The sequence below is a fragment of the Vanessa cardui genome, chromosome Z, assembly GCF_905220365.1.
Source record: "Vanessa cardui chromosome Z, ilVanCard2.1, whole genome shotgun sequence".
NCBI classification, from domain to species: domain Eukaryota; kingdom Metazoa; phylum Arthropoda; class Insecta; order Lepidoptera; family Nymphalidae; genus Vanessa; species Vanessa cardui.
In genome coordinates this window covers 8,399,547-8,512,165 of record NC_061154.1, presented here as the reverse complement: position 1 = coordinate 8,512,165, position 112,619 = coordinate 8,399,547, and the positions used below count along the sequence as shown (strand labels likewise).

At 31.7% G+C, this 112,619-nt stretch overlaps 7 protein-coding genes across 16 annotated transcripts; 5 read left to right on the top strand and 2 right to left on the bottom strand.

Annotated features, from left to right (window-relative positions):
• The first annotated feature begins 4,862 nt into the window (after positions 1–4,862).
• On the top strand, positions 4,863–46,410 carry LOC124543221 (glucose transporter type 1). 6 transcript variants are annotated; one of them, XM_047121353.1, is made up of 17 exons: positions 4,863–5,155; positions 24,778–24,838; positions 24,926–25,027; positions 26,399–26,495; positions 35,027–35,192; positions 35,333–35,470; positions 38,537–38,632; positions 39,202–39,362; positions 39,446–39,570; positions 39,791–39,961; positions 40,070–40,206; positions 41,113–41,271; positions 41,694–41,906; positions 43,459–43,662; positions 43,957–44,096; positions 44,765–44,880; positions 45,291–46,410. In XM_047121353.1, the coding sequence occupies exons 3-17, from the start codon at positions 24,940–24,942 to the stop codon at positions 45,377–45,379; spliced, it is 2,100 nt and encodes a 699-aa protein (XP_046977309.1). In that variant the 5' UTR covers positions 4,863–5,155; positions 24,778–24,838; positions 24,926–24,939; the 3' UTR covers positions 45,380–46,410. The 6 variants fall into 6 exon arrangements, with proteins under 6 accessions (XP_046977309.1, XP_046977306.1, XP_046977308.1 ...); XM_047121350.1 differs by having other exon boundaries at positions 43,438–43,662; XM_047121352.1 differs by lacking the exon at positions 44,765–44,880.
• Positions 46,411–48,739: 2,329 nt separating this feature from the next.
• LOC124543039 (biogenesis of lysosome-related organelles complex 1 subunit 2) lies at positions 48,740–50,297 on the bottom strand. Its single transcript, XM_047121051.1, has 4 exons — positions 49,968–50,297; positions 49,726–49,856; positions 49,366–49,477; positions 48,740–49,110 (listed from the first exon to the last, which is right to left on the bottom strand). The coding sequence occupies exons 1-4, from the start codon at positions 50,014–50,016 to the stop codon at positions 48,971–48,973; spliced, it is 432 nt and encodes a 143-aa protein (XP_046977007.1). The 5' UTR covers positions 50,017–50,297; the 3' UTR covers positions 48,740–48,970.
• A 636-nt stretch (positions 50,298–50,933) lies between these two features.
• On the top strand, positions 50,934–52,510 carry LOC124543369 (tubulin alpha-1 chain-like). The gene has a single exon (XM_047121567.1). The coding sequence runs from the start codon at positions 51,039–51,041 to the stop codon at positions 52,389–52,391; it is 1,353 nt and encodes a 450-aa protein (XP_046977523.1). The 5' UTR covers positions 50,934–51,038; the 3' UTR covers positions 52,392–52,510.
• A 2,538-nt stretch (positions 52,511–55,048) lies between these two features.
• LOC124543104 (plexin domain-containing protein 2) lies at positions 55,049–79,423 on the top strand. Its single transcript, XM_047121150.1, has 12 exons — positions 55,049–55,293; positions 57,856–58,089; positions 65,481–65,609; positions 67,103–67,173; positions 67,261–67,389; positions 69,057–69,249; positions 70,992–71,198; positions 73,254–73,405; positions 74,643–74,715; positions 75,232–75,363; positions 77,868–78,064; positions 79,161–79,423. Exons 1-12 carry the CDS (start codon positions 55,209–55,211, stop codon positions 79,227–79,229), a joined length of 1,671 nt encoding a protein of 556 aa, XP_046977106.1. The 5' UTR covers positions 55,049–55,208; the 3' UTR covers positions 79,230–79,423.
• A 3,686-nt stretch (positions 79,424–83,109) lies between these two features.
• Positions 83,110–83,611, top strand: LOC124543432. Its single transcript, XM_047121656.1, has one exon. The coding sequence runs from the start codon at positions 83,147–83,149 to the stop codon at positions 83,609–83,611; it is 465 nt and encodes a 154-aa protein (XP_046977612.1). The 5' UTR covers positions 83,110–83,146.
• A 1,188-nt stretch (positions 83,612–84,799) lies between these two features.
• Positions 84,800–91,249, bottom strand: LOC124543038 (zinc-type alcohol dehydrogenase-like protein C1773.06c). Its single transcript, XM_047121050.1, has 5 exons — positions 91,122–91,249; positions 88,391–89,133; positions 88,152–88,299; positions 87,507–87,659; positions 84,800–86,798 (listed from the first exon to the last, which is right to left on the bottom strand). The coding sequence occupies exons 2-5, from the start codon at positions 89,116–89,118 to the stop codon at positions 86,682–86,684; spliced, it is 1,146 nt and encodes a 381-aa protein (XP_046977006.1). The 5' UTR covers positions 89,119–89,133; positions 91,122–91,249; the 3' UTR covers positions 84,800–86,681.
• Positions 91,250–93,552: 2,303 nt separating this feature from the next.
• LOC124542915 (protein tramtrack, beta isoform-like) lies at positions 93,553–111,867 on the top strand. Of its 5 annotated transcripts, none has more exons than XM_047120845.1 (9): positions 93,582–93,650; positions 95,984–96,022; positions 96,139–96,312; positions 96,480–96,611; positions 96,693–96,862; positions 97,003–97,174; positions 97,509–97,578; positions 107,427–107,602; positions 108,022–111,867. In XM_047120845.1, the coding sequence occupies exons 3-9, from the start codon at positions 96,145–96,147 to the stop codon at positions 108,394–108,396; spliced, it is 1,263 nt and encodes a 420-aa protein (XP_046976801.1). In that variant the 5' UTR covers positions 93,582–93,650; positions 95,984–96,022; positions 96,139–96,144; the 3' UTR covers positions 108,397–111,867. The 5 variants fall into 5 exon arrangements, with proteins under 5 accessions (XP_046976798.1, XP_046976799.1, XP_046976800.1 ...); XM_047120846.1 differs by having other exon boundaries at positions 93,583–93,650; positions 97,003–97,162; XM_047120842.1 differs by lacking the exons at positions 107,427–107,602; positions 108,022–111,867 and adding an exon at positions 100,235–101,588 and having other exon boundaries at positions 93,553–93,639.
• Positions 111,868–112,619: the final 752 nt, after the last annotated feature.

Genomic DNA, 112,619 nt, shown 5'->3' with positions numbered 1-112,619 from the left:
TGACAGTAAACATTACTGTCTACAATATTATGTTAAGGTAAGTATTTTTGTGCAAGCCAGTATCAAGTTTAACGAGTTTTAGTTTCATTTCAAGCAACAGCATCTTCAACTTATTTTTTATTGATGAAACATTATAATTTTGTTTCAATACCGATATTAAGCATTTTTCTTGTTTTCCTATCAATAAGACAAAAAAATTCCAATAATTGTATAATTAATATTTTCCATCAACAATAAGTACAGTATTTTGATGGCCTGGTAGATAACTCAAAATTATAATTTTATTATTTTTTAGAATGAACAACTTTCAAAAGAATTAGCGTAACTCCAAATAGTCTGATGAAAACAAAACAAAGATTCTTTGAAAATATTAGTACAACAAAAAAACCTCTAAGTAATATTTTCTTATATAGGTAGATAATCAAAAACGTTTCAAAGTAAAATAAAATGAATTAATATGGCTTCTACTTAAAAGGATATCGATTCAAGATAGTTGTCATTCCGTGAAACATTATATGTATTAAGACCTGCGTCTTTTTAGTTTAATCAAAATATTCACCGTTTGAAGAAGCTATAAATGTATCGTAAAGATTTTAAGGGTGACGGATTTTGATGATTTTGAATAGTCGATGTTTTTTAAATAACTTTCTTGTCAGAAACTTGTTAAAAATGATCATTACTTGAATTCTAAAGTAGATTTTCTGTTATAAATGGATTAATAATTTGCGAAAACAAATTACTTTAGTAAAGTAGCAGAGAATACATTACTGTCCATGTAAAACATTAACAATTGTCATAATATGCAAGTCTTCTGTTTTGTTGAGAATAGTCATAATTTTTTCGTTATTTTTGTTTTGTTGTGTTTGATTTTAAGATTATTAATCATTTACATTTAATGAAAGTAAAGAGTGACAGCAGTTATTAATTTAGTTAAAAGATTTTATTTGTTGTCAATAATACATGCTACGACTTTTGATATGCCGCCAATTATTTAATTAGGTTTTGTTAGAGACAGCGCATACGTTGTCTTCTATGCTGTCAAGAACACCATACCAGCAAGAATCAGCGTAAAACGGTAGAGGCAAAATTTGTGACACCAAGTTTTCGATGCTGCTAAATCAATGTATCCTTCCTGAAGATATAAACATTTAAATGATATCAAACTACAGATCATACAAGTAAGCATTTACGAGAGTGCATTTACTCTTATACTAATCATACACAATTTATATATGTATACTTACTATATAATTGATATAACTTTCAGTAAATATAAAATGGTCTACGGAATCTTCTCCTTCGTTTGTACTATGTAAGTAAAATTTAATGTTTGTCCTCTATGCGAGACTAAACCGATGGTGATGAAAATTTTGGTTAATTATTTTGTATATGTCAATATATAATGGGATATTGGCCTAAAAATAAAATTCTTTTATTTTTTGTAAATTTGTGCTTCAGCATAAAAGTTTTATCTAGACCTTTATATTACCTAAACGAAGCCGGGGCGGATAGCGAGTTTTATTACAGAATATCTCGTGTTTCTGCAATGTTTGACACTATTTCTGTCACAATGATCCATTTCCAGTACGACACAAATTAGATGTAGTATCGGCCATTTCAATAAAACAGATTATTGCTGATTTATACAACCAATAGAAATAGCTCCCTAACGCGCCATTCGACGCTATTCGTCGCAACCCGAGAAAGCAAGTGCATGTAAATCGACGCGTCAAATTGACGAAAATACCAATTAGATCAGTTGATATTACAAGTTATTATGTTTGTGTAAAGATCATATTCGCATAAAAAATAAATATTGATAATTTGGGATAGCGAACTTAATTCGGTTTTACGAATTTTGCCGATGCTACATCTAAGTTGTGTCATACTATACGTATGTAATATTGTAAAAATGTATGTTTTAGGATTTTTTGAGTAAGTAATAGAAATAATTATTTATATGTTTGTAAAATACAAGTAATTATTGAAAATAAATTGAAATTATTAAACCCTAAAATTATCAATACGGAGCCATCTAAGTTAATAGAAGATTTTAAAAATGTAATGATTTCCAGATTCAAGAGCCGAGATGGCCCAGTGGTTAGAACGCGTGCATCGGCGGTGCAAGAAGATATCGTGAGGAAACCTGCATGTGACAAATTTTATAGAAATTTTGCCACATGTGTATTCCACCAATCCGCATTGGAACAGCATGGTGGAATATGTTCCGAACCTTCTTCTCAAAGGAAGAAGAGGCCTTAGCCCAGCAATGGGAATTTTACAGGCTGTTGTTGTTGTTGTATGGTGACTGTTTTATATCATTTAACTTTATTTAGCAGCAGCAGTATGTTGAGTGTCAGCATTGCAGCCGGGGCGGGTCGCTAGTCCTTTATAAGTGTTTGAGGAAATGCTTTAGAGTGTATTACAGCACGTTGCTCCAATAGGGGTCCGTGGATATCTGAGGCTAAATTTCTGTTGTGTATTCCTACACTTCTACACACGTGTGTCTCCACACTCAAGCCAAATATCATCGTGTTGTTATTTATGTCAGCTCATTATCGATGTGATAGAGTACATTAGATTAATCGGCGTAAAAAAATTATGCGATTTACTTAGAGTTAATTGTTTTCAAATTGTATTGATATGTCGTAAGTTTCCTTAAAATATAGTGCACAATTCTTTGCAATTTAATCTCATGCTACTAATAAACCTGTATATCTACATATATCGATATTTAATTATAATTTATTTACAAATATGACAAAACGTTTTTCACGTTTTTGCCATAACCAACATACCTAAATGAAATGTAGCTTTGTTAGATGTCAGCTGGAGGCTGACTACTATCTACTAACAGGTACTAGGGATATAACATCTCAGTTCCCAAGTTTAACGGAGCATCGGTGATGTAAGGTAATAATCCTTACAGTGTCAATGTATATTAGCGATGATGACTACTTTCATTTGCGGCCTCCCAAATACATTTTTAAAATAAATAAATCAAATCAAAATAAACTTTATTCAAGCAGGCTTTTACAAGCACTTTTGAATCGTCATTTTACAGTTAAGTGAAGCTACTACCGGTTCGGAAAGTAGATTCTACCGAGAAGAACCGGCAAGAAACTCAGTAGTTACTCTTTTTTAACATTTAAAAATACAAAGTCATGTTAGTTAAAAACAATTATTTAAATTAATATATCCTGCGTGGAAGTCAACAGAAATTAGCTATCAGATATAATACTAATGATTACTGATATTGTTTCGAAAAGTAAAGCAAGAGGTCCATAGCGAAAAGCTCTACTTTGACTCAATAGACCTCCTGGGATCTTACAATTATATGACAGCGATTACAATTATACATATACACAGCACGTTATCATTAAAGTAAAGTAACCTGTAAATTTCCCACTGCTGGGCTAAGGCCTCCTATCTCATTAAGGAGAGGATTTTGGAACATATTCCATCACGCTGTACCAATGCGGGTTGGTGGAATGCATATGTGGCAGAATTTCAATGAAATTAGACACATGCAGGTTTAATCACGATGTTTTAAATTTAATCTTTGCGGGGAAACATCTATTAACTTAGTTTAGGATAAGATCGACTCGTATGCCTCTTCGGCAGACGGTATGGCGCTCTATTAAGTCGCCTTGCTCCCTCACTTCTCCTTGGGTTTGCGTTGCTATAATAAAACTATCATTATCACATCGTGGTCATGTATGACTATAATAAAGAGGAAACAAATTTATTTTACCATCAAAATTAATTATTTAATTTGTCTTAAATAGAAAATTCTTTAAATGATTCTAATTTCGATGTTTCACGTGTGTAGGTATGTAATTACAAATATACACTGGAAAAGTACTAAGACTGATAAGTTTTAAACTCCGGGAATATTGAAACAAGGTATAGACTGATTTAGGTAGATATGAATTTAAATGTTTGTAAAATATTGATACCATATCAAAAGTAGCAAATAATATTGAAAATGTAATAAGTTATAGTTTTAAAGATACGTTAATAGAGTCTACATTAGAAAAAATTCGAGTAAGTTGGCGAAAATAAAAATTAGTTGTGGTCTTTTAAAAAGTAAATTATGTACTAATTTTTTTATTTAATTATATGCTGAAAAATAGATTATCTTAATATAGTTTAAGTAAGGGTTATTTAAAATATATTAAAATAATCTACATTTTTATGGCTTATTTCAGCTTATAAAAACAGATGTAGTACCAACTACATAGCCATTTTCCTTTTGATACATACAAACATAAATAAAGAAAAGTAACTAATTGTACTTTGATGATATTTTATCTGTATATCTATGACGTAAGATTGAAAATATTTAAAAAGATGTTTTTTTCAATGGAAAATAAGTTCTATTTTGTCTTTTATTATTTATCTAGTCTTTTTTCATTTGTAAGTGTTGAAAAAAAATATATCTCTACGTAACTTATATTTAAATGTCTAAAATAATTAGTATAGTATTCGTAATTTATAAGTTTCTGCATTTATAGTAATAAAATAACAATTTCGAAATACAAGAATTAACATATTTGTATATTTTATATGTTCTTGTCTTCGCATGCCTCGCATCAGCTTCGGAAGCAGCTTAGTCGTAGATTGCTACGAATTTTATGCGCCCGCTCTGAGTCGCGTGCGCTTTTAAGAGCTTACTCTTTCATTATGACGTCGATTCTCAACGTCATCGTTTGAAAAAGGGTGTTTTCTGAGTGTGTGTGAGTACGCTTTCGGGTGAGCCGCAGCGCACGCCTAGCGGTATCGATCGTGCGCGTCCTGGTGCGCACGACGCTTCGCTCGCACCCTGCCAGGGCGTCCACACTCCTGCTGTAGTCATGCGCGAGTCTCCTCCGCCATCGCATCGACCGAAATTAGACTAGGATTAAACGCGCGAGTGCCGCGGTCGCGCTCGGCGGCCTCGACAGACCTACGTGTACGCCTCCCCGCCGCCGCCGGGTCTAGGTCGTTCCTCCATGTGTGTCCAGATCGCGTTAAAAAAATCAATCGGTGACGGTGGCCCCGGGTCTGCGATGAGCTTCAGCTAATCGTGAAGGTAGATGAGGAGGGGCGACCTTGCGACCTGCTTACACTCGTTCGCTGCTGTACGATCTAACATCATAGACACCACCGCCAGGTACGTACATCGTTAGCATGAAGTTGTTTCAAAAGTTAAAAGTAATCACGTTACTTAATGTTTGGTCATTCATAACTACAGAGGAACCAGTTACAATGGTCAATCGTAGACATGTGTTCGGTATTGCAGTATTCCGCCCGCTTCTGTGACATAGATTCGTTTATGTAAGTGCGGCCGTCGATATCGCAAAAGTCAGTAGAAAGAGAGAAGGAGACCAACAGAAAGAGATGGAAGATGTCCGTCAATATGAAAAACTTGTTAATAAATCGTATCTGCGACGATATACATTTCAAAGATATTATAGTGTATACTAATATATGTTTAAAACAATCAAGGGCAGCTACATCCTGATAGATGTTACATCGACTATTAATGGGATCGAGATTTAGTAAAGTCAAAAATGTTGCAAATACTTCCAATTCTTATTTTTTAAATTATTGTTCAATGTTATTTGCTTTGCGTGTGCTTATGCGTTTTTTTACATTTACTTGCGAATGCCTTAAATTATTAGGCGAATTCACACTTAATTAATGGGAATGTTTACTCTCAGAAAAAAAATATCGTAAAGAAAAATCAATAAAGACGACCTTCACCTATTAGACCAGAAAGAAACCAAAAAAATCAATTTAAAAAAGCTTTGCGAATGTTATATTATATTTTGAAGTTTAACATTTATATTCAGAAGTATAGAATCTTATTAAATATTTAAATAAATCGCGTGTTTTATTTAACCAGTTTTTGTAAATAATTGTAATGATCTGCTTTGGTATAGTGAAGTAACCGCCCATTAGAGTCCCACGACTGGACAAAGGCCTTCACGCAAACAGATATGGACATTATTCAACCTTACCACTTCTCTGGGCTTGGGTGAATACAAATTTTGACTCATGCAGGTTTCCTTACTGATATTTCTCTTTACCGCCGCGCTTGAGATGAATATATACTTATATTCGAGCATCAATGATGTTGGACTTTAGTAAATTCAAATAGCACTGTAAATTTGTTGAATCGTAAATTAGCTCTATTATGAGAATAATGAGGATTCACTCTGCATAGTTAATTATTATGTTCGTTCATGGAAAATTATAATTGTCTTGACATGTAAATGAAAGTAGGTCATTGTTCTCAACAACTTAACAGCTACATTGTAGAAGCTTTTAAAGATATTATAAAGTTTTAATCAATATATTTTTCTCATTCTAAATGAAATGCATTAATATGCAATAATAGATAAATAAATAATAAACTAAATTTACTTGACAAACTCAAAGTTAGTGCGATTTACTATGATACACGATTACTGTGGTCTATAATATATGTATGTATAAATAAAACATCGTATAATATTTAAGGATTCGAACAAGTAAGCTTGTTATGTAGATTTTATCTTTCTGTTAAATTACTTTTAATTATTTGTTTTATTTAGGGTGAATAATAAACAATTGTAACCTATCAACCTCTCATGATTAGGTATTATTTATCACCATATTAATTAAAATGCACACGAAACTATCTGGTTACGTAGATGTGGATGTATTGAAGGCAGCTCACTTTTCGGTTAATACACTGAACACCTCAACTCGGAATTTCTCTTCCGGTTTTCTTATTAAACGCATTTATATTTTAATAATTTAGGTTCTTATCTTACGGCTTATATAGAATTCTTAGAAAGCGCGCAGTAGGCATGCGCACGCAAGGGGGCACCTCGGTAGGCATCAAGGCATGACGAAGTTTTGGTAAATTCCTTACGAATGAATTGTTTCATGGAAATACATTTCTGTCACTATCTAAAATGCTATAAAGATTTATGGTTCTATTTTTTCACTAATTAATAATCTTCGCTATATTACACTATTTACTGTAAACATTGTTTTGATAAAATATATCCGAGGTATATTTATACAGGGCTACCCCTGGTATATAAAATGTATATATTAATATTTTTTTTCCTATTAATAATAGAATACAAGAACATTTCATTAAACAAACTCAAAATCACACGTATAAATAAAAAAGGAAAACTGATGTTCTCCAAAAAAAATCTTCATATAAATACGTTTGTCAATAAGTGTCAAATAAAAAAAAGGTACGCAAAATTAAAAGCCACTAATTGAGTCATATTTATGTACATTGACTTTTAGTTTAAGCTATCTAACTTTAGTAGCAAATTATTAAAATTTTCATCTCAATAGAATGAAAGAGGCTCTATATCAATAAATACAAATAAAAAGCATTACTATATATTATAAGACTATGCTACAAACTACTTAGTCAAGAATATTTATGGACACCGGATTCATGCAATTTGTGTAGAGAGAGGGTGGGGTCGGCCTACTGGCAGTATTCATGAATTTCATCTAATGTAGTAATATCGTAACTATTTAAAAGTTTGAATACATTAAGCAATTATTAAATATTATAATTTACCAAAACTACAAATCAAAATTATTATAACAAATAAGATATTTACTGTGCAAAAATTTAAATAGTTACACTTTCTATTCACAACTATTACAATTTCCTCAGAAAGTAACCAACAATTATACAATAAGTAAATATTTTTTAATATAGTTTAGTTAACACAAAACTTGTCCATTTTCTCACGAGTACATGCACCGCAGCTTAAAAAAATAATGTCGCAAATCGATCCATAAATTTATTAAAAATTACATCTTAACGCCACTTAAGTAGGTGACTTGACTTTAGTAAGTAGGCGCTTGACTCAACCCGCGGGTTAAGTGCTGGTTGTTTAACAGCTACATTGAGACGTTCTTTACATATAAGCATTAAGGTCTGCTGATATTTTCATTATCCTCGTGACCAAGTTTTGAACGAATTTTGTTTTGTTTACTGAAAACATCATAAGGGTTAATAATATTATACAGATCAGAACACGTTTAATATCATGACTCATGGCGGCCCGTCCCAGCTTCGCACGGGTGGACAACTAACTAACTACCTAACTTTTTGGGTTACGTTACTTAAGTTTTAGTAAGGATTCCTTGTCTTTTCTAGCAATAAATATAGCCTTCGTTACTCGTGGATAATATACATAACTTTCGAATGGTGAATTTTTTTTTTTATATCGGTCCAGTAGTTTTTGAGCCTATTTATTACAAACAAACAAAGTTTTTTCTTTATAATATTAGTATAGATAAAAAACTCATGTCTGGAATGTTTTCTTTACATCTCGATATTTAGACTAAACAGCATGTAACGAAGGTATAGGTATAATTGCATTAGTCACCGTTATACATAAGCTGAAAGAACTCATGTAAATGTTTTGTGATTCTAAATCCGGAACGAAAATGAGCTAAAAATAATAAGCCAAAATATCCACCACGGAAAAATTGTAATTAAAAATAGTAGGTAGGTATGTATATAGGTGAAGCAGGTATAGGTTCTTTATTAAAGTTCATAATTTAGTTCATTTCTTCCGCAAAGTTAATGTACATAATAAAAATATATTAAAAAAATAATAGTATCCACAAAGTTCATGTTTTCTAATGAAGTCATAAAATGTGATTTAGTTATTAAAAATGGTAAAGCTGTCTTAATTATGAAAGATAGGTAAGATTAATGTAGCACTCAATCGTAGATTAAGTTATATTTATACTTATCATAACAATAACCTATTGGTAAAAAAATATTAATGATTGTAGAAGTACCTCTATTTGAAATACCTATATTTTACTAATATTACTAGAATACTAATTTGGTAACGATAAATAACGTCAAAATGCATGGTTTGTTTAATTGAAAAAGCTGTGAATTAGTAATGTTTCACATAACACAATAACGTAACAAACGCTTGAGTGATCTCCGGCGAGAGTCTACTCCGCCGCTGAGAGAACAGGACGCGGTACCGCGAACGCTTTGAAAGTGCAGTGCGTGCTTTACAAATACAAACAAACTCACTGTAGTGACTTTTTGATGATATTTTGTCATTTTTAAAGGAATATAATTTTATGACATTCTCTGTAATAATTAAAATCTGCATGGAAAAACGAAACTTCATATTTTTTGTAGTTCTTACTCGATAGAGCTTTGTGCACCTTTGTATCCTCCTCTTATACACACTCATGTAATTGTCATCTGGTTGGTCTTCCGGAGTCAGCAATGGTTGGGTCATTACATGTAATAGCCGGACCATGAAATCTTAGGCTTGATGTCGGTTTGTAGTACGAGGAATGGATTTAATTTTTGATAGAGCCTAAGTCCACAAGAGAAGAATTGGAAAATGGACTGCCTGATAGTAACCTGATTTAACCCTGCCTGTTGCTATCCCTTATAAGCGTATAATGATGAATTCAAATAAAAGGAAAATTATGTTTTCCTATTTTATTTGCAATTCAACTTTGGACAAAATTCGCAGTGTCTTAGAGCAACTTCAATGACCATTTTAATTTTAATCTCCTTCTTTTGAAATATAGGCTTCAAAGTTCGTGGTAATGAGTTCACTTCTTGAAGTTTTTAATCCTATTTTGCATAATGCGAAGTTACTTTAATAACTCTGAATCAAGATGTCGTCGGAGATGAACTTGAAAAGATAATATTATATACAGATTTTATATAAGAATACTATCTTATCAACGCTTTCAGTATTTTTAATTATTGTTGTTACAGAATTCAATATACATATATGATACGATCTTACCAGCTCGAATTATCTTAGTAATACATGGTTGTATCATAAGAACAAGGCCAATGGATACAATTTTGTATGTATTATAAAATGATGAAACAGTTTTAGTGCAGAAGCAAATATAATAATTAAAATTTGCATTGTACAGCTTCTGAGATTTATGTGTTCAATCTTACTAGTCTTCCTACTGCACAGTAAAAAATTTAGATTCTGAGATGAAGTTAAGTAAGTTTGCAAAGCAAAAATATATTTGTTTAATTTTCTAAAACTTTAAATCTGTAAAGTAATTCCTGTGAAATTCAAGTTGTAGTGAAAGTTATCGCACATTGCGTCAGTTATTGAATGTAAGTATATTTTATAAACGTATAATCACTACACTACTAGTGTCGAGACTTAAAGTTGAGTCATGATACCAGCGTTGATAGTCAAAATCTAAATTATTCGGTATAAAAAATATTGATTTTTACTCAACAAAGATAATAACTACGAACGAAAAACAAAAACAATGAATACAAATTTTCTAAATATAAATCAAGTGCTGCAATCCGATTCGTTGAGTTAATATTGGTTTCGCAAACCTATTTTAAAAAATATTTTGTACCGACGTTTTGTATGCCGAACGTAACTTGATTATAGGTAAAAAAATCCGTGTTCAGGGAGAAAAAAAACCGGACCGACGTGGAACCGGCAAACGAAAAACATGAGATTTTTTTAGTAAAACTAACGGTCAACTGATACCATTTAAGTTTCATATTTCAAATATAGTTTTTTAGATACATATCCCATGTATTGAAATAAAAAATACAGCCTACATGTTAGAAGTTCGTTGGTAATAGTGCACGAAACCAGTGCACAGATTATATTGGCGTTTGTTTTACTCATGTCGCTTAAATTGAAAATATAAATAGTTTTATTTTATCTAACCAAACTTAACCCTGATGTTTTGAGAATTAATAACTCGTTACTGTTATTTAATGTATTATGAATATAGGCAATTGTGTATCAAGAGGCAAGACTTTATTTAATATGAAAAATAGCGTACATTGCGTTGATTATTAATTAATGCCACAGGGCAGTGGTCTGGTTTATAACGTCAAAAAATCAAGATCAATATTGAGTCTTGCAAAGTTAGGTACTCTCATTGAATTCGCTTTAACGAAGAAGTGTAAGGAATTACTTTGCATACAAATACAATGCATACAATTAATAAAGTTTTAAGGTATAAATTTCTTTATTGAAAAGTTGGAATTAAAACCGCCATTGTAATTTAAGTAAGCCTGACAGTAACATGACAGTTTAACGGTAACTCAAATACAGACCTGCACGGTAAAATTAATTTTAAGCTGTATTTTTATTAATTATATCTGTAATTAAAACATCTCACATTGCAACACAAAATTAAATCCAAATTGTGAACTTTATTTAATATTTATTAATTGTTATATTGTTTTAGTAAAATGTTTAGCTAAAAGTAATATTATTTCTGTGTTTTCATAAAGATATATCTTTTGAAACCCGAGAAAGAGTCGAGGTAGCCCCGTGGGTATAATGCATTAAGATGCATGTCTTCAACCCACAAAAGATCGATAGTTCAAAAAGCTGACTTTTATGGATTCTGTTTTAACTTACTTCTTGCTTGTAGATATAATACAGCGTCGCGATCAAATAAGCTTCAATCATTGGGATATTTACGGCACAAGATATCTTATAATGAATTTACCTTGGTAACAGGTAATTAATAAAATATACAGAAAAAATCTCTTTAAACATTTTTCTTGCAATAGACAATAGAAAAGCTAGTTTCATTCGATGATTCGTTACTGATAGTTAATAAATATAATTTTTACTTTCTTTCGGTTGATCTTTTGTCATGTAGCTAACAAACTTATTATTAACTTTAGTTTCAATTGCGTCTTGATCAAGTCTTGTAATTGAATAGACCTAAAAGAATTTTTTGACATTGTTCAGTTCTGTTCAGTTGTGACAGTCAATCTATTTTGAAATAACAAATTAAAAATTATTTTTGTATTTTTTTCAATTGAACTGATTATATTAATTTTGATTTTAATAATGAAGTTTTTTATACACACATACATTTTTATATATATTAAAACATTTGAATATGATGGGCCGTGTATTATCCGTATTATATCAATTTTAGCTTCAATAAACAATTGTATAACAATAAAATATTTTTGTAATCTATTTGATTTCAGTTACTATGAAATCATTCATTTGAATTCATTATAAAAATGAAAAAATAGAAACTGAATCTAAATTTACATAAACATTTTACTAGAAACCTGAACGCTTTTAATTAATTACAAAGTGTTTAATCACCGATTCAATGAGTTTGCAATGCAATTTTTCACTCTCTATAAAATCTTAGAGTTGATTTTAAAAAATATTGTGTTATTTATGAAAGTATTTTTATTACTTTTATGTTTCTGACTATAATTATTATAATATACATATTTTCATATAATGTTTTCCAAGCACCTATGTACCTAAATGAATTGTAAGTGTAGCTAAAATTTCCTTTTTAACGAAGTCATAACTTACAAAAAACACCGACTGTCCTAATTTGATTCGACTTTTTTTAATTGAAACCGATATTTAATTTTATGTTTTTAATTGTAGACTATTTAATGCCTCTTTAAATATTTTTGGTACTTACTACCCGCTTTGCTCATTGCTCAAACATTTTAAGTGATACAATGATATTCTAATAAACAGATATGTTATATCCATACTAAACAACAGAAAAAGAGTGTGCCGCGCCGGGGACCGTTTATTTTATTTTATTTTACCTTTCGTTAAAAGTAAAAAGGATAGCTTGATAAAAACAATAGGTAAAAGGGATAACTAGATGTTTTAATTACGCAAAACGTATTACTACGTAATTATGGTATATTGTAACGTATTGCTACGTGAAAACGACTGAAGACAAATCCCAATTAGGACGTTTTCTAGTCTTCACTTTTTGCGCGTTAATAACATAATATCTGTTTACTAAAACATCATTGAAGTGATTTAATTACACTTTTAATGGTATAATTTTATCAATTATCAATTTACGGAATGGTTAAATGACAATATTACAAAAAATAAATAAAAATAAAATAAAATAGTAAAACAAACGGATTGTCTCGTGTTCGCTTCAAAGGTACTTACGTGCTTTGTGATTTGATACAAATCACGGCGAAATATACTTGTTTCAAGAACCGTTATATAAAACCTTGTTATATTTGTTTTAAATTTATCACAACTAAGGGTCTGAAAAAATGGAAATCTTTTGATATAAATAACTTTATCGCATTTTGGAGCTGAAATGTTTTATACATTATACGTTAAAAACACACACACACTTTAATATATTATATAAATAATATAAAACGAAAACATTTATTTAGGAATGTTCACATCTTCAATAGCTATACTCGCTTATAAATATGTATGTGTGCATAAAGACATAGTGGAGATAAGTTGTGTATCTTATTCAAGGTGCTTGACTTTTCGAGTTACAGTGTCCAAAACCGAAGAAGCGCTGATTGTTGTATAAGATACCTCATGCCAAGGAAAACATCGTAAAGAAAACTGCAAAGTGCATGTATTTACGGAAGTAAAACCTTATGAGTGATCGAATCAGTGCGATATTTGTATATATTGAGATAAACCAGCACAAAAACTATTCCTACCTCAATCATACTATTGTCTTTGATGTTTATGACTGTGTTTTTTCAGTGTAACGACCCTTACTTCGTGATTCATGTGATTGATACATTTTTTTTTTAATTATAATTTATTTTACTCTTTTTATATTGGTGCAATTATTTAGGAATAGATTCATGATACATTGTAGGAATAGCGTTCTGGAAAATTAATCTATCACGTAACTATTGTATATTGGCAAATGCTATTTATTGATTATATTTTTCATCCATTCGATCGCAATATCAAAAACCTTTTTTTTTTTAGTAACTATAATAATAGCAAGGAACAGACGTTGATTATTTGTGTACCTAACAACCTTTGCGTAAGATTACTAGCATGTCTAATGTTAAGCTTTAGGACAGAGGACCAGCTAAATTAAGGGTATCTATTGAAAAAACGCCCTATATAATCTTATGAGTAAAGAAATGAAAAATTGATCCCAAAAAAAGGGACTCGCCAAAATCAAACAAATACTCGTAAAGAATCATTTTCTTATATAATCACAGAGAAAACCTTATTTTAAAAAAACCTTAATCTACCAACCCATGGTCGGTACTAAAGCCAAAGTTACACAAGAAGAGTTTTACGCATGCGAGCAGCTGTTGCTATGAAATTATATATTTCCTAGTAAAGCAAAACAGTGCGAATTTGACCTTTCAAGAGGAAACGAATATTCTCCTAGAAAATCGCGTATCTATAATAATCGTATGAATTTTGCCATTCTGTTTGCCTAACGATAATTATCGTATATTATAATATGCGGCGGAGTTCTAAAACTACGGTATTTTTACTTAATTGTTAGAAGGCATTTCTTCTGAGATTTGAGCTTTTAACTATTAAAAAAAGGAATCTTTGTTCAGAAAATTGTTGCAAGGATATACATATATCCTACGTACGGATATACTATACCAATAAACTCGGAGCTTCGAAAATTTTAAAAAAAAGAGGAGATATAATGTTAATGAGTAAGCGACTAGATTTATATTGTAGTTTATTTATATTTACTCGTTTACGTTTGCCTCATCATATAAAATCTATTTACTCTTCAAAGCGCGCCCTCAATTTTTTTTTTAATGAACTATGTCTAAAAAAGTAATATTATTTTTGCTGACTATACTCTTACAATAAATCGTGGGACGCACACTAAGACAGTTTATAGGTACGAGCGTCACTCATTCTAATACACGCCGATAGTATTACCGTAAAAAAAACGATGATATGATATCTTGAACACAGTACGAATATAATTTTTCTATAGCGTTCAATGAATCAATAAAACAAATAGTCTTGAACAAGTGAAAACAGAAACAAATATTTTTGAAATTTTGATAAAATTCAAGTCAATATTATAAACTTGTTTCATTTAATAATCGAAATAAACTAAATTGTGCATTAAGCGCATAGTCGAGCTCAAAGTAATTATCAACTAGTGTGCGTACAGAGTGGAGACGCCTGGATGTATTTTCTAAGCATCCATACTCACAAGATTGTGGTCACATGATCAGATTGTCAGACTGGCAGAGCAGATTATTTGCTAAGCTGACTCTTCAATTCATAAAGAATATAAAACTAGAAGTAGCATTAGATTTACTAATTGTATATAATTAAATTGTCTTATGCCGGTGCACTATAATATTAATTATAAATATTAATTTTTGACAAATATATGTCTGTATAGAAGTTCGTCAAAAATATTGTTGTGCATCGGCTGGAATTCACTCTCGAAAATATAGATCACGATGAAAGGCGAGCCTCGGACAAAATCAGTACAGAGCGATTTATGCTACGCTGGTATCAACATTGGGAATATCGCCTACACAGTGTTTAGACAGGTCGAGACATGTATGCGTCTATAGCCCGAGGAATATATCCAGTAGTCAAAACAATAGTGCTAGTCTCGACTTCAACGCTCGAATTCGAGCATGGCTAAAATGTCTGGTCTATTATTATCACGATGTAAACGGCCACAAGAGAAAAGCGCATGAAGAGTTCTAGCATAGCAAAATCGTGAACGATTTTTCATCGCTCATGTTCAAGAAACATTATTAATCTTATTCGTAAGTGACGCTTCATTCATGTGATTTCACATTGATCACAGGTTGAAACTTCAAACTTATATTTGACTAGTAATCGCCCGTGGCTTCGCTCCGTTTTAGAGTGTTGGTTGTCATGTAAGGCAATATGTTAAGTAAAAAAGTAGTCTTGGAGTACCTTGGGGGATTAAATAAGCGACAAGAGATGCTCAAACTTTCTTATTATTTTCAGTTCAATCAGTCGAAAATCTAAAAAGATTTATACAAAGTTTCATCCCTATTTTATCCCCTTAAGGGTGGAATTTATCAAAATCCTTTCTTAGCGACTACATGCTAAATTTCAGTCCGATCCGTCCATTGATTTGGACTGTGCGTTGATAGATCACTATGTCCATCAGTCAATCACATTTAAATTATATTTATTTAGATAATACATAAAATATATACTTATCATTAATTCTTTTTTTTTATTTTATTATATTTCAAATTTATTCCTTAAAAATACTTTATTGGAAAAGGATTATCGAGTACTATAAACATCTGAAAATGTTCATAAAGTTATATTTTCGTACTTAAAGTCGATTTTTGTAAATAAAATGCATATAATATATACATGTATAATTTATATATCACAGACTGCAGCTAGAAATGTTTTGTATAATTGGATATAGCTGTTGTGATGAATTGGCTTTTAATCAGCCGGCTTAGTTACGCAAATAAGTCAATATACACGAGCAAAATTAGTAAATTCACAACAGAATTCACCGTATAATAATAAATGAGTCTAGGCACGTATTTGCAGAATTATCCTATTTGTGATTTGTATACGAGTATATGACGTGACGTTTTAGTGTATCCCATAGATTTCAGCGAACTGAGCAAAATTTAGGAACATCGTTGAAACTCTATTATTTTATAACCAAAAGGTAATTGTTCTAAATGAGTATCAGATAATTCAAATATAGATATATAGTATGTATTTATATTATTATGAGTTTTCAATTGCAATATGTATTATGCTAAGTGCTATAAAATATATTGATGTATTCTTGAAAGTAAATAAATAATATAGGCTACCCGCTTGCTTTGCTATTTCTCGAGACGTATATAGATACTGAATTTCATTAGAGGCCGTTCATTCCTTGGAGCGTGATTGGGTTACAAGCATTCGACTTTTAAATCTTTAGAGGCGAGATGGCCCAGTGGATAGAACGAGTGCATCTTAACCGATAAATTTGAGTTCGAAGTTTGGAGTTCGAAGGCATGCACTACTGAGTACCTATTCATGTGCTTAATTTGTGTTTATAATTCATCACGTGCTCGGATGTGAAGGAAAACATCGCGAGGAAACCTGCATGTTTTAAAATTTATAGAAATCCTGCCACATGTGTATTCCACCAAACCGCATTGAGAGAGGAGGCTTTTAGGCCAGCAGTGGGGAAATTTACAGGCTGTTGGTGTTATTTATAAGTTTAAAAATGCAACTTTCAACTAAATCAATCAGCCGCAAAATCGACTGTTTATTGACGGAAAGGCGGAGTTAAACCGGAACACTCAAAGCCGTGTAAATCTGACATCTTTGTGGAGGCTGCACAGCTTCATTTCAGCTATACGGATTGAACGCGTTCTTTCTCGGTTAGATCTGAAAAGATAAAACTGGCAATCAGTAACAATAGATGTTCGACTGTGTTTTTCTACTTCTAATATCAAAAACTATTATAAATATCGGTTATATGTTTTATATTTGACAAGTACTACTTACCTATTAAGATAGAGCAACTGCATATGGCTAAATAACATAATTTGGAATAATAAATTAATATTTGGATCGTTTTTTCGCTTTAGCATATCCCGCGACAAATCCAGCTATGAAGATTATTTCCTTCTGATAAGTCCAGCCTATCAACAAAGGCAGTGTTCCAAACTAGAGCCCGTCCTCTTTCCCAAGTAACAACGTCAGTTCATCAGGTGTCTTGCCAACATAACGACTGATTCCTCGGAGCTCAATAAGAACTGGAAAATCGGTAGTGCCAAGAGCCCTTTTTATTGTATCATTAAGATAAATGTATCGGAAAAGCCTACCTGAACTCTGTTGTGACTTTTTTTTCAATGGTATACATTTGATTTAGGTCTACGTGTTTTAGGTTTCTCGTAAGTGCGCTTACCGGTATCAAGATTATTAATATTAAGTATTGAATTTAATATTAAACTAGTTTATTTTTAATTAAAAACTTATTTTAATTGTTGTTGACAGCTCTATTCACTAGAAGAGGAATTGTGGATATTATCTCAATTGAAGTTAAAAATAGTGTTTGTATTTTCCTTCAATCCTACGCACGTAAGATAAATACGAAACAAGCGTCCTGCTTATTAAGTCTTCAAGCTCGTTTTGCATCTTCATTTGTTCAAGTTTAAATAAATACTATTTTAAGGTTAGGATTGAGAGGTTATTATGCTATTGATATTTTCAGGTCACTTTCATAAGAGAATTATGTTGGCGTAAATTTATACTAATAAAATCTTATGTATCTTGTATGCCATTCAGTAAGTTAGTCACTTATTAGAGTACCTTTAGAGTATGCTACCTCACTATAAAAATTAATCTTGGACTATTATTAAAAAATTTGATATCCACTAACGTATATATGACAAAGAACAACTATTAAAAGGATTCGCTATTATATCCCGAGTTATATAATAAACGATAACAATCATATGTTCGTGGCTTTATGGATGAACGGCTTAGCGCGATCTCAAACCCGCAGTCAACCCGATAATCGTCAAAAAATTATTTAAATAATATTCATTTGCATACTTAATTATCTGCTTTTAAGTAAACGTAAACTGAACATATAGTTATGGAATATACGCATATCGAACTAAATCTGAAAACTATATAATAGTGTAATTTTATTAACATGGAACGAATTTGTCCCATATAGTTACACCGAAAGAGCATATCCTATGCAAATTGATGTCAAGTTAAAGTGAATGACGCACGAAAATGAAGGGATAGGGACAGTCAAGCTTTACGAATTGAATTCAAATCAGATTATTCAATTTTCGACAAAGCCTCTCGGACGGATCTATCTAATCTATATACTTAGTTCAACATTTATAAAACATGTTCATTATTACTTGTAGTGTAGTAGTTCCACATTTTCTATAATTTAATGGATTGTATGGATACAGTACGTTTTATCGTATGTTTCGTATCTTTTGATATGAGGTAGGTGTAGCTCATTACTTTGACGTGGTCAATAGAGATTGACCACTTTCCAAACTTTGACAAATAATTTTAGAAACCTACCAGGGCGTACCTCCGCTCCACTATTGTGGAAGTTTTGAGTAGGAATACGTGTCAGGCAGCTTGGGTACGCTGCTTAAGCCCGAGGATCCCATTATTCTCGTGCAATGAAACTGGCCGTTGCCCTTAAGTCGTCATTATATTGTGGTTCTCGTCGAAACTTCGTCGTCCCACTCTACTTCCCCATTCACCTGACCGTGGCAATACTGTACCTAGCTGGCATAGATTTAAGGTTTGGTGACCGCAAAAAATTCACCCCGTGCTTTTTGCATTGAACTCAGCTCTCTCTTAGCGATCTTGCGGAGGTACTTTCTGAAATATTAATGTCTTCAAAAGACATTCAATGAGTGGTCAGTAAATTGCTTAAAATGTGAGGTGACCCGTTGAAGAAAAAGCTTTCTGTTTGGTTTCCAAAATAGCCAAAAAGCTCCAGATGCTGGTCTGTCTAACAGGCACTGAGGCACTTGACCTCAAGTGCTTAGGGTATTGAGAACCTCAACTCTGGTGAAATCTTTTATAATGAGGCAATCAATATCTTCTCCCCGAACTTTTTCAGTTGAAAAGTACATTTTTCCAATATCACAGTATCTGACATGTGACCATATCTGTGCAGCGTTATTGCTAATCACGATTAGAGGTATCCGCTAATATTTAGTAGCCAGGACGTATCTTTGAGACCTCCACATTCCACCATGAGTTGTTGTGTTCCTATGTAAAAAATTCCAACTCCCAATAACATACCTAGTACTTGCTGTGTACTATAGCTGTGGATTTGCCTGTAGATTGGGTTTCCGACAAATATCCTTACTGTCCAATAGTATTTTTGTGTATTTGTCGTATATAAAGTATTTAAATTATTAAGAAGTATCAACCACTCGTATGCACGCATCTGTGATTTTTCGAGTCAAATTGAAAATAAAGTTTCTTGTGTTCTTTTTTCTTTCTTTTTTTCTTCTGGGATTCATCATTCATAGACAAACAGACTATCATCAATTTTCCGTAAAATAAAAGTATTTATATATTTTTAGTACATCCACATTCATTATTAAATCCGGATTATGTTTCTCCTTTGTGGGCGGTATTAAACTTTTTGTTTCAAGAGATCTATTTACCATTTCTGCAGAACTTAAAATAAAATTCTACTAGAAAGCAAAAACAAGAAGCTTACTGAATGAAGAGAAATAATATCGTCATCGTTGGGCATACATAATATATTGTCTATTATTATATTACTAACCTATTTTATATTTCAAAATATTTTATTTAAATAAAATAATCGGGTATATCTAAGTGGCATAACTAAATCTTACCTATCCACTAAAAAAACAGCAGACGACTGAAAAAACTGCACTTTTTATCGAATAGTTCTATTCCATTTGTCGATTGGTATGACCGAGCGTGTTCAAACAACAATTAAATTCGGTCATAAAATAGAGCACTTCGCACGGAGGACGAGCTTTCAGAAAACGAAAACATCACACGAGCTAAGCGGATGATCTCCATAGTACCTAGTTGTTGTTCCTACTCTAAATCTGGTTAATTTACGTTAACGTATTCATAGAAATAATTATTGAAGCAAAATATTTAATTTTTAATGACGTTGAAATACATAAATTACAATAATTTAATATGGATGTAAATACGGACGTTTGAATTTACGTGTGAATTATTTAACAAAATCATAAATTAAAAATGTAATGCTCTCCTGAAAATTAAACTATCATCTAAACATTTACATTAATTTTATGTAATAGTCATAAATATTCAAATCTTTACTATTTATTTATTTAGTCTGTATTACGGCTCTAAATGAAAAAAATAAGCGACGATGCAGCTCAGAGGGTTCTTAAAGCTTTTAGAGTAGATAAATGTACACAACGTTTTTGAATTCCTCTTTATACGCTCAACTTTGAAATTGCACGAATGTAAAATATTTATCAAATATATTAAGAAAATTCTGTTTTCAACATGGAAGACACGTAATAAAATAGCTTAGTTGTTGGATAACACGTCATCGAGTTACCAGCTTCCAGTGCTACAATTAAGAGGCTATTTACTAATTTGATGTCATAATATCATAATTACCTACCTATTAGAAGGCTACTAGGAGTAAAGTTAATATGTTAGATAAATTAATTAATAGTTCATGAGGTATCCTCGGGATAAAGATATTTTAGAAAATATATAAATTAAGTTCTTGCTTCATATATTTTAGTCGTGAATTAATTTAAATTATTTTTAATATATAGTGTGTGTAAAACTAGATAATATTTGGGTCCAGCGATCTTGTGAATTTTAGTTCACATTTTAATCGCGCCCTGGTCAATTGCTTTCGATTGTCTCTAAAGTATGAGACAATTTGTTACGCTTAAACACTTTCGAATATAAAGTTTTAGCGCCTAATATTTACTCTATCAGTTAATTATCGAAAGTATGCTTCGACACTAAATAGTCGTTAATTAAATTAAACATTCTCTTTGATGCTTTGTAGTCTCGGCACTAGCCGCGGACGGCCTTCGGACAAACCGAGCGCCCGCTTGCACTGCTCACAATGTAGATTAAAAAAGTTTTGTTCATTTTGCTTGCACCTTTGATATTAGCTACTATGTAATTTGTTTACAGATTTTTATTACTTCATATTTATATAAAGTCAATGTTAGTATAACATGAGCGTACGCTAAGCAACGGACGAGAACGAAATTTCAATCCGACATAAATGTAGTCTGATATTTTTATAACATGATATTGATATTCGCATTTCTATAACATATTGCTTTGATCACGAAATTAAATCTGTTTGGAGACAAATTCAGAGTGAATTCAAGCTTATTTAATATATTAGTCAAAGGAAGTGAAAGTATACCCGCTCTAAGTGATCGAGTTAAAAAGCAAAGTGGTGCTCTTTAAAAACTTCGTATGAAATAGTCGCAAAGGTTTCGCTGAGAGGAAATGAATTATAAAAATAAGTAACAAACTCTATGACGCAAGTGCGCTCCATCTGGACCAATGATAGGTATCGATTTCTCAAAGGCAATCATTTCTAGTTACGTATCGAACACTAGGCTATTCTTGGATACAAAATATCTACATTGACTCTTAACCTCTGCTAAATTACCTTTTCTAGAAGTTTTTTATAAAAGTATTTTAGGGTATTCTGCTCTCCATACTTTGAAACTGTTAAAGTGCTTATGAAAGAATAAACGTTACCTCTTTCACAAACTCCCTTGACCTATATGTGTTCTTTTTAAGTAAACAAGTGTTGATTTCTCTATAAGGTCATAGACAATTTACTTTCGTACTAATCTTAGATCTATTTAACTGATAATTGCCACAATGAAAAAACCAAAATGCGATTACATTTTGTTTTACAGGTACATTTTTTATAAAACAAAATCGTTTAACGTTGTTAGCTAATGAATATTTTAGTGACAAAAATGCATTGAACAGCATTCGCTCCTAATACAAGATTATTCAAATGAGCAATTAACTACTTAGTAATTGTTTGTAATGCTGAATTTCTTTTAAACGTAAAGCGCTCAGAAGTCACTTAGTCATGTGGCAACATTTTTAACATACTTAATATGTTAAAACTGTTTTATTATTATAGGAAGCGTCAGTTGCACAATGGTTTTTGGGCCGCCAAGCTATGTAAAAGTCGTAGGTCTGATCCTTACGCCTTGGGCAATTGTCCCCAATTCTGGTTAAAGCTTAAAGTTTAAATGGAGGGTTAAAATAGGATTATGAGTAATTGAAATGCATTGAATCAATAAAGTATAATCTATGTTAGCATTTAAATGATAGCTTTAAATTATCGAATTAAATTTTGCATTGTATAATCTGTTGCCAGTGGTTGGAAAACACGTATCATGCTGTGTTTGCTACGTAGCGGCCTCGTCCGTAGCACGATCGTACCGACCTCGGCAAACATGTAAAAAATGCATGTCCACAGTTGTTACATAAAGGTATTGTCACATAAAGAGCGCAATATAATAAAACATGTATAAGTCACTGATGAGATTTCCTCCTACGGCAGCTTCTATAATATAATAAGATAATTCCGAATATATATATAAAAAATATCAAAATTATAACGATACTTAAATATTCATATTTGATTTAGAAAAAAGCTAAGCTTACTAAATGTTCTAACACAAAAGTCGATTCAGTGGCACGATTGGCACATATTGGCAAAATAATTTTGCTACGTTATTAACAAAATAAATAACTTTATGAGCAAGTAAAACATATTGACCTTTTCTAAAATTCCATACCGATTTTCAAAGACTTCAACGCTCTTAACTTAAAATAGAATTTACATTGAATTTTACGATTCTAGTTACCAACAAAAAGGTTAGCTAATATTCTTAAATGTCAGTTTATTTAATCGCAATCAGTTTTGTAAAATTTAATTTATTATACCTAAGTATTTTAACTGTCTAACATGAACCTAGCTCATTAAATATTATAACAGTATGAGACCGTCACTAATAATTATCGTACAACAAGTACTGAAGGTTATTTTTGTATGCCTCGATGAGACAAAGACATTACTTTGAATATTTATCATTTGAAGGTTTGAATAAAGTTTCATATTTTCCTAGATTTTTTTTTCATTATTCATTTGAAATTAAGGTAATTTTATAAAAATCTGTTCCGTATTGACTGGGATATAGCAAATATGCATAAACTAAGATTGTTTTAAGCTGGCCTGGGGTAGTAGCTCGCATGCGCGGTTCCGTTTGGGGCTTGAGGCTCCCGTCACTATCCTTCTGTGGCTCCGGTAAAACAGACGCATCGTTTAGTCACTGGAGCAAGCTTATATTCCACGAAGAGCTGACAAGCTATTCATAGTTAAAATAAAGCGGCTGTATACATACTCACAGATTTAGCTTAAGAAGATGATCCTTTCTGTCAAGTAAGTATTTATTTTAGAAATAGAAATTTGCATAGAATTATCTTACAATAAAATTGTATGAATATCGATTTGTTTATAGTTGTTTATTTATCTTATTTTAAATTTCTACAGTTACGTATACTCGATGTTATATATAATGATGTCTTCTTTTTGTGTCTTTTGTTAATTTTGCTCCGTGATAACTTATTGTTTATTTTTCTTATTGTGATTATTTCTAACGTGAAACGATAAATAAAATAGGAAATGACAAATTCAATAGTCGGACTGCGTAACAAGTGAACTTAAGAGTTGGAAACAAGCCAGGTTCCCTTCAACTAACGGTGATTATTTGAAGCCGAGGGCCCTCAGAGTCGGCCAAAAAAGTTCGAATGTAAAAGGCAAATTTCTTTAAAATTGATTATTCGATCCTCATTCGCTTTCATTTCCATTCAAACTATAATTGCGATTCTTACTTAGCAGGAATCAATTAATACAAATTTAAACTTCGTTGAATCCCTTATCAGAATTGCATTCATTAGGCTGCACTAAATAAACAAATAATTTAAAACATATTCGTATATCATACACGTTCCGATTACGGACGTAGGGAACATTCCACGTAATAAAACTCCACGGAATATGAAGCGCTATTATAAATCCGCTTTTATATAGAATAACCAAAACGTGTAATACAATAAATGCAGTGGGTAGCGCAGATAAGGTATACCATTAAAAATGATAAAAACAATTTATATTTATATTAGTTCTCATTCTCATGCGAGCTAATGTAGGTTTACTCGTACTAACGCTACTATTTATGAGAAAAGTTATAATAAAAAGAAATATAGTCAGCGTCGGAAATAATATTTCCGTCCTACATTTCTCTCTGCTCTATTAATGATATCAGTGTACTGGTAGCGGTAATTAAGGCGATGCAATGAAGTACATTTATTATTTATCGTTAAAGGCAACATTGAAAGTTTTACAATGAATATATGTTTAACGAATAAACGATTTCGATTGTTACAGGCACAATGTCGTCGATTAGACTGCCCTCGGTCGTAGTCAAATGACAATAACTAGATTAAAGGTAATGTTTGTTTCCTTAAACGCATAAAAAGGTTACCTGTGTAGCGTTTAAGGTTTGTATTATTAATGGTTATTTTTTATCGAATAGTGTCGGGAGCGCTCATGAGACAGTCGTGCCACCGTCTGCTCGAGCATCAGCACGCCGGCGGGGAAGAGCCCCCGCTTTACTCACCCATAGATCAAATTTCAGGTAAGCTTCATTCAATTTATCGAAACATGTCATTGACAATATTTATGTAGCGTTGTACGCTGTTATGTAGAATCAAAAAACTGTTTTCAATTCGCTTACAAACAGCCCATCCGTTTCTCTTCCTATATATATTAGTATATATACATATAGATAATTATGTATCGTTTGTTTTTTATTTCGAATGTCATGTTTATTTGTTTATATTAATAGAACTTCGATAATATCCATAAACGGATATCAAACAGTACAACCACTACAAATACAACATTTAAGATGACGTTAAAAAAATAAATAAGGGAAGTGAGTTGAACTCCAATACTCACACATATACAAACGACGTCTTTTGTTAAAAGATGTGTAAATGATGAGGTATTTGATTAGACAACCGGACCTTTTTTATTAAAACATCATAATATTCTCCGATCCATGGACTATTTTGCATACATTGATAAAACAAGCCACTAACTATCTTAACCTTACCAAAATCATATGTCTACAGTTCTTATCAAGCTTGAACTTCACCCATTACACGAGATTATTATTGGATACGTTATATTCTCTATTACAAAAGTGTAATTAATAAGCTAAAAATTTTCTGGTCTGCATTAAATGTACATATGGTGTTTTATGATCGTGCTACGTCGATGCTAAATAATACATAAATTTGAACTTTCACATTAAGCTTCACACGTTAAGTAACACAATAAATAATATGGAATTATATAGTACATTAGTGAAATGGACATAAGTAATACCTATAATTAATTTATTTCAGTAAACAACGGCAATCGTGTTATTTATGTTTTACAGGATTATGTTAAAAACTCTTTGTTTTACTCATAGTTATTATATTAAAACTTCAATCACATTTTCTGTTGAAAATTTTAATCTTGTTTTCATAAATATCAATGTTTATTTGGGATTCGCTTCTATTGGCCATTGTTACTAATTGGCAGTACGGTGACGGCATTTATTGGTTCGATTTTATGCTGTACAAGGGTAAAAAACACAAAATCCAATTGTATTCTAACAATACTTGCCTTTAACGAGCAGAAAATCAATGAAGAATTGTATGTACCAAGAGCGAATGAGTACTCCAGTGATGGACTGCAATGTTCCAACATCAGCTGTCTTGCATAAAAACTGGAAAATATGCTGAATATAAATAAATTTATAAAACTCTAATGATATAGAAAAGGCACGAGGCAAAAGGGTTGTTTTAATTTGGGTAATGTAAACACGCAACAAATAAAACATATCTATAGGTCATAAAATTAGTTTTTTGAGTGAGCTAAGAACGATAAATCAAAAGAGATAAAAGAGTTTAGTGGGGACTGCAGATAGGAGAATAAACGAGGAGTTTTGATACAGCGCTACCTGATCATGTGGGCCGGGAGGCCGGCGCCAAGCTGACACGATATGCGCCGGCGGAGGAGGACGAGGCGACTCTCAGGGAACTTCTACTTAGGTACGTGTGACCCTAGAGACATGTGAAAGAAATTAGCTTTCCGCCTTTACTACTGGCTTTATTGCATAGTCGATTCACAATTATCTAAGTGTCGATTTGTCTGTACATTTTCACCTTGGCTTGGCATCCCAAATATCTTGTATTGCAGATATTATTAAGATGCAAATCGCGGTACCGTAATCATTATCTAGTCTCCCTTACTTCATGACATCGGACCATAACTCACCGTACTGTTACAAACATTAGATTCAATGGCCATAGAGTTATTACCTATTGCTGTTACAAAGTCAGTCGAGCACCAAGTTCCACCTTGAAGTTTCAATTTCATTTTCAAACCGACACTAATTTGTAAAAAAATCAAATAGACCACTGCGTAAGAACAACTGCTTGCATGTGTGTTGACGTCATGTGTTTTTAAATATTTCATAGCACTTATTAAAAATGAATTTCATTTCTGTTATTTAAAACATTTTGTATGACATTTTAATAACAAAAGTGCATTTTAATACCACGTAAGCCGTCAGATTAATGAATGCATTTCAAACAAATATTGTATCCGGATATTCGAGAAATCTCTTCAATCATGTAATGTTTCCCAAAATTGATCGAAGTATTAATTCACACATCAATTTACTATACATTCCGTTAATGTTAACTGTTTACTTTTTTGTAGTCTTTGTTTAATGTACACTCAGTGTTTTTAATTACGATATTGCGGTTTTATCTTTATGAAATAAATGAAAACCGTTGCATCGATCATGTACATTTTTAAAAACTTATTATCAATATTTATTTGAATATAAAATAGTGTATATTATATTATAAATATGTCAATATTACTTAGATATTTACTTTTTTACTTATGTGCACCTACTAGCCTATTCATGTACATACTTATCTATTTCTGTCTACGGATTCGCCCGCTCGTGAGGGTAGAGGCTGGTTGCTGTTAGGGATAAAATTATGTGTCCTATGTATAATTATTCCAGACTATTATCTATCTCTATAGCAAATTTCAATCAGTTCTTTTTAGCTGCCCGCGAAGGCCTTAGTTTGTCGATATAGCGATTATTCTAACAAATAGAATTAAACATTTCAACAAAATGAGTAATAAGTTGCTTTTGCACCTAAATAATGTTTAAAATTTTACAGTTTTTTCGGTCTTACAATTTCCCATCGGGTACACGAATAGTTTTATTACATGAATGCGCTTTTTGTTTTTATTAATATAAGTATATACTCATTTTATTTTAAACAAACCATCCCCACGGGGACCAATCGATTCCTTTGTATGAAAATGCTATAGTGACTATTTTGTGAACAATTGTATATGTTTTACAACATTTTAAAATGCAACAAAGACATTCGACGATCGAAATTATACAAACTGATAACTGTACTTTGAGGTATTTTTTAAATGAAAAATTAAAAATGTATAGGCTTTTCTATAGGAATTTTAATATCTCACTTGGAACCGTATGGTCCAATACTTGAAAGCTCAATATTGGCTTGTAAAAAAAATTAAAATTACATTCATAATTGAATACGTTATAAGGCGCCAGATTTCAATTTGACAATGTTATTTTCAGATTTTTTGACCTGGTACGTACATATGTATTAATACATCTATGTACATATACGATTTATGGTATGTATTTATTGAAATGACTTTATTGCTGAATCAATAATGATACCTTAAACAAATCTAATTCATTTGTCGTAAATTATCATATTGCATATTTATATGTTTAAGTTTCGGACTGGTGCAATGATGATACTGAATATACTACAGAATGTCTTACAACATTCACAGTTTTTCAGTCGCTAAACAATATAAACCGCTATGTCCCTGCCCTTTCAATCCGTAATAGCTCTGAAAATATTCATTCAAACAATGTGTTGTTAAAATTGGTCTATGTTAAATGCATAATGCATTTAAGGTACTTCATTGGATAAGGATTAATGTTGTGTTGCTTAAAATCGCTTCGAAAATAAGTAAATAAGCCATTATTCTCGTAACAAGTAAAGGGTAAAAAATGCTTATTGTGGATTATCCCTAAGAGATAGATGTGTTACTGTTTCGGACTGTTTTGAAGACCAGTTCAAGGTGTACAATGTAGAATATTATTTTGATCTTAGTTAAGATTCAGCCAGCATTTGCAATGTAAGCACAAAAATGTGTTTATTTACGTTCATTGTATTAGAAACTTCTAAAATTATCAGTGTTTATTTACTTTATTGTCCATATATTATGTATATACAAAAACCTTCTTTCCTGTCTATTATGAAAAAACCTCACCAAAATCCGTTTCGTAATTTTAAAGATCTAAGCATACATAGGGGCAAACAGCGGTAAGCGACTTTGTTTTATACTATGGAATGATGATAGTAATTTTAATAATGAAATAAAAATATTTTTGAGTATACAAATCCGTGTTGTCAAGTTTGTACATTATAAACCGTGTTATATAGGTAATGTAACACCCGTCTTATTGCCTCCGATGGTGACAGGAGGTCTGGTTTATTTTTCGCTCAGAGAATCGGAATTGCGGTTCAACGGGGAAATGCTGATAGCATTCTTGCCACCATACCACGCGGTCATGATTTGTACAGTAGCTATTTTAATTTTGATTTGTACATATTTATTTATGTCCTCAATGTATGAAGTATATGTGTTAATTGTTGGTAGTTAGGTTTAAATAGTAATACTGTTATTTTTGAATTTGTGTGCGTGTTACTGCGTATGTGTGTGCACAACTACTACAGTCAAGCTAATCGATATAAAACATCGTATAAATTTAGATCATCGAATTAAATAATTTTATTCGTTTACTATTTCTATGGGTTTAAATTATAATAGAGAAAATAAAAGAACATACGGATCATAATAAATTACTGTAACGACTGTTATATATTGCGTTTAAATACAACTCATATCAAAAATATATATTATTATGTATCTAACCTGGTAGTCATTTTTTTTTAAAAATGCATTTTTAACAAACATATTTGTTAAATATCAGCAATGTTTATTTATAATTCTTTTTGCAGATTCTGTTAAAAATATAACTTTTGCTTAGTACTTTTGTTTACAACAACAACAACAACAACAACATTTCTTTTATAAGTATCGTTAATCTGAACAGTTTACTGTTTATAAAATAATTTATTTGTATTGTACCTATCGAGTGAATATCCACATCGATATCTATAAATTATAGAATTTCTTACAAATATATAATTTTGAGTAGCTTGTACAGTTTTCTATGTGCGTCCTAAATGTCGCGCACATATTTGTATTATAATACTTTGAAAATAATAGCCAAATTGCTTTGCTTGATTTAAAATTTATCGATAAATTTCGCTCGCTTACTAGTAGTAAGCCTTCATATTTTAAACAGTTTCAAATTTATTGAACCCAGTAAAGTAAAGAGTTAGCTACGTATAACAGGAGATTAGACTTCTTAAAACTTATTCAATACATTAAGTGTTTAAATAGTTTACACTGCAGCTAGGCGGATTTACTGTGGTTTCATTATTCATGTCGAAAAATGCTGGTATATAAAACATGACACACGTACTTCAATTGAAACAGCCAATTACGAGTACAACGGTGTAGGGGTTCTAGTCGAACAAAAAGGGGTTGGTCCAGACGCTTTTCTAGCAAAACATGGTACTAAAAACAATGTCGATTTTAGAACTTCAGAAATATTAAACTACAAACATTATCAATATAATTCATACTCATTTTGAGTGTCTTTTTTTATTTAAACAAAAAACGCTATTTTATCTTTGATACCATTAATTCCTACGGCTTGCATAGATCTTACCACCACAATCACCGTAAAGCTATATCTTTAACTGAATATATTTATATGACGTTCAAAGTATTTGCTTAATATATTCCCATTATTCGGTCATAATTACATGGATTTTTGCTTACATTTTAATCAGTACATACATTTAATTAAGTATTTTGTCATCTGCAAATAGAATGATATTACACGAATATTATATTCTACTGAATCAAGTATTCGGAGCGGATATACTGGCTAAAAGATTAATTACTTGCAAAAGTCTTTTGTGCTCAACTTTCTACTCCGGGCGACGGATATCACGAAACGTCGAAAATTAAAATTTAACTCCTCTGACTTACTGACAGCTTTATAATATGCAAAAGAATGACTTTTGATTATATTCACTTTTTAATTATACAGACTTATTAATACACAGACTCATAAGGCTTGTAACTATGAAATATTTTTAACTTTAAGTAATAAAATGATCGAGAATAACGTCGCTTAAACATTTTCCATTTGACAGCATAAGTGTGAACAAGTCTTATTCGAGAAGAAATTGTCGAGGAAGAATATTACATCTCTTTATAAACTACGAGATCTATTTTAAGTGCTATTGTACTGCTAGATTGTTCACGACATACACAAGTGACCGCCATTAGCTAATGTATTACTTTTCACCGTAAAGCTATTTCCAAGTTGCAAGTCTTTGTTGTTAAATTGTAAAAAAAATAGTACGGATATTTCTTCATATTGTTGAGATGGCCCAGTGGTTAGAACGCGTGCATCTTAACCAATGATTGCGGGTTCACATCCAAACAAGCACCACTATATATATGTGCTTAATTTGTATTTATAATTCATCTCGTGCTCGGTTGTGAAGGAAAACATCGTGAGGAAACTTGCATATGTCTAATTTCATCTAAATTTTGCCACATGTGCATTCCACCAACCCGAATTGGAACAGCGTGTTGGAATATGTTCCAAACCCTCTCCTTAATGGAAGAGGAGGCCTTATCCCAGCAGTGGGAAATTTACAGGCTGTTACTTTACTTTAAACCATTTATATATAGATAAGAGGTTTCAGTTCCTTGAGCTGGAAGTACTTTTTTATATTTTATTCAAAATAGTACATCTTATTATTTTATAAGAATATAAAACACACTAAGCCTTTGGTCCTGAGCGGGAGCTCTCCGGACGTGTCGGATTAGAGTCTCATCGGATTATAAGAGGAGTAACAGAGAGTGCATCTATTTTAAGCCATACAGTAGTAGCACTTTCCCTTATTCGCATAAAGCTATTCTCTTGATAATTTCCACCACAACCGAAATCGAATAAACAAATATATCATAAATATATATATATTCTATATACATACATAGGATTTGTAACAAAATTAATATTTTAGTTGTATGTTGAATAGTAATTTTATCGTTTAATCGAAGCTTATTTTGTTTACGAGTCAAATTAAATAAAAACCACCATTAAACTTTAGATTCAACAAACATTCCGCCTTTCTGTAGGCGTAGAGCTCATGTAGCGCGGGGCTACGCTACGCTACGCCTAGCTGACAATACATCGAAAATATTTTTCATTTCCTTGTTTGATTCCTGTACGTTTTTTTTAAAGAACTGATATACCTCGTCAGTTTACAAATAAATCTGTAGTATGATAATCCTGAATGTAGTTTGTACTTCTTTTTTAAGCTTATTGTATAGGTTAAGCTTTTTTGCACTTTAATGTTTTTGGCACGTTATTCCATACTTTGTATATTCAATATTTTTCCGAATTTTATATCAGCATTTTATTTAAAATTTTGAATCTGCGGTATAGGTTTAAATCCTATTTGTCATACCGTGAAAACTATGTAAAATGTTTACACATATCCCTCTCAAAACGGATTTCATATAGTCCTAAATTGCTTTTAAACGGGTGAATTAGTTTATACTAAAAACTATTTATTTATCAAACGTATTTTTAAGAACTTCAACAGTATAATTTCATTCATGAATTTAATAGTACTTTCAACGACATTAAAGAATGTCATTAAAGCAGATGGATTATGTAACCAAAGTCTTAACACAAAGGACATATATAAAAAGGTAAACTGAAAATAAATACAAAAGCTATGTGATTAGTTGGACTGTATTTTTATCGAACAGATTAAATAAAATCATTATTATCATTATATTTATTATGTAAATTATTATTATGATCATCAACTATTGATCAGGAGAATTATTTGGAATTAGATTTTCATTGATCGACTGTCTTCCTTTCAAGGAAGGCTTTGATTATTTCATATGATTATTTGGAATTTAATATACATGTCTTTCACAGAACATTCCGATTTGTAAGCGTGTATTAATATACGTTTGCTTTTGAAACATTTCAAAGGCATTTGAAGCAATTCGAGACTGCAAATGCAATCTGATTGGTTTAATATGAACTAGGAACTGAAGTGAAACCACACGTACGCGTAGGTACCAGTCGATATTTCAATAGCAAGCCCGAAAATTAATACTGTCTGCGCTTGCTCTGTTATTAGAATCAATGACCATTGAAATCTATTTTTTACAAAGTAAAACATAAAAAAATAACATGTTTTGACGTTATCTTATAATTATTTTACTCTTGGATGGGGTTTAAGAGGCCCGGTTTTTAAAACCCTCTAATCAGAATATTATTTTGTATCGTATAAGCATTGCACTTATTTCTAAGCAATGCTCAGGGCTTTGTTATCTTTAAATAAAATATCAGTATAATATAATAAATTGAAAAAGAACAAGATCCCTGCAAAATACAAGTCTCAGTATCGACGCAAACGGAATATAAGCGTTCTTAAATATTTGATTGATGCAAGACTTATGGTCAAACAAGTGGATATCATAACGCGTGTCAAACTTTTAATGGTCACAAATTGGACCTTGTCAACCTAAGCGATCTTGTTTCCATTGTCACCAAGCTAGTACAGGACACATTTCTCATGTCAGGTATAGTCATTATAGTCAATTACCGGATAGTTCGAATCAAGCCCAATAGACGATCTAAAACGGGTACCGTCAATTAATTCAAAAAGTTACTGTACTGCATGCAGCTCGCTAATCCGCCGCTCATCGACATCGGAGCTTCGATCTGTCAATTAAGTATGACAGGCCATCAGCCTGTTATTCCAGTCTCAGTTTATCTTTGACCGTCTAAAACGCTGATACAAAGTGGTATAAAACGGTCCTACGTTCTATCACTCAATATCAATCATGCAATGATTTGGTCGAAACTAAAATCTCACAAATTTGAATCGGTTGCTACAATGCTTCCCTTGATACGGTTGAATCTGACAGTTGCTATCACATAATCTTCACTGGGCTTATTGCTTAGCCGTCAGTTTAATACCTCAATGCTCGTCCAGTAATGGCAATTGCAACCATTAGAGCCGAATATGTCTTACTATTTGATTTTGTTGTCGATATCTATAGTTCTATACTAACAAAGAATCATCAATTCCTTTTAAGATATTGAATCAAATTTTAAGGTCACATAAGCTATAAAGTTTCCTTGTGCGGAACGTATTTCTAACAAGGCCACTGAGCATTTTTTCAGCAACTTATTGTCCTCTATTTTAATGATCGTCTAAAAAATTAAAAATCCAAAGCTAAGAAAATATTAAAAAAAGAAAAACAATAATAGAATAAACATTCCAAAGCCAAGACAAACCTTCAATTTCGGGCTAGAGGCTTTGTTAAGGTCTACGAGAGAGTCGTGTCAAAATTACTATTTTAATCATTACGGAATTTTTAAAAATAATTATATTTCTTCTTATTAAATTTCTTTTTTTTAATTATTAGTTTTATTTGAAATTCAAAACAAAAGATGTAGCGAAAGTAACTTCGTTTAAAAACTTACTCGCATTACAAATCGCCGGTACAAAAAAAAACATGGTTATCCATATATATATATAGCGTATATATATATATATATATATATATATATATATATATATATATATATATACGCTTTCAAAATTAGTCAAACGTATGTCGTAGATCATAAATAATTTGTTATAATTATCGTCTTAACCATCTGATCTGACCGCATAATTATGTTCCGATTGGATTGTCGCCGAATGCTAAAATTTAAAATTTACGTTATTAAATATGAGTAATGTGTATTTATTTTTCTTCTTCCCTTATGTTTACCTAAAACAGCGCTCTAGCCGGTACGAGGCTAAATCTTAATGCGTATACTTTATTTATTATGTACATAAACTACAAAATTAGGTGCAGATTTCTGTCTGAATGTAACGTCTGAAATGAATGTTCTATTCTAATTCAGATGCATCTCTAGCAACAACCAAATCCTTCTAATACAAGAGCCTTGAAATAGAATACTCAAATAGTCAGACAGTCAACTTTGACGATAACAATACGAGCTAGTTTAAGCCTTCTCGGGCCGTGTATAGGCCTATGTTTAGCATTTGTTATCTTCGCTATTCTGGAACTCGATATATATGAAGGAATTCAAATTTAGGATTCACATATCGACGTCATCGCGCTCTTACCTAACGTTAAAATGAAATTTCATACCTACGTATAGAACAGAGAAGAGATGAAGAGTATATTTGCGAATGAGTTAAAATAATAATCTTCAAAAACTTTAAATCCGTTTGAGAAAACAAAACCTCACATAGTTTTTAAATGCGGATATGGATTTTAATGTAAGATTGTTTGTTACCAGCCTTCAGAGACAGGTGAGCGTGATGAGCATGAATCTGTCCGCCAAGCTCGACGAGTTGCAGCGGGGCGACCGACAACTGGAGACCACGGTCGCGCTCTGCGAAATACGTACGCAACTTCAGGAACTTACCAAGAGCGTCGAATCATGCCAAAGTGAAGTCTCCGAGGTTAGTTTTACCTTCATTACTTTAATTCAAGTCCTTACGCCATTTATGCCATCATCTTTGACATAAATGGCTGAATAAATTACCTTGGGGAAATATTTTTCCGAAAATTTTGGTGAATTACATATCAAAAATGTCCTTAGGTGAAACGCGACATGGTTGCCATCAAACAAGAGTTGGACACCGTGCAGCAAGTCAAAGAGGAGATCGAAGAACTGCGCGAATATGTCGATCGACTCGAAGAGCACTCTCAAAGACGTAAGCTAAGATTGCTCGAGCAGGTAAGGAATACACACATACTATTACTGGTATATTCACATAATTTTCTTAAATTTACATTAATTGCGTATGATATGCTTTAAAGTTTGTGGCTCATAATGCCATCACATTTAAACTATTTTCACATTCAACTAAAAAGACTCGTAAATTCAACATATTATATATTATATGAATATTAATATAGATAACGTATCTATACATACAAAATACTTTTATAACTATACATATTTTCGTATATTTAAAAAACATGCTATGTAATAAAATTTAAATATTAAACACAACACTGGGATGAGACATACAGAAATTTTGTATACCTAATCCATGAGTAAGATTTGGGTATTCAAAAAATATATCATGGTTTTCAAAACAACTTACTCTCATTAATATAACAACAGACTTATCCTACATGTGAATTTCTTAGTTTCGATTTGAAATGAAGTGTGTGAAGTGAAAACAGTGGAATCTCAGACATACAGAATGTAACATTTTAGAACCAATGCTAGCGCATTCATGATGCAAAGAACAATTAATATTTTTAACACAAACCATTTCTATGGGTAACGCCACACGACCATCATGTGACCTATTTTCGAGCTTATCTGGCTAACGGTAAATGCATAAAATTTCAATTTTAATCTTTAACATATTTTGTGTCCATTTTCAATACATTTCTAGGATACTTGGAACGGGGTTGGTGGGTGGTTTGTAGATGCTTCCCTCCGGCTAATACTTTTTAAATTCGTTTTACAAAACACTTTACGCTAGAAAAGTCAAAACCAGAGATCTTTTATTTTCTGTTTATGCGCAAAGCGGAACAAATTGTCATAAAGGAATGCATATTTATAAAAGGAAATAAAAATCGACCAAGACTATATGTGAAAGTTAATTTATTTGTGTTTTATGTCGGTCCCGTTACCTCTGTCGTAAGCACATTATTATATGATTTCACACATTTACAGATGCAACACACATACAAAGCCTTCACAAATAAAGTTTTACTTAATTTTTATACAATAGCTTTAAACGTTAGACGACGGAGAATAGTTAAAAAGTAATTATGAAGCTTCTTTTTAAAACTAAAATTATTATTGTAATATTGTTATCTCTTGTATTCATTAGAAAATTAACAAACTTAACTTCAACTTATAGTTGGAGTATAATCAATCAAAATGCCCGAAACACAACTTTTTTTGGGCGAATTTAATTTTTTTAAATATTTTTTCGTTCTTAATTTCTTATAAGTGACTTATGCGCGTCCTATGATGATTGTACGTTGAGTGAAACGCAAGGGCCAGCAACTACTGCATAAAGTTTTAACTCAATTGAATAAACATCCTAGAAAACGGGACAAGTTAATAAATTTTATATTTGTTAGATAGAAAATAGAAAAATTTTATGGAAAAATATTTTTATTTCCACTAACCTTATCAGGTCTAAAGATAGTTTTTAATATTGAATTAGTTTACGTACTCCGGTTACGGAAAATATATGTTCATTCAAGAATATTAGAAAATGCAGCGGGGTTGCTAGGAAATATATTCATAGACTTGCTTTATTACGGAAAAAGGAATACGCAGAAATCTAGAACACTGTTTTTTTACAATTATAATTAGCGATATGTATTTATCACGAGTAACAATATTTTCTTTAAAAAGTTTTAATAATGGTAATTCTGACTATTATGTCTCTAAAAAAACTGTTCATTTTAATTAAAAAATAAAAATGTATATAAAATATAAATTATATAATGTTATTTAATACTTATTAAATTTTAATTATGGAATGGAGTCCATTCGTAATCCATAAAGGCAACGTAACATATATTATACATACGTTACTTACTAATGAAATCCCTGTTAAAATGGTTTATATTCACTGCAGATAATTAAGTCCTGGGCTTATATCTCGTGTGTGATAACTAAGCCATTGATGTACTCTGTCAATATATTCTCGGTAGCAATTCGGAGCTAGGAAGTTGTCAGTGGGATATTACCTAGCCTCGGAAAGCACGTAAAGCCAGCCGTTTCTATTTATTGTTTCATCGAACTGAGGGACGTGCACCAACGTGTTTACAGAGCCTCCGGCACTGTTAACTGCCCTTTGAGTTCCCCATTGTCTGGTATTCGGTCGAAAAGATTTCAATTTACAGCTGTACACAACACTCTATATGCTTTACATGTATTTTATTTATTTTGTATTCACCCACAATGATATGCATATGTAGGTATAATTCAAATTTAAAAATAATTTTGTACACACTAACAAATGTTGCGCAGTTTATAATTAAAGTTTTGATTCCAATATTTGCCACCAGTTAGCAGATAACTAAAAACTACACAGATTTTAAGCCAGTTCCATTGAACCGATTAAGCTGAAAATTTCACCCGCTTCATATCACTCGAAATAAAGCGATTTAGTACAAACAAAACGCTATATTAAAAAACAGTTTTTTTTTTTTTGAACAATTATGTTTTATTTATTCTATAGTCTAGTTTCGTTTAGTTCAGAGAAACTAGTTTTATTGAATATGAATAATCGCAAAATGTTTTTATGGACCATTAACTTGAAATGTATTTAAGGAAAAACATCGCTTAAAACATTAATTATCTTGAATTAAATACTAGTCACTTGTTCGAACGAGCTTTAAGCGACCTTCTAAAGATAGAAATGTCGCTTAAACTAAATGTATTATAAATGATTTACTTAAATACGATTGATCGATATTTCTTAAAAAATACAATTTGTTTATTGTAACACGAAACAATCGGTAGTAATTACTTCAATTTAGGTATTCTATCGTTTTTTTCGCTTTCAACCCAATATTTATTTACTATTTGTAATTCAAAGTATTTAACTAAATTGAAAGAAAACTTCTACAAATACATGAACGTCGAAAATATCTATTATATCTACTACAAATAAATAAACTCATAGCATGCAAATTATACTTTTCATACATCCTTGCTGTGGTTGAACGAAAAGTAACGAAATATGTTCTTTAATAATCTAAACAGCATATAACATAGTGTGTACTTTACTTGCCGTAGAGCAGTGTATTTTAATTTCAGGGACTTACTTTCTTCTTGTCGTACGCCATCTTGGCCGCGGTGCTCGGGATGCTGCAGTTTGGTTACAACACTGGTGTCATCAACGCTCCTGGCAGAGTGAGATGTTTATATATCCTTGATAAAGCAGCAGCAATTAATACACTTAGTTACCTAAGCCTAAGTGTCAACAATAAACTTTTCATATAGTTAACAATTATCAAAACAATAATTGCTTTTTTAAATATTTGTTTTTATTTACTAACTCATTTATTTGTCACACATCATGTATATGTAGCCTCGTTTTATTTATATCTTTACCTTGAAAAACACGGCAAAGCGACATAAACAAGATATTTAACTTATTTTCAAACGTCATTATAGTTACTATATGAAAAGCTTAGTTGATTCGAACGTTCCTATACGGATTATGGCATTCACCGAAAGCGTGTCTTACTAGTTTAATACATAGCCATTAAGTATATTATCTATAAGTATCATAAACTATTTATATCAAACACGTCTTAATATAAAGGTAATATCTGTGTCGTTCGAACGATTTGATTTTGTTCGTAAGAAATGTGCAAATATAAATAAGCACTTATACGTTTTTGTAGTAATGATGTAGAAGAAAAAGTAAAATACGTTTGGTTTGAATTAATTTACCTAATTAAGTAATATTTGTGCAGAATATCGAAAACTTCATGAAGGATGTTTACAAAGATCGCTACGGTAAAGATATCCACGAGGACACCGTGAACAGATTATACTCGATAGCGGTCAGCATCTTCGCTATCGGTGGCATGTTGGGTGGGTTCTCAGGGGGGATGATTGCAAACCGATTCGGCAGGTACAAATATTATGACATCAAATGCAATATAAATTCATAGATCACGTTTAGTTTAGTTTATAGCTGGCCATTTATTACAACAGAAAAGGAGGTCTCTTGCTCAACAATATACTCGGCATCGGGGGCGCTAGTCTTATGGGATTTACCAAGATATCACATTGTTACGAAATGCTCTTCTTCGGTAGATTCATCATAGGTGTCAATTGTGGTAAGGCCTTTGAATCACATGTAAAAAAATTTAACATTGAAATGATATTACTACAAAATAAAATCGAATGACAAATTTAGAAACGTTCGTATATTTTTTAACATTAAAACTGGCATCAAATCTTATCCTTCGACTGTTCTATCTATTGTATTCGATATATTTTGTAACATAATCAAAGTAATCGAGTCGACTCAGAATCGAATTAACCAAAAACTCGTAGGTCTAAATACATCGCTTGTGCCAATGTACATATCGGAGATTGCGCCCCTGAATTTGCGCGGTGGCCTGGGAACAGTCAACCAACTCGCCGTTACCGTTGGACTGCTACTCTCGCAAGTACTCGGCATCGAACAGATTCTCGGCACAGACGACGGGTGGCCCATTTTGCTTGGTAATTGACAATACATACGTTTAATAATTACTTTGAATTGATAAACTCCAAGTACATATTTTATACGTTTATTAAGAGCGAAATCTTAATATTGTACTGTGTTCGTAGGCTTAGCTGTATGCCCTGCTATTCTACAGCTGCTATTATTGCCAGCTTGTCCCGAATCGCCACGCTATTTGCTAATTACTCGGCAGTGGGAGGAGGAAGCACGACGGGCACTCAGGAGGTTACGCGCGAGCAATCAAGTATGGATAAAAATCTCTATTTGACAAGTATCTTGGGAGTACTCGTTACGCTTAGTCTGATCTTAATTCGTTTGATTGTTTCTTATTGGGTTACAGTTTAATATAATTATACAAAGAAACAAAACAAAGTCATTGGTATATGAAAATAACACAAAAGCTTATGATTAAAAACTACTACTTAACAATATGTACTAACATACTATTTATTTTTAAAGATTTTTAATAATAAAAGAAAATAAAAGACAATTTTTTTTTTTCTAAATTATAGAAGTGGATTAAAAGTTATTACACGTTCAATATTCTCAAACAATCTGAAATAACTTTTAAAATAGTTTTGCATTGTATTGTATTGTATTGATGTCAGGTTTTCTAAAGACTGATTAAATGTAACTTTTTCCCGATTGTTCAATTGTGCATAAATCTCTTACAGTGCGTTCCACTCAATTTGTTTGAAATTACCCTGTTTTCAACTCTTAACAATTTTTCAGAAAGTCACAAATAGTTCTAAAACATGGTCACATTGTTGCAGTCAAATACATAAAACTTTTCTTTAGAAAACGAATTTAAAAAACTGTGCATGTTTGTTTTTTGTTTTGCGAGAATTATTGTTTTGACATTATTGTACACGTTTGGGTTATTTAACAATTAACGCAACTGCTACAGAGAGTGAAATTATAAAATTTAAATGTCATGAAAACTTTAAGGATAAAACACAAATGTTATCAGATCAACATGTTTTAATCAATGCTTATAAATTTATGTCGCAAATCGAAAGAAAAATCAAACTTTCGATATCGATAATAATCAGCGGTCAGTTTCTTCAATTTCGTTATATTTTACATTAGCGTTAAAACGGCGTTTTAGTCGCTCTATTATAGCTAGGTACTAATTTATAATAATAAAAAGGTGGAAGAAGATATAGAAGAGATGCGGGCCGAAGAGAGAGCGCAACAAGCAGAAGCTTCCATATCTATGCGGGAACTCCTTTGCTCACCGACACTGCGTGCACCCTTACTCATCGGCGTTGTCATGCAGCTGTCCCAACAGCTAAGCGGGATTAATGCGGTACAACTATGTTTGATTGACTGTAAAAATATCGTCAGTAAAACAAATCTTTAACGGATTTGTTCAGTACTTGCAGTTTTCATTCGTAAAAGTAATTCTGTTTGAAATCGTTCCGTGGTAAACGTAAATATCCTTTACCACTGTCCGTGGATTAAAGTAGCTGCACTAAGTTTTACTTATAAATAATTCACCACGTGCTCAGCGGTGAAGGAAAACATCGTAAGAAACTGGACCTGAAATGTGTAACTGGCATGTTAAGACGAAATTAGACATAGGAGAAAATGTTCCGAGCCTTCTCTCAAATGTAAAGTCATAAACCTACAACGGTTTTATATCAGATTATTTGTTAATTCATTTAAATGTATTGTTTTTTTTATTTTTTATTGCGAATTTAAAATTTTACAAGCTGATGGTGTTTTTAGGTATTCTACTATTCAACATCGCTTTTCACATCATCTGGTCTAACTGAGGAGTCAGCTAAGTTTGCAACCATGGGAATCGGTGCAATCATGGTGGGCATGACCCTAGTCTCCTTGCCGCTCATGGACCGCACTGGACGACGGACTCTTCATCTTTACGGCCTCGGTGGAATGTTCATTTTCTCCATTTTCATCACGATCTCTTTCCTAATAAAGGTGTGTCTTATACAACATTGTAAGTAATAAACCGGTTTATAGGCTCAGAAATAATGGAAATCAAACCAGTTGGCCTATAATCCGCAAAAGTTGGAACTATACAATCTATTTTTCGTATACTATATACCAAGCTCGAAAATGATAAATGATTTAAACCAAAATATAATTTATTATTGTAATATTGGATTATGACTACTTTAGCTTTTTAATGTATGTGTAGTTAAAAGATAAAAATATGGTGCTCAATAAAACATGCAACCAAGTTTATAATACTATTAATATTACGAATATCTTGATCTAACTAACGTTTGAATTCGTAATAATTATCTTAAAGCCTCATTTTGTAATAATTAGCGTTTAAGGTTTATTTAGATATTGTGAGATGAGACAAAAAATCCTCACAATATTTAACAATTAAGTTTAAGTGTTTATTGTATCATAAATGGTTGGTATTATCTTCCTTATTACGATTAAAGCCTTACGTTTCCTTAGAATACAAATTCAAGAATTTAACTGTAAAAAAACCTAATTTATTTTTATTAAACGCACCACAAAGAAAGAAAGAAAATAATATTAACCATAGCAAGTTGTCCTCATGAGTAGTCAAATAAAATCTAATCTTAACTTATTCCACAAAAGTATAAATATAATAATTTTCAAATTCAGAACTATAAATACTAAAAGAAACTTATGAGGTCAAAATCTGCACTGTTTTAGCTTAGGCACGCTTTATCATCGCTTGAATTTTTAAACTGACAACATTTTTTTTTATTTACCGACATTTTTTATTGATCTCAGCTACGTTTATAATTATTTAATTTCATTCAAACTCATCAACAATATAAGAACTTGAACGTTCTTATTCTGTTTCACTATGATCATTAAAAAATCACAACATTATTTTGATTATGTCCCAACGTACACACAATACCCTACATCGGTATTTTGTTTTCATACATCCAAACTTTCACTACCCAGTTTTTTTTGCTTTCGCTTAGAGCTAGCTGTCCCCCCCAAAATTCGACTTTCCTGTCTCCGTACCCGGACTCTCGGTAGGAAAGAAAATTAAATAAAGTGAAATAAATTTTCAAATATAAATGTTAGGAACATCACTCACGAAGCACCCTACACGATTTTTTATTCACTACACGAGACAAGCCATTATTTTGAAAGAATCACGAAGAGCTCTGGCGCACGCGTTAATTGAAGCGAGATTTTCCACACAACACTGCTCAAAAGCAGAAGGCACATCACTTAAGCATACGCAATACAGCCGATGAAATGAAAATAATAAATCGATTCACCTCGCTATAACAGCACTATGTAGATGACAGTTAAGAGAACATCTAAAAAGAACTTATTACTCTTTTAGCATTATACTCTTTTATATTATAGACGCCGCCTAACCTTAAACTGTAAAGACTTACGACAGACATACACCGAACGAAAAGTGTGTGATGGCATTTATGTTTGTGATTTATTTCTAATCCGGTCGGTCACGGGAAAGAGCATCATTGCTATCCCCTGATAGGAGTTTTTTGGCTATGTACAGGAAATGATTGACTGGATGAGTTACTTGTCGGTGGTGTCTACGCTGAGCTTCGTGGTATTCTTTGCTGTCGGACCTGGCTCTATTCCTTGGCTGATAACTGCAGAGCTCTTCTCTCAAGGCCCGCGACCAAGTGCAATGGCGATCGCTGTCTTAGTTAATTGGCTCGCGAATTTCGTTGTCGGAATTGGCTTTCCTAGTATGAAGGTAGATATTTAATTATTATGAATCGTTTAAATAAAATTAAACAACATCTAAATTCTAATCAAGGAATCCCTGTTCAAATACCATTCACGTGTTAAATGTGTGCAGCGGTAAAGGTAAATTTTGTGAGAAAATCTAAATTTGGGTAAATTATAAAAGTATTTTATATTAAAAAACTAACATTGGAGGACATTGGTGAGATAAGCTCCACGGTCTCTTATTTCCGAAAATTGAGGCCTTTGACCAGCTTTGGGGCAATTGCAATCCCTTAATTAATTAATTTTTAATACTTTTCAGGCTCTATTGGAAAACTATACATTCCTGCCTTTTAGCGTATTCCTTGCAATTTTTTGGATATTTACGTACAAAAAAGTTCCTGAAACGAAAAACAAGACCTTTGAGGAAATTTTGGCTCTATTTCGAAACTCGAATGGCAGGTGAGAATTAAATAATAATCCTTCTTTTATTTTATTCTTTCAATTGCACACTTTACACTCTGAACAATAAAGTGTTGAGTACTTTTTAGTTCGAGTACATTACTTTAGCAGGCACTTATCACTAACTAATCATAGCCATACCCACGCTCTGCACTTAATATTCTTCAATAATAATTAATCCCTTTTTTTAATTACAGAAATTATAACGTATTGTTTACAATTATGCCACGAGTGTTTAAATTTTAAAATAATGCTCATTCAATATAAGCGATAATTTATTACTGCCAATTTAATTATTTGATTTCTTACCGCAAATTTAACGGCTTGATTAATTAGCGGTCTAAAATAACAGTGATAATTTATCATTTAATCGGCAAAATGGTTATCGATTAAATAAATATAAGCAAACCAAATAGATCAATACTTTTATTCGGTATTGCATTAAAACTTTAAAGTAACGCCTTGAAAAACTATTAAAATTTATATAAAATGTTATAAAATGTGTATGTGATATACTTTATTAAAGCAATTGTACTAAATATTTAAACTATGCTAAATATGAAGGATGTAACAAGCGATTGAATTAAGGTGAATGGTGGATTGAAGGAAGTAGCTTATGAAAATTGTGTGCTGTGTGTGTGTGCGTGATGCTCAATGTGTGTGTCCAGGGACAGTTTCCGCGACAGCCGGCTGTATGGAAGCATGATGAATTGCGTGAACGCGCTGGAACAACAATTGCCTCCGCCACCACCGCCCGCTCCCGTTGACGAGAAACATGATTCACGTAAGACGCTTCAAAACTCGCTTATGTACCTCATATCGTCACTTTTTATTATATATATTTTGCCTTGCTCACAATCAGAACGCTCGGCGGACGTTACTTCACAACACAACTTGAAACACCTGCCCATTATTCATTTTGTCGATTACAGTCAGCAATTTACAAGGCACTGTAAATCGATATTATCATGTAAAATATTTTATTATCAAATGTTGTCAAATTAAATAGTTGTTAACAACTAATAACTTACCGCAAAGCAAAAATAAGTAAATATTTACATGATTTTTTACCTATAAGGCTATCAGTAAAGCGCAAGAATAAATAAAAAGTATCAAATGTGATACTCATAGCAGCCATATTTTCAAATTCTTAACTTCGTCAATTGATGAATAAAGCCGCAACTGTGTTTGCAGTGTCGGAGGTGTCGTCGGTCGCGGGCGAGGCGGGACGGCCACCACCACCACTGCCACCGCCGCGCTTCCCGACAACCGGCAACGTCTGACAATGGGAGACCGCTGCGCGTGCGCCACTAGTCGCGCCCATCAAGGCCGCCGCCAACTTCTTGTTTCATGGACTCAAGCGTCAAGCCGCAGGCCGCGCCTCTATCACTACCACACAACAAATGTTCTAAATTGATGTGATTAGATTATTAAACGAAATTAGTATATAAGTCACGGCGTAAATTAATATATAGTTCTTTAGTCTGTCATTTTATGACATAATTTATGAAATGCATATTTAGATATATAAAGTGCCATCAGTTTCAAGTACCCATTTTAATTAGTTTTTCATAAAGTTTTACTTAAAATAATGAATATTCAACAAATTGACGATTGGAAAACTTCGAGTAGGGCTTAATTGAAGTCTTTTGAAAATTATACCCACAAATACTAGCTTCGGATATTGATAAAGTTAAATGATAAGTATGTGACGGTGAAGTTAATAAATTTATTACATAAAAGATATTAGTAGATTCTATTGAATATTTACTAGAGAGCAATGTTGAGACACTACGAGCACCCGTGGAGTGTCTGGGCCTTTGAATGGGTGCGTAGGTACTCGATAAGTTCAAAGTACGGTCATAATATTATACTTAATGCCAAGTAAAATTCTATTATTCTAAAATGGGTAACTTTATGCTTAAGACAATGATAATTGTCATTGAAATGTATAAAATACGACGTGATGTATTGTTGATTTTTATACATAGGTAATTATATTATTTTACGAATGTTTTTATTCTCCTTTTACTCATAATTATTATTGTTATACCTAATGATAAATTAACGTCATATCTGAAATGACCCATATATTATAATATGATATTATAATTAAAACATAAATTTTATTATTATGATTGGAGTAACAGTTTTATTGCAGTTGCGGGAATTGATTATATGTATAAAATATTGTAATTTATTTAGAGCAAAGAGAATTTACTTAGAGACACGATTCGCAACACTTGATTAAGTCGTAGTTATTTTATGTTTTCAAATTTAGATATTTAATTTATAGTGATAAGAGATAATAAAAGCATAATACCATTTTAATTGATGAAAGATAGATTATGGTAAGTTATACAATTTGTGAAGACTTTTAAGAATGTAAAGCTTTTAAACTTATACGCCCTAGAAGATAAAAAAAACGTTTTCATTAATTATAAGTTAGGGTTCAGTAGTTACTACAGGGTTGTAGTCAATCTGTTCGTCCGTACATCTGATAACTGCTCAATTCAATATTTAAGACTAAAAGGATCCGTAGCCTATCGTTATCGGAGAAGGTAGCACGGCCTAATAATTATGTGTGACTGTAGACGAGCGTCGTAACGACGACTGATGGTTCAATTTTGAGTTATATCAACGTAGTTATCTAAGACAATCCTTTACTTATCAAAAGGTTGAAAATGAACTATACTTTTACGAAACGCTCTTTACTTTAATATCTTTATACTTTAAGCACAATCTTAGCACAAAGTTATAATAATTAAAAATAAAAGCATATAAGAGTCTTAAATCAAAATTCATTTTATACATTAGTTAGCATATTAATAATAATGACACAAAGCAATAATCGTCCTTATACATGTGATAAAAAATCAATAATATTTTACTATATACCGATAATAACTATGGGAATGTTAAAATTCTAAAGTAACAAAGCACGTTCCCGACAAACCCTCGCGCACTCCCATATTACGTACAATAATATTTAAATCGGTGTGACTTTCCGGGTCTAAATGTATTCGATTTATGTTTAAGCTTTTTATCATCGGTCGCGTATCGATGCTGGATGAACGGATGGACAGATTTGTTATTTGTTGGGAGAAAAAAAATCCCATTCGCTAGTGAAAGAAATCCTAAAAACCTTCTAAAGCACTATCCACAGTATATGCCACAATTATCTGAAATGCCTTTAAGTTTCCATATGCGGAGATTTCTCCGTACTTGTACAAAAGGAACTTGTAAAATTTTATTGGAATTAATACTTGTTATAAAAACGTAAAAAATACACTAAATAGTTTTTTATTTTAATGATACCCACCTTACGATTTTTTTTTAATAATAATAAACAGTGCGTATTAATAATTCGGATACTATTTAATATGAAGATCAAAGTAATTGTTTCAACTTTACACATCTATGTAGTTTGTCCGAGATTATTTGATACCTCCTAAGCAGATATTAGGAATGAAATTGATGTTACTTAAACATTACCGACTTTAGAAATAAACCTTCTCGAGCAGCGTTTACTAAATTAAAACAATGTTCAAATGCCAAAATATACAAACAATTGGGTTCTTAATCGTTGCAGAGCACCGTCTATTAGCCAACAGCCTATTCAGGAATATGAGAGCATCATTGTGTCTATCAAGAAAGTGTCAATAAGATATAACTCTCCCTTATTTAGTAAATCAATCTTTACACATTTATTATGACAAACAATAATAAGTAGTATTTTTGTGTTCCAACTATCTGTTTGTGTTAGTCAGTATAACTACAGGTACAAGGGACAAACCATCTTAGTTACCAAAGTTGGTGGGCGGTCACGCTTTGGCACGGTTAATATTTTTTATGGCGTCAAAATCTACGGGTGGTCTAGTTGTAGTGGCTCTTATCATGGAGGTTCTATATGCCCACCCATTTAAATATAATATAAAAATGTAGCCTTTTTACTATTCAACAGTAAGTTATTAATAGTATCAACTCTTTATTTCTGAGAGTAATTTTAAGGAGGAGGAAGGAGATCGAGCAATACACCATTAGATCCTTATGGATCCATATGTTACACGCACTAAAGCGAGTAATACTATTCTACGAGGATCTATCAAAATGTCTATCAAATATGTCCGCATTTATAACAAATATTTTTTATGATTACAGTTTTCATAATAATCATAATAGTTTATCATAACTTTAGATATGGTTACGATCTCTCGTCAACCAGGTGTAAATAAATAAATATATCACAACAAATGACAATCAACAAATAGATGAATTGAAATCTCATTTTAAAATGTGGGGATTGGATTTCGTTTTTAATTTATATTAATATTTATAATATACAGTGAAAGTAATAAACTATATCAATTAATTTAAAAATATAAAGATTTTGAAACAAATGACAGCCAAAGCAAGACAATATTTTTACAATGTTCGCTAGAGAGGCTAGTCTGGTCAACCAAAAAATTGTCACATATTGGTATATTTTAAATCTTATCTTATAACATAATGTAAGATAAGATTTAAAATATACCTACATTAATATATATATTTGTTTATATATATAAGTAGGTCCTATATCATTCAATTCATTGGCCATCTTCCTAAAACATTTATTCAAATGGAGAAAATAAAATAGATTATCATGTGAAAAAGTATATTTATATTGGTTTATATATTATTTTGCTTTATTTATCTTTTGAATTAAATTTAAAACAAAAAATGATAATTGACTATACTATTTAGTTTATTTTGTAATACATATCTAATAGTTATTAGCTATACAATAACATAGTGTTTTTTTCTTACAGAAATTAACTTCAAAGCAATAATCAATAAATTATTTATACTTAGTACAATGAATAATTTAAAGTTTATTTTTCTTCAAGTTCCTTAAATCGAGCCTTCAGCTGTTTTGTGTAGCTGTCCAAACGATATGCATTTGCTTCAAACTGTGATACTTGTGCATCAATCTGATCTATTTGAAGAAGCAATGGCTTAATCTGGGAATTATCTAAAATGCAACAAAATTTGGGTTACAATCTTTAAGAAAAATTTAATAATGCAATCAGATCTTAGAAAACAAATTGTATTGCTTAGTTGATCATACTTAATAGTGTTACAACTGGAGTAAGCAACAAAAATCAATATGAATGATGTGGTCGAGATAGAGTTTAATAAGATTTGTGCAATTTAAATCATAAAAACATTGGTTATAGATTTAGAAGATTTAGTTTGAGACCCTATGTGAATTTTTATTCATACTTACACATTTCATTGTATTCATTCAAAGTCTTGCTTAAATTGACAGTCAAATTTTTCAGATCTGCATATTTAGTGATAGCCAATCTGTTGATCTCTTCTAAGAGGTTGTAATGATCCTAAATTTTAAATTACATTAATTAGAAGTAAAACCCCTATAAAAGTCAGTAATGAATAAAAATTATATGCATACATATATATTATAATTATAAAGGGTGGGCAAATGAGCGTTTAGTGATAAATGCTTACTACTGCCTGTTGACTTTGGCTCCATAACATTATTTTGCCGTTCCTTAAATATAAGGTGGTAACTAAGATGTTATGACCCTTGTGCCTGTACTTATGATGATTACCAAATATAACCTACCTGTCCAGCAGCCATTTCTCCTTGTAAATAATCATTAGTCTTTTTGAACAGTTGTGTTGCTAAGCGGCTTATTACGGGATCATGAGGATCTAACATTTCAAAGCTTGAACAACTAGGTGACATATAAAGCTCTGAAATTTAAAGATTCATGGTTATGATATCAGGAATGACTTGAATTCATTTATTAAGTAATTAACTACACATCATAAAATAAAAACATAAAAACAACACATAATAAAAACCTTTATTTTGGCCATCTTTTGCCCATTTTGCTACATCTTCTTCAGACATGTTTATATTGTAAATCACTCCTCTGTTAAAGAATTATAAATAATAACAATTATGATAACATGTAAATAACAAATGCTTTAATAAGACAAGTTGTTTAAGAATTCATTTACAATAACAACACCGTTTACGTTACTATGTAACATAAAATTTACAGTAATGTTTTAATTTTAATAGCAAATAGTGCACAAATGATTACAATTTATTTTAAAACTGCGTTGCATTGATAAATGATATCAATAAAATGACAAATGTATCAGACATTTGTCTTTGTCGTATGTTATACCTTCAAACCTATAGCCAGTGTTACCAACTCGAATTTGTATTTTGTCAACTAATATTCCTTTGAAAGGTGAGTAAATCTACCAAATAATATTATCAAAACACTTCAGAGAAATAATAAATATGTGTTATTCAAATTTAATTGTATTGTTTATTATATATTTGTTCAAAAACCATTGAACCATTCCCTTGTCGGTAGTTCTGAACCTGAATACCGTAGTTGAGTCATGATAAAGCTCATAGCGAAAATTTTGTATGTATACATTAATAATGAATCAGGTTGAGCTTATCATAAAATTTCATTCATTATGTGGTATCCTCAAAGCAAACATACAAACAATTGGTTTCTGGGGAATTCCGATCAATAATGATGAATCATACGTTTCCGACACATACGATTAAAACGCCAATTGCTGAATCTCCAAAAACTTCCATATAAAAGAGCCTCAGAATAATTTTAGCATTTACAGTTAATAAATTGAAATTCAAAGTAAATGCACTCTAAAAAGGATATTTATTATAACAAGGTTTTTAGCTCATTTATCATAAAAACTCATTCGCAAAACATAACAGCCAGTTATATAATTTAAAAAAAGATTTAAAATTTAAATTTAAATATTTTGAGAATTTGTATCAATAAGATTTTTTTAGTTTGAGAAGCTATTCTGCAATTGTAAGTTATTTGGGAAATATTAAGATTTTTTTTATAAGACAAAGAAAAGATAAAATAACTTAAAAGCAAAATGCGTGAATGCATTTCGATACACGGAGGACAAGCAGGAGTTCAAATTGGTAATGCATGCTGGGAATTATATTGCCTGGAGCATGGAATTCAACCCGACGGTCAAATGCCATCTGATAAAACCGTTGGTGGCGGTGATGATTCCTTTAACACATTTTTTAGTGAAACCGGTGCTGGTAAACATGTACCAAGGGCTGTTTTCATAGATTTGGAACCCACAGTCGTAGATGAAGTCCGTACCGGTACATATCGGCAGCTATTCCATCCCGAACAGCTTATTACGGGAAAAGAGGATGCTGCTAATAACTACGCCAGAGGCCATTACACGATAGGAAAGGAAATAGTGGATCTCGTATTAGACAGAGTGCGTAAATTAGCTGACCAATGTACAGGATTACAGGGATTCTTAATATTCCATTCCTTTGGAGGTGGTACCGGCTCGGGTTTTGCTTCACTGCTAATGGAGCGTTTATCGGTAGACTACGGCAAGAAGTCTAAGCTGGAATTTGCTATATACCCAGCACCACAAATTTCTACTGCAGTAGTAGAACCTTATAATTCCATTCTTACTACTCATACTACCTTGGAGCATTCGGATGCTGCTTTTATGGTAGATAATGAAGCTATTTATGATATTTGTAGAAGAAATTTAGATATAGAAAGACCTACTTATACGAATTTAAATCGGCTTATAGGACAGATAGTGTCGTCTATAACAGCTTCTTTAAGATTTGACGGCGCTTTAAATGTCGACCTTACAGAGTTTCAAACTAACTTAGTACCATATCCACGTATTCATTTTCCTTTAGTGACGTATGCACCTGTAATATCAGCTGAAAAAGCTTACCATGAACAACTATCAGTTGCAGAAATTACTAATGCCTGTTTCGAACCTGCTAATCAAATGGTAAAGTGTGATCCTCGACATGGCAAGTATATGGCTTGTTGTATGTTATACCGTGGCGATGTTGTTCCTAAAGACGTAAATGCTGCTATAGGCACCATTAAAACAAAACGAACAATCCAGTTTGTTGATTGGTGCCCAACAGGCTTTAAAGTCGGCATTAATTACCAACCACCGACTGTTGTTCCCGGAGGAGATCTGGCTAAAGTACAGCGCGCAGTTTGCATGCTCTCAAACACTACTGCAATAGCAGAGGCATGGTCACGCTTAAACCATAAGTTTGATTTAATGTATGCAAAACGTGCCTTCGTTCATTGGTATGTAGGTGAAGGCATGGAAGAAGGTGAGTTCTCAGAAGCTCGTGAAGACTTGGCTGCATTGGAAAAGGATTACGAGGAAGTTGGTATGGATTCTGGAGAAGGAGAAGGTGAAGGTGGCGAGGAGTATTAAATTAAACATAGTTTTTTTGTTACATCGCGATAAGCCCGAAAATGTTTTGTTGTCGCAGCCGCAATAATTACACTTATGTTTTTTAATTTTATTGGTTTCTTATAAATTTACAAGTGATATCTATTGTTTTATTTTCCTAACTTTTTGGTTTTCTCGTACAATAGCTTCACAGCAACTAATTTTGTTTCTTTTTCATATATATAATGTATACAATTTTAACGTACTGTTTTAAAATGCGTATGCAGTGCTGATTTATGGATGAAAATTTACAATATTGGATGTTTGGACAGAGGCGTGGGTGTATATAAATATTAAGATTTTCGGGACTACGTCATAGCCGATTCAAATTAAGTGACTCATTTACTACTCGTTTACGATACACAATACGCCTTTACATGCCTATACTAATACAGTGAGCATATTACATTGTATTGTAATAATTATGATTTGTAATTTAAACAAAAAACCGTGTCAATGGAAGTCAATAACAACTACCATATTATATACATTTTATTATTCGTCTTTTTAATTTTTACAACTCCGTTATATTCTGTTGTCCATTGCTTCCGCGACATCCCTCTTTTCTTTTATGTAACTACAGGAGCCATCTGAAACAGACTCCGTAGCTTAAACCAACGAATGACGTTCCGAAAGGAATGATTCGGGTATTCAATTCCTCCTGGGCCGCCGCAAGCGGGCGTGCAACGCGTGCACCGCACGCGGGCGGGATGGTCAGGGGGCAGCAAATTGAGCAACACATTACGTGTAATAAATTATTCAAAGCATGGAAAAATATCGTACTCAATGAAGTTAAAAGTCCGTCGTCGTCTGTTATCCTTTAAAAAACAGTAGTCTCGAAGTTAGAAGAATCCCCTTTAAGCTTCCTTATTAATTGGTAGGTTAGGCACATAGTTATTTGTAGTAGGGCGTTGTCGTTGGGCGGCTTGAATGATATCGTGCATATATACCTAATATACCTGAATATTAGTGGTCGCTCGAAATAGCAAAGCTGCGGGCGACGTCAAACCGGGCGTGGAGGGCATACGTTCGCTGTCGCAGGCGCAACGGCCTCAATGGAAACTTAGAGGGATAGCTGTAGGCCGCATATCACCATTTGAAAAAGGAGTTACAAAAAGCGATAAGTTGTACCAAACAGAGAACGAATGAGAAGGGACCTTTGGGCGCGCTCATTTGAGGGATCCTGGCCTCATCCTGGATGGAAGATAGAGCTTCTGGCAACATTATTTCTAATTCAGCTCGAAGCTCATCAAGGCCAACAGGACGACCGGAAATACCTTGCCGGCGTTTATACACTAGCTGTGAGCTCTATGGCATTGTATGTTGTACCCATTTGGGTGAACTCGTGGCGTGGCGTTACACTTGTAGAGCTCTATAACAGCTATATAAGACCTCCAACCTATTGAGCTATATTCAATCATAGAATTAAACATTTGGTTTGAAGTATTTTGAAACAAACGGCACTAAAAAATATACAACCTAAGTAAACTTAAAAATATACAACATAAGTACACTTAAAAATATGCAACATATGTACTTATGTTGTATATTTTTTATTCAACTTTTCTTTATCTCATTTTAACAGTTGCAAAGGTAATAACAGAAGTCCATTCAAATGCCGAATATTACGTTACTGTATGTATTAGGTACTGTTTGTGTTAACGAGTACCCTAGTCACTAATACGGTGTTACGCTTTTGATTCTATATCATTAATTATACTCCTTCTCTCCTTCTCTCTCAGGGATCCTGTCCCTGGTCCACTTTTTCACTTGACTACTATCAAGTTGATGTTTCGTGAGTAGCTTCATTATGATGAGACGCACTTATGATAACTCTCGATTGTGGTAACTAACAGAAATAGCAAGGATAAAATATGTTGATTTGATGATACTCAAAAAATTATCACTACCTATTTTTTTATCTTTAATCTCAAAATAATTATCTAAATTATTTGTTGTTGTCTATGGAATCAGTGTTTTACAAGTAAACTTAATTGAATTATAACAAATTTAAATAAATTTCGTAAACCATTCAAAAATGAAGAGTAAGTTGTTAATAGTTTTTTTTTTTATCAAAATATAGAAATGTATATGATTTCAAAGTATAATTATAACAGAGTTTAAAGTGTATTTCTAATTGAGGAATGTTTGCAATCGGTAGGTTTCAGATGGTTTCCTAAAAGATTAACTTACCACCACTTTCCACCATCAACTAAATCGTTACCACTTTTACCATAAAATGTGCATCAATAAAATCGAGTGGAGAGTTTTCTTATATGGCAGCACTGCTTTTATTTTTGTAAACAGAAACTTTCAGTGTCTAAAAAACGGTATAATAAACTTTGATCATAATATTATGCTCTTCGCTTACTGAGTGTGCTATTACAAAATTATTATGTACTAGAGCACATAACATATACTTTTGGAAAAAAAGTCGTTGTTATGATTGCATAATTACTTTCCTACGACATTTTCAACATTTTTCAGTTTCTGTCATTAGGAAATTTTTATGATTTTCGAATTAAAAAAAAAACCTTTTCATTATTATAAAAAAAAAAAACTAAGATTTACAAAATATAAGTCGTTTACAAAAATGCCACAAAATAGATAAAAAAGTGGTAACACATGTTTCTCGTTTCTTCGCTTGAACTTGATAGCAATTCGCAGTTCGCACATCGCTGAGCAACTTTACATAGAATAGTACCATTCAATACGCCAGCGTGGATAACGTCAAATAAAGCTAAATGACGTTACTTTAACAAAAATACGCATTGGAAGCAATATTTAATTTCTGTGAAAATGGATTTCTTACAATTGGAGGCTAAAGCGAATTTCATAGTAACGTTATTGTTAATTACGCTTTCTTTTACTTTTGTTGCAACAGGTAAGCCTACAATCACATTATATCAACAACAAATTCTTTGTACTGTCTGTCGTTGACTTTTGTGATTCGATGACGTAAATAATATAAAACAAACATATAAAATATTTTTTGATTGAAAAATGTTTTGAAATACTGAGCTCGTACATGTTAAACTGACGCATTTTTCTTTCTTTTCCTTTGCTACGAGTATACGAGAACTTAATTTTGAATGCTTTAGACAATTATACTTACATTTTTATAAACCGTATTTTGTTTGATTAATTTAAGGTTAGAATGTTATTTAATTATTATTTATTAATGTCTTCTTAAAAGAATTCATTTAATTTTTAAATCTTAATAACCGTTTACCCCTACATTCCCCAAGCTTTTAGAGTATTCGTTTTAATATTTTTAGTATATAATCTATATTATGTTCAGGTGTTTATATGACTCAAATGAATGTGGTGACCCCTTTAACACAAATAATAATAAATACTTAGAAGCCAACATTCTTACGTAACTACTTTTAAAAATTATAACATTATAAAATATAAGTGATATAATTTAACCAAACCTAATATTTTATAGATAATTCATTTCTTAAACTGAAATTAAAGAATCAATGTTTTGTTTATGTATGCCTTAATTGTTAATTTGTAATTGTGTATGTAACAATTGATTGATGATTTTTGATTGAATTTCTTGACCTTAGTCTTTAGTACTGTGTAGCTGCGTAATAATTATCAGGTAGTTTGATTTTCTTAAGTGAGCTGTAATTATCTTCGCATAATAATTATCATGTAGTTTGATTTTCTCAAGTCTGCTGTAATTTTGTTAGAAAAAATCTCTTCATCAGGCAACTTTTAAATATAATGGTATGGTTGACAGTTTTTCAATTAAAGTATTTACAAATATTGCTTACAACTGCAATATTATATATATTTTATTGATTCCTTGCTTATAATACCAAAAACATTATTTGAATAGAAGAAAGGACAGATTCCATGTGGTTTACTTCTAGAGCCATAACTTAAAAAGTGTGCGACAAAATGTTTGATCTAGACAGTTGTAATTCAAATAGTTCATTATTATATAATTATTTAAACTGTTAAGGAAACTATCCTTAAATTTCTAAGAAAATCATAGTTTTATTCAGTGTGTATGGAGGTTTAGTATTGAAGATTGTTGGCATTTGACAATATTCCGAGACATTCAATTAAAAATCCCTTTTTGGGTTTTTTAATCAATACATGTGTACCTAAAACTATCAAACTAGAACAGACGGTAAAAATAAATAAAAATAAAAATATTTCAAAGAAGGTATATAATTTAAAGACAAGCAGAACAAACTCTGGCAATGGTTTTGATTAGTATATTTATTTAGTAATTGTATTAGAAGTAGTAAATTGATATTGTTACAATCAAAAATAAATAACTTTGCAAAGAAATTCCATAGAATGTTTTAAGAAACATGAGTAACTAATCATTATCAATCAACTAATCATCCATTAGTAAAATAATGCTCGGTTTAGTTTGCTTATGGATATCAAATCTATAAATAGACCAAAATTTGGTTTTATCCAAACTTAAGTAAGGCTGATAGTACATATATTTAACCCAAAAATTACTAATCTTATAAATACAATCTATAAATTTGAAAGCATTGGAATTTTTCTTTATGTTGATTCAATTGAAGTATATACATTGTATAAGTAATATTATGTTGGCTTCAATCAAGTAACAATAGTAATTATTATATAAACCTCTACAAGACAAATGTATCGTACATGTAACTTGAAACTGGTCATATATTTTTTAAATGTGAGGTGTACAATAACAACTAATAACATTGATATTATATGATAAAAAGTATGTAATATGCAAGAAATTATATCTATATTCAATTTCACTATAATCACTCTTTGCTTAAGTGAATATTGTTTTAAAATAATTTTGTATATCATAATAAATTTTATAATTCACAGTAATGGTGTACAATAGTATCCATTTAAATTTTACTAATATTAATTCGCATTTTTGCACTCTTTCGTATAAATTGAGCTTTAAAATCTCAATAATGACTGCAAATTTTGTCTTTTAAAAGAAAATTATTCAAAATAATGCTCGGTAGTTTGGTACACTTTATATGCAGTGTTTCTACAATATGTAGATAAAACTTTCTGTAAACTGTTTCTTCCTGTCACTTCAATTAATACTAATCTTCATGATGTAAAATACTATTTAAACAACAGTTATTGTTACAGCGGTCAATAACCATTGCTGTTAAATAGTTTAATACGACTAGCTCTATTACAATGAACAATGCACTCATAAGCTTAACCAATGGATAGCGCTCGTGTCTCCAATTAAAATATTATTGTTTTTTTTAATGGTTTCAAGTCATAGCTAATTAGTTAATTTATTTTAAATTACAAAAATATAATTATTAGAAATCATTAGAATTTTATATGACGGTATTGTTACAAGTTCAGTAAAAAATGCCAAATGTTAATTCTTAAATATTGTTCTTTGCTCAATATGAGAGAGTATTCACATAAATTTAATTAGTTCAATCTCTTCCAGCGCATCCAGAATATGTCATCGTAAACAGTCAAACATCTCGTAGTGATATAAAGCCGGAGTTTATAGCTTACGACCGGCAACGCCGAGATGCCGACGTCGCACCCCCAGCGGCTCCACTTACTCCACCTACAGCTTCGCCAATAGCGACAAATATTACCACGATTGCAAACACAACAACTGCGGTTACGATAAACACCACTGCCAGTAAAGAAAAATCCATAAATGAGACTGAAAGTAAGTCATTTTATTAGTTATTTATTTTAATTCTATATAAGCAAAGAAATAATATTAATCTGTATAAATAATACACTATGTTCTCAATAAGTATTATTCTATCAACAATATTTTGTCAAGTCGTTTTTAAAATTGAATATACTCTATCTATCTATCTTGAAATATTATGAAGATCGTCTTCATGTCTTATTGTTTAATCGAACCAAACAACTTCAACTAATTTGATGACATTTCGTACGAAAGAAGCTTGAAGTGTAGGAAAGACATAAGCTACCTAATAATTTAGTGCCTAAGACTAAATCGAAGGGAACACAAAAGTGTGTGATTCCTGAATCTTGACGATTTGCTTGTAACTGAAGAAGATGAATTAACCGAAATACATAGTATAGTAACATTTGGGACATTTCCCACTACCGAATATATACGGATATTTTTAGAGCTTATTCCAGTGAGGTAAAATTTGACCATAATATGAGCCTCATTCATCGCCAAAAACAAGATCAATTATAAAAATAAATTAGCCATGTGAAAATTCAGAAACCGCTTTATTCGATTAATATTCGAATTGTATCTCGATTTTAGCAGATCTATATATATAATAAGCATTTCAAAATAAAAACATATAATGAAGGTAAATACTCATCTATTTCTTGTATAAATTCGGACATTCTAATTGTTACGTAACTCTTTATTCTAGATATGATACGATATGATTGGTCTTATTAACATAATTGTATTTTAGGAACATTAATGTGTCCTCGCTTCTATTTTGAAATGTTTGAGTTAACGAGTTAAGATTACACAGGTGTTTTATTAATTAACAAGAGAATAACATTTTCAATTGTTAACAATTTTTGTTATTAACTTTTTAATTTATATAAAGGGTAGTTGTTAAAGACTTTAGATACTGGTATTGCTTTTATACATATTTTAATGGAATAGGCGTTTATCTTCCATCTCATCAGATGGAAAGTGTAGATAAAGACGAAGGTGGTACACGCCCATCCAAAAGAAACCTGTTCACTCTAACCTTAAAGGCTCCGGAGTTCAACTTATCAGGAAAAAATGGACGCAGGCAGGTCGTTCCTAATCTTGCCGACTCTCAAATTGGTATAATTTATCTGTGACAATTTGCCAGCAACCTTGGGAACTATGAGGTGTCCTTTACACCTGTAATTACACTGACTCACCCTTCAACCGGAACAAAACTATATTAAGTATTTACGTGCATATAATTTGGGCGTACGTCAGGCGACATGTGGTAGTATTCCTTGATCATGCATAAATAAAAGAATGTATGTAATATGCGGTCACATGTACAATTTTATTTAAACGGGTGCAATTACAGTATGATAAGCGACTTGGCTATCCATGTATATGAAACTTAATATTTGCTACTAGTCTTTTACGTATTTTATATTTTTTATTGTAATTCTGATACAAATGATAACTGATACAAACAAAATTATATAAATGAACTTATTAAACACTTGTTTGTCTTACTTAGTTATATACTGGCCTGTATTCATCCAGAAATATATCATTTGAATTTACTATGATTGTAATTATGTTATTTTATCATACAACGCAAAGAAACAGTCAATTTCTTATACATAGACTTATACATATCAGTACGTTTTTCCTACCGTAATAAGCAGACACTGTAATAAATTTTAACCAAGTGTAAACAAATTATCCACTGCCTGCCCAAGGCCTTACCAAAGAGGTTTTCAGCTTGCTCCACCAGCTCCCGCCAAGTTAACTAACGAAAAGATTTTTGTTACATGAAAAATGCGTTTTCTAAGTAATTAAATTACGAAGGTATAATGTATATTAATGTTGTTAAATTAAACATTAAAACACAAATTATAAAATTGTATTTATTAGTTCGTATTAAAGCTGCAGAAATGTTGCATATTTCATCATATTATAAAACAAAGTCGTTTTTAAACTACGCAATGGATTTTAATACAGTTTTCATTAATAGAGTGACTCAAGAGGAAGGTTTATATGTGTGATGCATATATATTATAAAAGAGAGGAACCAAGAATTTAAACTTGCATTGCAGGAAAAAAGCGATTATTTTTCCTTTGAGATTAATCGTCAATCTAAAAGTAGTATATACTTGAGACAATTGTCGTACAAACACGGCTATCCTGTCATATGTACATCATTATGTATATGTAAATAGTGCTCTTATCAGATTTAAAGTGTATAATAGTTTCTTGATAAGAATATCAGACAAGAATGTTTTCTTTTTGCGTACGTTTTAGAGGACGGCTTTTAATTTTTAAACTGAGGAACTTGGTAATAAACTATTTTGGTCTATTTTGAGCTGAAATCTTTTAAATATAAAAGTAAGAGTCGAAGGCTTTGTGAAGTCGCTAAATAAATCCTTACTTTATATAGGCGTCCGTAATTATATTAACAGTTTATCGGTCAATTTGGACTTCAAGGTCACGTAGCTCAGTTACTGTTACTTAAACATTTGTGTTACTGTTAATAGCTTTATGCGGTAACGGAATTTTATTGATTTTCTTTCTAAGTTAAGAGTTGTAAAGAACAATTTTTTTTATCTTAAGTTGTAAATGGTTTTCTTGACGCTGTCTGCTTATATTAACTCCGTAGTATTTGGTCGATTTTATAGTTGTGACAATCTTTACGTCATCCGCTTAAAGCAAAAACATGTGACTGTTCAATGCATGACTTCTCATGATTCATAAAAAAATTAAACAACAAAGGGTCGATTTGCGAATCATAAATAAATGAGGGGAAAAGTTGTAGATTTTTTTCTTATCGTTTCAATAGCTACGAATGCATATGGCCGACAGTTTGGAATTCCCATCATTACACATACTTCTTGCGAGTAAATAAACAAAAAGGAAAAATCCTTTAAAAATTACTTCGATCGAATTCGAGGATCTAAACAAAAATAAGTTAATTTAAAACATGTATTAAATTCGGAATATAGATTCTAGTGAGAAGAACCGGCAAGATACTCTGTAGTTACGTAATGCAAGTCAAATAGGTTTCTTTACAGCCGGCGGCATGTCGATAAGGCGGTTTTATACAAAACATATAGTTACTTTTAAGTCAAAATAAAATTTTGCTAAGGGTTACTTAAAATCATCCACATAGGTCCAAAACCAACAATCTATATTTCACGTAGAAGAGAAAGAATATAATAATGTTTTATTGTTATATTATTTTTTAATAAATATATATTTCGATTTTAAATGTTAAAACTTGTGAACTATGTGAAAGGCGCGTTTAATCCCATTGCGATAGTGTGAACTTTGCCTTTCTGAAGTTGAATGGTCGCATCGATTCATCGACATTAATAATAGGTACGTATACTTTAAGATAAAACTGATTTAGTCATACTCTCAATTTATTTATTCACATGCATTAAGAGTGTCCAGCGGCATCCAAAGAATATCAGTTAATTATTTACATAATTTAATAGATTAGATGATAAATATTATTGATATTAACTAAACGTATATTTAATGTAGCTTCTAATTCCTTTGCTATTATACAATCTGAAACGATTACAAGGTTTTGTGAAACAGCGGGCAACTCGTTAACCGATCAAATTAATTCGTATCATCAGTTTAATACAAGCCTAAAGTATTATCAGCGCACGTTATTATTATTGGAATATACATAAAATCAAGGAAATCGACACAAATCCAATTAACACCAAAAATAATAATAACGTGAATTGTCAAAAAGTCAGAGAAATATATACTTTAATACAGACAGTTTACGTCTATACTAAAGCTCGTCAAACTGGTACGCCAATTTGTTGTACGTAAGAAACATCCAACCGATATCACTTGATTATAATTTTGACGTAAAACCTTATATTTAATTGGAATCAATAAAAATGACGTCACTCCTAAGTAGTGATTACGTTTAACGATGATTTGTTTCTTTGTCTTGTGGATTTAGCCCGACAGCGAGCAATTTTTGTTAACAATAAGACACTATTGTTCTATTATATTAGTCGTCAGTTTTAGTAAAACCGTGACGGATAAAATTGTACGTATAGAATTACTTATTGGTAATACAATATTTCCTTCGTTAATATTTTTGTGTTCCTTCAATTAAATTCATCCTGTACCTACAGTGCTCGTTAATTACAGCCGGCTAAGCAAGTTATGAAGCCAATAGAAGTCATTATCAATAATGTACACAACTATTTGCATGCAAGTAAGCTATGAGCTACGAACATACGAATAGTTTATGGTATGCGTACGTGATCACGAGACAATGTAACGGTGGCAGTTTCGCTCTAGAAATATCTATGGTCTCTGCGACATGTTTTTATAAGTATTCATAACCTGTTGCGACTTGATAGATAGTTAATGACTTATTAAGTCGTCGTCTTTATCGTACAACGACCTACAAAATCTCTTAACATAGGTCATCACTCGTGAATGTATACAAAAATGTTTATTTTTGTCAGAGCTCGGAGGACGGAATCAATTGCATTGCAGTCACATTGCAGTTGTTTGTATGCAACGCAAATGTATTATAAGTAGTGACTAGAGAGAAAAGGCGGTGTCGTAGTACCGCGACCACTGCGCACTGACGGCGTCAATAAGGCGTGTTCATAATGAAATAAACTCGTACTACCAGTCCGACGTCGCTTCGATACGCCGTCTAAATGATATCATTTGTAGATACTTCACTTAACGGTTAAGAATCATAAACTCCAGGGACTGGATACTTAACTTTTAATAAAATAAAAAGCAACTCTTAAAACTAAGAACAATGCTGCAATGATTTAGATAACACTATACATTTTGTTTAAACATTTGAAGAGTTGTATGATAATTTAATCCTATTATAAAGTACGAAATGATCTTAAACATCTAAATATAAAGTAAAAAAATAATAGTATCGCGCTATTAATAATTCAAATTATTGATGTACTCATTAAAGACAATTACACAATACAAACACAACACTAAAGCTGCTATACAAAGACGTTTATCTTTTTACTAAGGACGTATATTTTAACAAAACGGCATAAGGTTGATTATTCACTGCGTCGCTCGATGACGTTTGTTCGGATAGAATAATAATATTGAATAACTGTACAAACAGTGGGTAAAATACACATGATATGCAAGTATCATCAAATATTTATTTATATAACATTTCTCATTGTCATTTTCATTTTATTCACATGCTCTAGGTTATAACATTAATTAATATTATGAAAGTCGTGGAAAGTCATTTGGTTTTTTTCTATATACCTACATATTACTTTGTTTTCTGTTTTATTATCCTTCGTATAATTAAGAGCTGGCGACGATATTATTGTGATTATATATGTAAGATGGTTAGTGGAGCCCACATAAGGAATATTATCAATTCTTTGCACAGCCAATGGCCACCCATGGGAATTAGTACACGTGCCTGTAGCTACACTGGCTCACTCACCTTTCAAGCCGAAACACTACAGTACTGAGTTATGCTGTTTGGCGGTAAAACATCTGATGAGTAGGTGAGATAGGCTAGAAAATTGGTCATTTCTCATATCATCATCAGAAAGTCCAAACAACAACCTAAAACCGTATGCTTTGCGCCGTTTTAAATTTTTGCAATAATATCCCTTAACAATGGCGAAAACAATGCCGAGCACTGCACGTTTATCTATTCTTCTATCATCTTAATTTTCAGGATTTGATATAATTGATCTTGTCTCCAGTACTCTATAGCTGATGTCCTAGATGTCGATTGGAGCAAGTCATATCGAATCTCTTCTTAAGTCTACTTCGTAGTGTCACACGACGTCTCGCTCGCATAGACATTTGCTGTTTATATCATTCAAATGTTATCTTGCCCTCTTGCTTGCTCGCTGCTTCTGATTTACCTGCGAATGATTGTAATAATGTGTTCTTAAGTCGTAGGCGAGATATGGAGCAGCTGCTTTTGATTGAAGGAAGTCAGTTAATACCGATAACACTTACAAATTCAGCGCCACATTAACTTGTATTTGCTTTGCGTATAACTAATGTTCGTGTATTATCGACTTCACTTTTCATGTTATATAAACAAGTCGTAAAATCAAATGCGAATATTACATGATTTCTATTGTTGTTTCCAAATTGAGAAAAAACATGTATCGTTTATTATGTATCGTTAGATTTTATCTTTAAACATTGTCGTAATATTCTTAAACCGACTATAAAATATCAACAATTACGAATGTGTTTTTTGTGCTTGCGATAAACGATTAATATTTATTTGATTTTCCTTAAAATATTTGCAGTGGCGAATTTTTGTGTTTTTGTCCAAAGATTTATACATTATTTACAAATTGCATTTGGATCGTATTTATATAGTTTTAATTGTCAAATAAGTGTATGATGTAAATGACGCTAATGCTGTAATCCTGTAAGCAATATTTTATAAGTTCATCCAATTATCAAAGTAATCAAATGTGTGTAGAGAATTAATAAATTACCTGCGTGAATTATACATATGCTTGGGATATGGGATATTTAATTTATGGTGAATATAGGTACGTCACATACCCCTATTCGTCATATATTTTAACGAATTCATGCGAAGTTTGGGTTTTTGTCTAGTTTATATTATATTTCGAATAATCGTTAACGTTGTGATGTGCTAGGACTATTATTACATTTAACAAATATATATTTATATCAATCACTACAAATTCACTTCTTAAGCATTTAAAAGCTCTTAAGTTTCAAAACGTTGAATGAACATTGGCCTATCATAAAGCACTTTAAACAAGTGATCGAGCATTGCACAGTACACACCCATTATTGAGCTCCATTGCAGGAATTTTAAAAGATACACAAGCACTTAGGGACTACCAAAGTATTTAGGATATCTTATCTACTATATGTATATCATAAATACTAGCCGTCGCCGCGTTTGTCTGTGTTTAAGTATGCGATAATCTCAGAAACTACTACTTTATCCTGTTTTCACATGACCTGTTTCTCGAGCATTGTTTTTTGTTATAATTAGCAAATATTGGTAAGATATTTGTCGATTATGTATGAAATAGTTGTGCCTCGTATGTCCGATTTATATGCCCTGTATCGGGAGTAATGTCGATACCAATAACTTTTTTTTAGAATTAGATCATTACTTCTTAAAGTTACTCTTCAACGAGTTTTATTTGTTTATAGTATTAATATTAAATTCCTTTTCAATGTTATAAAGTAATATCTGCAATTCTATGTATATTTTCGGTTCTCTCGGAATGAGGTTTCTTAAAACAGACAAATTTAAAAACATATATATAAGTATTTAAGCTGTGCCAACTAAAAAATAATAGTTGAAATTAGATAATCCGTAACAAATTTCCTTTTTTATAAATTATGTGAATCTTTTTCAGAAACGACTTCCAAAACCGTAGCTGATGAGACACATACGCCGCTACTTGGGTTCAACAATTCAGGGACGCTGCACGTTAACGTTCCCGATAACATGCCCAAAGTCAGCGACCCGATACTGCCAGACGACAGTGAGTCTTCTATCTGTATTAATTAACGAGGAATAACTACTAAACTTATATTAATAAAACCCAGATAGAAGATATGCAGGAAAAAATATACATAATATTTTCCTATAAGCATACGTACCTCGCGTTATCTTCCAATTATTTAACAAATTTAAATTTGGAATATTGAAGCAACAAGCGTGTTTTTAATTTGATAAGAACTCTGCGTGATTCTGTGTTAAAATTAAAAAAAAAAAAAAACTCTTGAGGAAAATATACCCTTATTAAAACATCTCAAACTAGATCAATGCCATGTCCTTTGTTAAATTAATTTTATAACGAATTTCTATGTTTGAAATTGATCAATGGATTGATGGTCAATGTTTGTATTTTATTGCAGTGGTATTCATTCGCTGTGATCTTAAACTTCTGTGAATTAGACAAAGACACATAACCCAAGTGTTGGGGCTGTGACTCGTACAATCCATTCATTTAATAATTCAATCACTTAAACATCCTTGTGCTGCCGTATTTCGGTTCAAAACGCGAGGGTTAGTCAATGAAAGTAAAAAGTACAAGAGACATAACATCTTAATTATATGTTTAATTATTTTGTAAATCGAACGCCACATATTTTAATTCTGTACTTAATATCTTTGTCTAGTTAATATTTAATATCTTCTTCTAGTTAACCTGTCAATTTGGTATTTGATAACTATATTGTACTGTCTGTGACTGTGCCCACATTTATCGACGTTATAGTAAGACACGATGCGTCCACTGCATTCAAACTGGCAATTAAGCGTTGGCCGTCGTCCGCGGTTGATATTAATTAGTTCTATTTAAACTTGAACTGTGTATAACACTATATTTACTTTCATAGAGTTGTAATCTCAATGTATCGTATATCGTATTTTATGTATAATATAATAACGGCTCTGCTTCAATTATAATATAGACTAGTATTAATTTCAAATTTTAAACTCAATATTCCATGCTTTGAATTTACATTATCAGCAAAGCAAATAAATAATCCGTATATAATTTTGTTTACGTCAACCTTACCTAAATAATTACAAGCGTATAGTATGTTTGGTCACGACGCATATTTGTGAAAAAAAAAACATGTAAATCGACGATCGAATGAACAGAGTAAATAATGATTACTACTCGTTTTTTTTTTTTTTAAATAGACGCTAATTGTTTTTATTTATTTAATAAATTATTTAAAATTACGTCAACAATTATTTAAGATCCATGTTTATTTTAGATATAAAAATGTTGTTATTACGCCGAAAATAAAACGTTATCTTTAAAAATGCTTAAAAAAATTCAAAACAATAAAACAGCATAGTCACTACCTCTTACTGATATAGCTATTGCAAACTATGTCTTAAATAATGTTATGAAATATGGAAAACAATCGGCTGCCGGTTTTCGTTTATTTAGTAACAAATCATTTATTATTTATAATTCAATGATAATGTGTCTTTACTATTTCCCTATTTTGATTTCAGATATTAATGACGTTTTCAAAGAAACCCCGGAAACTATAAAGGCAGAACAGAATCTCACACAACTGAAATACGTGAGTGTTATATTGAGACGCTGTATTATAGTTAAATAAGATGCTTCATTCGGGAAATTGAGTTCTCAAAAATGATACTTGTTTCAGGATAACCACAGTTTCTACAACAGTACTTTCATCGGTAACATTGAATATTTCCAAGAGTACTGGGCGAACATAACTCAACACAAACCTAGCGTACACGAACTCCTCAGCGATTCTCACCGGCGCGCCACTGTGAGTAACTTTTGTTTATATTGACATAAATTAAACCACCGTTAAAGTCCAATGCAGCTGTGACTTAAGCTGTTTCAAATCGTAGCGTCGTGAAAATCGAAGTATTTGTTTGTTGAATGCATTCTAATCGAAAATGTTAACGCCTTAAGCGGTCAAAGGCGACACAGTGGAGTCGGGATCAAGCAATTCATTAATGCAATATGGGGCCATTCATTTAGTACGTAAGACGTTTAGAGGGGGGGGGGATAAAGTCTTATGTTGTCTGACAGGGGGGTGGGATGGTGTTTCCATAGTTCTTACGTAAGATAAAAAAAATATCAAGGTTTAAATAATTTAAAAAAGCACAGAGTTGTCTGCGCGATTGCCGAGGTTAATTCGGATGCGTATCTTTAGAACCTTTGAACTTATAATCACATATGTAAAAAAAATGTTACGTTGAAAAATATACATTAAAATAAACCAATTTGTATTCGTTTTTTCCTTTAGATTTTTACGTAATAATTATGAAATAGGGGGGGGGGGCGACGTATTCTTTTTTTTTCCTATGATAGGAAAGGAGGGGGTAAAAATAAGCGTAAATAGTCTTACGTTATAAATGAATGGTCCCTAGTGTTATTGTCAAGGAGCGTCGGTGTCAGGCGGCCGGCAGCTAACCCGGACGAATGTTGATTATTCACACTGATACCAAGTCATTGATCGACCTCAAACTCTCAGCCTGAACGAGTTTTTAATAATAACTCGTATCTCAGCTATCGTCATTATATCGCGCTGTAATATTTCACAGTCACGTTTGGTCTTGTTATTATTCATAATATACACTAATTATGTGATTATATTTTTATACGATCAAACTTTTCGCGCACAAATTAGCCGGTCTGAATGTTGTAGTTGAATTGTTTGGAATTATTTTAATATTGGCTACGTATTGTCTGATAACAAGCGATATTTAGATATGGCTAGCTAGTGAGCTAGTGTATCAGTGTGTAGTCTATTCCAACCACCGGAATAGTAAAGCAAAATAAACAACTGCGATCGATTATATAGTCCTTTGTTATACAGACACCACGGACACAATACTATTCCGCTACACTAATTCTATTCATTTTAATTTTATTTCAAAATTTTCCTGTAATAAGTTTAACATTATTATAGAATATTAAACACTCTGACCGAATATATATTTTATACTAAAGAAGCTAAAATGCAAATAATATCTTTTAAATGCTAGCTAAAGAGTCGAGATGGCCCAGTAAAGAGTCGAGATGGCCCAGTGGTTAGAACGCGTGCATCTTAACCGATGATTGCGGGTTCAAACCCAAGGAAGCACCGCTGATTCATGTGCTTAATTTGTCTTTATAATTCATCTCGTGCTCAGCAGTGAAGGAAAACATCGTGAGGAAACCTGCATGTGACAAATTTCATAAGAATTCTTCCACATGTGTATTCCACCAACCCGCATTGGAACAGCGTGGTGGAATATGTTCCGACCTTCTCCTCTAAGGGAGAGGAGGCCTTTAGCCCAGCAGTGGGAATTTACAGGCTATTGTTGTTGCTAGGTACTCGCAACGTAAAAATAAAATTGATTTTCATTACAACAATAATAAATGAAGTATACAGATGTTAGTTAACTCTGATCAACAGGTGCTCATAGTTTAATAATTTTCCAGACGTTGACCCTTTCATTCGATTTTCCATTCTACGGGCATCCGGTGAAGAGTATCACGGTGGCGACCGGCGGCTTCATCTACACCGGCGATCACGTCCACAACTGGCTGGCCGCCACTCAGTACATCGCGCCACTGATGGCCAACTTCGACACCAAGCTGACCAACGACAGCGTTGTCAAGCTCAGTGACGATGGTGAGTTGTATGGTCACCGTTCATGGTCGTTGCCTTTGTTGTATAGTCGCTTTATCTTGCTGTTGTGACATTTGTATCTGTACTAATTCGATTCTATCATGGTAGTATCTAAACTCACGTTCTCTTATTTTAAGTCCTAAAACAGAAACACCAATATTGTTTATTACAGAAATAATTTTCATGTAAGAAAAATTCAAGCAAAAATTTTCTTCTTTAAAGAATCTATTTGACTATAGGGTCAATATTTTGTACATAAGTTGTTCGATATAACAAAAGGATATATCATTTATGTTTAGGCATTCATTAAATGTATTAATTTAATTTATCTATATGTATTTGAATATGGAATCATTTTTTATATAGACACCAATCTATACAGACACTTATCTAACATTAACATACATGTCATATTAAAAAATATATATATTCAAACATTCCAATGGAAAAAAAATATCGACTTATTTTTACAGTTCTATATTAAAAACTAATTTTGTAATAATAAACATGAATTAAATAAGTAAGTTGCGCACGAAACGTGGTTCAGTATCTAACTTGGGAAGTATAATAAACAAAACAGCTTCAGTCTTACTCTCTATATGGCGCACTACAAATTCAAAATTTCGACCAATGACATTGCGTCAATTCAATGTCTATATTGTTTATTTATCTGTACTCGCTCTCTGATTGGTCCAGAATATAGAACATAATCGTGCTGGATGACAGCTGGCAGATACCATAGCGAAAAAAATAGTATTTATTATTATGTTAAATATATAAAACACACATTATATAATCGATTTCTGAATTGATATGTTTATAAATTCATTTGTACTATTACTTCTTTTATTTCAATTCGTTTTATATAATAGTAAATTATCTCGAATTGATAGTGTGTCACAAATGTATTCGTTCGAACCGCTTCGATTGCCCTCAATAGTTAGGAGGTCTCTTAAATGAAATGCATCTGATACGATCAATCAACACGCAAGTGACTCCACTTTATCGTGATTGCGAGGATCTTTGTATGACATTGTGTAGCATTTGTTATCATAGTCAACGCACGCTATTATTTGCCGATCAAACAAATCTTCGTCGAAAATTCAACCAAAACAAATATAATTAAATTTATCAAATAGTATAAAATTAAAAGTAATTTATGTCAATTTGTACTAATGATACGTTTTTGTTTATTGCTTAACCGATAAAACTAATAACCCTAGTGGATAATATACGTAAATTTTATACCAGACTTGCTACCCGGCCCGGCTTCGCACGGGTGCAATACTGATACTAAATATACTCCATAACTTGTTTATTAACGACATTACATTAGAAACTTCTAAAATTATCATTATTTGTCTTGCTTTAATATATAACATGATAATAAACGAGCATTAAACTCAGACTATTGACGTGACTAGAACTAGTATAATATACAAAAGTAAACCGATATGTTTCATTGATAGCATACTATGATTTTGTTTCATTGTCGTAAGTTCATATTTGCACAAACACGATTTCGTTCTAATGTGCATAAAATCCCAGAGAACGTTTCAAACTATATATCAGCTTTATTTATTATTACCATAAAACGGTTACTTAAGGTTGATCTGAGGTTGGCTGTAAACCAATAAGGATCATTGTGAAATAAACCTCGCAACCTCGAATTTTATATTCGTAAATCCAAGAATACTTGAGTTTTCGTGATTATGTTATATGTATATATTAATTAATTTGATCAGGTGAAAAATTCACCGTGTTCTGGGAGAACGTGACCCTTCAAGAGGATCCCGGCAAGAAGTTCACGTTCGCTGTGACCCTCTACAAGAACGGCGACATTATATTCGCGTACAAGGACATCCCGATACCCGTGCAGGCCATTAATGACACCGAGCACCCCGTCAAAGTGGGCATCAGCGACGCCTACCTCAACGATAAAATATTATTCTGTAAGTATTCCTTATTCCTTACGGTAACAATCATGTTAATATACAAATTGTTTATAGTATATATATATTTTTATGGTATAGGTTGGCAAACTATTCCTTACGGTAACAATAATATTAATATACAAATTCTTTTATAGTGTATATATTTTTTTTATGGTATAGGTTGGCAAACATATGGGCCACCTGATGTTAAGTGGTCACTATCACCCATAGACAATGACGCTGTAAGGAATATTTACTATTCCTTACATCGTCAATGTGCCACCAACCTTGGGAATTATGTTATGTCCCTTATGCCTGTAGTTACACTGGCTTACTCACCCTTCAAACCGGAACACAACAATGATGAGTACTGTTATTTGGAGGTAGAATATCTGATGAGTGGGTGCCAAGTATTTACGAGTTTGTGTGTGCGTAAACACAAGTGCACTTTGATTGACACAAACATACACAGGACACACTACTTGTTTTTGCCGACCGTCGAAGCATAGAGATGTACTGTAAGAAAAAATAGACGTTGGCGTTGGAGCAAATATTAAACATTCCTCATATCGCCAATGCACCACCAACCTTGGAAGCTTAGACGCTATTATGGTGGTATCTGTAGTCAGCTCCTGTAGTCAGGTTTATTCGTAGGAATAATTCTAACATCCTAAAAGATATATCTTTTACAATCACAACGTTAATTATTTTCATGGTTAATTTGATGTTACTTCAGAAAAACAAAACCAAAAAATAACCAAGTAGGCATTTGCAAGCACTTTTGAATCGTAATTTAACAACTATATTAAGTGAAGCTACCATCGGTTCGTAGAGTAGATTCTACCGAGAAGAACCGGCGAGAAAGTCAGTAGTTACTCTTTTTCAACACTCAAAAATACAGTCATGTTAGTTAAATACAATTATATATATGTATGTAATACATCCTGCCTGGAAGTCTAGAAGTATTAATTCTACGCTTACCGTCAAACAAAGATGTGTCATATCCTTATTTATAAGTAGGAGGAAAGTTTACCTTCGACAATATCATTATCAAAGAATTTTAATACTAGAATCGTAGGTAGTTGTCTTCTAGATAATTTGACCTTTAGTTACAACAAATAGTATGTAGTAACGTCGTAAGTCGTTTATAGTAAGATTACAACAACAACAACAGCCTGTAATTATCTCACAGCTGCGCTAAGGCCTCCACTCTCTTTGAGAATGTTTGGAACATATTTCACCACGCTGTTCCAATGCGGGTTAGTGGAAAACACATGTGGTTGAATTTCTATGAAATTACACACATGCAAATGTCCTCAAGATGTTTTCCATCACCGCTAAGCTCGAGATGAATTATAAACACAAATTAAGCACGTGAATATTCAGTGGTGCATGCCTGGGTTTGAACGCGCAACCATCGGTTTAGATGCATGCGTTCTAACAACTGGGCCATCTCGGCTTACGCCAATCGAGTATGCTATATACAGTAATACCCCGGACTTACGCGATAGGTGGGACTGAGCGCTATCCGCGTAAGTCGAATTCGCGTAAGTCGGGGTACAATTTTGCATATAAAGACATACAAAGTATGTTTAATTGGGACTGGAGACTAAATAAAACAATAATTTAGGAAATAATTAGTATCTAATTCTAGATAATATGACAGACTATATTAATAGAGTTTATGTATGTAGTGTATGTATGTAACACAATCACAATGTAGAAGGTTTCATAAATTGTAACAAAATCGTCTGACAAGTCAATGATTTTTTCTTCTCCCGTAATAACTCCTCGTAGCATCGTAGTAATTTTTTTTATTCCATGTTTTGTAACAAAAATGCGCTCTTCATTGGAGTCTTCATGCTTTCCAAAATTGTTAACCCTTTTTCAATCGAACTGAGGGCTTCTGTCACGACGAGTCAGAAACAAACGCCGCCGCTTGACCTTGACTGCGCAGCGTTCAAACAAAAAACGAATAGACGAGAAAATTAAATCGCGTAACTCCGAATTCGCGTAAGTCGAGGTAGCGCAAGTCGGGGTATTACTGTATTTCAATGGATTTAAATTCAACAGACGTGAGACGCAAGACGATCTACGAGTACCACCGCGTTTCTTTCAAGAGCCACGAGATATCCAACATGACCATACTGAAACTGGTTGCGCTGCCCACTTGCCTGCAGTATGACTCATGCCAGAGCTGCGTCAACCACGACACCGGATTCAATGTAAGACGCTAAATAAATAATCACCGGTCGGTTTTATTGTCTAGATTTAAAGAATTCAATGTTCCGTCGCGTGGGATGGGACTAAAGCGACTTGAAAGGTTACCGTTTTATGAATGTACAGTCAGAGTAAGAAAACCTTTATATTAATTCCTTTATCAAGTCGTTAACTCTTAGTACCTTTTGGAACTAAAGCACTAAACTGACAAGTGAATGTAAAATTAAACTTACATATTATGATAGCTTGGTTCAAAATAGGATTACATCTTTGGACTACGTCTAGTTTTATATCAACATGAAATATTCTTAATAGCGTAATTAGTCATTACAAATTTAAATTAGATATGATATCTTCTACTGAATCGTCAAAATATGTCTGTCAGTGTCATATTTTCTCGATCGATGATACATACTGAGCACACGAAAATATCTTAAGGTGACGAATTTTTTCTTACCCCGACTGTACAATAAGTCAAAGAAATGTGTCCATGCTCTTAAAGTTATGTATAGAATACTAGTTGTCACACGTGGTTTCGCTCGCGTTTATGGGATTAGTCCTCAAGTTTTGGGCATAAAAATAGCCTAAGAGAGAGTAAAAATTGAAAACTACAGACATAGAGACAGATAAATGATTTTAGAAAATAAAATCAATATGTGACGTAGCAGTATATCATTGTTTTCATGTAATAATGTTTTTAACAAGATGCAGTATCAATAGGAATATTAATTAGGCTTAAATAAATATTAATTTGATAATGCGAAAAATAAATTGTGAATTATTGTTATCAGTGTTAATTATGAGATTAAAAATGGTTACTTACTAACGAAACTTGCAATAATACTTAATTTATTTAAAAATAAATAAATAAAAATGCATTTTTTCAAACGTTTCTCACGTGACATAAAACGCTCCTGATTGGCCGGGCTTATGATGAAGTCACTTTCTTGTAAACCTTGCTTTTCTACTATATGTACCACAGATTAAAATACAGCAAAGTGACGTCACCGACCCCATCGCAGCGCTATATTGTCCAAGTAGCGTTTTCCCGCGTTATTTAAATATGGGATTTTTAATATGACATTTTTCGGCAAATATGTACTAAAAATAAAAAAATCTACTTTTACTGGGTTCCTTAACCTCTACTAAATAATATAAAATGGATTTTAAAAACCAATCAAATAGCCGATTGTAATTTGTTATGATTTATTTCGCTATTAAATTGTGGACTATTACTTACAGTGCCTTTGGTGTGAATATATTAAGAAATGTTCAAGTGGAACCGATCGAAACAAACAGGACTGGCTCCTCAGAAGTAAGTATATACAATTATATGTAGAAATTAAAGTCATTATCATAAATGTTAATAATAACACAGTATTATACACATATACTATGTATCGTTTTGGATTTGCACGGCTAGAATAATTATTTGGTCATATATAGCAACTTATTCATTTTTATTTGTGAAGATTTATTCTTAGAGAAAATCACTTTGAAAATGGTTATTAGAAATATTTATTGAATAATGATCTATTGTCCAGAAATAGCTTATATGTTTAAAAAAATATATACCCATTATCAAAGTTTAGATACCACCTATCGAAGTATCGAAGTCCAGAGTCCCCACTTTATAGCACAAGCTTTAAGCTAAATGGCCCTCCCATTTAGCTTAAAGCTTGTGTAAACAGGAATATTAGAAATATCTTAAAATTGGGTTGTATATATCTAAGACATTTCGTACATATATAAAATATACGTATATAGGATACGATACATTTATCGTATCGAATATACTCATATATCGAATGTGTGATGTTTTTTCGACTAGATTGCGACAAGATCACAATATCGAAGGAGGCGTCGTGTCCGGGGAACACGCATGTGGACCAGCCTGCCGGCGGGAACACAGCCTACACCACGGACACGCGCACCTCGCACGAGACCGCCGTCGTCAACAGCGGTAAGCGACAGACCACTGGCCCTACTGTAATCGACTTTATTTAGGGACAACCAACAGAAGTTACGAAATTAGTAATTGCTAAAAAAGGGTCTTAGACTAAGATTTAATTGCACTTCCAATTACAGGTCATCACAGCATGCATGAATAATTGTTTATTTATTTATTTAGGGACAACCAACAGAAGTTACGAAATTAGTAATTGCATAAAATATGCTCTTAGACTAAGAGTTAATTGCACATAAAAGATGCTCTTAGACTAAGAGATAATTACATTAAGCACTTTCAATTACAGGTCATCACAGCATGCATGAATAATTGAGATACAAAAAAAAGTAAATATGATTAAGTTACAAGAAACATCAAAATTATTAATGTAGATACAAATTTGGTATATAATCTGAAAAATAATTATAAATATACCTGTATCTAAAAGTTACAAAAACATATTTTTCAAGATAAAAATACAATAAAACACAATTTTATATTAATTTATGTTATAATATGTTCATAATATATCGGTTATGTTAGGTAAGAGTTATTTTTAAATTTAACTGAAATTTACTTCTATAGATCCACCGAAAAGTAATGTATTAAATTGTAAACATTCTCTTACGGTTCACAATCTTTCGACAGTTCACAATATCGCGAGATAGATTATAATCTAACGGTATTTACAATTATACGGTGACTTATATATATGTACCTACAAGGTACATATATAGGCAATAGTTTATGTGATTTCAGATAAAAGTGTGTGAATCTATTGTAAAGATATGTATAGTACGACACAACTTAGATGTCGCATCGGCAAAATTCGTAAAACCGATCACATCTGAAATAAGTACGCTATCCCAAATTATCAATATTTATATGATCTTTGCACAAACGTAATAACTTGTTATATCATATGACTTAATACATTCGTCAATTTGTCACGTCGATTTACATGCACTTGTTTTCTCTGACGCGAGAATCTTTAGCGACGAATAACGTCGAATGGCGCGATAGGGAGCTATTTCTATTGGTTGTGTAAATCGGCAGTAATCGGTTTTATTTTCATTCCATTGCATTTTCCGATGCTACATCTAATTTGTGTCGTACTATACAGGATACAACGAAGGAAGGCGAGACACGTGTAGGCGTGATCTCCTTTTTTAATGGATCTTTCTGTTGATATTCGTAACAACCATATTCTTAAAGTCGTTTGTGTCATGTTGTTGATGTTTTTAAACTTATTTTTCAGTGCTCTATTTGTGTTTATAATTTGTTTTGAAGACTATTTTCTTGACATAAAAGTTTATATCCACTGACCCGTCAATAAGCTGCAAACATAATAAAGTTGACTAAAGCCCAGCAGTGGAAAGTTAACAAGGAATTTAGACGTTTTCAACCTTTCGTAGAAAGTGGAGGTAGGCGGATAATAACACAAGGTCCTGGAATGCCAACAAGTTTTATAATGTAAGATAACCGACTACCTAAGGTAGTGAGTTACACTACAAGACAATGACAATGACAATGTTTGAGCACATTATTAAAATATGTTTTATTTATTTATAGTATATTGTAGTGTTACGGTGTTTGTGAGTAGTGAGTACGCAGGTTTTCATGGGTACGCCATTCCTAGGTCCCTTGTTCGATTCCCATCCGAGTCGATGTAAATAATGTTCATTAGTTTTCTATGTTGTCTTGGGTCTGAGTCTTTATGGTTCCATCTTTACTTCTGATTTTCCATAACACAAGTGCTAAATTACACTGACATTGGGATCAGAGTAATGTATGTGATGCTGTCATAAATGTATGCCTATCATTACAAAACATACTTTTCGCAATTCGGTGTTGTACACACGTTTGATAATAACATTTGAAATAAGTATCTTTGTTGTATGGGATATATTACAGTTGGCAATCCTTAAGATCTCACTCAGACTGCAACAAAACAAATCCATCTGACGGCTAACACAATACGTAACGTGCGCGTCAGTGGCGCCAGTTTGAGCGACTTGGTTTGCCGTTGGGCATCGCTAGCAAAGACCTTATGAACAATAGGCTATTGACAATGCGAAAAATAAATTGTGATTTATTGTAATCAGTGAATATTATGAGTTTAAAAATGGTTATTTACTAACGAAACTTGTAAATAATACTTAATTTATTCAAAAATCCATAAATAAAAATGCATTTTTTCAAACGTTTCTCACGTGACAGAAAACGCTCCTGATTGGCCGGGCTTATGATGAAGTCACTTTCTTGTAAACTTTACTTTTTTACTATATGTACCACAGATTAAAATACAGGAAAGTGACGTCACCGACCCCATTGCAGCGTCATATTGTCCAAGTGACGTTTTTGCGCGTTATTTAAATATGATATTTTTCGGCCAATATGTACTAGAAATAAAAAACGTAAAATTTACTGGGTTCCTTAACTTCTACTAAATAAAATAAAATGAATTTTAAAAACCAGTCAAGTAGCCTATTGAAACTACGTATAATATAATATACCAGGTGATGCGGAGGAGCCAATGAAGTCAACGCTCAAGCTGCCCACGGGCACGTCTCCGGCGGAGGCGACGTACGCGTCGTCCCCCGTGGGCGGCGTGGTCGCCGCGTTTGTGGCGATCACGCTCGTGTGCAGCCTCACGGCCTGGGTGCTGTACGCGTTCAAGAACCCGCACACGCGCAGCGGACAAATTCTCATCAAGGTATATAACACACACACACACACACTTTCAATGAATATAACACACACACACACACACACTTTCAATGAATTTAACACACTTTTTTTGTACGAATATGCGTACGCGGCATGGGTGTTACAAGCGTAGGTAGATGAGCTGAGCGTGTACAATAACAACCTATCACAGCCTTTCTTACAATGCGTACAATTGTGCAGACTCACATAGTTTAATGTGTACTTATGTTGGTAGGTGTCAATCGGGATGCTCCTTAATTAGTTTTTGTTGTGATTTTATTATGAGATCCGAGATGGTACAGTGGTTAGAACGCGTGCATCTTAACCGATGATTGCAGGTTCAAATCCATGCAAGCACCACAAAATATTAATGTGCTTCATTTGTGTTTATAATTCATCTCGTGCTCAGTGTTGAAGGAAAACATCGTGAGGAAACCTGTATGTGTCAAATTTCTTAGAAATTCCGCTACATATTTTTCCACCAACCTGCATTGGAAACCTTTTCCTTAATAAAGAAAGGAGATTTTAGCCCAACAGTGGAAATTTACAGGCTGTTGTTATTTTTTTTTATTGTAATTTTATTCTGAGCCGGCACTGGTAAAGCGATTCTAGACTCATTGTGATTTGTGTTGTTACTCCTGGGGCCTGTAAGGGATCGCTTTTAGTGATAAGGCCAGAGTCGGATTTAAAGGTGTGGAGGCCCCGGGGCCACAAAGCAGTGAGGGCCCTAGACAAACAGAAGCGTGAACACCCTAATAATTATATTATTATGAATTAATTAGTTTTTTTTTTATTTCAATCAGTAAGCTATGAATTGTTTCGTATTTGTATCGGTAACTTTTAAAATATTAAATGGTAACATTATTATAATTTGACTATATCTCAGTATTTGTTAACTTGCTGAAAACTGTGGCCCCCTCTCATGTGGAGGCCCCAGGGCAGTTGCCCCGGTTGCCCTCCCCTAAATACGGCCCTGGATAAGGCCGCCCTTGCCTTCAATTTTCTGTAATAAACCATTTTATAAGTACTGTTATTTTATATGATATTGAGTGCAATAAAATTTTTATCTATCTATCTATCTATCTATCTATCTATCTATCCAGTACCGGCCGTCGCAGTGGAGCTGGAGACGCGGCGAGGCTCGCTACACGGCCGCCACCATCCACATGTAGAGCTTTCACATCCGGTCGGCGCCAACCGGTGCGCTTCCGGCCACTTAGAATCGACACAGATTGCTTCGAACGCATTACAACGCGATTTGATTTGACAAAGATACTTTGATTAATATAAATTTGATGACTTTTTTATGTATACATTACACGTCGTGAATTACGATTGAGCCTAAGATGATGAATTATTAACTATTTAAAACGATTGTGCCTTATAAAAAAACATATACATTTGTATAGTACGATACAACTTAGATGTAGCATCGGCAAAATTCGTAAAACCGATTACAGCCGATTAAACAAACAATAGAATAGCTCCCTATCGCGCCATTCGACTCTATTTGTCGCTATAGATTCTCGCGTAAGTTCAAACCGAGAAAGCAAATCGACGTGTCAAATTAACGAATATATTAGGTCATAGGATCAACAGGATATTACAATATTACAAGTTGTTACGTTTGTGTAATGATAATATTCACATATGAAATTAATATTGATAATTTGCGATGGCGTACTTAATTCGGATGCGATCGGTTTTACTAATTTCGCCGATGCTACATCTAAGTTGTGTCGTATAATACTTGCTGTTTTCTGTGGTATATTAACCAATGCCGTCCTTACTAACCTTCGCAAGGTAATCGGGTGAAGCATTATATCTATGAACTCTGTCCTTGACTACGTATAAGTTATTATTTGTACGTTAGACAATTGTGTTACTTAAGTTTCGTAGCAATCTGAGCTTAATAGATATATTTACATCACGCGAATATATATGTATGTTATAAAAATGAAGCTTTTATACCTTCGAGTTCCGTAAGACCAACTGAAAGTCTGTCCTCATTTTAAGTAATATATATATTATATATATAAATACTAAGAGCATAAATTAATGTAAGATTATGAAAAAAAAATTATGTAAGCTAGATTAGGTTTAAATCTTTTTAAATATTATATGTTTTGATCGATTGAAGAAATTTATCAGTAATTGTTATATGTCACATTTTACGTGTGGACAATCACTATATTATATTACAAATATAGAACGTCTGTCCGTGAGCCCGGTTACTGAATAAAATATAGAGACGATTCCTTTTGCTTACCGATAGTACAATTATAGGATTGAAATTAACATTTACTTATTAAAATCAATTACGTGTAATCTTCATAAATTTACCCAACTAACCGCTATCTTTTGAGCTGTATGTAGCAAGGTATAATACGACACAACTTAGATGTAGCATCGGCATTCAATAAAACCGATCACTGCCGATTATACAACCAACAGAAATAGCTATCTATCGCACCATTCGACGCTATTCGTCGCTATAGATTCTCGCGTCAGTTCAACCCGAGAAATCAAATCGACGTGTCAAATTGACAAATATATTAGATCATATGATATTATACGTTATTACGTTGCTGTAAATATCATATTCACATAAGAAATAAATATTGATAATTTGGGATAGCGTTCTTAATTCGGATGTGATCGGTTTTATGAATTTTGTCGATGCTACATCTAAGTTGTGTCGCACTATAAATAGTTCCTTAATTACGCCTCGTAGAATTCGAACGAATCGTTTCCTGTGTGTAGTAACTGGGCCTAAGTATCTGGTTCTATCGTGCTAATTACAATTGTGCCTTTATTTTGATACCGATTTAAACTAATTAGAATATAAAAATAATAAATTTACATACGTTTATAAATCTGTGTGACGTCTTAAACTCGTTTGACAAAATAACAAGATTGAATTATGTAAACGCACATTGACTTAATAATATGAAAAATTTAGTGTTTAAAAGATATATATGGGCTCATGTCATTAACAATATGTGAAAATTAATGTTAATTTTAATTGTAAAATATAATTGACCATTTGATGGTTATCGAATTTACTCAATAAATTTGGACTAAAAATCTTACGGAACTCTGTTTTGGAGTTTTTTAACCAAATTTGACACTATCCTTTGTACGACTTTGTTTAGAATTAATAAGTTTTATTAAACAATTGATATTAGAGTGATATTATGTGTAGAATATATTATTGTCAAATGTTTTACTCTGAATTTTTTTTCTATGATACATGGGTGACTTCTGACTTCTAGCGAGAGTACACCAAAGACCCCTGTAACGAGATACGATTTGTGTTTGCTTTTGTTTTGAATCTCATCTCAATAAAACAACATCTGTAAATCGGAACGCTTGCTATTTTGTTCTTTTAATCATTCAATTACCTATTATAACCTTTGGTCCAATATAAAATGAAATATTGGAATGTTATTTGGATAAAAAAGTATATACTTATTATTTAGGAAATATTATTATTTAGGGACCAATTATAATTTCTTGAATAAATGTGCCGTTAAATTAGAGCGTTTATTTATTTACGAAACTGCCTATCCGCTATTAATTCCTTCTTATATGTATTACATAACTTCTATGTATATATTAGCGCGCTCTTCTTTAAAGCACCTCCTTGAGAAATCGTCTTAAACTTAAGTTCTTGGAAACAAAATTGACCCAATCGTTTAATTCGTGATATATTTGTGGATAAATATATTCTTTTAAATACAGCACAAGAGTATGTCTGACTTTTGTTCGGACGGATTGAAACGAAAATAAGATAAATTCGCTGGAGACATAGCTGCAGGTGTGTTCTCAAATACAGGTAAAAATTCTACCAGTTGAGATTTTTTCGTAAGGAAAACTTAATAACCTACGTATCTTTGTAGCTCAAGCCTTGTAGGCAGACCACAAGACCAACGCACCACGGTAGCGGTTAAGCGGGCTTCAGGTTATGTGTAAAACTACCTGTTTGGATATCTAAATTAATATAAATATATTAACCCTCTGTTTTGGAGATTGAAAATTTTGATAAAACATCCTAAGTACGAAAATAATATCAAATGTTTCTAAACTGAGGCAGGCAAAAATATTATTGTGATGTTGGATAAAGGTGGGACAATGGAGTGAAAATGAGGATAATTAAAAATAATATTCAACACTCTGTAATAAGTAAGCACTTTACTTTAACTGACGACGGCCGACTGACTGACGACATTTAAACGGCTCGTGAGCTCTGATACAATTTTCAAATTCATTTTCATCATTATTTTATAGCATATCTTTTTATCATTAGTAAGTACACGAATTTTACAGGTTGGGGGACTTAATTTGAGCTACAGCAGCTAAACAATATTGATAGATACTGGTTAATATATCAGTTCGTCGAAAACTACGGAGATAACGTGTTGGGAAACAATGAATTCGTTCAATAATATAGACTATAATTTTTTTTTTTACATTTTTGATGCTAGGTAAATATATTTGTCAAATTCGACGCCGAGTAATATTTAGTGACTATCGTTATTCGTTATAATTTAGAAGTTAACTATATCGGATATATGCTTAATAATATTATCTATTTCACATAAATTTTTTATACCGGACATAACATTATAAAACCTTATTTAATAACATGAAAAAATATCCTTATTCAGTCCTTAGTCTAGTCAGTTAGTATTTACTCTATAAACGATTAGTACTCGACTAGTACGTAGGATCTATATCCTATGCCTTATGATGTCAGCTCTAACAGAGATAATAAAATTCAGACGTAGATACTATTTACTAATATTTTATATTCCTGCCTTTATTATTATAATATTATATTCCAGGTCATTGAGTCGTATTTTGTTACCTGCTTCAAATTGGGCTTTTATAATAAATCAATAGCGTAATTTCCTCACCAAACCAACTTACTTCGTATACAAAAATACTTACATACTGATTTATTTTTACACAAAAACTGTCTTCCACCTAAACCATATCCTTATCAGCTGTTGTTCATTGTTCTAAAACAATAGGCGCCAGGTGGTGCTTTCGAACATTTTTTATTCAACTTCTGAGCATTTAGTAGATGGAGCTAATTACGTTGCTACTTCTCTTAAACTATGCCGAGACGAGACTTTTTTGTGAAAAAACTAAAATGCCTCTCGAAGTGGGCCAGTGGCAAAATCATTTGAAACATATGGACTCAGCCGTCGTCGAAAATCGCCCGGTTACAATTAACGAAGGTCAAGTATATGTTTATGAAAACGACTTCCCTGGTTATATCATAAAATATATACACGTCGATAATGTGGCTATAAAATCGTGTGGAGCGAGTGCAGCCATCAAAAAGGGCGGTATAGGTACGTCTTCCGTCCTAATAGTGCTACATGCGGCGACTAACGAGGAGATACGCTCCGTGATTGACATATGGGGTACGAAATATTTTGAAAGAAACACCAAGTCCATTCCTGTAGATAAAAATATGGGCAATCTTAAATCTTTATACCTGTTCAAAGATCTAAGAACGGTAAACCACAACAATGGATTCTGAAGTCAATTAAGTTACAATAAAAGAAAGTTCTCAAAACAGAAAATAAAAGAAACCACTCAATTCGAAATAAACTCAGGAAGATTACATATAAATGTTCTTAAAGTAAAAAACTTTGAAAAAATACGTATATACCTATGTGTAAGTCAATTATTATTACAACCCTTTTTTTAAGTAGGTATTTATCTGGTATAGATCCATTTACTCGCGAAGGAGTGACCCTGCGCGCAAGTTATCGGTGTACATAGGTTGAGTTATGCTCGTGCTTACAAGAAGTGTTAGGATGCTTGAGATTATCCATGTTTGAATAAAAACACCAAAATACTAGTTAGATTTTTTTATAATATAAAGTTGTACGGTGCGCTTTCATGAGTGATCACAACTATTCGTAGGTATAGTAAAAGTGAAGATTTACTATAAGTAAGTATACAATTAGCGAGGCGCGTCGCAGCCTGGCCACAAAACTAAAATTTAATAATAACTCACCGTCACCAGTCAAGAAATTTTCCGTTCGTTTTTTGGCACCAAACTAACATAGCATATTCTGCATATACTTGAAGCAATTTGGTCCATAAATATAGAATTCATTAATAAGTTATTAACAGCACTACAACAACGGATGGGTATCCGATTCTAGCATTAAGCGTATTTACTTTTGATAAAGAAAATATGACCCTAACGTAATCGGATTATATTTTATATATATAGACGGGATCAATAGACGCCTTATTTTTTTAAGTTAACATATAGAAGATCATAAATATCAGCAAAATAAGAAATAAATAAAACATTCTTTACACTGTCAATGCGCCACTAACTATCAAACAGAGTCCCTGTGTTATACCTGTTATTATGCTGGCTTACTCTGCAATCTATACTAATATTATAGAAAGTAACTCACTCTATCCGTCTGTCACTCTTTTATTGCCAAACCACTCCGACCGAATCGAATTGGACAAAATTTTGTATGAAGCAGACTTGAGGTCCAAGGAAGGATACATTTTTGCCTAACACATGACAAAACAACCCCCTAAATCCGCGGGCGACAGCTAGTAATAATTTAAAGATTTGATGTAAGATGGTATAACTAATATATATAAGGTTCCATGCATTAGTAATAATAATTAATCAAAAAATTGGCAAAAAAGAGCATTATACTGAAAAAACTGTCAAAGGCTAATAAAACACTGATTAAGGTTCGTGCGATGGTTACTTTATTTTAAATTAAATTTAAAACTCACAGTTGGCTTAAATTCTTAATACTAGGAGTAACATGTTGTAGTCTTACCTCTATAATGATAGTTAATTAAAAATAATATGTACTTCTAAAGTAATAATAATAAAATCCAAAACTTTCTCTATTATATAATGTATAATATAAACAAATAACTGACTAGAAAATATAATTATATGAATGATTTTGTTTCAATCAACAGCACAATTTATTTGTAGTGACTATAAATTCAGTTTCAATAATACTCATTTTTATTTGTTTTCATATAGAATCAAAAATATAATTATTTTATTATATAAAACATAATAACTATATTTATTGACACACTTGCAAGATTTCTTCTTGACATCACAGAAATATTATATATTTAAAATATAGCTAAATATATTGTATTACAGACATTCTCAATAAAACCTACACGATTTTTCATGGTATTGAAATACTAAGCAAAAATACTGAAGTAAAGATAATTATTTGTTCTTTAATTACATAGTTTAATGTATACACAGTGTTGCCACTGCATTATCAATATCCAAAATTTCAAAGTATAAATATCTAAAAATACGAAATGGGTCTCTGACTGCTGACACTTCGCTATTCACTCATTATTGACACGAAAAATGTATATGTTATACATATAAAAATAAACATACAATATAACTCTTTAATATGTTTCAAGTTTTAGTATAAAACAAAAGCTAAAGAATAAAGGTTAAATTTCATTTTCCATATAAAATAATTAAAAGCATACTTGTGTATGCTTATATATTAAACATTTATGTAATTGCAATTTTGGTAATATAAGGACTTTAAAGCTCAAACTAATTCTAAAAATATATGAATGTTACCAGTTTGCAATCAAAAACATTCCTGAAGTATGTAGAAATTTTAGAAGCATAAGGCACTTTTAATAAAAAAAAAAAACTGAACAGAATAAACAAAATCCGAATTTATATTATCAAAGATACGATATTATATTTTTTACGTTTGATGGTCATTGGACTTTCTAGAAATTGTTGAACATATGAGCTATATTCTAGAAGTTTCTTGATCGATCGAAAGTATACGTTAACACCATATGATTTTAATTTTCAAGCGTTCAATTGATTTTAATATCTATTGAACGCTATAGAAAAATCCACGGTTATATAATTATAAAAAATTTTGCAATCTTTTTATTTTCCTATGTGCGTTCTTGATGGACGGTAAAGTAACAATCAAAATATTTTAATTTATAAAAAAAATTACTTCAAATTCTAATCTCACAATATGATTATTTCTGTTGTGATAATGTAACATTAGTTCTATTTTGTAAATAACATGAAAAGTTGATTTACAAATGTTATATACCTTACATCTACTACTGATCTATGGTTTTATTAATAAACACAATTCTTGACATTGATTATTGAGTTGTAAGTATACCCTAAGCATACACGTCAAATGTTTCTCACACATTTACCTCAGTGATATTTACTGACAATAATTACAGACATGATAAATTTGTACTATGGACAAATAAATATTCTTGTAGAATATGTTTTGTGTTGCCATGTGACCAAGAGTGATTATTTAGACTTAATTTTTAACATAAAAATAAAATTTAATAAATTCCTTTTTGATATGTGAAAACACTTTAACAATTCATTTGTCATAAGAATAATAAAAATCTTGAATAATAATAATAATTTTCATGTCAAATAATTTCAATAACAAAAATCCGTCAATTTAAATACCATAAGGTATCTAAGTGTATTTCCACCTTACTAATATAATAATTCATATACTCTTAATTATAACTAAAAATAACTTTGGTCAAGAGCTTCAAATTAAAATGTCTCAATCAATGTTGTGAAATTTGAGAATGGCGCGACCTTTTATTTCGGAATTGCAAAGTTTTCTCACCACTTCTTGGGCTTCATCCGCGGGGTAAACTGAATGTGGCGGAGGCTCGATCTGAGAAAGACAAAAAATAATTATATTTTAATTATTTTTCAGCAAATTATCAACAAATGTTTGCATAATTATCTATAGATACACATATTTTGTAATCTGTTTTTAAACATCATATCATTCAAACTAAATACTTAAAACAAATTTACCGAGTACAGTTATGTTTATTCAATGCTGTTCATACAAAAAATAATTACGTAACAATTTAAATATATTTTTCATTTATTTTAAATTAGAATGTTGGACTTTGTTTTTGTGTCTTGATAAAATTTCACATTTAATTACATGAAATTAAAAACTAATCAATGCTTTATCATGAATTGATATGATACAGATTCTTTACTAATTAGGCTACAGTAATAGAAGATAGAAAACACTAGAAAATAATAATCATGCCAACAAGCAATGAATTTAGAGCTCAGACATTTTATTTTTAACAAGTTTTTATTGAGATCACATGTAAGAATGTGGGTGACATCTTGGACTAAAATTTTAAATTAATTGTTTCATCAGTTGCTCGCAACCAATTGAAAAATTAATGATGCCGGTGACAACACTATATACTACAATCTCATATAATAATTTTTCACATCAATACATGACTCAAATAGAAGTTTGCTTTTATGTTATTTTATTAATAAATAACTTAGAAAAGCAAGCCTATATTAAACTAATTTTATATTAAGATTTCAGAGACTATAGTTATCCCACCTCCCCTTTAGCAACCAACTGCACCAATTCCTTTAGTTGCTCAATACTTCCATTGGGAACAATCACAATGTTAACATTCATATCTTCGGCCTTCTTTGCAAACTTGGGCAGTAGCTTTTCGCCAACCTCTTCTGTTACCAGCGCCATGCCGCCCTGAAGAAACAATAATGTAATGAAAACTAGCAGGCTATTTCAATAACAGAAGGACACATATAATAACTGTGACCTTGAATTGTCCAGAAATATTCCAATTCTGCTACAATCTATAATCGAAATATTCAAACTCAGAAAGAATTCTATCAAAATCGGTCCAGCAATACAATTTTATAATTTATATTATATAACTATAAGCCAACAAGAAATTATTACAATTTAGTCCTATTTTAGGGTATATAAATGGCAAATAGAAATGCAAAACAGACACATTAATTTAAACGATTTGAAAACACTTGTACAGGCTCGTGAATTACGTCTGTATCTATCGAGTCGAGATCTTCTTCAGACTTTTCGACTTTATTTTAGAGCATACATTTACAAGGGTTTTGAAAATATTGGAAAATTCGTATTCGCAGTGCTGTTTCATTTTAATATAAAAAACTGTGTTAAAAATCCGAAACAATAAAGAATTTGTCCCGAAATTCTCACCGGAGCAAGGCACTGCAACGAGCGATGCAAAGAGCGAGAGGTAGTTCCAAAGTTAAGGACGATGTCCACGAGCCCGCCACAGGCGTCCACCGTGCGCTCTATCAGCTGCTTCTCATAGAGGTCCTCAGTCCACTGAACTACCTTTAATCTTAAAAAATATTATTACTCAATTAACAAAATTCAATTGTTAATAAAATGAAGATTAAAATTACTTTTTTTCAATTCAAGCTGATACCTACTCTTCGTCTTCCTTTGCTAAGACTATCCCTTCGTCAGTCAATGTTGCAACTGATATACGAATACGGCTATGGTACGGCAATTTTTGAAAGTAGTGCGAAGCAATACGCAACGCCCAAAGAGCTAGACCGCCAGTTCCCACGATTAGCACTGTCGCTTTGTCCTTTTTGTTCGGTCCATCCAAAATCTTGTTCAAACATTCGCGGACCGTATATACTGTGTTCGTCGCAAGCAAAGCGCCTGTCGGCAACATTGCTGCAATGCTGAGTGGTAACTCGTCTGGTACCGGTACCAAGCATTTGAAATCTGGTACAACGATGTAATCGGCATATCCATGTGGCACCCCTTCGTATGGGTACAAAACAATTCTTGTGCCAACAGTTATACCATCAGTGCATTCTGCAGCTTTTCCAATGGCATCTACTATACCAGCGACTTCATACCCTGGGAAAAGGGCTCCGTCACGCAGGCCAATATGGGCTGGCGTAGACGTATGTATTCCAACTCCCTCCATATCTGCAGTCAAACTCCCAATTGATGAGACCGACGACGTGCTGCATACTGACGCTGATCGAGTCCTGTTCGCTCGGTAGCAAGCACCTGCATATACTACTCGAATCCTTGCGCCGTACATGGGCACATCTGGCACGGGCACATCAAAACTATACACACACTCTTTGAGAGCAGATCCAGGAGTCTCAATAGAGACCTGTCTGCAAAGTTTACTCATGTTTGTTTGTTTATTCTGAAACAAAATCATTATATAGAGGGCAAATAAAATAAAACTTCTACATTCAACCTAAAATGCAAAAACAAATAGTGCTTTAATAAAAAACTTATGTGGTACTGAATGATGTCTACCTAACAGGGAATATATTCAAATAATGTCAGATTTACGATTATTAATCATAGATGATTTCAAAAATCCTTTGTGTACATTCTCCCAAAAGTTTATTACATTATAATCTTCACTCAATTAATGGTCCGTAGTTCACACTTCCCACTAAATGAATGTAACTAATGAATATTACTCCTTTTATATTTGTTTCGGTCCATCTTTCTTTTCCAGCTTAAGTAAACCACTTTGTAAACTATAGTTTGTGCTAATTGTTTGTTTATGTCCATGTAGATGAAGACTTTATATACATAAGATAAAAAGTAATCACTTTATAACGATAGCAATAACAGAAATAGAACATCAGTAAATCTAATTTTTAGTGTAAAGATTCTTGAATTGTTATTTGTTGAACAAAAAGGCTTTTAAGTTGGGAGCAACAATCTATTAAATATGTGGCCTCTTTGTTCCCAACTTATGCTACTGAAAACATTTATTTCGATGAAATTGATGACAAATATGTTATCAATATCAACATTATTACAAATGTAAAATGATCATTTCTAATAATGATTTAATTATTGATAATGATTATGAACGATTAATCACAGTATCTACTGAACTCCATTTTGAATATGTATATGTAAAAACCAAAGTTAAAGAATGTAAATGGTTTTTGACTTTTATGTAAAGATTTTATGCGTAGATTTTTTCCCAATATCATATGCCTTGAACATCTTAGCACAATATGATTGATATTGAAACAACACAAAATATATAACCTTAAACTATTTCAAAAGCTAATAAAATTTATACTTGTCTTGTCATGCTACATTTATTTTTTTATGTACCATTATAAACTTTGCCTACTCTTTGAATCAATTCTTATTTTGGTACCTGTAGGTAAGTTTTTGCAGTGTGAGATAGACATCTTAGAATGAAATGGTCTAAAACCATACTGATTTTTTGTGGGATAATGGCACAAAAAGTAAACACTTAAATTAATGAGCAACAAAATAATCATAGTAAATTGTATATTTAATAGTTACTATTAATTTAATAGTCAAAATAAATAGATGATTAATTATTACCTTATTATGTTATTTAATCAAACAAATAATAAAAACAATATTTGTTGATTTTCACTTTAAATTTTTAATTTTGTTATTATTTTATTGTTATTATTAGATTATTTTGCCTCATACTTTATGGCATAATATTAAATAAAAAATAATTGTGTACAAAAAACTAGTTATGTAAAAAATACAATATAAGGTAAATCATTATTTTTAAATTAAATTATTGAGAACATGTATTTAAAATTAGAATTTGTGTAAACTAATATAAATAATATAGACTTATACCTTTTCAATATTATAACAAATCTTACTTCACCCAACACAAAATAGTAAATCTGATACTCAATAGGTATGAATTTTATATCATATATTGATAATATTTAAATTGAAGTGATACATTGATGATGTGTATTTAAAGATACTTCTAAAAATAGTACTTGTATATACAACTTGGCTGTTAACTAGCTCTTACAGTGTGTTTTGAACAACACACTCAAAGTAAACAAGGACAATGAACGAGTAATGACGATCAATAACTGGAACACACATTCAAACGAGAAACAAAAGATATTATATAAACTGTTATGACCTTTCTAAAACGTGAAGGTCATTCGAAATTGGTAAAAAAAAACATTGAGGGGACCAACTCTTTGGAAATTATAGCAAACGGTTAAAAATCTAAAAATATCGCAGACATAACATTCTAAAGTTCAATCATAATATTTTATCTTATACATTGCTATTGTCTAAAGAGTTGGTCTATCAGCAACATCAATAAAATGTTAAGCGAATTGATAGTCGAATTTGCAAAACACTTACATATTCTGAGGATGTAAAATTTCCAATAAAAGGAAAATCCTACCGATCGTCGTAAATGATTATAACGTTTTATTTTTATACGAGGAATAATAATATTACCATTTGACAGATGAAAATGGCATAGAGTCAAAGAGCAAATATGTCAGAATATAAAAAAATGACAGAATAAAAATACAAAGACAAATTACTCTATGGATACCTTTTCATAGTGGCTTACGTTATAGGAAATTAAATAATTTTTCATATTTATTCTGGTATGTGGGACTAGTCACATAAGAAACTTTGATGTTATTTTGTAGAAGAACATATTCTCAATTAGTAGTAGATTATTTATGTGTATTTCGTTTATTTGTTTTAAAAAAAAGATAATTAACAGGTTACTGGCGTTTGCCGCGTTAAGGTTTAAATGTTTTATGTACACTTTTATATTTACTTTATATTGCGGCAGCTCTATTTTGAGTACCAGAGCATCACTTACAAGCGATGAAAATCGCTCTCACTGATAGTAAGCAAAATAAAATCCGATGATAAAATAAATTATTTATTTCCCTGATAGCCTTGAAGCTAAGGCAATAAAATTAAGGGTTCAGAAAAACTAGATGCTTTTTACCATGGACTGCGAGTAGGGATTCATCCAATCCAGCCCTGATTCCAGTAGACGACCACTGGAACATCGACCTTTGCTATACGAATGCTGCTTAATCATACTTATTAATATACGTTAAACGATATGGAATCTCTGAACACTTATCAAGAACTCTAGAGTTATTCTTATATGACGATAAAGATAGTCCTAAAACGGGTAATTCAAAAATCTGAATTTACGCGTGAAATTCTCTATGCTACCATAAAGTAACTAAGATAATAACGTGATTTTTTTATAAACGTCTTCCGTGTGGCAAAAAAAAATTTACTTGGGAAGTAATAAGTGCAACATAGGTATACCAATAAGTCTTGTTTGAAGACCAGCCATAGATCTCATCACAATCATATTTAAATTTAAACTAAATGCAAAAGAACAACACGTAGCAAGTAAGCTATTAACCACACTAAAACCAATCTTAAAAATGGAATTGCGCTTAAAGTTACGGGGGTCGTAATTTATTCAAAACTTCTCTCAATCATGTATTTTACGTGTTTAGCCGATTATTGTAGGTATAAGTTCGACATTACCTGCCGTTAAACTTATAAAACCAAGTTTCAAGCATAACATATTCATCACAATCTCTTCTCTTGGTTTTATAATAAAATCCATAATTATATACTTTAATGAACAAAAATTAAATGGTTGTGTTTAAGAGATGAATATTGCTCAAAACAAAGATTTTTTTTAAGCAAAGCAGGCAACGAATACTATAATTTTGATCTCTATCCTAAGAGGAAAAATATTGTAATAAGTTTATTAAAAAATTACTAACGAAAGTTTAAAATATAATTTGAAACGATAAAAATTAAAATAAATAATAAGATATTAAAAAGAGAGATATTTTTGTAATGTCTAACTTCTTTAAATTTTTGGTTTAATACTTAATTGATTCCTGACTATTTTATTTATTATAAGCTCATTAACATTTGTTACAAAAATAATCTTAATAAATGTGGTGATTTGGTTTTTGTTGCACAAATTTTAAAGATGATCGCTTACAATTTATAGATTATAGTAATCAATAAATTATATTACTTTAAACCTAAATAAAAATTATATAAGGTGATTATACTATTCTTATTACAGTAGTAACTAATGATGGGGTAATTTGTAATATTCCTGCGATTATAATAATGTAATATATAGTTAAGTAATATAAGCTCATTAATTTTGGGTTAATATTTATATTATTAATATTTTAATTAGTTGAATACAGTCTTATGATGAGACGTGGTAACATACATATATATAGCTTTTTAGGAAGAGGAACTCAACACCTTATCTTTACCTGCAGGAAAACATAGTAGAGTAGTAAAGTAAGGAGTAAGGAATACAAATCACTGAACAATACTCTCTTATGCTACGAACTATGTAATTTCAACTTTTTTTATTAACACGTTGTTTAACTGTTTAATATTGTTAATTACACTTTCAATAAAAAGTTAAGCTTTATAGCGAATGTCATGATCTTTTATTGTTTCAGTAGATAATACTTTTACTATCAATAATATAACTGTAAGATAATACTTGCTTAAATTCAAGTCAATAGCCCAGCTCATTTGTGCAAATGATATATATATAAAATATCATCGTTGATCGTTGATTATCTCTTTCTATTAGTGTAAACTGAATTAAAATCCATTTAGTAGTTGAGTAAGTGCAATTCAAAATTATGAAATCACAAGTATTTTCTCAAATAAATAAATTTGATACAAATATTTGAAATGATTTCGCTATTTACACCCTTTGGAAAATATCAAAAGAACTCATGGCAACACTGGATGGCGTGGGTTCTTTGGTAGTCATTGTTAGCGATTTTATTTAGCGTGGGTTGAGTGGTTGGTGGGTGCGTTTTGAATAATCAAGTAATTGGTGAGTTTAATGTACGTATTAGAACGTAATTATAAGTTATTTGCAACATGAATCGACATTGCAACTACACATGATACTATATCAAACAGAATGTATCTTAGAAGATATCAGAGTTCGATTTATTTTTTTTATTGTATATCTTCGAATGTTTAATAATCATTAAATTTCAGCGTCGGTGCGAATGTATTATTATTGATATAGTGTTAAATGTCTTTAAAAATGATATTGAATTCTCTTTAAATATCGAATACTGAAAGAGGTCCAGGAATCCATTCAATATGAACTAGCTTGTTGTGCTTGCTTTGGTTGATGACAAGGAGTAATATTTTGCATATGAAAATAACTTATGATATAGATATGATGAAATAATTTCAGATTAGTATTAGAAAATAATTGATTCTGTTATGTTACGCGCACACACACACGATAATATTGACAAAATTGACAATAATATTCTTCTATATGAGGGCCCGCGTATTGCAAATAATATTGTCAATATTTATTAAGAAAACAAGCATAGACACGGATTGGTGCTCAAATTACCCGTTTATAATTATTATGTGAAGTGGATAATAAGAAGAAAGCTATAGTATTATTTATTGCAATAACTTTTTGAGAGCACTGAATGTATAAAGAAAATATTGGATTAAAGACAAGATGTAAACGAAAACATCAGTGCTGTTGCACGAAAATATTACTATCCTGTGGCCTCTTAAATTCTATTCTAAAATATTCCCTTAAAGAATTGTTTTTTTTTTTACAGATCTATTCTAGGTTCTTACATTTTTAGAAATTACTGATGACTTGAAACTGGCCTTCTTGACTCTGTTGATACATTTAGATTTATATATATTTACACATATTCCAAAGTTCTGAACTTGTTTTCCATAATCTAATACATACATTTAAATATTCTTAAGCATTATATATTATTTCAGTATCCCTTATATTATTTTCAAGGAATATTTAAAATTTTTTTCAAAAAAAAACATATTTAGCCATGGACCTGCTAACATATAATAATATTGAGATAACCTTGGCTGGGGCCTCCCCTTGATGCTGACAAAATATTTTTAAACATATGAAAATAGACTATCTTACTGATTTGTATGACTAGCTTTTCTTAATCATATAGGCAGGAAAATCAGACACCTTATGGTTAGTGGTCACAACTGCCTATAGACATCTGTACTGTAAGAAATATTAATAATTTCTAATACAAGCAATACACCGTCAACCTTAGGAACTAAGATGTTATCAGATGCTCGATAAGCCTTCAAACCTGAATATAACAATACTTAATATTGCTGTTTGGGGGTAGAGATGTGAGCAAACTGAAATTTAATAACATAAAATGTTATAATTGTGATATAAGATTTTTTATTATTGTATCTGAAATTATTTCAATAACTTAAATATTTTAAATATAAGCTACTAATCTAGTTTTTGTTATGTTTACTACTTGATGATTATTTAAATAGTAAAATTTCTATAATTTTTAAATAAACTGTTTCGTAAAATTTTTATAGGGCTATATATAAGATTTTGGCAAAAAAGTCTATATATTTCTACACATTTTCAAATCTCAGCTTCAGCGAATTCTTTTTAACACAAATAATGATCCAATTTTGTTTTTGTTAGTTTTTTCTGGTTTTAGTAATTCATAAGTATTTATTTAATCAAATCAAAATAAAGTTAATTAAAAGGTATCTAATCATTCATCAACATTTGTTATAAAAATCGTAAATATTTTTGGGTAATGAATAAAGTATTTGCATTGCGAAAAATTGTATTGCATTAGAAAATAAACTTTGTTTCAAAGCAGTGTCTAATCATATGTAAAATAATGTGTTCATCTTGTAACCTCACAATGTTTTCCTTTGCTAAGCTCAACATGAATTATGAACAAAAATTAGGTACATGAAAAGGCATATGATATGCCAGAAGAAAAACATTTAAAGAGTATATGCCTTTGCCTACATTTTTTATGTATATTATATTTGTGGTACATATACTGTGAATTCATTAAAAAAATAAACAATCAGTTGTAACTTTTACTCAAATACTTTACGATATTTGCCAATGCGAATTATATAATATAACAGTCTTGGCTGTACTGCTGTGTGTAAATCTATAAGAAACATGTATCAAAACAATATTGTCAATACAATTTCAAATATCTATATTAATAATAAATTAAGTGAATTAGATTATAAGCAACTATATTCTGTTTGAATTCACTATAGTAATTAACTAGCAAGTTGTCTGTAGTTGCAGACGTTATTTAATTTATTTTAAATATAAAATGTTTTAAAATAAAAGTATATATTTTGTTTCATTTCAGAAATCTAATCGCTAGCAAGGCATTGTGGATGCCACAAAGGTATATTATTTAATATTTTTTTCATATACAAATATGTCTCATATTTGTCGTATAATTTATATAAATATAATATTATGTATACATTTTAACATACTTTTAATTTTTTACAATTTCAGGCCACAATGTCACAACAATATAGTTTGCGGTGGAATAACCACCAGCCCAACTTTATTTCCATGTTTGGGACATTACTGGCTACCAAGAATTTGGTTGATGTTACCCTTGCCGCTGAGGGTCAGCATTTAGTTGCCCACAAGGTCGTACTGTCAGCATGTAGCACCTACTTCCATGTAAGTTTTTATAAAAAAGTTTTCATTCTAGTCTTTTAATTATTAAATAGGATAAAATAATGTTGTAAGTAATGATTTAGATATTTTTAAATCGCCGCAGAGGCTTCATTATTTAAATAAAATTGTTATAAATCATTAATTAAATTATTTTTTTAAATATTTTTCAGTCTTTGTTCGTGGACAACCCGTCACACCATCCTATAGTAATATTGAAGGATGTAACATTCAACAACTTATGTACAATGGTGGATTTCATGTATTATGGAGAAGTCAATGTTACTGAGGAACAGTTACCACAGGTTAATATTTATTAATATGTATAGAATGGTATAGAGATTTTTAAACATGCATCATAATGTAATTTTCTAATGATGTTACAGGTTTTAGAAACAGCGAAAATATTAAAAATCAAGGGACTGACAGAAATGCCAGACTCAACATCACTTACCAGATCTCAGGGAGCGTCAGCAGACTTTCCAAACCCAGAAAATTCCAATGAGACCAACAGACCCTCAGTTTCTCCATCATCACCCAATATTAAACGAAAACGGTAGCGTTTTATTTTTTAAGTATTTAAATGGACATTGTTCGTATATTTAACATTTTGCTTGTTTATTTAGCAATTTACAGATAATAATCATTCGTTTACATTAAGGTATTTGTATTTTGATCGTCACTTTTTTATTACAGGCGTCGCGTAAGTTCAACTGGTTCAGGTGTAAATTTGGTAACAGACGACAACAGAAGTAATGATTGTGGTCAGAACTTGGAATTGATGCGAGAGGCGGTCACGCTTAGCAGTGTACCTCAGCAGAAACGACGAGAACTAGATGAAAGGATGGACAACCAGGTGAGCCTATTGGTGTGTTTTTGAATCTTTTTATTATTAATTTTTAAAGCAGGCAGGCAGGAAAAATTGCCTATTGTTGTCCAAAAAATCGGCATATGAGCCACAATGTAACATACAATAAGTGTCAGTGTCGCTGATTGATGGTAGAGTATGCGATAAGTGGGGGTTGACTTGCACACAGATACAGTTAATAAATCATACTTTAATTGACCAATTCAAATTATTCTTATAAATTCTATGTGAGATTAAATAAGTCAAAGGAAAATAGATTATTTATGTATGTACTTCAAATTTATACAAAATTATTACAAAACCATTTAACAATATGAATGAAACTCTATTTCAGACTGGAGAGCCCTCGAATATCAATATAGATCAACTTGCTATTGACTCAAATGCAGTTGGAATGTCACAAGGTAAGATAAAAGAGCGTTAGAAAAAGATGAGGAATGTAACGCATTCCACAGTGTTTTGACACTTCATGTCAGCTTATAGTTTACATATTGCTATTAGCTAAAAACTACCTAAATGTGATATATATATTTATTAAAATATTCGTATGTCAACAAAATTGATAACACACCTGTCCCTGAAATTTAATATGTTAGGTTCTTGGAAAGATAAAGAGAAATTTCTATATACCAACTAAAAGTTTTATATTAAATTTTATAAAAGTACACATTATATTTTCAAAACGCAATCCTTTCGAAAACTAGGCAAATCGTAACTATATTATTTCGTTTTAATACATTCAATATGAGATAGCACTCAATTGTCAATGAAATGTAATAATTAGGCGTGTTAATGTTGAGATGGTGTAAGGTCTTGATAGCAATCAGAGATAAAATTGGACCATGCTGAGTAGAAATGTACCAACCCACAGCGACTTAAATGAGGAAATAAGTGTTATGAAATATATTCAAAATAACATGTATAGTACACAACTTAGATGTAGCATCAGCACATTCAATAAAACCAATTGCTGCCGATTTATACAACCAATAGAAATAGCTCCCTATCGCGCCTACTCGTCAGTTGGTTGAACATGAAAAAAGCAAGTGCATGTAAATCGATGTGACAAATTGACGAATATATTAGGTCATATGATATTACTAAATATTACGTTTGAGTAAAGATCATTTACATAAGAAATATATATTAATAATTTGGGATAGCGTACGTAAAATCGGTTGTGATCCGTTTTACGAATGCCAATGCTACATCTAAATTGTGTCGTACTATACATTATTAAGTTATGTACATACACAATAAAAAATAATTTACTCTTTTATGCCAGAATAACTATCGAGGGGTTTTGGGTTGGAAAATATTTACAAAATAAACAAAAAAAAAACAACTCGGTCCAATTGTGAGTAGTGTGTTTTGGATATCAGCTGATGAATATATGTGGATAATGGCGATAATGGTTTCCTATAAATCGTTGATCGGGTGAAGGCAGTATTGTCAGAAAAAAAAAACAATTGACTGAATCGACAATTGCATATTCGATTGTTGATTCATTCGCGGAAAAAATCGGGCTTGCGATTATTGATTCATACCTATAAGAGCGTGGGCAAGGCTAATCGATTGTTTTATCGATTTTTTGTGATCGTAGTCGATTATTGGTCAAGATCGCGTGTTTAGTTATATTTAGAGTACAACATTACTTTATATAATAGTGCCGAAGGCGTCGATAGTGTTTGTTTTAATAGTTATGGTGGACGGCTTTTGTAAAAGTCAATGCAAATATATGTGTAATTATATATTTTATTCGAAATAAATACAATTATCTTCTGACTTTCTTATTATGTTGGTCCTCTTAGTCCCCGCTGGCATAAGCACGCACTATAAAATATGAAACGATTCAAATTGAAATAATATTTAAAATCGAAGTCATTGATTTCATTTATTGCGGGCCTGTGTGAATACACCCTTACCTATATAAATATATAAAAGGTATATAACATTACAGCTTAAACTCTTAATAAAAAATAACCAACTATCGAATGATATCGACCGCTTATAAAAGCAATCCCTTGGCTCAACGCATTGTCAGTAAATCTCAACTTATTAAGAATTTTACTCTTATTATAAACAATAATATAAACGTAAATGTTGGGATTATATTGTGATATATTTGCTATACAGATATACCACTACACATCAATGTGTAGCTTTTCTTATTACTGAGTAGACAATATTACATATATAAATAATATTTATACAATGAATTATATACTTGAAAAATATTTATTCGCCGGTTGTATTACATTTATTAAACTTAAAACTAGTCTTAGTAACATCTTAATCGATTATTAACTAAAATGTCGTCATAAAGCATACAAAATAAAAATAATAACGAATACTAGCGAAACACTATTTAAAAAAAAGAAACGATAAAAAAAACATTCATATTAGAAAATTTTATAGAAATAGACGTTATTTTAAAATATTACCAACAATGAAATAAAAAGAATAACCCAAAAACAATACTATTTTACAAATTATTTAAAAGTTATGTAAGAAGACCCATAATCATTATCAATAATAAATAAATTGCAATTATTATATACGATATACAAATTTAAGAAGTAATCGTTAAACATTAGAAATCCAGACAATTAGTGACGTGATAATAGGTTTAATAAATAGACTGCGAACTTTTATTATGTAAATTGTGTTCTAAGTAGTCGATCAACATTAAAAAAAGCCTTAAAGTTATTCCAGTGATATGGTTTTCTTACTTTTATCAGAAGTGGAATAACGGAATGTCTGTTTGTCGATGACACGATGTTTCTATTCGAACACATAACTCGTTATTTCGTCTGCCATGTCAGTGTCGTACCTTTCGAGACTGTACTATTGTACTAACGTGTAACGTGTAAAATAGGCGAATCCGTGTTATCTAAATAAATAATCGTGGCTGTAGGCTTATTGTTGATATTTTTTTCTAAAAATAGACACAAACTTTGTCTTTCAGGGAAGGGAGATCAATGACATATGTAGTTTTAATATATATTTTTTATTTTTTTTCTTTAATTGTATTACAAAATCATTTATCTCTCTTCCCAGGACAATGGAGTATGTTGGAGCATACATACCCTCGGTATCCGAACGCTTGTCTTGGCGGCGGCGGGTTCCAACCTGATCAGGGGATGTATCTCAATAACGTTATTAATCAACACGGAGATCCGGACATGAATCATTACGGTCAGACGCTAGGAGTCCCGGGCCCGGCTCCCGGGCCCAGTTGTGTCGCCGAAGCCCAGCCGAACCAGATGCAACAGATGAATCCAACGCCGCAGAGACGACGTCGCCAGACAAACCCACAAGACGCAGAGAATTTCCAAAAAGCACTGGAAGCTGTACGGGTCGGTGGCATAGGATTCTGTAAAGCGGCGAGACTATTCGGAGTGAACAACCGAACGCTATGGCTCGAATATAAAAAGAAGGGCTATCCAAACAACCGGCCCAGTATAAAGAGCAGAATCAAACGCGAGCACGTGACCCCGCCCCCGGAGCACAAGGAGGAGCCGCAGCAGCCGGACCAGCAGATGGCCTTAATATGTCCCCCGCACTCGGTGCCCGTCGGTTTCATAGACCCGCGGCCCGTCGACTTCCCCCTCCAAGTCAACAACGCCCCCCTGAACATTATCAACGGCGTAAACTTTCCGATGCAATAGAACGCGGCGTGCGGGGTGCAAGCGAACGAGTCGTTCTCCTTGTGACCCGAGTGGCAGGGCGGCGAGTGCGGGCCGCCCCACGCCGCGCCCCTCGCGCCCCTCGCGCCCCTCGCGCCCTCGCCGCCCTTGCCGCCCTTGCGCCCGCAGACACGCTACGATATCTATATGCAAATGCCCTTGTAAATATTGTTATTCATTCATGTTCATTATCGTCCAGTATTACTCGGTACCCAGTCGGATACAGAATATAAATAAATAATTAAATATTAAATGTATTAAAGTGAGCGGACGGTGCAGGCCACACGCGTCCTTTAGCCATAAACTGTAAGGTATGTTAAGATCTCAGTAGAAAGGTAAGTAAATACAGGTATTTGATATCAGCTTTTTATAAATAAATTCCTATCATTAAAAGTTATTTGTGAATCGAAGCATGTGATAGTGAATTTGTCGAACCACGGGATAAAACGGTTCAGAAAACTTGATAACTAAATGATATTTTCTGCTATCTATGTTTCACTGCCGGTTCTTGAAACGTTACCTCATAATGCGGTGCATCTCTTAAATTTAATAAGTTGCTGAAGCGATGTCTCAAATAACACTGGCAATCTACGATAACATTACGTACTCTTTTATTTACTTCACTTATGATCCAGATATAGATTGACGTTTCATTTAAAAATCACTTGCATAGAGCTGGACCTTATATGTCTTGCTCATACAGATGAAATGCCAAAGTTCAGAAGTAACGTCTTCTTTTTTTTTTTGAATTTTAATTTCATGTCCAGCCAGTTTGGTTTTAATTATCGTACACCATTATATACAGTCACCTATCGAAGATTAGGTGTCATAGTGTATATTATTATTCTTAATTTAACGTATGGTGATCCCAGGACTTGTGCTATAAAAAAAGTATGTTCAATATTTTTCTAATCTATTTCTGTAATGACTACCTTTGACTGTTAATAGTTTTACAGGTTCGAATCGAATCGGTGATTGTAATTATATATCAGGGAGTAAATTTCAGCTCTATGCAAAGAAATTAACGAAAAGCCTAATTTGATCGGAGTTTAAGATGACAAATTTTGATTATTTTCGATTCAACTTAAGTTAACGTGACTTGTGAATAGATGGCATAACTTAACCAGATTATATGTATAAATAGGATTTTGGATACGAGCATTTTCGATAACTACTGAACATTCAAATTTTTTAATTTAACCTCTATGTTGTAACATTTTAATAACTACTATACGTACGTGTCTAAGTTCATTAAAGAGACGCCGTCTTAACGAATAACTAAGAAGTAGTTAGTGACAATATCTCCTCGTAGATTGCTGTTAAAATCAATGTCTCTTTCAAAATACGTAAAAATAATAATATATAATATTAAATCTTTGGAAAAAACGTTATCCCTAATAATAGGGACGAATCCTTCTGATGACATTTCTTTAATAATTATCTCTTGTATCGTAACGAGATGCGATATTCTTGCTCTATATTCAGTAATGTAAATACGTCATGTTTTTCGATGTAATAAACTTTGTATATTTGTGCTGCCTGTTATATAATATAATTTACGTTCGATTGTCTTACGTCAATCGTCTGTTTGAACGTTACCGTTTTGAATAGTTAATAGCACATTCTGCATAATGGTATCTTCAATTGGTGATTTAGTGGCTAACGAATATTCTTTTTTTTTTAAATAATATTCTTCAACGATTAATGAATATATATTTTTTTCATAATTAACACCTTTTTATGCAAAAGAAAGCGAAAATGAAGTCTTATCATTAGTTTGAATTGGAAACATAAAAAGCTGCGTTGAAATAGTTGGCTTTTACAATGTATTAATTCATGTGAGCAATAAAACGTTTAGGCATGGAGACTGATAAGCTAAAATAATTTAATTGATGTTTTGAAAAAAATAACGCAAATTTAGAAAAAAACGTGTAGGTACTTTTTAAACGTGCCCGCGTCACTGGAGTTATTACACTATATGATTTTTAGATATTCTAACTATTAAGATTGTCTATAGATGTAATTGTGTACGTATATTTAGGGGACACTTAATTATGCATATCACTAGATGTGTTCTAGGTTTGACAATATTTTGTAATAAATTAAGCTGACAAAACACAAGCCGGCTACAAAGTATATAATACAAAGAAATATCAATTTTAAATAAAAAACTCGCGTTCCAAATTATTAAATAAAGATTTAAAAAACGAAAAAATTTTCAACGGAACGAAATAACGTTTTTTTTTTTTATTTATTTAAGACCATGGTCATTTTAATTACACTTGTATAATATAGCAAGCATATTTGACTATTGAGGAGATGATAAATCGCTAAAATCGGGTGCAAAAATTTAAGTACCATCGAGTACATACTACAGCGTATCTCCGGGCATCAAAATAACAGATTAAATATTTAATTTTCTAATTCTTAAAACCGTGTAGTGTAATAATCCTTCCCCTAAACTTCTAGAACGACAGTCATGTCATGCAATTATGTAAGTCATAATATTGTAGGAAAATCTATAATGTTCTTTTGTTGTTCATAATTGAAAGTTTCAATAATGATAATTACATTGAAAATTTAATTGCATCGCATTTAATCAATTTCTTTACTTATAACTGTAAAGCTAAATCTTTATTTGTATCGATATACAGAAATATTATCAAATATTTTTCTATTCTTTATATTATTTACCATAAGTTCTTAAGTGAAGTTGAATATCGTAAAATGATTATCGTATAGCATTTATTTTGTTCTCATTAATCTTCAGAAAATTAATTTCAAATATGACTTTATTTTTTATTATATTATTTATATAAAAACTTGTTATATTAAACATAACGAATCTGGTATGATATCAAATTATCGATCTCCGTTGTATATACTGAAATAATAAGAATCTATCATGAAATATGATAATTCTATTATTTTTATTGACATGCATTTATAGATATATAAGGGTTTACATAAAAATGCGGATGTTTTCATTTATCAAATAGCTATTTTTAATATATGAAGTTTACTACGTACAACTAATCTATATTAATCTGATTCCAAGTAAAAGCATTTCTTAACGTAAATACGTATAGTGTTACTTTCGTTATTACTTATTTTTCCCCCTATATACCATAGATTAAAGTATCAAGACCAGTGTGCGAAGTTTAAAAGAAACAGTACTTACAATCTAAGCACAAATTATACCTTCGTATTAAATATTTAATTACAGTTGCAGGTCATCTGTACTTACTACATTTAAGACTTAAGTTGTAGATTAAAAAAAATCCGTTAAAGATTCAAATTTGTGATGTAACATTATTATTGTTACATCTAGGGCAAACACATAAGCGAACGACCGTACAACGTTACGACGTCGTGACGAGAAATCTTTCAACGTATAGTACGACACAAATTAGATGTAGCATCGGAAAATGCAATGGAATGAAAATAAAACCGATTATTGTCGATTTACATAACCAATAGAAATAGCTCCCTATCGCGCCATTCGACGCTATTCGTCGCTATAGATTCGCGCGTCAGAGAAAGCAAGTGCATGTAAATCGACGTGTCAAATTGACGGATATATTAGGTCACATGAAATAACAAGTTATTACGATTGTGCAAAAAAAAAAGAATAAATGTTGATAATTTGGCACAGCGTTCTCAATTCGGATGTGCTGTTTTACGAATTTTGCCGATGCTACATCTAAGTTTTGTCGTACTATACGATACCCGCGTGACGACATCGAAGCGTTGTATGCCCTAACAGTGTATTCAAAATAGTCACTAATCAATTCAATTGTTGTTTTATTGGCTTTTAGTTGTGCCAATGCGAGCAATAGTCATTATAATAAGTTATATGTTACACTATGTACGCCTTAAGACATGTTTTTTTAAGGTTATTACTTTTTTTTTGTTTAACTTCCCAACAAATCAAAATAGAACCAAAATGTCTAAAGTGATAAAATAGAAGATGCGATTCATTACCAAATCTGTATCCTCAGCAATAATGGTCTATAACGTATTTCCTATTTAATTTTTGTGAATCATGAGATCTCTGTAATTTATGACTGATTTTTATGTTAGTTATTCTGTTTAATGATAGAAAAAAACTGTGAATTTTTTTAGGTCAGTAACTACTTATATCAACGAGAGGAAATAAGTTAATTTAAGGAACATGTAATTACTAATTGTCGTAAGTTATTTTTTTAATTATAATTTATCGTTCAGCATTTATATATTCTGAACCGAAATAAATTTACTACGTGATTTTTTTTTGTGTAAGTATATGTATATATTTCAAGCGTAGTAAAAGGAAACTTAAGTATAATATAATGAATAATGTGAAAAGTAAGAAAGAAAACTATCGAAAATATCTAAGAATCTATTCGTTTGAAATATCTAGTGCCATTTAAATATTCTTTTGAATTCATTAATAATCTATTTTATTTGGATTATTAATTTATACTTTATATATTTTCAATATATAGTTATTATTTGTTGTACCCATAAATATACATAGAGAACGAAGCGTGTTCTTTCTTTTTCTCTTTATTTTTAAGGGAGGGTTTTTTCTATTTAGAAAATGTCACCCTCATATTGCTGAGTTCTTTCTTTATACCTTCTAATTTCTACCACGACTGGAGTGATAATATAATGAGGACGCGCGTTTTTTGCTCTTGTTAATCTGACAGTTATAAAGAGTTACTTGCAAATTTTATATAATTGTTTTAGTTCAATTTACATAAAACACGACTTATTAATTTAGTAACTTTGCCAACGTCAGCGCAGTAAATTCTTTGTTCAAATATAAAAGGAATTTAAAACCTAAATCATGTTCTATATAATCAACGTCAAGTGCAATGGGTCAAGATGAATTAACTCTCTTAACTAATTACCATGCTACAATACGTAGAAGAGATTTATACTTTATATAGTAAATTATTATATTATTTGTGCCCAAAGCTGCTTACATACTTATGGATTGTACAAGTTGATTACTGTCAGGAGGTGAATTCGCGTTAAGTATCTCTATTTATATCTGTGGGTGCTTCCTTTTGATTTTCTCAGGGCTGCTTTTTTTATTACCACCTTTGTTGTGGTATATATATTAAAATTAATGTGACCTAAAATATTGTGTGTGACGAAAATTGTTGGATTTTTATAGCCAGTAAGTAGTTTATTACCGAAAGTTTATTTGTAACGTCTAGTTTTTTTTCTCATTTATATATATAAAAAAACTTGATTTTGTAATTATTGCGTGTAAGATACATTTACCTTCTTTTTCTAACCAAATGTATGATAAATGATATCGGTTCGTGCGTGAAGCTCTATATGAGCGGACAACAGACTAGTGTGTGGAAGTGTTTTAATATTTGAATAATATTTTTATTAAACGAAGATAATTATTATATGGTGGGACTCGAGCTGCTATTTTGGAGGTTACGAACATAATTTCTATTAACATGCGATTTGCATAAAAACATATATATTTTTTATTAAAATATTATTATCATATTAATGAATATCACAAAATGGTTTTTGTACAGTTTCAGTATTATGATTAGTAATTATGAGCAATTTTATAATAATATTATTGCTGGTATAATGCATGCCATGTTAAATTGCGTTTTTAAAATCTACGTCTTAAATGTAAGAAAAAAGCAATTAAATAATAGATAGAGATTGAAACGCAATTTATAACCAGCTTTAATTTTTAATTAAGGAGACGCATGTAGTACGAATAGAATTTCTTAAATTGTTAATTTGTATTACTTATTTGTATTTAAAACCAAACTAGGTAATAAAGTAAATAATAGTTTTGCATAAAAAGTCTTTCAATTACATATTACATACAAATACAGGATATATATACGAAAGTATATCAATATATTTCTATCTTTGTGATTTTTTTTGAATTAGGTAACGAGCCGTTGATAATCGTACTTAAGATTTTTTGGGATGTTTTTGAATTATGTCCAGACCGGCTGATTCGTCAATGTTAAAATATATATACAAATAGGTTTGTAACATCACCAATGTATACTTTTTAAATAATCATTTTGTGTCAAATATCCCAAGGCACATTTTTAGATGATTTAGTTGCAATGATATTCTAATAAACAGATATGTTATATCCATACTAAACAACAGAAAAACGTGTGCCGCACCGAGGACCGTTTATTTTTACATTTCGTTAAAAGTAAAAAGGATAGCTTGATAAAAACAATAAATAAAAGGGATAACTAGATGTTTTAATTACGCAAAACGTATTACTATGTAACTATGATGTATTATAACGTATTACTATGTAAAACGACTAAAGGCAAACGTCCCAATTAGGACGTTTTTTAGTCTTCACTTTTTGCGCGTTAATAACATATCTGTTTACTACAACATCATTATAATGAATTACAGTTGAATTAATATATATGATATTTATTATATGAACTGATATTTTCACATATTTTTTACAAAACAATTGAAATTAAAAAAATATATACATCAATTAATGAAATAAATTGTCAATATTTTTTTTTTACTTTATAAACGTTCTTTTCCGTTAGAGCCCTTGGCTTCACCGTCGGGCGTAAGGATGAGGCGATCGAAATATTTCAAACGGCAGAGCAGAGTTCAACCCGACGAGCGAGAGGTCCGCAAGCAAGTGTCGGAGCCCACGCTCACGGCCGTCGTGCCTGTTTTACAAAAACACGAGTCTTACCCGCAGTATTCGACCACCAAGGTATTTGTATAATCTGACTTATTGTAATACCCCTTGCCGTACATGCTTGCATTCATAAATATGATGGTAATAACGCATACATCTTAACCGATGATTTCGCGTTCAAACCCTGGCAAACACCACTATATATATGTGCTTAATTTGTGTTCATAATTCATCTTGTGCTCGGTGGTGAAGGAAAACATCGTAAGGAAACCTGCATGTGTCTAATTTCATAGAAATTCTGCTACATATGCATTCCACCAACTCGCATTGGAACAGCGTTGTGGAATATGTTCCAAACCAGCTCTCCAAACCCTTAACAGGAGGGCTTAACCCAGAAGTGGGAAATTTAAGTAAAGTAAAAAGTAACACGCCCTGTGTTACTTTTTACTTTACTTTTTTAACCTGGCGTTAATTTTTTTTTTATTGTTCATCAGATATATCGGCCTCGCCCACGTACGGAGCAGGCCGTCGGGTCTCTCCTAATCAGGGCAGTGGCGGTCGTCAACCGTCAGCCGTCCACCACCGCCACCACGACAATGTCAACGAGCTCATTCGAGAGCGTCGTGTCCGAGAGCGTTATTTCAGAGAACCCGGCCCAGACGCATCGCGCGAGCCACACGCCCGCTGTTCGCTCCGGTCCGCCACTTAGCTGCAACTTCTGCTGGAATACAGTCGACGAATGCGGCCGTATTCTCCGCCGGAAAACCCAGTACCATTGCCCCGAATGTCGCACCAACCTGTGCATAGTGCCATGTTTCCACGAGTACCACGACGGACCCGAAGCTGACTCGAGTAATATCGCAAGATGAATTCATTAATTTCTCATGCGTTAAATGGCTCGTTTCGTTTATTTTAGTCGAGTTAACAGATATTGACGCTGCTGAAAATGTTAGTAGTAGGGGTTAGAATACCTCGCGCAAAAGGTGATACTCGGTGTCAAGTTCTTGTTCTCGGCCGTCGCTTGCTGAGTTGAGGTAACATATAATTCTGCCGCGTTATTTTTGGGCTGAAAGTCGTATGTTTATGTTTCTTTTAAAAAGATAGTTTATAAGTTTTTAGGTTGTATCTACCAAATAGATGATTACGTTTGTCTAGTCCCGGATCTTTTTCGCCTAATAAAATATTAACAATGTATTTTTAAAGTAATAAATTTATCCCATTTTCTGATATATTGTACAGATTAAGTGATGAAATGACGTACCTACATGCACTATATTTATTAAACGTTATAAAAGCAATACTTTCTAAGTCTGCAGTAGAGAAATAATAAACAAAGAAATTAATATTTATCCATATGAATCATTATAAAACGTAGTTTTTTAGTTCGGCTGATACTCAAATGCTTGTTTATACCAGTTTGCAAAGAACTACACAAGTAGTACACACTAAGGGGGTAGAAGTGTATCCAGTAATTCGGATTTTGCCAACAAATCTTCGCAGGCAAAACTTTTGAGTACAGCTGGGCCATTCATGTACAAACGTTGAACTCGTAGTAATCAATTACAATATTTAAAATTCACTCGTTGTCAATGAATGTTATATAACAATAAAAAAAATAACAAAAAAAAATATCTATGTAACTAGCTGTGACTTTACTATTTGAATATTAAAGAAATTTTATGCTGTTTAATAGTTATCACCATATGGTATAAAATAAATGTTAAATGTATTTTCGAATCTTGTTGTTAATGATAAAAAGGCGGGCGTCATAAATGAAACGCAGGTCAGATATATTACTGAGACTCGTCACGAAGTAATCATATGTGAAAATGTAGTTTTAATTAATCGTAGCTTTACTTACGAATGGTGCATACGCTGTAATGAAACTATTTGTAATTCTACTTTTCTTATGAATGAAAATTTTGTAAAGGACATTTCGTTCCCATTATATGTAAACGTGCCAAGGTCTGACGTCATGTCCTCAGAGTCGAATGGTTTATTATTCACAATATACTGTATTATTTAATGTTATATTAGATAAGATTAATTTGACTTGGTCGTTTTGAAATGTTAAGCATAGGTAAGTGTATAGAAATATTCTATTAGTGATCTATAATTGGAGTATTTTTTATCAAATGAATATGTATATACCTTTAAAATTTATTAAGTATAAGTTTAAAATATTTTTGAAATGATCGACGAGTTTGTAAATATCAACCCAGTATGTGAAACTTAACCTATTAAAATTACCATTTAAGTGAGAAGCTATTGAGATTAGTCATTAATAATTTTGGTACAAGTTATGTGCAATAATGCCAGGAAAAAATTGTGAGTTTAGCGTATAATATATATAAATATATATGTATATATATATTTAAATATACCTACTAGCGTTTTTAAAACGTTAATAGATTCTTACAATTATTATTATTCTTGTATACCTGTTTAAATTTTACTTAAAGAAGCAATATTTGCGAAGATGTATGAGGTGAAAGAGAAAATTGTATTTTTATAAGAATTTTGGCCTTTGAAAAAAATATTCTATATTTAATGTAATTAGGTCCAAATTGCGTAAAGGAGCACAATATACTACTTACTAGATACCTACGCTATTTGTTAACACTTCGGAAATATATTATGTAGTAAGGGTGCATCGTGATGTCTTTTGACATCGTATCGATTAAAGGCTTGACATGTTAAAGTTTAAGGGGTGACTAATTAAACACGCTGCGTCCTCTTCTATCGAATGTTAAAACAGCGATGACAGAAAGAGATGTCCGCGTTTAAAGTTTATAAGTAAGGCCAGGTGTTGTTATATATATTTTGATGCTCTTCGATGACGTTATATATTTTAAGTTATAGAAAATGACACAGGAGATCGTTTTTAATATGACACAGACTGTATATGTCTATGTATGAATATATACTAATATGAACTTGCTCGGTTCAAGCATTTTGTTGATGAACGAATACATCACAGTCAATTTTGATATAAAATCTATATAATAAGATTTATTCTGTCATTATATACGTCGGCCATGGATGAAGCGTCGTTCCAAATTTAATTGTAAACAAAGTTGTGACTAGGATCGTAGGCTGATGCTTTTGGGAGAGAGTATTTTAATAAGTATTACGACAGTCCCAGTTCAGTAGGCGATAGGATTATTTTTCTCTCAGTTTCGACTATGATACGTTTGAAAATAGTCCTGTGTCATAATTTAAATTATATTTGTGCTGTATATTGCTGAATATATACACCTGATGTTACGTTAATTGAATCAAAATATATTATTATATAAATATTTATTAAATGTAATTTAAAAATAATATAACCAATGTATTGTACTGTATGTTTGAAAATGGAAAAGTTTTTAATATCATAATCTTTTAAATAAAATAACATATCAACGTGGAATAAATCGTCTTTCAGTAGCAATAAAGACATACAATAATATTCTCGCTGCACTGCTAATGTTCTTAATATTAATGGAACTATTTTATATAATATATAAATTAAATATTTTGTAGAGTGAAAAAATAAAAAGTAACTATTATTATATCGAAGTGAGTCCCGCGCATAAAATTCTTAATAAAATGTAAATGTACCTATAACGAAAAACGAACCCCATCAACATTTTGACTAAACGCACAATAATAATGTAGGAATATTTGAAAGTTAATCATATGTCTTCTAAACGAATGCTCAATTTTCCGGCAATTAGGTGCTGATGTTTATGAAATATATTTTTAGAATGTTTATTTTGTATGTAACCTTCTTTACTTGTCATAATTTTATGTTCTTATAAATGAGAACCAGTCTTAATTGAGTTTACAAAAATACAATATTACAAAGTATTCGAATGATAACCATATATGTATTTGGATATAATAAGTGTTGCTTCACGGGTCATTGTATGACGTTATTTACTATAAATATGTACAAGTATTTTAACCCATGATTGGTGTAGTAGGTGTATACTTAAAATAATGTATTGCGATTATCTAAAGTATCGTAATTCCCGTGCTGTTATGATTCATATATCTTACAAAGACTGTCCTCAATGAAATGTCTCTCGATATAAATGTTTAGCATAAATAATGATTCAGAGCACTCGTTCTCGATGTCCATGTATAAGTACATTGTGTAAACGAACTTTTAATGGAAAATATTAAACTCTTCAAATATCTTGTTGTCATAATAAATATTCACGTAGCCAGTTGTACTATTATCTGTTTATTGATGTTGTACACAGATTAATTTTAAACAGTTAAAATACATAATTGTAACGAATTGTCTTCAGAATTCTATGGCCGTTTGAAATAAATAAATGTTTCAATTCAGAAGTTTTTATTTTCTAGTAATACTGACTGTAACCATTAATAAATAAGTAGCGAACAATAACTTCTCGTTAACTCGTGCAGATAATATCAATTTACTGTTAAGATACATGTAATATTACATTACATTGACTGACACTTTTGTCTAGTGGCCAAATTATTATACCATCAGATCAGCAGATCCCGAGGTTCAAACCAAAGGTCGTGCAAATAAAAAAATAGAGGGTTATTTCGTCCATTTGTAGTCCGGAGTCCGGAAATTGGCTGTTTATCCTCCCCTGCATTGCAAACCATTTAAACCGGTTTGTACTGGACAAATTCGGTTCATTTCGGAGTTATTGTTCCAAAACTTTAGCGCGAATGAAAATAATTTATATATATGTTCTTTGTATGTCGGAAAGAAGCAAAGTTTAATGCAGCTAACATAAATATAGGACAGGCCACTAATGAGCTCGGCTTAGTAAACTTTGAACTGTTGCCGACAGATTAGGCAAAATTGGCTTTGAGTAAAACGCCTATTATTTGTAATTGTAGGAATATATCAATAAGAAAAAGTAGTAAAACTATCTGTTTAAAAGTCACTGTCTTCGATTTTGCCAGGAGTAGATATATCTATGAATGGTCTAGCTATCTATAATAATAATTTAATGAGCATAATACAGTGTAATTAGTACTTGTTGATGTTATTTTTTGTTATTAAAACCATCTCATCGCATATCGTAAGATGAATAACATTATTTACTAACTCGACGTT

What these genes read in the sequence shown, in the direction of transcription:
- LOC124543221 (XM_047121348.1), top strand. Translation starts at nt 24,940, where the DNA reads ATGAGACAGTCGTGCCACCGTCTGCTCGAGCATCAGCACGCCGGCGGG. An exon ending in ACCCATAGATCAAATTTCAG is followed by an intron (nt 25,028 to 26,398) that starts GTAAGCTTCATT and finishes GTTTTGATACAG; the next exon opens with CGCTACCTGATCATGTGGGC. An exon ending in CATCATAGGTGTCAATTGTG is followed by an intron (nt 39,571 to 39,790) that starts GTAAGGCCTTTG and finishes AAAAACTCGTAG; the next exon opens with GTCTAAATACATCGCTTGTG.
- LOC124543039 (XM_047121051.1), bottom strand. Translation starts at nt 50,016, where the DNA reads ATGTCTGAAGAAGATGTAGCAAAATGGGCAAAAGATGGCCAAAATAAA. An exon ending in GAGAAATGGCTGCTGGACAG is followed by an intron (nt 49,478 to 49,725) that starts GTAGGTTATATT and finishes TTTAAAATTTAG; the next exon opens with GATCATTACAACCTCTTAGA. An exon ending in GAATGAATACAATGAAATGT is followed by an intron (nt 49,111 to 49,365) that starts GTAAGTATGAAT and finishes GTTGCATTTTAG; the next exon opens with ATAATTCCCAGATTAAGCCA.
- LOC124543369 (XM_047121567.1), top strand. Translation starts at nt 51,039, where the DNA reads ATGCGTGAATGCATTTCGATACACGGAGGACAAGCAGGAGTTCAAATT.
- LOC124543104 (XM_047121150.1), top strand. Translation starts at nt 55,209, where the DNA reads ATGGATTTCTTACAATTGGAGGCTAAAGCGAATTTCATAGTAACGTTA. An exon ending in TTTTACTTTTGTTGCAACAG is followed by an intron (nt 55,294 to 57,855) that starts GTAAGCCTACAA and finishes AATCTCTTCCAG; the next exon opens with CGCATCCAGAATATGTCATC. An exon ending in ATCCATAAATGAGACTGAAA is followed by an intron (nt 58,090 to 65,480) that starts GTAAGTCATTTT and finishes AATCTTTTTCAG; the next exon opens with AAACGACTTCCAAAACCGTA.
- LOC124543432 (XM_047121656.1), top strand. Translation starts at nt 83,147, where the DNA reads ATGGAGCTAATTACGTTGCTACTTCTCTTAAACTATGCCGAGACGAGA.
- LOC124543038 (XM_047121050.1), bottom strand. Translation starts at nt 89,118, where the DNA reads ATGAGTAAACTTTGCAGACAGGTCTCTATTGAGACTCCTGGATCTGCT. An exon ending in TTAGCAAAGGAAGACGAAGA is followed by an intron (nt 88,300 to 88,390) that starts GTAGGTATCAGC and finishes ATATTTTTTAAG; the next exon opens with ATTAAAGGTAGTTCAGTGGA. An exon ending in CGTTGCAGTGCCTTGCTCCG is followed by an intron (nt 87,660 to 88,151) that starts GTGAGAATTTCG and finishes TTGTTTCTTCAG; the next exon opens with GGCGGCATGGCGCTGGTAAC.
- LOC124542915 (XM_047120842.1), top strand. Translation starts at nt 96,145, where the DNA reads ATGTCACAACAATATAGTTTGCGGTGGAATAACCACCAGCCCAACTTT. An exon ending in ACAACCAGGTGAGCCTATTG is followed by an intron (nt 97,175 to 97,508) that starts GTGTGTTTTTGA and finishes ACTCTATTTCAG; the next exon opens with ACTGGAGAGCCCTCGAATAT. An exon ending in TGCAGTTGGAATGTCACAAG is followed by an intron (nt 97,579 to 100,234) that starts GTAAGATAAAAG and finishes CTCTCTTCCCAG; the next exon opens with GACAATGGAGTATGTTGGAG.